The sequence below is a fragment of the Peromyscus maniculatus genome, chromosome 6, assembly GCF_049852395.1.
Source record: "Peromyscus maniculatus bairdii isolate BWxNUB_F1_BW_parent chromosome 6, HU_Pman_BW_mat_3.1, whole genome shotgun sequence".
In the NCBI taxonomy this organism is placed as follows: Eukaryota; Metazoa; Chordata; class Mammalia; order Rodentia; family Cricetidae; genus Peromyscus; species Peromyscus maniculatus.
In genome coordinates this window covers 83,565,188-83,692,392 of record NC_134857.1, presented here as the reverse complement: position 1 = coordinate 83,692,392, position 127,205 = coordinate 83,565,188, and the positions used below count along the sequence as shown (strand labels likewise).

General features: G+C 39.9%; 1 protein-coding gene and 1 non-coding gene across 3 annotated transcripts; both read right to left on the bottom strand.

The window, feature by feature from the left end:
- Positions 1-20,156: 20,156 nt before the first annotated feature.
- Positions 20,157-111,477, bottom strand: Trim33 (tripartite motif containing 33). Of its 2 annotated transcripts, XM_042280320.2 has the most exons (20): positions 110,899-111,469; positions 77,074-77,192; positions 76,357-76,501; positions 75,882-76,014; positions 60,444-60,560; positions 56,290-56,404; positions 53,352-53,498; positions 52,961-53,078; positions 50,838-51,112; positions 49,895-50,059; positions 45,568-45,765; positions 36,715-36,847; positions 34,722-34,785; positions 32,019-32,175; positions 30,578-30,927; positions 28,948-29,071; positions 26,868-26,942; positions 23,648-23,800; positions 22,129-22,179; positions 20,157-22,049 (listed from the first exon to the last, which is right to left on the bottom strand). In XM_042280320.2, the coding sequence occupies exons 1-20, from the start codon at positions 111,428-111,430 to the stop codon at positions 21,837-21,839; spliced, it is 3,384 nt and encodes a 1,127-aa protein (XP_042136254.2). In that variant the 5' UTR covers positions 111,431-111,469; the 3' UTR covers positions 20,157-21,836. The 2 variants fall into 2 exon arrangements, with proteins under 2 accessions (XP_042136254.2, XP_076430857.1); XM_076574742.1 differs by lacking the exon at positions 22,129-22,179 and having other exon boundaries at positions 110,899-111,477.
- LOC121830574 (U6 spliceosomal RNA) lies at positions 64,243-64,349 on the bottom strand. The gene has a single exon (XR_006073791.1). It is a non-coding gene; the product is annotated as a U6 spliceosomal RNA (small nuclear RNA).
- Positions 111,478-127,205: the final 15,728 nt, after the last annotated feature.

Sequence of the window (127,205 nt, the reverse complement as noted above, 5' to 3'; positions counted from 1 at the left end):
TTTGTCCTGTGACTATAAAAACCCCGCGAAACTGCTTCCACATTGGAACATTATACCTAGGGAGATGTAAGGTCTATGTTCTAGACCGTGGTCACTCAAATTTGATTCCAGAATAAACTGTGTCTTATACTTTCTGAGGTGAGACATGTGATTTTTGCTTCCCAGTCCCTGCAGAGTTATTATTGACATGTTTAAGGGGATAGCTGGAAGTCTCTAAACTATCATGTAATCACAAACTTTTAAAATTTTGTTTTCTGTTTAATTATGGGTACATGTATGTCTGTGAGTATCAGGGACTACAGGGGTTCATCCCCTCGATAGTCCCCTCCTAGGGTGTGGGAAGAACCTACAACCAACTGATAATTAGTCTTTGAAGAAATAAAATGAATCTATGTACATGAAACTCCTTAGTCCATATGCTTTATTATTCTGTGTCAGTTACCAGCTTATACTCTGCTCTCACTTTTTGCTCCTTTCTTGCCCAATTTCTCTTTACATTTATCTGTTGTCCCCTCCAGGTTCTATCTTAATTCCTTCATCTAGTTCTGTCCCTTCTAGGTTCTCATCCATCTAGTTCTTCCCATATCAGCTCCTCTCCCGTCTCCTTCTCTCTCATCTTCTTCCTCATCTTGTTCTTCCCCATCTGGCTCTTCCTCATCTTCCATCTCGTTCCTCTAGTCCTCTCTTCTAGCCCTTCAATTTGGTTCTTTCCCATCTCAGTTTGTTCCTCTCAAGTTCTTACCCATCTAGTTCTTCCATTCTCTTTTCTCTTCTCTGTCCTCTTGTGCCCTGGAAGTCCTGGTATATATACATTTACGAGCAATATTCCCTTAGCAGTGCAAAGCCAGGCTTCCAGGGTCAAATGGAGGGGTGATAAGAATCACATAGAGAGGCAGTAATTGTTAATTATCATTTGCAGCCCCAAAGGGAAGTGACCAATGGGGAAATGAATTAACTAAAGGCTAAATTCGGGTAATATCTAAGAAGAGGGATCTTATGTACTCAACTATAGTTTTAAATGTGATTAGTAGAAAATGTTAAGAATCCTTAAGTTGCTAGGTCAATGGGAGAAAATAAAACTGTCTTCTTTTTTCCTGTGGCTCCTATCTGTCCAAGCTATCTGCCGTTTTTTCTGCAGGGTGGGGGGAAAGTGTACTCGGTCGCTAGGCAACCTGTGTACAGGTGCCTCTGGTGATAGTTAAAGGGAGATCTGGAACTGGAGGTAAGATTTCGGAAAGGAGGAAGTTAAGCTTAATTGGCACATCCGCCAGACCTTCTCAAACAGGTAGCCTGGATGCTTAAGTTAGTACAGAGGTATCTCTGATAAGGTACTCTCCTCCATCTGGGGATGGACCTGGCTGGATGCTGCCAATGATGATAATTACAGGGAGGCTTGAACTGGGGTTCTGGCTGAGCATAGCTGTCAGAGCAGAAGGTTATCTAAATATTCCTAGAAGTGGTTAGGTAAGGAGTTAGAGGTCTATAAATTTAGTAAGGCTGTAAGAAAGGAGGGTCCGAGCTAAATTGTTTAAAGCTATTACTTAACATCTACCTGACCTAGGCAGTGTCTCCTTGTGGAATTTACCTTGAATCAGGAGACTTTCATGTGGACTGTTGTTATTGCTTGTCCTTGAAAGTGGCTAAGGGAGATATCTGATTCCAGAGAAAGCCTTTCCTGAGGCTGTTCTCCAAATACCTGGAATGTGTATGTCCAGAGAGTGATCAGTCCACACTGTTAGCCCTTCTTAGGGAAAAGTCAATTGGGAAAACTATGAAGGCACACATGATTTTCATAACAGAATACAGCTGATACATAACAAGCCAAATAACACCAAAAGCTCCTAGGAATTTGGCTTCCTCTGGAGGAGTTCCTTGATCCCTCCAGGTAGTGACTTTGCCATAACCAGCTGAGTTCTTATGATATATTCCTGCGGCCTGCAGCATGTGAGTAGGTATATGCATATATATGCCCTCCTCCTCCACTGGATCTCCAGGGGCTGGAATCATACAAGATTGTGAATCGCCCAACTGTAGGGCCCTGGTCTCCTCCCATATTGAGTAAAGCCGTTGCCTGCTTGCCGACCTTGACCAGATGTCCTCCCTATGATATTTCCGGAACTGCTGGTATCCACCCTTCTTAAGGAAAGTTCCTTGTCTGTGTATCCTGCATATTGGGAATGTTCGGTAACAAACTTCTGCCCTCCGGGGATCCTCCATTTGCTGTAAGCCTGTATTTAAGGTTTCCTCCCTCTTTCAATAAATGGCATTTGGCATTCGGCATTCTGCTGAGGCGAATGACCCGCTGTCTCTTATCTCTTATTTTTTAATCCGCAGCCCCTTGCTCGGACATGGTCAACGGGTATTGGTAACGCGGGTGTCACTGCAACACCCAACAAGTGCTGGGAACCAAACTTAGGTCCTCTTCAGAATCAGTACACTCTTGACGGCTGAGTTATCTTTTTGGCCGGATCTCCAGGGGCTAGAATCATACAAGATTGTGAATCGCCCAACAAGTGCTGGGAACCAAACTTAGGTCCTCTTTAGAATCCACATACTCTTGACGGCTGAGTTATCTTTTTGGCCACTAATCACAGAAATTTTGATAGTGCAATAAGGAAAAAATGTGAAGATAGATCATTACTCACAGGACGGGAAGAGAGAAGAAATGACTGGGATGAAGACTGATGGAGACATCAGAGCTGGGCTCCATGCTGGAAGCCAGATCTCCGGAGTTGGTGACTTTTTCATTGGTGATGGGGTGTGAGTCTCTATGTTTTGTTTGATTAGATGCACATCCTACCAAATGTTTATAAAATCACATCTGCAGCCACCCTTCTCAAGCTTCTTCTTCTTCTTCTTCTTCTTCTTTTTTTTTGTTTTTTGTTTTTTGTTTTTTTTCGAGACAGGGTTTCTCTGTGTAGCTTTGCGCCTTTCCTGGAACTTGCTCTGTAGACCAGGCTGGCCTCAAACTCACAGAGATCCGCCTGGCTCTGCCTCCGGAGTGCTGGGATTAAAGGCGTGCGCCACCACCGCCCGGCTCAAGCTTCTTAAATGGTCCAGCAAACTCTAAATGAGGGAAATGCCCTCTGCATGCAAGCATCCCTTTCCCTGAGCCTCAGGGCTCTGGAGGGTCTGGGAACCAGCCGTGCTTCAGCTCAGTTTGTTCTCACGAGGACACTGTGAAGCAGGAAGCAGGTGTTAGAGGAAACCCAAAATACAGAAGCATCCTAAGATCTTCAGTTCAAAGGCAGATCTGTCTCACCCAAATCTGGTCTCTTGTGTCTGTTACATCTTTGAGAAGTCTGGACCTATGTCCTTTCGGGTATCTTGTCATTCCTTCTGAGCATCTCTCTCTCTCTCTCTCTCTCTCTCTCTCTCTCTCTCTCTCTCTCTCTCTCTCTCTCTCTCATTTTTACCGAGACAGGGTTTCTCTGGATAGCCTAGCTGCCCCGGAACTCGCTCTATAGACCAGGCTGGCCTCAAACTCAGAGATCTGCCTGCCTCTGCCTCCCAAGTGCTGGGACCACACCAGCAACCTCTTTTTTTCTTTACCCTCATATTTAAGCCTATATTAAAATACTTTATTAAACCACAACAACAGGGCTGAAGAGATGGCTCAGAGATTAAGAGCACTGGCTGCTCTTCCAGAAGTCCTGAGTTCAATTCCCAGCAACCACATGGTGGCTCACAGCCATCTATGAGATCTGGTCCTCTCTTCTGGCGTGTAGTCATACATGCAGGCAGAATGTTGTATACATAATAAATAAATAAATCTTTAAAAAAACACAACAACAATGCCAGGCATGATGGCACACGCCTTTAATCCCAGAATTTGGAAGGCAGAGGCAGCTGGGTCTATATATCAAGTTCCAGGACAGTCAGGACTACAAAGAGAGATCCTGCCTGCATAGAGAGAAAACCCACCATGACAAAAGGCAAGTGGAAGTCTGAGGCATGGGCATCACACTCTCCAAGGATGAAGGTCTATTTCAGGGCCACGGCTGCTCCAGTCCCCCTCCTGTCCTCTGAAACAGATACAAGGTGACCAGTGGCACAGTCACCCAATGTCAACTGCTTACCAGGGTACTCATCATCACCGCCTCCTGTAACAGTCCCCAATCTTATTTAACGTTTTTATAGTACATGTATGAATATCTTGTCTGCATTATGAAAGAGCACTGTGGCCTTTCCTCCGCGGCTTCGGCCGAGGCTGCTGTGTCCTGCAGAGCTCCCGAGCACGTGCTGTGCCCGGCGGCCAATTTCAGGAGATGCCTGCCCTGGATGACTTGGAAGTAGGGTGGTCTTCGCCCCCTTGAAGGAAGTAGTAACCCACAACAGTCCAAGTGTGGTTATTAGATCCGAATGAGGAATTCTGCCTCCATCGGGACTTCAGGTTTCTGACAACACCATGTTCTGAGTAATGTATGTGGTCCCTGTAATGTTGAGGTCCTTATTAAAATACTCAGAGCCGGGCGGTGGTGGCGCACGCCTTTAATCCCAGCACTCGGGAGGCAGAGCCAGGCGGATCTCTGTGAGTTCGAGGCCAGCCTGGTCTCCAAAGCAAGTTCCAGGAAAGGCGCAAAGCTACACAGAGAAACCCTGTCTCGAAAAACCAAAAAATAAATAAATAAATAAATAAATAAATAAATAAATAAATAAATAAAATTCCAGAGAATGTTTGCAAAGCCCAGCTATGGTTTGGGGCATGGAGCAGTAATGGAGCTCACACCCAGGGCAACTGAGAAACATCTTCAGCTGTAATTTCTTGAGGCGCTAGCTGATGGCTGTGTACTACTACATACAGCTGGCTACTTGTTAATTAGCTAGTGGTTTGGGGGTTCTATTTGGATAGTAGCCATTTTAGGACAGCTCAGAACATTCCAAAAACTTTGGGAGATTGCTTTTTTTTTTTTTTTTTTTTTTGGTTTTTTGAGACAGGGTTTCTCTGTGTAGCTTTGCACCTTTCCTGGAACTCGCTTGGTAGCCCAGGCTGGCCTCGAACTCACAGAGATCCATCCGCCTGGCTCTGCCTCCCGAGTGGTGGGATTAAAGGCATGGGCCACCACCGCCCGGCTGGGAGATTGCTTTTTAAAAGCAAAGGTCTATTAAGTTCCTATAATGGCCCAGATAGTAAATATTGTGACTACTGTCTTTGCTTTGGCAACTGTGTATGAAAAGCAGATGGTGTATCAGCAAATGAACATGGCTATATTCCAATAAAACTCACTGATAAACACTGAAAAAAGAAAGAAAGAAAGAAAGAGCACTGTGTATGTGCCTGGTGCCTATAGAATCAAGAAGAGGGTGCTGGATCCCCTGGAGCTGGAGTTACAGATTACAGCTGACACGTAAATGCTGGGAACGGAACCTGGGTCCTCTGCAAGAGCAGCAAGCTTTCTTAACCACTGAGCCGTCTCTGCAGCCCAGCAGCTGGCTCTTACCCAGAACTTCTGTGGGTTCAAACTTCGAAACCATCCCCTTGAATACATACTTTGTCAAGAACAGTACTGCTGTCCCCATTTTACAGGCAAGCGTACTGAGACTTGAGGTGGATGTTACATGCGCCTTTTGGTCTGTCTTAGAAGTCCTCTTCACACTAGGAGACAGGACAGATGTCCATTCCTCTATTAAATGAAGATCTAGCCTTATAATGGGGAAATGAATGCCCAGATCTTCAAACCAAGCAAGGTGCAAACATTGCCATACCACAAAGAATTACAAAAAAGAGGATGGAACCCCCATGGCTGCAAAGGAGCCAGCCAAATTTTTATGGGCTAGAAGACATGTTGGAGTGAGTTAACCTGGGCTACACAAATGGGAGGCCCAAACTGGGCAGGTTCAGATCCTGGGGTAACTACTTCTTCCCTCCTTGTTGGAATGTTTGGAGGAGCGAATGTCGCGGTCGGCCTTTGTGCACCAGCGTAAGGTTGATGACAGCAGCATAACACATTACCCGGCCCCCGCCCCGCCCCATCCCGGATCACGCAGCTAGTGGCACTGTACCCAACTCAGCCACAAACTGCAGCCTGCTGAGAAGGCTGCAGCAGTAGTGCCCACGGCCACTAACTGAGGTCAGGAGAGCTGGAGTGTGTGACTCGGGCTCAACCCCGTAAAGTGCTACACTCATTTTGGAGTGTCATTCCAATCCTAGAACATGTTCTTAAGTCGCCATGAGGAAGGCTCAGAAAAGTGAATTCATACCAAGTTAATAGTGACTCGGTGTGCCAAAAGGCAGGGTAGCACAGTGGTTGAAGGTTTGACTCAAAGCCAAATTAACCGATGCAAACCCACTAAGACTCGGACCTAGAGCGAGCTACGCGTCCTGGCCTCATTTCTTTGTAGCATGGCGCTGATGACAGAAACTCCTTTACGCTTGTCTGGGAAGGTGGGAAGGCTCACGGGATTCGCCTGCTGTGGTAGTGACATCCTTGTGATGCCAGCACCCGGGGATGGCGGCTTGAGGATTCGGAGTCGAAGGTTATCCTCAGCTACACATCCAGTTCCAGGCGAGCTAGAGGTACATATTGAGACCTTGTTGGAAGGAAGGAAGGGGGGAAGGAAAAGAAGGAATTAGGGGGGTGCTTATGTTCAAATAGTGCCTAGCACAAACCATTTAATAAATGTTGGCTAATGTTATCTTCTAGAGGCTTATGAATTTGCATAAAGGACAATGAGAGCATGTAAGTCTGGGTATTCATGGCTGACTACTTCCTCAGTTCACACTTCCTCAGTTGGGAGGGGGGCTGTAGCGTGGGTGCTGCAAAAGCTGAAGTCGCCCATGGGAAACTGTCTTAGTCAGAAAAGAGTGCCTCTGGGCTGTGAAGTCGAGACATGAAATCAGAATGAGCCTGGCAGGTTGCAAACCAGCCACCATGTGGTCTCCAGCTCACAGCGGTGCAAAGTCTGTGTCCCCACGCCCCCCACCACCACCCTCACCCCCGCCATCACTCCTGGGATGGCTCTGTCCCACAAGCCACAGGACTGATTATGTGAACCGGCTGGGATGGGGGTGGTGGTGAGGCAGACTTGCTGGATAAAAATGGAAGGAGTTTGAAACCTATCCAGCATAAGACCCTCTGCCCCTTCCCCTCCGTGAAAAGAACATCTACCTGAGCTGGGCTAGTATGGGGGATGGGAGAGGCAGGGCTGGTGTTGAAAGTGGAACCTTAGCTCTCTCATGGGAGGACCTGCCCGCTCTCCTCTCAGACTGAGTGTCCCCTGTCACTCTCACCTACCACACCACTGAGGACCTGCCACTCAGATGCTTCTCAATTCTGACGAAAACAAATCTTATTGGATAAAGTTGCTGATTGCTTTCTTTCTTTCTTTCTTTCTTTCTTTCTTTCTTTCTTTCTTTCTTTCTTTCTTTCTTTCTTTCTTTCTTTCTCTCTCTCTCTCTCTCTCTCTCTCTCTCTCTCTCTCTTTCTTTCTTTCTTTTTTGTATTTAAAAATTGCATTTATTAGTGTGTGCATGTGTGCGTGCGTGCGTGCGTGCGTGCGTGTGCCTTGTGTGGCACGCAAAGACCAACTTGTGGGAGTTGAATTTCTTCCACTTGTTGGTCCCTGAGAGCTAAGGAATTGGGCCAAAAGTGTCCGAAGAGGGGGTGCACAGTCAAGGGAACCAGCCTCCCCGGAAAGACTGAAATGGGGCAGAGGGCAGAGGGCAGAGGGCGGCGAAGACGGCACAGCACAGCCAACAGCAAGGGGTCGGGAAGCAATGGGAGCTGAAGGTGTGGAGAGGCTGGCAGGCAGCTCAGCAGTCCTCAAGAGGCAGTTCTGCGGAGCAGGCTGCGGGGGCGGGGGAGGCAAGGCTATGCCATATCTGAACCCCTCTTCTCTTATCCCAATCTTTCTACAAGACTGGGGGGGGGGGCGGGTCTGGGCCTGGAAAGCCAAGGTTGCCTCTTACAATGAATGATAATATTTCAACTAGAAATCAGTAACTTCAGGTAGACCTGGTGGCTCAATGGTTAGGTGCTTCCAGCCAAACGTGATGATCCGAGTTTGATCTCAGGAACCAACACGTGGAAGGAGAAAATCAACTCCCACAAACTGTCTTCTGAGTGTCACACAAGGCAGGTGCGCACGTGCGCGCGCGCGCGCGCGCGCGTACACACACACACACACACACACACACACACTAAAAAATGCAATCTTTAAATTAAAAAGAAATCTAACTTTATTGAATAAGATTCGTTTTTATCAGAAATGGGACACATCCTCTGAGTGGCAGGCCCTGGGCGGGATGGTAGGGGAGGAGTGTTCTGCCGCGCAGAGGAAGCTTAGCCTGAGAGGACAGCTGGCAAGTCTCAGCCCCCAGCAGACCATGCCACAGCAAAGGGAGGGAGCAGGCCTAGCTTAGGGCGGCAAAGAGGAGGAGGAGACACAAGGCCTGGAGAAGCCATCCTATGGGAAAGCTTGGGGATGAAGGCCCCAGCAATGAAACGGAGCAGGGAGTGAGGGGCTCAGGCAATTCTCTTGGTTTCCCTTTACTCTGGTCTGCTTAAGAAAAGATTTCTCCAAGACAAACACTGGAAAGAACGGGATCGCACTATTGTGCTTGGGATCCCACTCCCTTCCACCTTCCCCCAAACCCACAGCTTTCTCCATTGGGTCCTTATATCTAATCTTGGCACACACACAGACAATTCCCTGTCTAAGGGTCCTCCCTGCTGTCTCTCCCTCAGCTGGCCTGATGTCTTGGAGACAGGATGTACATTTTCTTGGCTCTGCTGTTCTCCAGTTTTGCAGAAGGAGAGAGCAGAAGGCGGCTCCGGCACCACTGCCACCGACGGTCCATTTGGAGAAATGCCAGCGCGGCAAAGCTGCAACGGGCTGGTGGGAACAGGCCGGATGGAGTCTTCACCCTCACCTGTGCACAAGGCCGGATGGAGTCTTCACCCTCACCTGTGCACAAGGCCGGATGGAGTCTTCACCCTTCACAGCATTTAGAACACGTGAGGTTAGTGAACGGAGCTCCTTTGACGAGGAACCTGCCTATGGACTAAGGCTTCTGCTGGCTGGTCAGTCCCAGCAGCCACTGCCTGCTTTGACAGGTGCAGGCTCAGGAATAAGTTCATCGGAGCTGCCACTCAAACACAACCCGTCTTCATCTCGTGACCTACTGTTAATCTCTGATGCCTTTCTGGATGGAAACTGTCAGCCCCTCGAGTAAAGCAGCAGGTAGATCAGAGCCAGGCTGGCCAATACGTATAGCCTGTTCCATTAGCAAAGCAAAACCATTTAATCTCATTTTCAGTTGTTCATTCATTGCAAGTATACAGAATATAAACGACTTTCATGTAGTGTCTTGCAACCTTGATACTTTTTTCATTGTATTTATTTTTGATGGTTGCTAAGGGTCGTCTAGTCATAAGTTCATGTTGTAACTAGCTTTGCACCCGCATTTCTAATTTAGGATAGATTTTGCTCTGTTTTCTGTTCTGTTATCACTATTCAAAACTTCTAGTCCAAAGCTGAACACAAAACTTCTAGTCCAAAGGCAGACACTCTGTTTGCAAAAGAAAATGCTTAGTCTGCCACATGAAAGAGGACAATTCCACAGACACTCTTCGGCTGCTATTCCTAGCGTACCGAATGTTTCGTCATGAAAAGGTTCTGGATTTTGTCAAGTGCTGTCTATTTACTGAAATGTCATCTTTATACTTGTCATAATATGATATATATTTACTTCAGATGATGAAAAACTTTGCACTCCAGGATAAGTTCTACTTAGTATGCATTAAATTATTTCTTCACTACTGGTAGAGCCAAAATGTATGCTGGCTCACTGCTCAAGGGTGCAGTCTATCAGGGAGAGGTCAGTGTGGGGCAGCGGCCTGAGGCAGCTGGTCACCTTGCGTCTGCAGTCAAGAAGCAATGACCTAGCTTAGCTCGCTTTCTCCTTTTTACTTAGTCTGGCAGTTGGATCTCCTCACCTTAGTTACACTAATCTAGAACACCCCTCAGACTGGCCCAGAGGCCTGTCTCCATGGTGATTCTGGATCCTGTCAAGTTGAAGACATTAACCATCACACTTCTGGTATAGAACTTTTATGTTGCTGTATCTGTATCTGTTTGTTAGTATTTCCTTGAGAAGCTATGTACATCCACCTACAAGACATACTGAAATCGTCTTTCTCAAGAAGTCTTTGTGATTTTTCAGCAGGATAATGGTAACCTCATATGATGAATTAAAGCATTCCTTTCTTCTATTGCCATCATATTCATATTAGCCCTTCTAATCAATCAACACAGTCATTTTCTCAAATATTTGTTAAGGACAAAGCATTTATGAAGAATTACTATTAACCCTTGTGTTTGATGAAATTCAGCAATGAAGCTGGGCTGTGGTGTGTGTGTGTGGGGGGGGGTGCAGCTTGGTGGTAGAGCTGTCCTCTAGTGTATGCAAAGCCACCAGTCCTAGCACTTAGAGAAAAAAAAAAAAGAGCATGCCAGGTGCAATGGTGCACCCCTCTAATCCTGGCACTTTGGAAACAGAGGCAGGAGGATCTCTATGAGTTCCTGATAAGTTAAGGCTATATATAATGAGACTCTGTGTAAGACAAAACAAAAACAGGAAAGCCAACTGGGCCTGCACAAAATCAACAGATGGATGCGAGAAGAGGGGGAGTGGTTAAAACCCAGCAGCTGGAGGCCAGCCAGGTAGCCGCTAACCATCTCCACTGTCTGAACACCGGAGTTTTCCTCTCTCCGAGGCAGTATTTCCGTGTCTGACTTGTAGTGCTCTCTTGACATGGTCCATCTGTTTGTGGCTCTGTGCTTAGGTCCCACTTGGGCTCATACAGGGTCCTGGAGGCATTACTGTTTTCCAATAAAATTGGGGACTTTTCTGCTGCGGGCCGCAGGAATATCATAAGAACTCAGCTGGTTATGGCAAAGTCACTACCTGGAGGAATCAGGGAATTCCTCCAGAGGAAGCCAAATCCGAAGGAGTTTTTGGTGTTACTTGGCTTGTTATATATCAGCTGTATTCTGTTATGAAAATCATGTGTGCCTTCATAGTTTTCCCAATTGATTTTTCCCTAAGAAGGGCTAACAATGTGGACTGATCACTCTCTAGACATACACATTCCAGGCATTTGGAGAACAGCCTCAGGAAAGGCTTTCTCTAGAATCAGATATCTCCCCTAGCCACTTTCAAGGACTAAAGGAGACATCACCCAGGTGGTCACCCAATTTCCGAGGATTAACAGTGATAACAACCCACAGGCGAGTCTCCTAACTTAAGGTAAATTCCACAAGGGGACACCGCCTAGGTCAGATAGACATTAAGTAATAGCTTTACACAATTTAGCTCAGACCCCTCCTTTCTTACAGCCTTACTAACTTTATAGACCTCTAACTACTTACCTAACCACTTCTAGGAATATTTAGTTAACCTTCTGTGCTAACAGCTATGCTCAGCCAGAACTCCCAGTTCAAGCCTCCCTGTAATTATCATTATTGGTAGCATCCGGCCAGGTCCATCACCGGATGGAGGAAAGTACCTTATCAGAGATACCTCTGTACTCTCTAAGAACAGACTTAAGCATCCAGGCTACCTGTTTGAGAAGGCCTGGTGGATGTGCTAATTAAGCTTAACTTCCTCCTTTCCCAAATCTTACCTCCAGTTCCAGATCTCCCTTTAGCTATCACCAAAGGCATCTAGCTGTACACAGGTTGCCTAGAGACTGAGCACACTTTTCCCCACCCTGCAGAAAAACGGCAGACAGCCTGAACAGATAGGAGCCACAGGAAAAAAGAAGACAGTTTTATTTTCTCCCATTGACCTAGCAACTCATAGATTTTTAACATCCTTTACCAAACACATTTAAGATTATAGTTGTGCACGTAAGATCCCTCTTCTTAGATATTACCCATATTTAGCCTTTAGTTAATTCATTAGTCACTTCCCCTTTGGGTCACAAATGGTAATTAACAACTAGTGCCCCTCTTTGTAATTCTTATCAACCCTCCATTTGATCCTGATAGTGGACAATCACTGCCTGAGGAAGTTCAGGCTGAGTGTCCTGGGTGGAGGGGAGGATTGTGATTTTGGAGAGATATATAATTGTAAAGCAGAGGACAGAGAGGAGAGAAGAGAATGGAAGAACTAGATGGGTAAGAACTTGAGAGGAACAAACTGAGATGGGAGAGAAGTAGATTGAAGGGCTACAGCAGAGTACTAGAGGAACGAGATGGAAGATGAGGAAGAGCCAGATGAGAGAGAAGGAGACGGGAGAGGAGATGATATGGGAAGGAACAAGATGGATGAGAACCTAGAAGGGGCAGAACTAGACAAAGGAATTAAGATAGAACCTAGAGGGGACAGTAGATAAATATAGAGAGAAATCAGGCAAGAAAGGAGCTAGACATGAGAACAGAACTGAAGCTGTGTATAAAGGATGTTATGCCAGAGGAATTAAAGCAAGTGGACTATAGAACTCGGTGTGCTGAGATTATATTTCCTGATAATAGTCCTCGCCGTTAGTAGTTCTCTCTCCTGAGCCCCTGGGATGTATAATATTAAGGCTGGTCCCTCTAATATTATACAAGACTTTTCAGCCACTATTTCTTTGAATACATTTTCATTTCCTTTCTCTCCTTTCTGGATGTTAGTCGTCACCCACCAGGTTAAGAATTGTTAGTACTTCCTCGTGTCCTTACTGTCCATTTGATACAGCAGTGTCATGGTATCTGTGTGAACCCCTTTTCATGGGTTTCCTTCAGTTGAGAACAGTTTGGGGTGGTTGTTTGGTTTGTTTGAGACAGAGTTAACTATGTTGCCCTGTGCCCAACAGACATCTCCTTCCTCAGTCTCCTCTTCTTCCCCAGTAGCTAGGACTTCCCATGTGCCCGCTCTACTATGCACAGCCAGTTCTGAGCTTGTTACTTTTTGCAGTGCTTTGCAAGCGAGCACGCTACAAACCGAGGGGTAGGTACGCCCAGTAGCAGTGCTGGGGCTGCCCTCAAGGGCGGTTCTCCAAGGTTCTTGTTATTTACTACCTTTCCATTTGGGCTAATTAGGGGTTGTTTGTTTTTGTTTTGGTCAACCTAACACAGCCCTGGTCATCAGGGAAGAAACCTCAGTTGAGAAAATGCCTTCATCAGATTGGCCTGTAGCCACAATTGTGGGGCATTTTCTTGATTAGTGACTGATATGTGGGAAGGCCCAGATACCTCTAGGCACGTGGTCCTGTGCTGTATAAAAAAGCAAGCTGAGCAAATCATGAGCAAGCCTGTGAGCTTAAGCTGTTAAAATACTGATCAACCAGGGTCTTATAACAAATTTAAGCAACCAGGATGACCTTAAACTTCTGGTCCTCCTGTGTCTACTTCCTGAGTGCTAGGATTACAGATATGTACCACCACAGCCAGTTTATGCAGCGTTAAGAATGGAAGCCAGGCCATCATGCATGCTAGGCAAGTACTCTACGAAAGCCTCTTCAAGTCTGTACCTAGCAGTTGACTCTGAGTGCTAAGTAACAGTCTGCCAGGGGAGATGGGCCTACTGTGCAAGTGGCATGACTATTATGGGGACAACTGTCCTAGTTAGCACCGCCAACTAGATGTGGCCTAGGGTCTGAGAAGCTTTAATTGAGGAACTGCCTGTGTCAGTCTATAAATTGTCTTGATGCAGGGGGGCCCAACCCAAGGTGGTTACCATCCCTGCACATGTGGTTCTGGGTGTGTAAGAAAGCTAGCTAATGAGCCTGTGAGCCAGCAAGCAGAGTTCCTGCCAGACTTCCTTCAGCGGACTGTCTGACATGGGGCCTGTTCCTTAGAAGGGAATTCATATCTGGTACTATGAAAGTGGTCAAAGGCCTATGGCTGGAGTGGTCATGGGCCCTGGAAGGGAACCTACTACTACTGTTGTTTTGCTAAATGAACAAGCTGTCAAACTGCCTTCTAAATATTTGTTTACACTGAAACTTAGTACGGCTTTCTATCTTGGCCAGAGCAGATCCCCTCACCCCCTACAATGGGCAGCATTCAATGTTCATAGCTGATCAAAAGTGCTGAGACTGTTGAATGAGTGCAGTTCTAAATGGGACAGCTATACCAACTCCTCAATAGCTCAGGGACCCCTGAGACAGTGACAGAAAGAATGGTAAATGCGAGAAGATGGGAAGGAGTGCTATGAAATACTAGCTTGTGGATGTGCCATGGCTCACACTCATGAACTCATAGCCATCTACTGTAACCTGCACAAGAGCAAGCCAGCTGACATTCTAGCTCAGTTGGGAGAAAGACTCATGAGTATTTACCCAAGCCTACTTGAGGAGCTATGGGCAACTGATGGCTGCTGGGCAGGCGGAGGGAATGAGTCATTTTTCTTCAGGCCACTGGTAGACTACCCATGCTCTGGTGGATGGCCCTACACCCAAGCACATGCAGGCAGCATGTGAGCCAGCAAGCAGAGTTCCTCCATGGTTAGATTACATTCTATCTAGAATCAGTGGGTTATTTAACAAATTAAAAATGAAGGAGGCATGATGAAGTTTTGGAGGAGAATGGGTGGGTGGATTGGGTTGAGTATGATTCAGTTATTCATATATGAGATTGTCAAGAATAAATATTCTCCAAAAATATGTATTTTCAGGGATATGAGGGGGCTGAACCACTACAATATTCACCTGGCTTCCAGCAAGACTCACGAATGTGATCTGCTACTTCTGCAACATCAAGTATGCTCCTCTGTGCACACAAGGCCACTTACCTACTAAAATAAGAAAAAAGATGACATCGTACCTCCAGGAACTTGAACATGGTTCTCCAAAGGGAAAAGATATTCCGCCACACCTTAGAAAATCAAATATTACTCCATATCATGTAAGAGTCCATACAAAAACCTTCTAAAATGTCCCTCAAATGTCTCTAGTGGCCATGCTCAAGTAACTCAAAATCAAGCCAAACTGAATCCGGCACATAGGCTGATAGTCCCAGCTACTCAGGAGGCAGAGATGAGAGAATTGTTTGTCCCTAGGAGTTAAAAGTCTAGGTTAAGGACTCAAACAAAACAAAACAGAAAAAATCCAAGTTCACATCCATTACTTGATCTATTAACAGTCTCATCATCTTTTTATTCATTGACTTTTTTGTTCTTTTAAAAAATACAAACCAGCCAGGTGGTGGTAGTGCATGCCTTTAATCCCAGCACTCGAGAGGCAGAGACAGGCGGATCTCTGTGAGTTCGAGGCCAGCCTGGGCTACAGAGCAAGTTCCAGGACAGGCTCCAAAGCTACACAGAGAAACCCTGTCTCGAAAACCAAAAACCAAAACCAAACAAACAAACAAAAAAAGACCAAAGGTCTTATTAACACCCCTATATTCCAGTTTTGTTTTACTGTCCCACATAATTAGACTGAGATCAAATGCTACACCAATGGTGTGGTAGAGCTTTGAGTAAATGTTTTTAAAATAGTTGTTTTTGTAAAATCAATCTTATCCAACATTTGAGGCATTTTACACTATAAAGAAGATTCCTTAGCTGGGCGGTGGTGGCGCACGCCTTTAATCCCAGCACTCGGGAGGCAGAGGCAGGCGGATCTCTGTGAGTTCGAGGCCAGCCTGGGCTACAGAGCGAGTCCCAGGACAGGCGCAAAGCTACACAGAGAAACCCTGTCTCGAAAAACCAAAAAAAAAAAAAAAAAGATTCCTTGAGACACTGTCAGAAACAAATGTCCCTAAGTATTGTTTTCTTTCCAGATCACTAACAGTCCATCTTTACAAGTGAGACTCACACACAAAGACCCCAAACAGTACTGCGTTTTATCATCTGAGGCTATGTAATATGAAAACGGGGAAACTGGAGACAAAAGCTTCCATTATGTTTTTAATTTCTGTGTTCTTAGTCTCTAAAAACCCAAAGCTTTATTAAGATTGTTAGTTGTACTCTCAAGGTCGACAGATCAACTAAATTAATATAAAAATTTTTACCAATTTGTAAGAGCCGAGGAAAGGGTTAGAAAATGTCTAGTGTGGAAGACCTTTTTCATCACTAAAAGAATTTTTCTTTCTCATTCAAAAATGTCTTTGAGACAGGATCTCACTATGACTCCCAGGCTGGTCCCAAACTAAAACTCTCCTTGGGTACTGAATGAATGAGAATAAACTGAAAGAGGTACTGGATTCCCGAGAATGAGCTCCACAAGCTAGATGTGCTCATTCCTGTCTCACCAATGAGCCACGTGACTAGGAAAGGTCCACTAAAGCAAAGGCAAAATTGGACTCAAAGTCTGTACAATGGATGATGACCAAAATCCATTTTTACCTACTACATAAATTGACTTCCAGTTTGATTTTTTACTTGGTCATTCATGTACTTAAGTTTTGTATAACCTGAAGAAAGGCCAGGAAGCAAGTTTCCACCCACCTTATTCATTTTGCCAGCAGAGTTCATGCCACTCAATCTTGAACAGCTCATGCAGAGTTGTCTATGGCTTCCTTATGGCTAAACCCAATTTATCCTTATCTCTTGCCAAAACATCATCACCACCACCATCTCTCTGCTTCTTGAAAACTATGCCGTGCTTCACTCATAGGTCTTGTGTGCCAATCCTGATAGCAATACCATTATTTTAACAACCTCAAACCTTACAGTGGAAAGGAGGGGCTGTATTTTATCTTTTAAGTATCTCCAGTGTCTAGCAGAGCATAAACTTTAATGAATTGCAATTAAGTCTCAAAAAGAAAGGAAATTCATTTGAAAACTTTTGCAATTTTCTAATTTAATAGAAATAACCAAAACAATGTGTTTTTTTTTAAACAAGGCTTCAAACTAATCTAATACAACCTCTACAACACATTCCAGAGCATTGTAACAAGAATTATTTACAGGCAGCTAATGTATTAAATAACCATGAAAAGAAAAAACTTGCTTTTATTACACAGCAGCAAAAAATACAGGAACAGAACAATTAGAAATTGTAACCTTGTTTAAAAAATTAAATATAATCATTTAGAGAATACAATACCACAGAAACAGCACTTTTAAAGAATCATTCTGAAGGATAGTTAACTATGTGCAAAAATAGTAGTAGTAATGAGGGGAGACCAGTTGAAATACTGGGAGCAAGGAACTAGTAAGGCTGTGACTTTAACCCTTTTGTGTGTGCATGTCTACGCAGAGAAATTAACAGGCTTTCACTTTGTGTTATAGGCTTACATCCATGTTTTGCTGCTTTAAACCATAGTAAATGCCTACATTTCTCAGATGAGGAGCAGACATGCATTTCATTCTTAAGAATGAAATTTAAGCCACAATTGAGTGGAATATTGTGGCACTTAAAAATCATTTTGGTGCCTTCATAGGAATTCGTTGAATGTAACACAGTATCACTTTCAGTTTTTAAATAACACTTGCTAGAAAAGGGCTAACCTTGATTCTATACATTCTGTAGTTTAACAAATATACCCAACTTACTTTTGAAGATAATTTAGCTTCTAGATACAATAAAAATATATAAAGGATCACGTAAGGAAACAGAAGTAACTAAAATGGGAGAGATCTTCTGATCAAGTAAAACATGCATTTAGCCAAGTAAAGAAGCCATTATACCCAAGAGTAAATGCTGACATTTGGAAATGTCTATGTAAACTGTGGCATATAAATTTTTTTTTCTTAAAAAAGTACCTTCAGTTTTTTTTTTACTCAAACAGCTACTTTTAAAAAAATATGCAACTTTCCCCAATTTTTTTTTAAAATAAAATGCCACAATATATTGTCATTACTTCCAGCATACATTTAAATTTCTTAATTTTTTAAAAGATAGATTGGGTGATATGCATACAAACTTTCCTAAAAAATCACCATCCAGGAGAGGGTTATGACATGCTATTAGGCAACAGACTCAAAGCAGCGTTATTGCTTTATCAAGGAAGCATTAACTGGAAGAAGTAAGTTAATCCAGGTCAGGCGTACAATCCAACTGCAATACACCTTGAAAATCTCAATCACCTTCAGCAGATAACTAGTAAAGAGGCAAAAATGGTGTATGTTTAAATATTGTGTTTGGGGGCATGTGTGGAGGTGTATACACTCACATGTGTGTGAGAGCATATGTGCTAGAGTGCATGTGTGACAGTGTGTATGCTTGCATGTCATGTGAGGGTAGGTGGAGGTGTGTATGCTCGCAGGTTGTGTGTGAGGGTGTGTTGGAGTGCACATGTGGAAGTCAGAGGACAACACCTCCCATCTTTGAGAGGGACTCAGCGTTGAACATGCCAGGCTATCTGGCCATGCCAGGCTATCTGGCCAATGGGCTTTTGGAGGCGCCACCTCCGCCTCCCTCCCATCTGCTGTACACACACTGGGCCCTACTGTGCCCACCTTTATATAGGTACTGGGGATCCAAACCCAGACCCTCATGCTTGTGGACCAAATGCTTTTCACTTAAGAACCATCTCCCCAGCCCAAAGAAATTGTTTTAGTTGAGGGAGTTAGGGTGGGTAGGTTTTTTCTTTTCTTAAATTTTTATTAACAAACCTATTTACTGATCCAATCCAATGCTGGCTACAAGAAAGGGAATTTTTGTACTTTATGTGCTGTATGTGAAAGAGGCTGGGTACCAGATGTAGAGGCTAAGGGAGGGGGGACTACAGCATCGACTCCCCATTTTGAATAGAACAGACTGACTGTTTAATAACATGTGGTAAGCCACAACCCAAGGGCATAGTTGGAAGACCTCAGAATCTGTTGGCTTACTAGCACTACTCACTAATAAATACATGGCAGGATACCTGCTGAGGTAATTGATAAATCTATAATTTGCACACTTTAAAGCACTGTCTTTGGATTAACAAAAAAAAATCTCAAAACCTGTTATAAGAAAGAATGAGGATTGACTTTTAATAATCTAGGATTCCCTTGTAAGAAACCAAAGTGGAGGGGGGCAAAAATCCCACAACCTGTTGATTCCAAAGCGGGCAGTTTCAGCAGAGGACCTAATGCTTACCATAGCTCTGTGCCAACTGTTTGATGTTTGCAAATAAAGCAAGGTTCACAATATACCGACTTCTAGAGCCCTCCCACACCAGACCTGATAAAGCAGCTCATTAGCTCAGCCAAGCACTGGAGTCAAGTGCTGAGATAGGTAAATTAAGGCCAACAGGTTGAAGAACATTTATCCTTAGTTTCCCTAATGGGAAAAATAACCCGGAGTTCATCAAGAACCTTGAAGGACTTAAAGGAATCATCATGTGGACTCTTCTCCATATCTGAGACAGAGGCTCCAGCAAGGAATGCACACATCAGAGTTATCATATCTGCATCCAGGACTTAAAAGACACTCTGCATCTGTCTTTTAAAAATATAAATAGGGAAACGGGAGATAAGTTGAGTAAGAATTTAAGTTTGCATACTTTTTAACCATACTTATGTTAAAGCTGAACAGCCTGGAAACGAAATAATTAATGTGCAAACAAGGGCTTTATGAAAGTTAAAGTGAATATCACTTAAGAGTGGCTTGTTGATAGCAATTAAAATTATTCCTCAGCAATAGGGGTATCTTTGCTAACAGAAAGGAAGCCGAGTATACACTGACCATAAAGAAGCTTCTAAATTGACAGTCTTAAATTAAAAGAAACAAAGGGAAAACAAAAACCCCAAGTAACATGAGAATGATCTTAGGAAACATTCTCTCTCAGGGAATCAAATATTGAGAAACAATTCCTTAAAAATCTGAGTTTGCCCCACTTGACAGAGCTCATTTACAACTTATTACTAAATTGTAAAGGATTAATATGAGAAACAAATATAAAACACTAGTTCAGAAGCTTCACAAAATGAAGCTAACCCTTACTCCTCTACTTGCCAAAAATGTACCCTTAGATATACATCTACTTACAAACTAGAATCATGGGTATTAAAGAAAAGAGAAATAGATATAAAAAGAACATGTTAAAAATAAATTTTCTTCCCCTCATAAAAAACAGAACTTGAAACTTCAATAAAATAAGACAGTTTGGAGCATTTTTTTTTTTTTTTAATGAGGCTTAATTTATAAGGAAAGAGAAGCTAGAAGGAAGCCAGGAGATGAAGCAGTAGTAAGAGCAATATTGTTTAAGTGCAGTATGAGAAGACCTAAATCATACTCCTCTTTACCCACATCCCTTGTTAAGAAAAGAAAAACCCAAAAGAATCTGTACAATAATTTCTTTAGAGCACTTTATTTGATTCAATGCACACTAAAAATATTCACTTCTTCGACAATTACGTCAAATAGTTTTCTGAGGAAGTCTACAGTCTGAACTGCTTAAACTGATTTTTTTTTTAAGAGGCAAATGATTTGCCACACATCTGCTGACACCTGAAACGCTTCTGATGTTGATTCTACTTTGGTCACTTTATAATTCTACTGTGTCCATACAAAAGTAGGACTACAACTTTTAATCCAACGGAGATGCGCACACAGTCTAGAGCACACTTGATTTGAGCATCACAACGAAGAGGAGAAAAATACACCAGATCAAGATGGTCTATCTGCTTCAGGTCCTACTCCTGTCCTCAGGTAGTAAATCAAGTTGGGTTTATTCCAATTACCATTCAAGTGGGGATTGGCTCGTTTTCAGGATTTACTTACAGGTCTCTTCGAAGTCATTTAAAGCCCCCAGTCCATGCACATGTCCCACTTGGTGGACAGATGAGTAATCTAACCCCACCGGGTTTATTTCAATATTTTGATATTTCAATAATAAGCTGCTTCTGAAGATTTTTTTTGAGAAGTCTGTTCTCTATTAAAATAAGATAGAACCTCAAAATATGAATGTGAACATTAGAAATAGACAGCATATATTACAAATCCATTCTTGATAGGAACATTAGTAAGAATACACATTAGCTTAAAAAACAGGCTCAGCAAATGTTGCTGATCTGCCAGAAGTCTGAGCTCACTATTTACAAATAAGACAAAGTGAAATACAGAAAATTGTACACATTTGGTAGCTGACAGATTTCTGTTTACCAATAGTGGTCTACTGGAAACTGGTACAAAGAAAGACTGGGTGAGAGTCAGTTGTCACCTTCTCAATCTAATTGACATGTACAGAAAATTCTGAAATAAATGTTCTGCCTTTTGAGGGAGTAACTGTATGATCGGATGATTTGACCAGTACGTGTAATTGTTTAGAAGGATTTTCTGGAAATGACGTCCATAAATCTGTATGATCCACTACTGAAGTTTTATCATATTCATTTCAGTACACCACTGAAGTTGACCAGATGATCAAATGGTTATGTTCTTATAGATCCTACATCTAAGTAGAAAATAAAACTACCATAGGGTTCTTTAAACCAATTTAAAAACTAAGGCCCAATAGATCCAAATGAGAGAAAATACAGTGGCATGATTCAATGCATCTTTAGTGCCATTCAAGTGGAATCTGACTTACTCGATTTTTAACCAGAAAACAACCCATTTGTGTCTGTGTAGGGGGAGGCTTATAAGTTGTTTGAGTAACTGTGTGCTCTAGCAGAGACACATGATGCAACATAAGCCTCGTAGGCTTGACTCAGTATCCTGCACCAATTAACGCACATGATCATTTAAGTTTTTACAGCCAGAAAACCATCTTCATTTGTAACAAATCCTCAATCTCATTCACTTCTGACTTTGTTCGTCAAGTTGCAGCATTCTCTCCCCATTTCGTGACAAGAACGTTTTCTGTGTCCATTATTTCAATCTAATACTGTATGAAAGCTACCAGCTTCTTAAGGAGGTACCCACTGTACACGGGATATTCCAGTAACACTTAAATAAAAGGGCATTTTGTTTTGTTTCCTTCTTCTGTTATTTCTTTCTTTTTAAAAACGACTGATTTAAGTCCACGTCACTTTACTTTATATGCACCGGTCTCTCGTCTGACTTTAGGCGCTTTCTGCGAGGCTGTACAAAGTCTTCATCAGAGTCTTCCGTTACATCACCATCATCCTCTTCCTGCTCAAACTCTGGCAAAGGAGCGAAGGTCCTGTCTGAGTAGATCTCTGAGAGTTTATCTTCAAAGTACAATGCAACTGCTTTCCCTGCCTGAGCTACTTCTGAATCAGCCTGCAAGCAAAAGATAGGAATATTCACCTATTGATAATGCATATTCCGTCACCAAGTTTGCATGGTCTGAAAAGCTTACCTTCAAATTAATCTCTTGTGTGTCTGCATAAACTTGAACAACTTTCATCATCTAAAAAGGATACCAGAGTCAAAAAAAAAAAGGGAAATTATAATCCTTTCTAAAGTTAAGAAACTGTATAGGATTGGTGACGAAAGTCGCCATACTAGGGAGAACAAATGCTAAAACCAGATTAAGTGCTACCTAAAATTCTACAGAACATGGAACCACTTTCTTTACAAAACTGTTCATAAAGTTAATTTGAAACCTCAATAACAGTCTCATTCCAAATTATTGAGGTCAATCTTAGTAGGAACAGGTCGGAAGACATCAATCTACTCAGAGAAAAATATTTGTGAAACAAATAATAAAAGAAATGCTATTGTGGAAAATGGGTCAAACTTTCCATAAGATAATCAGAATTCTCTTTATGGCAATACATAAATCACAAATTAATTTTCCTTTCCGTTTTGTTTTTGAGACAGGGTCTCCCTACACAGCCCTGGCTGTCCTGGAACTACTCACTATATAGACCAGGCTGGCCTAGAACTAGCAAAGATCTACCTGCCTCTGCCTCCCCAAGTGCTAGGATTAAAGACATGTGCCATCATGCCTGGCCTACATACAAATTAACCCTTAACAAAACAAGCAGAACGTGTTTTTTGTCAATGATAGTATACAATAGCATATCCATTTTGAAAATAAACTATCTTTAAAAAAAGATCTGGATTTTATAGCTTATAAATTTGAAGTAAGATTTTACTGATTTATTCTGTGGCAAAATCATAGGGATTTGGGTTTGAGTATTAAAGCACCACTTAGATGCCTCTAGAGACAGCTGTCGGTAGATTTGAATTCTCATCCAAGACCACTGTCTTCTATAATGAAACTCTTCCACAAAAACAAACTTGACTTTATTCCAAAGATAGCAAAGAGTAACTCCCCTGACACAGATTATCTGTCACATTTTTTCCCCTTAAGGTATGGGTAATATATCTTTAGCCTACAATAAGTAGATAAAGTTAACAAAAGTCTCAATGCAGAAACCAAACCCTCACCATTACGTACTGGGACTACTAGTCAATGGGCCTTCAGTTTAGTCTTCACACTATGTTAACGTGGACAGTGCCGGAACTGAACAGGGACACTGTTAGCTTTCCCGTAAGTGCCCCAAATGTGGGCACACACAATCATATCCCACCAAATGACTTCATATTCAACCACAACTCCCTTTGGAAAAGATATTCAAGAACACGCTTAGTGTCTTATATTTAAGAATATACACCAAATTATAAATAATAAACTTTCTTCTCTGGAGCTGAGAATAAAATCAGATTTCACTTTTATAGAATGAAGTTTTGCTTTTTATAAAATAAAAAAAAAAAAAAAAAACAACAACAAAGAAAAACAACCAACAAACAACAACAACAAAAAAAACCAAATTAGGTAATTCATCAGGAAAAAAAAAAAAACCAAGAACCAAAAACCAAACAAAGGAGAACTAACAACCCAATACTCTATAGGTTGGAAGCTAACATACTTCATTAAACCTTTCACAGTTCTTGAAGATCAAACGGACATCAGCCACAAAATCATCTGGAATTTGGTAATGCTGGGAATGTTTTTTCTGAAGCTTCTTTTTCACCGTCGATAAATCCATTGGTTTCTTTATAATTTTATAGTAGTTCGGTATCTGAAAAATAAATCATAGCAGGTCAGAATCCTCCAAAATATCAAACTATTTAATTTGAAAATGTACAGCATATTAATTATATTTGAGGTACAACAAATATATTTCCAACTTTCTATCCCAATCGTATCTTGAATACATAATTCCTACTGTAAAATATGTGCTGGTTTCCATGGCTACTAGAAGTTCCAAAGTCTTATCATTAATAAGTATGAATGGAAAAAAGCAACCAGCAGAAATTGCCTCCCTCAAAATTTAAGAGCTGTATCCAGCTCATTTTGGTACTTGATGACTCCTAAGAGCTCTTATAAAACATTTTTAAAGGAAAAAGAAAAAAAAAATTTAAATAATTTATTTTTTATTTAATGTATGCATGCCTGTGTGAGAGTGTTAGACCTTGTAGTTACAGACAGTTGTTAGCTGCCATGTGGGTTCTAGGAATTGAACCTGGGTTCTCTGGAAGAGCAGTGAATGCTCTTAACCGCTGAGTCATCTCTCCAGTCCCGAAAGAAAAACAATTTTAAAGTCTATTAATGTATAGTTAAAGCACAGTGTTATAGAAAAAAAAAAAATCACCTCACACAGCAATCTTGGCAATGCTGGAGGAAAAGTTTGCATTTAGTGTTCTGACTCCACCTCTGGCCACAAGTTTTCTACCCGTAAGATCTAAGTGAACACAGTAAGGGGCTGGAGGGTTTGGAATAGTTTTAAGAAAACAGTCTACTATGCAGCTCAGGCTGGCCTCCTGTCTGCCTCCACTGGTAGCACTACCATACTAAGCTAGAAGCTAACTGAATACGCCATGAAAAGAAAACACTAGGGAATTCTTTTCTACTGTGAACAACCTGAACTTAAAATAAAAAGGCTTTCTAGAATCAATGACTAGTACATGTATAAGACACTTTCCATTTGTTTAATCCTTTGTGCTTTTAAAATTCATTTCTTAGCATACTCAGTAAATAGGTCAACAACTATTCAATAATCTGTTAACATGTTCATATTCAACAACAAATAGCTAACAAGTGCACATAGCACACTTTATTATACTAACCAGGCAGTGAGAACCTCTAGCCCTTTTTTATTGTAGTATTTTATTTTTTTATTTTTTATTTTTGGTTTTTTGAGACAGGGTTTCTCTGTGTAGCTTTGCGCCCTTCCTGGATCTCGCTCCATAGACCAGGCTGGCCTCGATCTCACAGAGATCCACCTGGCTCTGCCTCCCGAGTGCTGGGATTAAAGGCGTGCGCCACCGCCACCACCACCTTTATTGTAGTATTTTAAAGCCTTTATCCCAAGTCTCCAGTATAATCAACAATAACAAAAAAACCCACGAACACGCAGTCTCCTAGGTGTCTTTTCTCAATCTTGACTATATACATTAAGAGGATTTTCAAATGGCAAAGCCATTGTAAAAAATTCATCCATACACTTTTATTCAACTAACATTTATAGATTTGTTTTCTCTATCAGCAACACTGGAAGAGCAGAGACGAACTCAAATAATTTCACACTTCTACTATACAATGAGAAACGAAAGGCAGCAAAGCACATTGTGTTCCCAGTTACAAGTTAGCTGACACGGGGTGTGGTGGTTCCCACTTGTAATGGGGCTCTCTAGAGTTACAGGCAGAGTCCTGTAGAGAAAAGACAAATCGACAGGACAGGAGAAGGAAAAACTCAAAGAACAAGCTTTTGCCCCAATTCAATGTTCTTCTCATTAAAACTATTTCCCTTATGTCAACCTTAAACAGAAAATGTAGAAATACAACACAGTTTCTATCAGAGAAACATATACACACAATTGTTTTATTTTTATTTTTTAAAAAGACAGGATACAGTGCCTTGCATAAACCCAAGCTGTCCTCCAAACTGCTACCTTCCTACTCTAGCTACCCAAGTACTAGCAACACCATGCCTGGCAACAAAGGTAATTTTAACAAATGAATCTTACATCCATTTAGCTCTAATACAGTTTCTTATTTGGAATGAGGGTATAGCTCAGTCATGGAACACTTAACTAACAAAAAGCCCAGGTTCAATTTCCTAATTAATACACATACATGCTAATTAAACAACAGACCCTTAGCAAAGTTATATTCTATTTATATACACATTTTACACTGATTATTTTATATAATATTCTGAATATCTCAATGAAGTTAAGAATAGTAGTGGCATACATCTTTAATCCCAGCACTCAGGAGGCAGAGGCCAATGGAGCTCATACACATAAATTTTTTAAATTGTAAAAAAAGTATTTTAGGAGCTGGAGAGATGGCTCAGAAGTTAAGAACACTGGCTACTCTTCCAGAGGACCTGAGCTCCATTCCCAGCACTCAGAACAGCTTACAGTTATTGCTAACTATAGTCCTAAGGCATCCAATGCCTCTTCTAGCTTCCCCAAGCACTAGGCATGCACACGGTGTACAAATATACATGCAGACAAAATATCCAAATACATGCAAATAAATTTAAGAGAATAATAATCAGTACTTTATTTTTTAAAAGTTGTTTACAGAACATTTATCCCAGCAGTAGGGAGGCAGAGAAAGTCAGATCTCTGTGAGCTCCAGGAGAACCAGTCTCAACCCACCCCAAATCCCACCACAAAAAAAAAAAAAAGAAAAAGGTGATTAGAGTCTGAAGTGAGAGACAAGGTAAGAAAAGAAGACATTGTCCAAAGAATATAAAACTTCAGTTAGATTGGTGTAAAAGTTCCATTGATCTACTGCCTTATTTACATGTAAATCACATTTAATGATACATTGCATATTTCAAAATTCTTTAAAGATTTGACATCCCATTCTCATCACAAAAAAGTTAAGGTGTTGATGAGCATGTTAATCCGAGTAAATCTTTCAATTTATATGTAGATCAAAACATCCAACTATACCCTAGAAATATTCACAACTTATCAATTAGGTTCTAAAAGATGGGGAGGAAGTTATCAGAACATATTGAGTCATAGAGTAGTTAAGCAACTCACTGAAGAAGCCCCATCTAAGCCACAGCCCACACTCTTTAAGTATTAGATTTCTTTATCAGGGTAATACTAAGGCATGCAACTCACCGAAACAGGAACGGGCTCCTGGAATTCAATACTTAATTCATGGCAATAGAGGTAAAGCAGGAGACGTTCACATTTCTGGCCCCCAAAAGAAAAAAGAGACAATAATTTTTTTCTCTGATAAGATATTTTGGAGGATATAGCAATAAAGTAATATAACAACAAACTGAACAGTGCCTTCTACATAATAGGTATCAAACAAAATAATTTTGCTTTCCATTAAATTTTAAAACTATGTTCAATTCTACTTTAATTAAGTATACTTTTATTCTAATAGAACTAAGGTAATTTATTATTAATTCTTGTTTACAGAAATATGAGTCATAAAAACAATTTACAGTAACTGAGTAAAGAAAATTTCACCATTAGTACCTAATGTAATTCCCTAAGACAGGCAAAAACAAGTATTCCTCTTTTTCAATGATTCCATGCAGGTTCAAAAATGAACAAGAATTACCTCTCCAATGCAATTAAAAAAAACAACTTCTCTTTTCATTCTTTCTTTTATATACTTCTTGAGATACAGTTTTACTATATAGCTCTGACTGGTTAGAACTTCTATATACATCAGACTTGGCCTAAAATTTGTAGCCACTCTCTTGCCTCCCCTGACTCAGTCTACTGTGGAATAATCCTCTTGTACACTGTAAAGATTTGTCACTGGAGTGGGTTTAGTTAAATGCTGATTGGCAAGTAGACAGGCAGGAAGAATGGATGGCGTGACCAAACTAAGAATACTGGTTAGAGAAAGGGCAGAGTCAGGAGTCACCAGCCAAATACAGAGGAAGCAAGATGAGAATGCCATACTGAGAAAAGATACCAAGCCTGTGTCTAAACATAGATAAGAATTATGGGTTAATATTAAGTGTAAGAGCTGGTTAATAATAAGCCTGAGCTACCAGCTGAACATTTATAATTAATATAAGCCTCTGTGTGGTAATTTGGGAAGCAGCTGCTTGGCATTTTGGAGTTGCTGGTGGGACATAAGATTTTGAGTTTCATTTTTAACATGGGATGCTATTAAAGAACTGTAGGAACTGGAGAGAAGACTCAGCAGTTAAGAACAATGATTGTGGACCCAGGTTCAGTTCCCAGCAACTACATGGCAGATTGTAACTGTGTGTAACTCCAGTTCCAGGGGACCTGAAAGCCATGGCAAAACACTAATGCACATAAAAAATAAAATTGAAAAAGACAGAAAAGAAAAAAGTCCTGTTAAAAGAATTGTAAACAATGAAGTGATAAATGTATTTACATTTTTTTAAAAAGAGGAAAAACACTGTTTAAATATAGAAAAACAGACTAAAAGGGTAAGACAAGAAATAAAGAAATCATCACAAAATTATCAAAACAGTCCACATAAGAAATTACGAATGTGGGGGCTGGAGAGATAGCTCAGTGGTTAAGAACACTGGCTGTTCTTCCAAAGGTCCTGAGTTCAATGCCCAGCAACCACATGGCGGCTCACAACCATTTGTAATGAGATCTGGCGCCCTCTGTCAGGCAGAACATTGTATACATAATAAATAAGTAAATCTTTAAAGAAAAAGAAATTACGAATGTGTTAAAGTGATAATGATGGGGAGCTAAAGGAAAATGGCATTACAATGTTTGACTTGTTACCTCATAGGACTCTTAATGCAACAACAGAGGTGAACAACGGTCCCATGTAGTGACAGGGAATACTGAAAAAGGAATTATCTGCCTGGTGTTTGCTATCATTTTGAGGGAGAGGATCAGAAATTAGGATTTTAGTTGAAAGACATTAAGTTGAGAAGTCTGCCTGATGGTACATGCCTGTAATCTCAGCACTCAGAAAGGAGTACTACTGCAAATTCAAGCCCACCCAGCACAGTATAGCAACAGATTAATTACTACCTTTAAAAAAAAGTCTTGAACCCAAAACTAAAAATAAAGACTTTAGAAGTCTTAATACACCAAACGAAACAAAGCTTACCAGGTAATGTGCATAGTACACAAGGGTGGGTATTGTACATCAAATGGGTGAGAGAGGAAGCACAAGATCCACAGGCTGACAACCATAAAATCCCTTTTAACAAGTCAGTTTTGACACTTAACTTACCCTTTGGTCCACAGGGCTCAAGCCCTGTGCAGTTTTCCCCTTCTTACTGTGTTGCATATTATCACAATCGTATTCCACTTCTGGCTTCCCAATATCTCTGCAAAATGTGCATATCCAGTCTCCACTGCACAGGGAAAAGGGCAATTAGTCCAGGAATCACAACAAAGCCTATTCTGGAGAAGATAAGTTCTTAGTTATAAGTCTCTAGCTTATTTTCTTTTAGTTTCCTTTTTTTTTTTTTTTTTTTTGGTGAAAATGACTTCTTTATTTTTTAATCTCTTAAGTTGTACAATAAATTTTCCAAAACGTTTCCCAATTACACATCAAGTAATAACCTGGAAATCTATAAAGTGGAATCTCTACATTAAACACTAATCTGTTCATGACACAAGTCAATGATCAGTTTCTGCATCAAAATACCTGACAACTTCTCTCAAGTTCCCATATCAGCATCCCATGGTTCTAATTCTGTGACAGGAAAACAATCTGTCAGTCAATTGCTTTCTTCCAAGCACAAAGACCTACTTGGCACCATCACTCCTATCACAGGGGAGAGGGGTGGAGGAACCCTGGGGTCCACTGGCTGGCAAGCCTCGCTACTTGAGTAGTTCAAGTAGGCATCTGAGAAACAACACTCAAGGCTGTCCTCTGGCCTATACCTGCATCTCCCTCTACAATGTGCATACATAGTAGAATGTCTTATAGTGTTCTGAAGTATATTAAATAATACACCAACAACAAATCAAATCTTTTTCACGACCACTCAAAAAACTAGATATACAAACACATTCTTGTAAGCACAAGCATATACATATATTCCTTTAACCTTTAATTCATATAAAATAGTTTTTTAAATTAGGATTTCTATCAAATTATAAATTTCACAAATTATTTGTTCATACTTTTTCTTTACTCCCTGTGTATATAAATATACAGAGATAAATAGAGGCATATTAATCTAGGTAGATGAACAAATAAATACTAATTCCAGGAGTTTTATATAAAATCTATGCCAATAGTTTATATTCCTAAGTGTCTGCCTTTGAAAACTGGCAAAATCTTAGCTGGACGTGGTGGTATACACCTTTATTCCAGTACCAAGGAGGCTGAGGGAAGTAGATCCTTGTGAGCTCTTGGCCAGCCTGCCTGGTCTACATAATGAGTTCCATAGGACTACACAGAGAAACCTTGTCTCAAAAAAAGACTGACTCCTCTTTAACTATCTTAGTTGTTCTCTGACCTCTAGACAGGTTCTACAACACTATATGTACAAATGTGCATGCACACATGCACAGACACAGACATAAAAATGTAAGAAAAAAAAAAACTTCCTAGATCATCAGCAAAGCATATCTGGTAAGATTTAGGTAGGTAATACAATTAAAAAAGAAAACAAAAACAACCAAAAAATATCCTGGCACTGTTTATATAGCTATTTTTCTTTCCCATTTTAGTGCTTGAAATTAAACCCAGGGGCACATGCTCAACCAATGGGCTACATATTCTCAGCCTCATTATCTGCTGTTCGATCTTTAAATGGGCTTTTTTGAGAAAAGCCCGGAATAACTTTTTGCTATACATTTAGATTTGAGAACAAAAGGACTAAAAAAATCAATTATTTCAGCGGTACCTTGGAAAGCTGAGAAGTGTTGGAACATGACAGGTAAGATGAAAGACCTTCGGACATTTTTCACAGCATAAAAGATCCCCTCCATTCTGGCAGACGGCACACCAGTCTTCATTTGGGTCGTCATCTTTGCTGTTGCCATCTCCTCCAACCCTTGCTGACCTGTGCATGAGGTTTCGAACTGGAGACTTTCCATTAACTAGGCTACTGAGTCCTGACTGTTTGCAGCTTTCATTCATATCTGCAGGTTCAGTTTTCACGTGGTTCTCCAGGCCTGTTAATGTATCCAGCTCACTCTCTAGATGGAGGTTAGTTGAAAGAGGTGGTGTCAAACTACTCTCAGGACTGCTCAACTACAAGAAAACAAAGACAAGTTTTAAAAGATCATTTAATCCTTACTTGTATATAATGTGTGTGTGTGTGTGTGTGTCTATATTAATATACACACACTAAAATTATTCTTTAAATAGAATTAGTGAAATAAAAGAATACAAATAACCTAATTACTTACATACAATAACATGATTTTTCAGGGTTCTGTCCCTCTAGTATTGGTTCACTCAAGTAATTCAGAAATTTAAACCATTATACACAGTGATTGAGAAATGAACTAACAATCATTCCTTTCTTACAGAGAGCTTATTACAGTACACTATTTTTCCAATTAAAATCAGTTATATAGCATTTGAGAAATATTTTATACTATCCTTTGGCACATATATCATTCAACTGATAGAAGACTGTGGCAAAGTAAAACAGATCTTTCACCATACTACCCTTTTCACTGGGGCACTTTCTAAACTAAGTGTTTCAGTGGAAAAAATGGCATTATTATAAACAACCAGCTTAAGTTGTAGCTCTTTAATCCATACATTGCACTGAATATGGTAATATGCTAAGATTCCTATGTGCCAATAACATAGACAGAAAAGTAAAAAGACTGGGCAGGAAGAATACAAATTGTGAAATAAATGAAGATAGGTTTGGACACTCCTTCATTCTGTTTTATAAACTATTTCGTCTACGAAGCTCTAGAATGGTTATTATAAAACAAAAAGGAACTCTTTCTACCACAAAGTCTTTGATCAACAATCTTCCTTCACAGGAACTATCTTAGTGTTGAGCTCCTAGGTTACAGACCACAATAGTTAAGGTTCTGCTGTGGCCTTGAGATCCTATGTGTACATTGAGAACATTAATAGAACATAATTTAGCATCATGGCATTGGCATTAATTAAATATAAATTCCAAGATATTATCAAGTGAGTACTTAATGCAATCAAGTCTTTCTGATTAATTATAGCTGATTGTTAAAAACAAACAGAAAAGGAGATACTTAGCTTATGTCATCAGACAGAAAAATTTAAAGACAAATAAATATGCCTCCTCTGATGGGAGGTCAGGAAGTGACCTCCTAAGGCCTGTCAAATCCCGGGGAGCTTACCATGCAGGCACTCCGCCTGCCATCCTCTGTCTTCTCTTGTTTCACAGCTCCTGAAAAGCTGCATATCTCTTCCTCAGTCCCAGGTTCTTGCTTAACCTTCACCTGGTCAGATTTGAAACTATGATTTTTCTCAGCAGTTCTTCCTGACGATCCACAGCTAATAAGAAACAAAAAGCACGTTTGATTGTATAGCACAAGCAAAGTGAAAGTACTATCATTAAAAGACAATAGACCATTACCTCAAAAAGGAATGTAACAGACATAATCCCAGACCTTAAAATTATACTTCATGATCTGAAATACTTAAGATTAAACAGTAAACCCCTTAAAAATTCTAGTAAATCATTACATTTCTCCATGCCACCACAAGTTGAATATCCCTATTTCAAACACCTGAGATTAGTTTTGAGATGTTTTTCCTATTCTGAAATATTCACATATATATAGGGTGGGATGACTTGAAATGGAACTCAAATATAAATATGAAATCCATTTTTGTTTCTTACATATACAACCTGAAAGTAATTTCATACAATAATTTAAGTGCACCCAGCAATTTGATTGCAACCTATCATAACATGAGACTAGGTAGGGAATTTTCTACTTCAAGCATCATACTAACGCTTGCATTTTAGAGTATTTCAAATTTCAGGTTAAGGATGCTCAACCTGTAGCATAAAATGTCAGTGATTGTGCCTCTTTATAGAAATAGTTCCAACACTACCATCTCAAACAGCTAAAGAATACAACATCAGCACAAGTGGGGACAGGAAGAAAAGAACAGTAAGTAGCAAACAACTTGACACAAACTTAGAATCACTATAATGAAAGTGGAGAGTACAGACACATGGCTAAAGGTTCTAGAAAGCACAAACAACAACAATTCTCCACTGAGCAAAGTAAAAAGACTAGTATAGCCGGGGGCTGGAGAATGGCTCAGCAGTTAAAAGACTACTCTTCCAGAGGACTTGGGTTCAATTCCCAGCAGCCACAACTGTTTGTAACTCCAGTTCCAGGTAATCCAACACCCTCACACAGACATACATGCAGGCAAAACTTTAAGGTACATTAAAAAAAAAATTAAAAAAACACCAAAACACTAGCACAGCTAGTCAGAATGAAGTTTTCACTGTTTCTTGTTCTTTTGAAAGTACTGGTCATTAAAGTACTAACGAGCCAAACAAGCACTTTTACTAGGAACAGCTTTCAGAATATATAGACATGTAAAACCCCAATTCTCAAATATCTTAGTTAAAATTTCATACTGTATTAAATGATACAAAGTACAAAACAGTAAAAAGGTTGTATTTATTATGTTTAATCTTAAAACATATTTCTTAGCTCTATCCACTGAAAAGGCCGAAGGGGAAAAAATGAACAATTTAGAAGTAATGAGCGTTCTTAATACCTAGGACAATATTAAAATCGTGTTGGAATAAGTGGATTCATAAAAGTATAATAGTCAAACTCCTGGGACACTAATGAAGAGAACTGGAAATCAATTCACCACAAAAGTCAATAAAGAAAATTTATCCTGCCACCCCTCAACTCAATAATTAACAAATTTTCTTTATACAAGTATTCTAAAGTAATAATTACCAAAATAACATTTTTCAAAGAGTAAAGGAACTTGCCACCAAGCCCAACAACCTCAATGTGATCTCAGGTCCCATACGGTAGGAGAAAAGTCATTCCCATAAGCTGCCTTCTAACATCCCCTACACATACACACACACACACACCCACACACACCCACCCACACACACTCCAGGCAAATTTGAGGAATTCCCTGGACAGCCAGCCAGCCAAATCTGCGCTTCAGGTTCAGTCTCAAAAAGTAAAGTGGAGAAGTGAGCAAGACATCTTACAGGACCTCTGGCCTCCACACACATTCACCTCCCATATGTACACAAACCACATATACAAAAAGAAAAAGTACACACTCCCAATGGAAGCACACAGTATTACAATTGAAGTAGCCCTGCTTCCTCCTAATTAAGCCCAAATCTCTTATTTCTAAGGTTTATTTTTAAGTGTGTGTGTGTGTGTGTGTGTGTGTGTGTGTGTGTGTGTGTGTACATACACCTGACTTAGGTGTTTTCAAAAGCTAACAGTGGTAGATCTCACTAGAGTTTGAGTCACAGGCAACTGTGAGTCAACTGACATGGATACAGGAATCATAAGCTCTTAACCTCTGAGCTACCTCTCCAGCAATCCCCCCCCCTACGAATCTATTGCTCTAAATTACCCACACGGACAAAAAGGGAAGCAAATAAATAACAGTGAGAGAAATAGAAGTCTACAAGAGAAAACTCTACATCAACAAACTGATGTAATACAAATAAACTGATGCTTTACAAACTGATCTGTTGATGACAGTGCATAGGGCTTATTTAAATGTGGTTCAAATAAATTATGTTTAAAAAAAAGCATTTATGTGAATAAATTGGGAACTTAATAACTGGATCTAAACAATACTGAGTGGTTACAAGTAAAATGACATAATTTCTAAGATTTGTTTGAAATAATCCAGACAAGAAGGAAATAGAAAAGAGTACAAAGGAAAGAAGACTGGGCATAATTAATGTACTGACTGTTGAAACCGGATATATGAAAATTAGTTTACTTTTATTAACTATATTTGAAATTTTTCTTAATAAAAAAGTTGTAAGTGACATAATACCAGGAAAAAAAAATACTCACCTGCCTCGACTGCCAGTGCTAGATGTACTAGGGGGTCTCACAGGTGTGTGAGAATTGGATAAGCCTAAAAAACAGTAGTCAGACTGAGCATCAGAACGGTCAGACAACACAGCCTAACTCAGAGACTCTTGTAAATCAGACAGCTGTCAAGTCAGAGATGGTAAATGTGATTAGCAGGCATTGACCAGCTTCTTCCAGCTGAATCCAGACTGACCTTAGCATCTTCTAAGTATTACCCATAAGCAAAAAGCAGCAGATGAGAAAGTTGTCATTTCTTCACATCACAAAATAGTCTATATATCCTTAACTCTTTTTTAAAAATTGAGACGGCGTTTCATTATATAGACCAGACTGGCCTTAAACTCTCAATCATCCACTCTCTCCATCTGAGTGCTGACACTACAATGTGCACAAATCAACCAGACAATCATCCTTTTTTCAACGTTCCCCCCCCCCAAAAAAAATTCTTACTAAAATTCAATGATACAATTAAAACAATGTTAATAATATACTTCATGTAAAAATCTGTACCTTGGCCAGGAGGTAGTGGGGCACACCTTTAATCCCAGCACTCAAGAGCCTGAGGTAGGAGGAGTTCACCTACCTCAACTACAAAGTAAAGTACTAGGCTAGCCTAAGCTACAATCTGAGACCCTGTTCAAAAACTCCAAAAGAAAAAAGGAGGAAAAAAAAAAGTATACTCCTGAATGACTTGACTGTTAATCTGTTTGGCATTACTCCAACCATGAATTGTTAATGTCTCAGCTGAAACCACATGACAGGAGAACAATAAAACTGGGGTATGAGGAGAGAACTACACTTACATATACTTTAATTGTTAAAGGCAAATTTAAGCTTTTAATTTTAAAATTACAACTTGAACATTCAGTTTTCTTCAATTTATTAAACAACTTTTCATTACTTTAAAACTATTTTGAGTTGAAATCTCATAATTCAATTCATCATCCACACTGTAAAACATAGGACATAAAAAGCTAATACACGGGGCTGGAGAGAGGGCTCAGAGATTAAGAGCACAGACTGTTCTTCCAGAGGTCCTGAGTTCAATTCCCAGCAACCACATGGTGGCTCACAACCATCTGTAATGAGATCTGGCGCCCTCTTCTGTATAGATAATAAATAAATCAAAACAACAACAAAAAAGCTAATATACTCCAACCCCACCAAAGAATGAGTAAGGTGGAGTTGGATGCTTTAGTGTTGTCAAAAGATAGAACATAGGTATGCTCTGTACCATTCTAGCCAGTTAAAGATTGTCAACATTATTTAAACATATATGCATGTGCCGGGTGGTGGGGTGTACACGCCTTTAATCCCAGTACTTGGGAGGCAGGGGCAGGGAGAGCTCTGCAAGTTCAAAGCCAGCCTGGTATACAAAGTGAGTTCCAAGACACCCAGGGCTATACACAAAGAAACCCTGTCTTGAAAAACAAAAACAAAACAACAACAACAACAAAAAAAAACCAAACCAAAAAACCCCACCATATATGTATTCATATTTGAAAAACCAACCAAGAAAAGCCAACAGACCTTGAGAAAAGCAAATTATCCACCACAATCCAAGTGAGCCTCATTTAACGAGCTGAAGCCCTTGAAAAATAAGAACTATTCCCTTTAGTCCCTTACTGCATTTTACTTTGGACACTAGACTACAAAGTAACTACCCTGAGTCTCTAGCTTGCTAAAATGCCCTGTAGATTTTGGACTTGCCAATACCCAGAAAAAGAATCAAGAGAGCCAATTCCTTAAGATAATTCCTTATCCTCTTCTATCCTCCCTACCACATCGTGAGTGTGAGTGTGTGTGTGTGTGTGTGTGTGTGTGTGTAAAGTGCATATCCACATGATAGATTTCCTCACACCTCCCTCTTGTTGCTATTTTTACCTGATACAGATACCAGGAGACAGCCTTCACTCCTCCACCCCGGCCTGAAGGTGTTAGAGCAATGAAGCAACATCCTTGTTTGTTTTACCTGAAGATCCGGGTGATAACGCAGAGGGTCCTGGGGAAGGATTCATGGTACTTGTAGGCTGTGGGGGTAGATGACTGCCTGAGATATATCTACTCAGTAGATTATCTAAACTACTTGAGCCAGCATCTTCCAACTAAAAAGAGATAAAAATAAATTGGCTTTGATTAAACTGAGGATGAATAAATTAATGTCACTGTTTGTTCTCACTTTACTATAGTAGATTTATGCAATATCAAGTTCAACCTGACTGTTGCTTCCTTAGGCTCTTCTGAGAACACAGTAAGTTAATGTTACTGATACTGTAATTTATATTATACAACAGATATCCAGCTGCTAAGACAAACAATAATCCGTTAAGCTCTGTCCAACTACAAAAACAGTTCTGACAAACTAACAATTAGTTCACTTTCTTTTCTCAAAATTGCTGGAGTACCTTTGTCCTTAGTCTCCCTTCCTCCATTTTAGTGTCCCATCAGAATCATTCACACAAAGAGAAACAGATGACAAAACCAAACCTTAAGCTCCGACAAATTCATCAGTATCCAGCCTGACCAAAGCACATCACTGTATACACAAGAAAGAAAAAGCAGGAAATCTGAACTCATTTTATACTCAGAGGCAGTAGGATGAGGTGAAGGGATAAATCGTTGCAATTTTGGGACAGTTCTTACCAAAAAAAACAAAAAACAAAAAACAAAAAAAAACATCAGTTTCCTGTCCTAAAATGAGCCATCTATCCTGCAGAATGTGATGCTTCATTGAGAAAATATTTACACAAATAAAGACACTGTTGAAAGTATCTGAAAATCCACACTACTCCTAAGTAATTGTCAAATTATTATTACTTGTTAATCTTCTTGCTTATTCTATTTATTCCCACACTCCAATCTGTTCTCCAGACAAAGGTCAAATTATTTCTTATGCAAAGCTATTTCTGACTTAAAACAAAACTATGTACTAACTGACTGCTCTTTCTAAAAGTGAACTAATTTTTAATAGCAATAAAACAAAGGCTAGGCGATGGTGGCACATGCCATTAATTCCAGCACTCAGGAAGCAGAGGCAGGAGGATTTCTGTGAGCTCAAGGCCAGCCTGGTCTAGAGATAGTTCCAGGACAGTCAGGGCTACACAGAGAAAGAAACCCTGTCTCAAAAAACCAAAATTAAATAAACAGATAAACAAGCAAACAAACCAATGCAGAACGGGAAACTAAGAATGGAGCAAGGAAGGATCCTCCTTAAAACCAAAAATCACAATTTCCCAAAGCCCTACATAAATCCCAAGCCAGTGACAGAGTGATTAAAAAAAAAAAAAAAATAGGGAAAATAACAACCCTAGTCTACTCCTTTAATATTTTCTACCTACAATTTTTATCTAGGTAAATAGATGACACTAAAGTTGAATGAGTCAATAGGTCAGGAAGATGTGGACATGAATACAATCATCATAAATAGAGTTAAAAAGTCATCTCATGGGCTGGATGGTAGGGAAGCAGAGGCAGCAAGAAGATCTCTTTAAGTTCAAGACCGGCCTGGCCCACATAGTAAATTCCATGGCAGCCAAAGTGACACACTGAGACCCTATCTCAAAATAAATAAAATAATTTGAAAACCATCTAACTTGAAAAACATCAATTCATTTATTATTAAACATTTATTTATTAGTACCCCCAAATAACTGCATGGGTGTTACCTAAGTTCTATAAATAACTTGTGGTGTAAAAGCAAAGGCAATACAAAGGAAAACTGCAGACTTCTCACAGAAATAAAAATGAACATAGCAAAGAACACACTCAGAGATGAAAATCAAGCCAGCTTGATGGTGCACACCTATAACCCTTATACCCACTCCTTAGCAGGAGGATCACAAGTTTGATCCTCCTAGCTAGCCAGCCTAGGTTACTTGGTGAGGCTGTCTCAAAACCACAAAGGGAAGGAGGAAAAAGAAGGAGATTGTAAAGGAAAAGGGAAAGGAGATGTAATTATGATAGACCCCAGACTCAGGGTACTACCTTCTCGAGTGGGCGCCCCAAGAACCCAGACTCCGGTCCAGTTGATGCAACAGCACGAGGTTTATTGAAGCGACTGTACAGACGAGCTCCTCTTGTCCTGAGAGCAAGAGTTGCATCGCACTGCAGCCACATAGGTACTTTTAAAGGAAAAACCCACAAAAGCCACAAGATTACAGTTCCCATACAATTTCGTTTTGATTGACTTATGTCTAGAAGCTAATTTCATAAGATCATGGTCTGATCACAGAGTGATCACAAAGTGGATACAGTCACGTCCGCATGCACATTATTCCCGAAACCTCAAGGGGGGTATCAGGGTGGGAGTGAAGTTTACACAAAGGTTACAGTGGTCCTTCCTGGAACACTTGCAATTATCCCAGTCACAGTTGAGCACATCTCTTAATAGAAATCTCTTTATATTGTAACATTGTGGCAGGGGGGTAGTTGAGTAATGGCCAAGTCAGGTTGCCCTTGGAACTAGATTTTTAGTTCCTCATTTCCTGGGGCTTGGGGGTGTAAGCCTGAAGGGTTAGGGTCTTTCAATTAAATCATAATGATGTCAACTTACCTACCAGACTGGCAAAGATGAAGACTGATTTTAATCCAGTATTGGGAAAGGCAGAGCCGAAATGGATACTCTAAAATGTGTAAGCTGGTAGGGTTGAGGATGAACGTACTTGCCAACCATGCCTAGCACCCTACCTCAGTTCAATCTCTAACACCATCAAATGGACAAATGATCAAAAGAGCAAGCTAGTCCAATGGTAGATATATTTGACCTCTCCTGAAACTGAACTCTTTTTTCAAGTGGTCATTGTAATTTATACTCCTACCAACAGTGTGTGAGGAATCTAATTCCTTTACTTTCTCACTAATAGTAGTATGGTTAGTATGTAAAGTTTCAGGCATCATCTCCATAGTGACTAGTAATGATTTTTCAAATGAACAGCTGTTATGTTTTTTAATGTAATTTTAAAAATATTTTTGTTTGTTTATGAATGTTTGCCTGCATGTATGTATGCACACCACATGTATGCCTGGTGCCCAACAAATCAAAGAATCATGTAGTTTTAAAAACAAGAAAGCTAAGCCGGAGGTGATGGCACACGCCTTTAATCCCAGCACTCAGGAGGCAGAGGCAGGCGGATCCCTGTGAGTTCGAGGCCAGCCTGATCTACAGAGGGAGTTCCAGGACAGGCACCAAAACTACACAGAGAAACCCTGTCTTGAAAAACCATAAAACAAACAAATAATAACAAGAAAGCTATAAGAACTGACAAGAAAAATGGGGTATTTTCACTTTTTTTTCTGATTAACTTAAAAAGCAAATACCATCTATAATGGGTTACTTTAAGAAAACCTACTGAGGCCTTCTAAACTTGGGGAAAAAATCAGCTAGAATATTCTTCCCATCCCTCCTCACCTACGATGATGCCCTTCAAATACAAGGAAGGCCCTTGCTAAACATAGAATAAAATTAAAACTCCTGTATGCAGCTTACTAAGGTCCCATATGCCCACTTTCTATTGTCTTTAGACTCCTTTCTTCCCATTCCTGTCCACTTTTCCATTCCTCACTGGCCTTACTTTTGCTCTTCAAAAGCTCCTTTCTACCTCATTGGGCTTCAACATTCTGTTCCTTTTACCTCATATAATTTATTGCCAACAACTCCTTTCCTAATTTCTACTCAGCCTACAGGTTTCCAGGAAGTTTAACACCTTACCAGATTGACTTTGTGCTTTCCTCTTTAAGAAACAATCATGAGTAGGATTTAAAACATGTTTACTCGCTCTCTTGCCAGCAAGCCTCTCTTGTCCCCACTGTTTCTCAAGAAAAGTGCTTAACATATTTCTCAAGTAAATGTTTTCCTTTATATAAAATCTCTTGGTTCTTTCCTTAAAGCTCTTCCCTTAAAGCTACTTTATAAATATTGGAGGCAAGCTAGTCATAACAACTAATATTTATTAAATACATGCACTGCAGACACCACTTAAATAAATTATTTACTCTTTCTAGTAAGCCTACAAGACAAATCCTATTAGATCCAAGCATTAAGAACTTAAAGAATGGTTGGTTGGGCGGTGGTGGCACACACCTTTAATCCAGCACTTAGGAGGCAGAGGCAGGTGGATCTCTGAGTTTGAGGCCAGCCTGGGCTACAGATCGAATTACAGGACAGCCAGGTGTACACAAAGAATCCCTGTCTCAAAAAACATAAACAAAACAGAAATTTCAATCTCTAATCTTACTTTACTATACTGCCAGCTATATTACAAACAAGTACTTACTGATAATCTCTAATCTTACTTTACTATACTGCCAGCTGTATTACAACCAAGTACTTACTGATACCTTGGTGTTTTCTTGCATGTGTAATTCTTCCCCCCCCCCCCCCCCCAGACAGGGTTTCTCTGTGTAGCTTTGTGCCTTTCCTGGAACTCCCTCTGTAGATCAGGCTGGCTTCGAACTCACAGGGATCCGCCTGCCTCTGCCTCCCTGAGTGCTGGGATTAAAGGCATGGGCCACCGCCCGGCTGCGTGTGTAATTCTTCCTGCCTGGAGTTTCTGCCATCAATACCTGAGACTCTCATCCCTTAAATCCACATTGAAGATGATCTCTTATAAAATCTGACTTCCACAGGGAGAAGACTTGGAATGTTCTACTCTTCTACCTACATCATTACATACATCCAAATGAAGGAATCACTTCATGTTTTGAACAAGCCTAGAAAACTATATATATCCTTATTACATGAGAAAATCATTGAGGTCAAAGACTGTTTCTCTTTGATCTTTAGACAACCAGTACTTAGAGCCTAATATGTGGCAAGTTCCCAAATATTTGAAGAAAATGCACTATAGTACAGTGATCCGTGTTTCCAGAAATATGTTGCCTTTAAACCTCAATATACTGAAATTCTGACCTTGAACCTAATAAAAACTATTTTACCAATCAAAAGGAAAATATTACATTCTGCCAACACACATACTGTTCTAAACATGATGAATCACATACACTATTACTGTAAGTGAAACATTAAAATATGAAGCATTCTGTTTTCCATTTACAACTTCCTATCATCTTCTCATGAAAGCAAACTGTATTTTTCATCACTTTTCACTTTGGGATCATCCAGATGGCTCAGCAGGCGGAAGCACTTGTGTGATCCCTGGAAACCATGCAAAGGTGGGTGAAGAGAATTGACTCTGCAATCATGTCCTCTGGTTTCCACATACCTGTACACAGCTCAGACACACTCAGACACAGACACGCACACCCTATATGCACAATAATAATTTACTTTTTAAAAATATTTATTATGTATCTAGTGTTCTGTCTGCATGTATGTCTGCAGGCCAGAAGAGGGCACGAGATCTCATCATAGATGGTTGTGAGCCACCATGTGGTTGCTGGGAATTGAACTCAGGACTCCTGAAAGAGCAGCCAGTGCTCTTAACCTCTGAGCCAGCTCTCCAGCTCATAATTTAATTTTTTAAGTCCTCACTTTATTACTTTCTAGCTATCTGTCAAAATTATAACATCTTCAGAAAAAGGCTATATATTATTAGTAATTCCTAACCAATTAGATTTTATCTATCTCTTCAGGATTTTATATCTCCTTTTCATGTCTTCAAGCCACTACTAATAGTATTTTTCACATCTAAAACAAAATCTTTATGCTGACAACCAAACCACACAGTATATTTACATGTTCAAGTACAAATCAGTTGTTGTTGTTCACTGGATTGAGCAAAATAGGTAAGTCTGAGACTTCATCTCTATATTTCATATTAAACTTGCTATTTGAATATTCATTAACTTTGATTAATGTTAATGCTGGATTTTCTCTATGTGAAATCTTAATTAATTTAGCATAATTTCAGCTCCATTACATAATTTATTAGAATATCATTATATATGTGATTGCCACAGACTAAATCAGTGTTTTGGAACACATAACTACACTGTGCTTTAAACTATTCTTCTAAATTCCTGTTGCTTAATGATGTCATTCACAAAACAAAGTCTCTGATGTTGCTGATGCAAACAAACATGCCACATGACAAATTATGTAAAATTTGTACAATTACATACAGCACATAAAACTTGATAATGAAAATAATGACTACTAATGATGTATGTGTTTACTATATTTTATGTTGTTATTTTATAGTCCTTGTAGCTATAAGAGAACTTTACAACCTGGCATGGTGGTTTACATCTTTAATCCCAACACTTAGGAGGCAGAAGCAGGTAGGTCTCTGAGTTGGGAGGCCAACTTGGTCCACATGGTGAGTTCCAGGGAAGTCAGGGCTATAAATTGAGAATTTGTCTTTCAAAGTAAAGGAAGGAAGTGGGTAAGTAGGTTGATTCTTTGTACATGCTATAGCTAAGCATTATACCATTAAGGCACATGCCTAGTGCGAAGTTTACTCTTAGAAATGTTAACTGTCCATGTTATGATGGCAGCAGCTCCATCAATTGAATGTTTAACCACGCTTAAGGGAAGTCCCATGCCCATCAGTAGATGGCCAACACAAAACAAATTCACTGATAAGGTATTTTTGGAGTCTTTTTTTTTCTTCTTCTTCTTCTTTTTGTTTGTCTTAACTATGTTTTGTCTGGGCTTAAAAAACAAACAAAAACCTAACAGGTCTTTTCATTATATATTATGGTTGCCAATTTTACGTCTGAATGGATTTCTGTTAATGTGTACCTCTGCGTCTATACGTGTTTCTTGTGCTGTTTCTTTGGCTCTCTTTTGTTCTTCCTGTCCATTTGTTCTGTCTTATTCAAGTTATTTTTACTTTATCTTAGAGAAATAACTTTCACACACACAAAAGCTTACAGACCAGCAGTATTCACCGGTGGGTCACAACCCCTTTGGGGGGTCAAAACACCCTTTCACAGAGTTTGCATCAGATATCCTGCATATAAGGTATTTACATTACAATTCATAACAGTAGCAAAATTAGTTATTAAATAGCAACAAAATAATTTTATGATAGGGTCACCACAACACGAGTAACTGTACTAAAGGGTCGCAGCATTAGGAAGGCTGAGAACCACTGTTATAGACAAAAGCCCACACAGTAATAGTATTTCCTTACAGGCAAAAAGTAGAAACCCAAATGTCCAACTAACTGTGATAGATCCAAAGACAGGAACAGACATGGGATACATGCCTATTACCCTACCATGTGAGAGAGTGAAATGAAAAGTCTGTCTGAGGCCAGCCTGGGCTACATAGTGGATTCCCGGCCACACTGTTCTACATTTCAAGACCCCATCTTCAAAAGAAAAGAGAAAGAGTATTCTACACAGCACAATATTATTCAGCCCTAAGAAGGAATCAAGTTACAGCATAAAGTTGGTAAACATTATGCTAAGTCAAAGAAATAAAAGGTATAAAGAAATGAAAGGCATAAAAGGCCACATGTTTTACCTTAACAAAATGTCCATAATAATAACGGAAGGACTATTAGCTTCTAGGAGCCAGAAAAGAAGGAAATAGAGAATGACTGCCAGTGTCATGTTTTGAAACCATGAAAATACTTAGAATTAGAAGTGACAGCTGAACAATTCTGCAAACATCCTAGACAATGACAAACTACCTTTTCAGGTCTACAGCCTCAAACTACCTTCTTGGTGTTGCTATGAATAATAAAGAGAGTCTAAATTTATAGTCCATAATTTGAATCAAATTCCAACTTTTTTTAAACCTATTATGTACAAAGGAAAATCACCATGATTTCATTACATATTCTAGTAGGTGATTTCAAGCATCAAAACTAACACATTGCTCAATAAAGCATTTTGTTAATTATAAGATAACTTATAAATGTAACCTTTTAACTTGCATTCCAAAAATTATTATATTCTATTATATAGTCTAATCCCTTTAGCACCAATCCTGTTTTTACCATTTCCTTGGGGGAGGGGGGGAAACCTCTTCCAATATCAAGAAATTGTAGTACATTGAACAAGTCACAAGAATCCAGTGGTTCTTCAAGCAAAGTATCATTTAACACTCCCACATAGACAGGCACTGGTGGCTCACACCTTCAATCCTGGCTCAGGTGTCAGAAGCAGATATCTCAGTGACTTTGAGGCCAGCCAGGAATACACAGTAAGAACCCCTCTCAACAAAACAAAACAAAAACAGTCCTACTATTTCAGCAACTTGACTGCTCCTTGATCAATGGTGACCTCCAACTCTAAAGTCATACAATTAGGGAAATAACAGTACAATCCTCAAAGACTGTATTTATAAAGGCTGAAAGAAATTAGAAACCTCAGAGCGCACTTTGTGATTCATCTTCTCCTTTCCACCATTATTTCTTCCATTTTACTATGTCTCCCAAAGTGCCTGACATCTAAACCTTTCAACACAACCTTTCTCTGCTCAACTGATTTGTATGAGGAGTGGACTATTCTGACTTGTGGATCTAAAAGAAGAGTTAGCAAAGGTGAGACCCCAACTGGGTTCTGGGTCTCTTCTAGGCCCCAAATTCATATCATAAGCATATTATTTCATTGAGGTTTTGCCTCTAGCAAGTGATAAAAAGTGTGAAGAACCAGCACATAAACAAAGCTGGTATTGGTCCATTACTGTACTTGTTTAGATAGATTTTAACACAGAGTATTCAGCTTCTTCTAACTTTAAAACATGGAGGAATACTAGTTTCAGCACAGTAACTTTAAACTTTACATACATATACCCTTTACTCTTCAGAAGGTTCAAGGAAATCACTGGTCCTGAAACTGAACAAAATCTGAAATACGTATCTTCTCCAATGAGTCTGACATTTTCAACGATTCAATTAACTTCAGTACAAACCTGTATAGGTGGAATGTCTGGCAGCGATGGAAGGTTTTCTGGGTTGGTGACGGAGGGAATTAGTTCTATTGCTGTAACAGATGGGCTGGTGGGACCTCGATTTGCATTTGCCATAGTTGCTGTGGTAGGGCTTGTTGGGTTGATTGGGTTGTGTGCTGATACAACAGGAAAGGGTCCAGCATGCCCTGGGTTTGAGTGCTGTTTAAGAAAGAAGGTCTTGTTACTGTGTGCTCTGCCCCACCTCTGAACCATGCCGTACAACAGCTCTAACTATCTTCAGTATCTCCGCTGACAAAGAAGTGGGGCCTCTCAAACTTAGGCACGAGAGTAGTTTGAACTGGTCTTTTCATTTTTCATTCATTTTTATGTACTATCTGAGGAAGAACAGATTTGAAAATAATTGTCAACCTGTCTGCCTACTGTTCTGATCTTCAGAACAAAGATATATAAAGATGATGTAGAGGTCACCTAGTTTGCCAACAGCGGCCCACGGAAGGGAACAGTTCTGAAGATACTCTTCTTTGATCCTTTAGTCTACTATGGAATGAAAAGAACTACAACATTTAGCAATATGGTAGAAAGAATGATGAGTTTCAGAAAGAAACTATGACATTCATTCCTGGCTCCAACACTATGAAGTCTTAAGAGTCCCAGTCTCAGTAATTGTGATACATGAATAAATGATCCACTAATTGTTTTATTAAAAGGACTGTTACAAGGTTTATTTAAGGTCATACATGTGCCTCTCTTTGGGAAGTAAGTGACTATACACATACAATTAAGTCATTTAAATATTTAAAAACTAAAAATACTGACAGTGAATTTTTAAGGGAAAGCTCTAAAACCTAATAGCTAGTTAGTCTGACTCTGCACTCTTTCAAATGCTAAACCTTGATACTCACAATACTTGAGAGCACCCCACCAACTAAGGAGTACATGGGTATCTCAATACTTACAAGGAAAACAGTATCCTCAGTCTTCCTAGGTATTATTTTAAAAACATAGTTGCCAAAGACTGTGTCATGCATGGTCTTTTCACAATTGTCCTTCTCTCACTTGACAAAGTAATGGCATACTGCCAACTAATGTGGAAAAAAAACTAGAACCAAATAGTAAAGATAAACAAAGGCACAATTGAAAGAGGACTTGGGTATTAAAGGGGCTATACTGCAGACCAACAATGGAGAGCCAATAAACTGGACTAATGAAACAGAACTGTCAAGAGAGCTGTTAGAAAATGTTCAAAAAAGTGAGAAATATTTTTAGAGTAAAATTTCTACTCTCTGATTACACAATTTTTTAATCAAGTTTCTTGAGCATTACATAAAAACAACACTCACAATAAAAATCAATTGTTCTTATTCTAACAATAAATAACAGTAAAAAACATATAGCTGAAAAGGAGATAAAGACTACACTTACATCATTTGATTATTTGTTTTAGAGCCATTTGTTCATGTGTACGAATGTCTGCTTGTACATGTGCACCACATATGTGCAGTGCCCAAGAGGTCAGCAGAGGGCATCAAATACCTTGGAAAAAGAGTTACAGTTTGAGCAGCCACGTGGGTGCTGGAACTCAAACCAGGTCCTCGGCAAGAGAAGTGCCCTATCTGCTGACCCATCTCTCGAGCCTCGTCTGCTTAGTCTTACACCACAGGAACACACTGTCTCTGTGACTGTCGACAAGTAATACAATGATCAATTTTCAACCTTAGTAAGAGCCTTTGTTATCATTCAATTTAACCAACAATTTTTGTTGAAATATCTTTTTGTGCAGAAAATTACAAAAGTCTAACTTTTGTTTGTCAGATATATACACAAAAGATACAATTCTGTAGAAGTGTGGTAAAAGTGAAATTCAAGTCCAAGGAGAATAGTCTGTGAATTTTTCAATTTCTTTTTTTCCCTAAACATTTACTTATTTTTATGAATATGAGTATTTTCCCAGCATGTACACCTGTGCACCACATGCAGTGTGCCACAGAGGTCAGAAGTTACAGGTCCCCTGAACCTAGAGTTGCAGATGGTTGTGAGCCATCAAGTGGTCACTAGGAATCAAATCTAGAAGGGCAGGCAGGGCTCTAACCACTGAGCAATCTCACGAGCCCCACTTTCTGTGTGTGTGTGTGTGTGTGTGTGTGTGTGTGTGTGTACACATATGGCATGGTGCGAATGTGGAGGTCAGAGGACAAAGTTGCAGGATTTGGTTTTTTCCCTCCACTCTAAAGTTTCTGAAGAACAAATTCAGGCCATCACACTTGGTGGCAAGTGACTTTATCTGCTGAGCCATCTTACATCCCACTTTTAGCTTTCAAGTCAATTCTTACAAGGTGCTAGAATATTTTTTGCCACCACTTACATATATATAAAAGTTTTTAATACAAGGTGAGCAAACGTTTTTCACAAATCTTTCTGGGTGTAATTTTGGTCAAAAAGCGGGGAAAATGGCCAGGCAGTGGTGGCGCACACCTTCAATCCCAGCACTCGGGAGGCAGAGCCAGGCGGATCTCTGTGAGTTCAAGGCCAGCCTGGGCTACCAAGTGAGTTCCAGGACAGGCACCAAAGCTATACAGAGAAACACTGTCTCAAAAACAAAACAAAACAAAAAACAAAAGCTGGGGAATCACTGCTTTAAGTGTTTAACATGCAGACTGAACAAGTAAACTTAGTGAAGTTTATTCTAGTCTTTCTTTGGAAATTATGTGATTCTATTTAAGATGTATTAGTTTCTGTGTGTGTGTGCACGCCTGACTGGTTTAAACACACCACATACATACAGGAGAGGGTGCTAGATCCCTGGCACTGGAGGTTACAGGTAACTGTAAGCTACCATGTTAGCACTAGGAACTAAATTATGGTCCTCTGCAAACTCCCAATCCTCAAAATGGTTATAGCTCAGGGCCTCTTCAGCATGCTTGTTTCATTTTTAGACAAGGTCTCTTTGGACCAGCCTGGCTTCCAACTCCTGCTACTTCTACTCTATCTCTTAAGTCCCAAGATTACAGGCGTGCACTACCATACTCAGCCCAAAGCATGTCCATGTTTTGAGAAAGCACTCAATAAGTTTTAAAAAAATAATAAAAATACTGTTTTTAACTTGAAATACTGTTTAAAAACACTTCATTTTATAATCATAACTCATGAATAGTTCATACTGTGTTTATTTAAATTTATAATTTATAAATTTGTCTCAAAATAACGGTTTTTTTGTATTTTATTTCTTTTTAAGATTCATTTATTTACTTATTTGTTTATTTATTTATTTGTGTGCCTGTGTGTTGCGTCCATGAGTTTGTGTGTGCAGGGATCTCAAGAGCCAGAAGGTGGTGTTAGACCTCTTGGAACTGGAGTTACAGATGATTTTGAGCTGCCAAGTGAGTCCTAAGAACCAAACATAGCCGGGCGGTGGTGGCGCACGCCTTTAATCCCAGCACTCGGGAGGCAGAGCCAGGCGGATCTCTGTGAGTTCGAGGCCAGCCTGGGCTACCAAGTGAGCTCCAGGAAAGGCGCAAAGCTACACAGAGAAACCCTGTCTCGAAAAACCAAAAAAAAAAAAAAAAAAGAACCAAACATAGGTCGTCTGTAAGAGTAGAGTGCCTCTAACCATTGTGCCATTTCTTCATCCCTATCTAAGATAGTTGGCCTTTTGAGACAAGGTCTAATGTAGCCTAGGATGGCCTTGAATTCTCCATGGAAGACAGGGGTAACCTTGAACTTCTGATCCTTCTACCTCTACCTCTCTAGCATTGGGATTACAGTTATAGCTACTAAACCTGGCTTAATCTACTTTATTATTGTTATCTTAGAGATTCTTGGCAGTAATAGAGATCAAGCCCAGGGCTTCAAGAATTCTAGAACTGAGCTACACCCTAACCCGCACTAATTTTTAAGATTAAGCATATCTATACTTCATAGAAAAGAAAAAAAATATATAAACACATACATACATACAGCTAGCCCTATTACTTAAAATTTTCTTTAAGTTATCAGTATCAAAATGTCATATTAAAAAGCACAATAAAAGTATCAGAAAATTTAAGTTCTAACTTTGATTTTCAGAATTATCATTTGTAAGTTAAAGTAAATCAAAAGTTCCTCGTTATTTCACTCTGTAGGTAATGGGTTTAGTTACACAAGAGTATCTTAATCCATAGTATGTGATAAGCTTAAAGAGACATTTTCATGTGTATGTATTTTTTCTGGGACAAGCAGATATACAACAAATTGTCAGAAATATCAAAGACACACCAACAACTAATTATGAAAAAGGATGTCTTTTAGGTTGAAAATTGCATGACTCTTACAAATGTAACTCTAGGCATACTTGTCTTTGGAGGTGGGGCTGCAGCATGGAGTACTGAGGGCCGCTGTGCCTGGGGATCCCTGGGATTCTAGCAGCATTCTGAGCCAGTCTCATCTGATGGGCTTGAAATGCTCCACAGTTCATGTTGCCTCTTTGCATTGTTTGCACACTGATCAATCTTGGAGGCTATAAAAAGTAGAAATGGAATTCATATTTTCCCCTTGTTGTTTCTTTTTTTCAAGACAGTGTTTCTCTGTGTAGCTCTGGCTGTCCTGGAACTCACTCTGTAGACCAGGCTGGCCTTGAACTCAAGAGATCAGCCTGCCTCTACCTCCCAGGTACTAGGATAAAAGCTGTACAACACCACATTCAGTACATATATTTCTAAAATTTTTCAAACATAAAATGATAAAGTAATTCAATGAGAACAGAATAGTATAAAGCAAATAGAATAAGCTGTATTCCCTTTTATAACCCCAATATTTATAGGATTGGTAACTACTATAAAAAGTTGGTCTCTCCAAAATTTCTCTATCTACCTTTTCTGGGAGAGAGAGGAAGGGAGGGAGGGAGGCGGTAGGGATGGTAAACATTAATTCATCTCATCATGGAGTTAACACTACTGATTGTAAAGTAGTACATAAACAAAAGACCAAAGAATAATTTGAGCAAATGCCTAAAGAATGCAACAGATCTTGGAAACAATCTGGTTCTTTGGCTCACAATTTTATGTGTCTGTGTGTGCACTCATGGGTGTTGGGGGGGGGGTATAATATGGAGGGCCAAAAAAGTCACTGCTTCCCATGCTCTTACTTAACACCTATATTCTTCAAACTTTCACCACATCTGGTCTTTGAACTCCATCTAGTAACTCTGAATGTGTAATTAATATACACAGAATGAAGGATGCAGGGTCTGATGATCTTTGTAATTTCTACCACTGATGGGGAGACACAATGCTTACCTGTTGCTGTAACATCTGGGGGGCTGTTTGCCTAGGATGCTGTTGCGTTGTTGTGGTTGTTGTTGGTACAGGAGCTGGAGGTTGCTGCATTCTCATCTGCTGTAACTGCTGATGTTTCTGTGCATACACTTGTTGCTGCATGTGCTGGAGTCGAAGCTGTGCTAAGTTAATCTGTCCAGGGGTTTTACTAATGTGGTTTGTACCTGGAGGAACTTGCCCAACTACAACATTAGGAGTATAACCAGGAGCTGGCTTACTCTCTATTACTAGATTACCTGAGGGTTTAAAAAAATAAGAAGGATTTACAAATAATCAACTAAATTGCCCATTTTATAGATGAATCATTATCTTTTCCTCCTCCTGACAATTAGCATCTCAGAGCATCCAACAGCAAAGCACAGATGAGCGCTAGGTCTAAAGATAGTAATTAGAAACTAAATAGATTCCAAAGCCCCTTGAGCCCTCCCCTCAATAAGCTCATTATTCAAAACACACTATCTGTTCTTATACATGTGGTGGTGTGATGTATGTGTGTGCATGTGCATTGTGTGTGTGTGGATGGCTGTGGGCATGCACAACAGTGCACATGTGGAGGTCAGAGAACAACCTTTGGATGTCAGTCTTCACCTTTCCAGCTAGTTTGAGGCACGGTGTCTTTGCTGCTGCATAACCCAGGCTAGCTGGCTGGAGACTGAAAGAGACATTATTAGAGGAAGGATCCAGTCAGTCTGAATCAATTCTTCCATGACAAAGACTCCAGGATACTCATGATAGTTGCTATACTAATTCTGCTTTTTTTTTTTTTTTTTGAATGTGTATGAATGTTTTGACTGCACATATATCTGTGCACCACCACTGTATGCCTGGGTGCCTGAAGAGATCAGAAGAGAACATCAGATCCCTTGGAAGTGGAGTTACAGACAATTGTGAGCTGCCATGTGGTGCTGGGAATCAAATCTGTGTCCTCCTAGAGTGGCTAGGCTTTAACCACTGAGACATCTCTCCATCTTCCTGTCTGCTCTCCAATTGCCAATGATAAGAGTAAAATCATTTTCTATGGAAATTCAGAATGCTTTAACCATTTATTCCTGTAAACTGGTCATTTCCCTCCCTTTTTATATAGTTATTGCTTGCTGAGAATAAAAGGTACATTCTAAAAAGGCACGATTTAAGGTAGATATTGGCAGGCAACAAAAAAAAATCTGTTACAGTCAATGATTTTTTTAAACTTTTTGAAAATGAAGAACAACAACAACAAATTGCTCGTGCACACGCGCGCCAAACAAGAGTGATTTTCTGGTGCTGCATCAAAGGTCAAAACTGAGTGTCTTCTTTCTTTCATTTACCCAAGGAATGCCTTATTTTAAATGGTGCAATTCAAATCTCAAGGACATGACTATTTTGATCAAAGGCGTGCACCACCACCACCACCTGGCCCTGACATGATTATTTTGAAAGTGAAGATATTCCAATGGATGGCAGGTTTCATCTGAGTCATTTTGTTCCATTTCATTTCATGTGACAAGACAGGATCTTACTACACTGGCCTCAAACTCCTCCTGCCTCAGTCTCCTTAGTAGCTAAAATGACAATATGAACCACTTGCTTGGCTTTTTAGTTCTCAAGTTTTTTGTTTTCATTGTCTACCCAAACACCTTTCACCCATGGTCTTTAGGTCAACAATGTAGAAATGTAGAGCAATAAAAGCATAATTCCTTTCTTTATCAGTCTAATACTCCTTGGGACATGACTCTAGAACATTTCAGTGTTCTCAAGCTCCTCCTCCACTGCACCACCAGACAGGAATTACTAAACATCTAAACATTATGCAGACAGTCATCATTTCTATATAAAACAATCAATGTTAATTTTGAAAAGGAAAGGCTACAAATGAACTACACTCTACAAGGACTGAAGAGCAGACAGCATGCTCAGAGTGCCAGAAGACAGGGTTCAACACCAGCACCAAAAGCAAAAAACAGCCTACAACTAAAGAGTTTCCAACATAGCACATTTCTTATGTTATTAACATTTTAAAGTTAAAAATTTTATCTAGAATTTGCTTAAATGGTTTCTCTTCACAAATTAATAGTCCAAACCATATCCTTGAAAAGATTTCTCACCTAAATTCACTACATTTTTAGCCCAGAAGGTGGGATCACAATGGAAACGGATTGCTCCATTGGCAGCAGGAACAGGATCACATCGTGCTTTCAAAATATGACGTAACTGAAAAGTAATCTTCAAGGGGGAAAAAAAAATCACATCAGTCTTAAAATTAAATGCAGTTCAAGTTAGCCTTGAACTTACAATTCTCTTGCCTCAATTTCCCAAGTGTTGACTGTAATTATAATTATATGCCACCAGCTTAGCTACTCTGTAGCTTTATATACAGATGGTTACAGTAGCCAAAATGCTTACTTATACTTTAACTAGGTTTTATATTTACAATGTAAACATTCCACACTGGTAAACAATAGGTCCCTTAGTAAAAATAGATACTCTGTGTCTCACCAGCCGCTTGCTATACAGTAGTGCTGTGCTGCTGCCGCTTGCAATGGCCCAGTTGGTAAAGTTCATGACGTGCTTCACCTGCCGGGAAAGGCCTGTGATATCATTTTGCTGCTGCAGGAGCTTCATTTGTCTTTCTTTTGTAACATTCTGAAACAGAACAAGAGTGTCACCCGAGAATTTAAAAAGTCACATACATAAATGCCTCTACTTCATTCAAACAATTGACCAAGGGAAGCTTGTAATTATTTCATGAGTCTTATGGACAATCTGAAGGAAGTAACTAACTAAAGTGGAACTAGACATTCCGGTACTAAGTTAATCCACTCCATTCAGGACATCAGCAGTAGTTTATGGTTTTTCTTTCATCAAATAATAACTGTTCAAAATAGTGTCTTCTTGCTTTTAGGTTAATCCAATATAATATGAGCTGATCTTGAAGAATCATGTTATATAATCTTAACTAACTATCCTTTCTGGATTAAAGAAAATACTGAGTTACTAGTGCCACCTACTGGTACAGCTTGACGACAAGGTTAAAATTTCTCAAACAAAAGGGAAAAATGATAAATTTCAGACATTAGGCAAACTGGTATAACAAAAATTAGGCAAATTGGTATAACCAAGTTCACAAAGAAAAACCAGTTTCAGGGAAATGCTGCAAGGAAGAATAAACTTCTCATAAGAAACCACTACCCAAAAAGGGGTGGGCAATGTCCTATATATCTTGCCAAAAATAACCTATCTACTTCTTCCTTAACCATTTTCTTCCCCCCAAAATATTCAACTTCATTTACTCAAGAGTATTTTTCAAAAGGGAACAAGTTCATTTATAATATAAATAAATGGACAAAAGTGTTTGACAGACAGAATATTGATCTTACTAGAAATCATCAATTCTGCCAGACAGTGTTGGCACACACCTCTAATCAAGTACTCAGGAGACGGAGGCAGACAGATCTCTGTGGGTTCGAGGCCAGCCTCGAGTTCCAGGACAGCCATAGCTACACAGAGAAACCCTGGCTCCAAAACACCAAAACCAAACAACCCCCCCTCCAAAAAAGACAAAAAGAATTCTTGAACAAAGCGTAGGGCGACCTCTCTTTTACAGTTTAGAAAAGTATTAATATAAGAAATAGCTATATTAAAAATTATTAACGTGTTAAGAACATATAAAATATTTATCAGAAACATTCTTATACACTTTAGTATTAACATGCATTTTAAAATTCTGAAGCTCTTGAAATAGATTTACAATGACTACTTTTAGATGTATGGATAAAATGTATTTATAATACATTAAAATGTATCAAAAATAGTTACTACTGCTCTGGAGTCTAATGGTTATTCCAAAGGGAAAAAAAAACTCTACTAGGGTTAAAACTCACTGACTTCAAGTACAATAGGAATAAGACTCCAAACATCAATGAGATGTTCAAGACTTTTAATATCACTACTATTTTTTAATGTAAAATGTATTTAAAAGACAAGAATTCATATATTTTGCTCACAAGATTGCTTTTTTACACATTGCTACCTGTCTCATATTTTTAAAGGGTTCTACAAATAAATGAAATAGAAACAACCCTCTAAAGATGATCTAATGTTTATACTTTAAAAACCTCAACTTGTATAAAATTCACATTTGGCCACACAGTGATGGCGCATGCCTTTAATTCTAGCACTTGGGAGACAGAAGCAAGTGGATTACAAGGCCAGCCTGGTCTATAGAGTGCATTCTAGGACAGCCAGGACCACACAGAGAAACCCAGTCTCCAAAAATAAATAAATAAACAAACAAACAAACAAACAATAAAAGGTAAAAATTTAAAATTCGCATTTGAAATCTTCTGAAAACACATTAACTTTGGGCAGTAAAGATTTAGATTAAAACTTAATTAGGGGACAGACAGTAGTGGCACGTGTCTTTAATCCCAGTACTTGGGAGGCAGAGGCAGGTATATCTCTCTTGAGTTCCAGGCCAGCCTAGACGATGGGTAAGTTCCAGGTCAGCTAGGGCTACACAGAGAAGCCTGTCTTAAAAAACTAAAGCACAAAAAACTTCATTTGGATTTCAAAACAGAACTAGATTCTCAGAAATTTTATAGCTACATATTAATCTCAAAATATGAAATAAAGAGACCTAATACTATAAAATTAGTAATTATGGGGCTGGAGAGATGGCTCAGCAGTACTGGCTGCTCTTCCAGAGGTCCTGGGTTCAATTCCCAGCAACCACATGGTGGCTCACAACCATCTGTAATGAGATCTGGTGCCCTCTTCTGGCATGCAGGCATACACGCAGGCAGAACACTATACATAATAATTAAATCTTTGAAAATTAAAAAAAAAAACTTAGTAATTAAGTTCAAGGTTTATATATTTCAAAATGTGGAACATTTTTGGCAAATTATAGAAATACATAAATGGCTCAAACATAAGCCCAACTTTATTTATATAAAGAAGGTAAATTGAGGCCTCTTGCCAGAAAGGAAGAAAAGAAATTCAAAGGGCTTGTTTTGTCTTCATTTATATCATGCTTTATTAATAATTATTTCCTAAGACAGTATCACTATTACCTAATTATATGGCTTTTTAAAAAAAGAAAAAAATGTTTTATGTCAGGCATGGCGGTACATACCTTTAATCCCAGCACTTGGGAGACAGAGATAGGCTGGCTCTATATAGACTCAAGACTAACATGGTGATTTCAAAATAGGCCAAAAAAAAACAAAAACAAAAGTCAAAGTGTTAATAAAATCAACTACAAAGTAACTAAACATAAAAGGCTTTCTTTCCCAGTAGTACCAATCCTGGATCCTCAGGAAAATGCTACAAGGAAGAATATGCCCCAGCCCATTTAAAAGAGCTTTCAACAAACAGAGAGAACAGCTGAAGAGCAAGAGAAGCATGTTTTGTTTCATTTTGGCTTTAACCATACCTCTAGCTGCTGTAGGAGAGACTTTCCTTTCTTATTAATTTCATTGATAAGGGTGAAAATGGCCACTTTAATTTCCTGTTCTACTCGTTTGTTAGTCTCATTCACTTCTTTAATCCTGAATAAGAGAAATGCATCATTAGTTTATCAGCTCAACCTGTGTCTGATTCATCCAACTAGGCACTTTTCCAAGTAATTAAAGGTAAGTATTTGTCAACATGTACAACTTATGTTGCACCAGACCTACCCACTTTATTAGATCCACAGTAGTCATACAAAGAATGAATTCTATATTTAGTAATTTAAATTAAGCTCACAAAGACCACTTTATTCATCACATTATTATGGCATGAATGTGATACACAAATGTCTAACACTACTGGCTGTCAATCAAATTTACTACATATATATTGTCTAATCCTTATTTTTAAAATTCCACTTAAGATGCTTTCTGCAAACAAAATACAAAATAATATCACAATGAATAGTTACAACCTTTTGAAAGAGCAGGAATTTAAAAGTATCCAGTTTCATTTCAAACTTTATCACTTCAAATGTGGGTTCTAATTAAGATTGTTTCATAATTTCCTCTCAAATTGGCTTTGCACTATAGTTTTTTTAAAAAAAAAATCCACAACATATATTAAATCATTGGAGGTAGGAAGTATGCCTGTTAGCAGTGACCCAGGGCATTTTTATTTTTTTTTGCTAAGAATGTGTTTATTCCCAAAGATTATAAAGCAATCCATTTTTAAAAAATACCTCTTACATTATTTCATAAATATCCACCTATAATTACATTAAAATTCTAGTTACATGTATAAAGTGCTAGACTGCTTTCATATTTATAAAATGAGAAGCAAGCAATCTCATTAATATAAGTAAAATGTCAACACTCAACCATAATATCTAGTCTTTATCTTTTATATATTCTACTTTTGTACACGCTGTCTTTCATTAGCCAAATATATACACAATTTTAACACACTCTCAGCAATATAATGCAATTTTTTCCTCCTTTGCCTGTATATGACTGCTTGCTTACTTATTTGCAAATTTTATTGAATTCTGTCCTTATTAAAGTAAATAGAAAAAAGTAAATAAAATATAAAGTTGCTGCCAGGTGGTCATGGCACATGCCTTTAATGCCAGCACTTGGGAGACAGAGGCATACTCTACAGAGTGAGTTCTAGGACAGCCAAGACTGTTACGCAGAGAAACTCTGTCTTGAAACCTGCCCCTCAAAGCCCCCGCAAATTCTTAAAACACACACACACACACACACACACACACACACACACACACACACACACACACCATGGGTAATATAATATACAGACCTCCAACATAAAACAACTAAAGCAAAAAATAGAAGTCATGAAGCACAATGAAGCAGAAAATAGTTTCAGAGAGACTTACTGTACTTAAAAACATGTCCATTAAAAACTAATGGGGTGGGGTGGGGTGGAGAGATGGTTCAGAGGTAAGGAGCTTTTTCAGAGGATCCAGGTTTGATTTCCAGAACCCATGCGGGCAACTCACAACCATTTGTAACACCAGTTTGAGGGGATCTAACACCTTCAGACTTCTTCAAGCACCAGGCATGCAGTGTTACAGATATACACACACGCAAATCACCCATACATATAAAACAAATTTTTAAAATAATGGCCAGGCAGTGGTGATGCACACCTTTAATTCCAGCATCTGAGAGGCAGAGCCAGGCAGATCTCTCTGAGTTTGAGGCCAGCCTGGTCTACAGAGCAAGATCCAGGACAGACACCAAAACTACATGGATAAACCTTGTCTTGAAAAACCCAAAATAAATGAATGAATGAGTGAATGAATGAATCGATAGATGGATGAATGAATAAAGTGCGCTGGAGATGGCTCTGCGGTTAAAAGCACTTGCTATTCTTACAGAGGACCTAGGTTCATTTCCAGTACCCATACCAGGAAGTTCATAACCATCTGTAATTTTAGTTCCAGAATTCCAATCCCTTCTACTGGCCTCTGTGAGCACACACTGGTGCATGTACAGATAAGCAGGTAAATATACATATATATTTTTATTTAAGTTTTTTTAATAGAAAAATATTAAATAAAAATTTTAAATACTGGGGAGGGGAGTTGTGGAGAGAAAACTGATTAACAGAACTTGCTGCAGAGTTAAAGAATGAAGTTTAGACCCGAGCACCCACACACAACAAGTCAGCCTCATGCATTCTGGGTACCAATTCCAGATCCACTGAAGGGCAGTAAGTATTCAACTGCTGAGCCATCTCTCCAGTCTTGCCTTTTATTTTCTTTTGGTCTCACTAAAGATGAAAAGTTCCGTCAAACACAAACCACTTTTTATTTATTCAAATATTTAATACTTTGTACATCTTATTATGTGCCATTTTACCATCACAAACTAATGGTTTTAATAATATTCAAGACAAAGTTTCAGTATCATCGAGTCTACACAATTAACTACAATTTAACCCTACGCATCACTCTCAGGAATTTCCAGGTTTAAAGTGTTCCAGTTCCAAGTATGTTTTTTTTCTAGTAAAAAGAGTCCTAACTTTATTAATTTGCCCTCTTTAGAGCTTACTACCACTTACCCTATAAATATACCTAGACCAGTCCTGCAGACCCAAAGCTGCAGGATCTCTACAACACAGGGCAACAACAGGGTATCCAAGGAGTCCCAGTGCGGGCCCAGCATTGATAGTGTAGCAGAAACCAGAGGCCTCAAACCAGACCAATGACTCTGCAATGAACACTTGCAAGTAAAGATATATGGATAAACAGGTTTACTGTGTGACTCACTGTGTCACACTACAGCTTCCATGACAAGATTGATTTTTCCCTTTTTTTTTTAAGATTTATTTATTCATGTATTTTACATATATACCAGAAGAAGGGATCAGATCTCATTATAGATGGTTGTGAGCCACCATGTGGTTGCCAGGAACCGAACTCAGATCCTCTGGAAGAGTAGTCAAGTGCTCTTAACCTCTGAGCCATCTCTCCAAGCCCCGTCTTTTCCTTTTTTTTTTTTCTTTCTTCTTTTAAATTTTATTTTATTTTGGGGGGAGGTTACAAGGGCAGAGGGTGGATACAAAGGGACAGGGAAATGAATGGGATCAAGACGCATGATGTGAAAAACACAAAGAAAAAATAAAGTTAAAAAAATTGTAAATACAAAAAAATTAAATAAAATACATAAATGTACCTAAATAGAATAATTATAAAATAATGAAGATGATAGTCATGGCAATGATGAAAATAACAGCAGCTGGGTGCTTAGGATGCCAAAATCTGTAATACAGATTCACCTTATATTGCTGCTAGTAAGCTAAGTAGTTTTGAATAACTGTTTGATGAGAAAATAAATTTGTTCACTACTGTGGTGTTTTGTTTTGTTATGTTTGTATACATATGTGTGGGGGTAAGAGCACAGTGTAGAGACCAGAGAAGATGTTGGATGTTCCTTGAGATGGTCTCTCACTGAGCCTGGAGCTAGGCTGGTGGGCAGCAGGCCTGAGTCCTCCTCCGGTCTCTCCCTTCCACTGCTCTGGGCTAATGGTGAGTGCAGAGCCACACTCAGCTTCCTATGAGAGTGCTGGACTATAGCAGGTCCTCGGGCTTACCCATCAACAATTCCTACCCACTGAAGTCTCTGTTTACTACCAGTGCTTTCTCTGCATCTCCACACAAGCTCCACTCTAATTTTATAACTCAGTTGTCTTCATATTAAGTTATTTTTCCAAGTTCAAAGCTCATATACATTGAAGTCTTATTAATTATTAAAAAAAAAAATCAATGATATATCCTCAAAATCTTTTTTTTTTTTTTTTTGGTTGGATTTTCGAGACAGGGTTTCTCTGCGTAGCTTTGCGCCTTTCCTGGAACTCACTTGGTAGCCCAGGCTGGCCTCGAACTCACAGAGATCCGCCTGTCTCTGCCTCCCGAGTGCTGGGATTAAAGGCGTGCGCCACCACCGCCCGGCTCAAAATCTTTTTAATGTTGGTAAACTTTAACAAATACATCAAGCGCAAATGTTATCCTTTTGTCTATTAAAATTTACGTCTTCTACCAGTGTTTAATGTAGTAGGAAAACCATTTAATCTAGATGCATTCTTCCTTAACAGTTCTTACAGACTTACCTATTTTGCACTTGTGTAGCGGCAAAGTGAACGTAATTCTTCTTTTCAAGAAGCTTAGCCAACAGATTCTCAATTGCACCTTTCTGATTTTGAAAAGCTTCTTCCAAAAACTGATACCTTAAAACAAACAAAAACTATATTCAAAACAGAAAATTTATAATAACATTTAGGAAATAACAGTTACATGAGTCAATCTTAAAGTAGCTCTATCTGCTGCTGGTCACTTGTATATTATAACAGCAACTGTTAATGGCAATCCAATACCATTTCATGTAGAAAAGCCACATGAAAGAAAAATTTCCTCAGAAAACTGTGAGTACTCTTACTTATATGAATTTTAATTAAAGGTTCTATATTTTTAATCCAAATATCTGAATAAGGTGTACACAATTTAAATCATAAAACACATACTATACAAACACTATCAAAATCACTAGAGTTCCAAAAATACATATATAATAAATCTGCTACATTAAAAAAAATTTAAGAGTCCAGTGTCCATATGGCATTTTAATTCCAACAACTGACTGTTATTTCTTGATACAAAGAAGAGGTAAGAAGTGTGTCCACTTACCATTATATACATCATGCTAATATAACAAAAATCTCACAAACATTATGCATAACCAGTGAAACCATGCCCAAATAAATACAATTTTCAGTTTGAGATTCTTATTCAGTTAGTTCACAACTATTTTGAGAAAACTCTCCATAAAGGGTCAAACACATTAAAATTTCTATAAGAGTTGATCGATAGCACAAAATGCATATGTTTTACTATAGGAGGGATACTTATATGTTTATAATATGTACTTATAGTCTTGGGAGGCTTAGGCAGGCAGATTGCTCAAACTAGGAAGGAGTCCATGAAGAGGCTAGGAAACAGTGAGATCATGTTTTGTTTTGTTTTATTAATTTATCTTAAAACTGAGTGGCGGTGGCACACGCCTCTAATCTCAACATTTGGGAGTCAAAGGCAAGCAGATCTCTGTGAGTTCAAGGCCAGCTTGGTCTACAATGCGAGTTCCAGGACAGTCAGGACTGTTAGACAGTGAAACCCTGTCTAAGAAAAAAAAGGTATTTTGTGTATAACTGCTTTACATGTATGTATGTATGTATGTATGTATGTATGTATATGTATACCATACCCAGGTGATGGCAGAGGTCAAAAGAGAGCATAAGATCCCCTGGAACTGGAGTTAACAACCATGTGGGTATGAGAGTCCAACCCAGGTCCTTTGAAAAGAACAAGTAAGTGCCTTTAACAGCTGGGCCATCTCCCAGCCCTGAGATCCTGGCAGACATGGCAGCACATGTCTCACGGAGAGACACTGTGACGCGGTCTCAGAAAACGACAGTAATGAATCCATACTGAGAACCCATGACTAGTTTTCTTCAGGGGCACGGCTCTCCGTAGTAGTACAGAGCTCCGGTGGACAGCCCCACTCATGTATACGAACCGCGTAAACTGGAGACAGTGGATGATCACAAATAAATAAACAGAAAGAGAAAATCTTTTAATACATCCTAGTCTGGGCACAAGACCCAGAAACCAGTGTCTTCATTTATCATCTGACCTATTCCTTATGTTCTGCATGCTCGCGTAGCAAGCATTCTTACTGAGCTATGTCACCAATCCAATTTTCTTTTAACTAATTAAAATTGTAACAAAAATGAGAAGAACCAATGGACAGATAGATTAATAATTTTGATTGATATTGAAAGTACTTTTAAAAATAATTTAAGACTTGGATCTTAAGTGATTTTCAAAAGGTTCTGTACACACTTAGAGCACGTCTATGTACCATACATGTGCAAACATGCCACAAGGTGCAGTGCTGGTCAGAGGACTCTGGCAGACATTTGTTCTCTGGACACCGTGTGAGTTCGAGGGACTGAACTCAGTCGTCAGGCTTGGCACAAGCGCCGTCACCGCTAAGCCATCTCACCGGCCCCTTAATCTGAAGAGCTATTTTCAGTATATCAAAATGTCTTAAGAAAAAATGATGTATGTTCAGGACTTAGTTTAGAATGGTTCAAGAAAAACTTCCTCTTCTTTCACCTAGTCTAATCCACAATATAATGAATAATCTAGTTCTCTCATAATTCAGTAGTCCTTTTGTCCTTAAAAAATAGATTTTATTTATGTAATTTGTTATGATGCTCATGGGTAAATGAACAACAAAGATTTTTTTCTTAGCCGGGTGTGGAGGCGCACCCCTTTAATCCTAGTACATGGAAGGTAGAGCCAGGTAGACCTTTGTGAGTTTAAGGCCAGTCTGGTCTACAGAGTGAGTTCTAGGACAGCCAGAACTACATACTGAGACCCTGTGGGGGGGGGGGGGGGAGAGAGAGGGGGGGAGAGAGAGAGAGAGAGAGAGAGAGAGAGAGAGAGGGAGGGAGGGAGGGAGGGAGGGAGGGAGGGAGGGAGAGGGAGGGAGGGAGGGAGGGAGGGAGGGGGGGAGAGAGAGGCAGCCTTTTTTTTTTTTTCAACTTGAGACTGAGAATCAGAAGTAGAGAGATAGCTCAGAGGTTAAGAGCACAAATGCTCTTCCAGAGGACCCAGGTTCAATTCCCAGCCCCAACACAGCAGCTCACATCCCTGTAACTACAGTTTCAGGAGATCCACCAACATTATCTTCTGGCTTCCACTAGCACACAAGTGATGTTAGATGCAGGCAAAACATTCATACTTATAAAATAATGAAATAAAACTTTTAAGAAAATAAAAAATAAATTAAAAAGGGGGGGGGGGATTGAGTATTTTAGCCAGGCAATGGTGGTGCACGCCTTTAATCACAACACTCGGGAGGCAGAGCCAGGCGGATTCCTGTGAGTTCGAGGCCAGCCTGGTCTACAGCGTGAGATCAAGAACAGGCACCAAAAGTACACAGAGAAACCCTGTCTCCAAAAACCAAAAACCAAAACCAAAACCAAAACCAAAAAAAAAAAAATAAAAAAACTTTAAAAGACGGAGACTCACTAACTCACTAACTTGTAACTTCAGTCTTTTGAGGTTTAAACCTTTGAATTAAGACCTAAACTCTACTATTCAACTTGCCATATGACTACAGTATTCTATTTTTAGAATTGTCACTGTATATCAATTATTTAACTCATCTTAATTTGCATCTAAGCTGAATATACAGGGAGACCTTTGTATTAAACAATGTTTTATTTTTCTTCAGATATGCCATTGTTCAACACATAATTTGTTATTTTTGTTTTGTTGGTAGTCGAGATTTTGTTTTTGTGGAGGTTTTTTTTTTTTTTTTTTGGGGGGGGGTATAGTTTGAGACAGGGTTTCACCATGTAACTCTAGCTGGCCTAGATCTCAGTGACCTGTCTGCCTCTAACTCCTCAGCAGTGATTAAAGGTGTGCACTGCCGTGCCCAGCTTACATATTTAATCATACATTCAAAACTCAATTTCAATGATCCTACTATCAACTGTTATCTATGTCAGCCAAATTTACCTGTACCCTTAGATTACTGTATCCAAATATTTCTTTCTTTCTTTCTTTTCTTTTCTTTTTTTTTTTTTTTGTTTGTTTGTTTTTCGAGACAGGGTTTCTCTGTGTAGCTTTGCGCCTTTTCCTGGAACTCACTTGGTAGCCCAGGCTGGCCTCGAACTCATAGAAATCTGCCTGCCTCTGCCTCCCGAGTGCTGGGATTAAAGACGTGCACCACCACAGCTCGGCATATCCAAATATTTCTTAATCTATAGACTGTAACAACTATCCTGTTTTGAGAATTTACTAGCTTTTCAGGAACTGTATTATCTCTCTTTTTTTTTTTTTTTAAATATGGAACACTTCACGAATTTGTGTGTCATCCTTGCGCAGGGGCCATGCTAATCTTCTCTGTATCGTTCCAATTTTAGTATATGTGCTGCCGAAGCGAGCACTGTATTATCTCTTAATGAACTTTTTTCTTAGTGCTAGGGATGCAATGGGGGGAGGGCTTCCACATTTTAGATAAAGCACTTTATAATCCTGACATGACTTAGATATATTATGGCTCACAGTCAATAGCTGGATGACACAGACAACTCTCTCTGTCCTAGTTCTCTTCAGTAAAATACAGAATGATCTTGTGAGCAAGGTTTCAGACATTCTGCGAAAGGAACTAGGTTCTTTATTTGTGTCTCCATACTGAGACAAGTGAAGTGAACAAACTGAATGGGTTTCATCTTGGAAACTGGCTGCATCTGCAGCATGGCAGATGAACTAATGGAAAAGGAGAATGAGAAAGAACTCAGAGCCTTTTCTCTACTTGACAGGGACTGTGATTAGAACTGTAGCAACAAAGGCACTGGGAACTATAATGAGGTCTCTTGGGCAGAAGCCCACAGAAACAGTTATAGACACAATTAATGTAGATGGTGATGTTTATAGCAAAGATAACTTTGTTAAGGATTAGACAGTGGTGGCAAACAAAAACATACAGTAAAGGATTCTTAACCAGCCTGGATTAGAATCAGTTTTATTTATTGTTATTGTTGTTGTTTGTTTTCAATCCGGACTTACGCCTGGGTATCTTTTTTAATACCCAGTAGTTTTAATACACATCTAGGATTGCAAATATCAGCCATAAGACATATCATGCAAAAATGTCAGTCAACCAAAGAAAACTGATTTCTTTAGGAAGATATTGTAGAGAAATTTCATTTACAAAGTTCCACTCAAGTGATCTTTATATATTATGTTTTAACATATATATAATATGTATACACACACACATGTTTTAAGCAGTCATATAATTTCTCAATAACACAAAATTACAAGAGTGTAAAAAAATTAGGGTTAAACAAAGATAACTCCCTTTTAAAGCATGACGAAATAGCCACTATGGTAATAGTCTTGCCAGTAAAATATAAAACAATAAAAATAAAGGCAATCATTATATTCAGGAATTGTCCACAGGCAAAGATAATCACAATCACCCTGCCTGCTTTCTATCTATAGACAATGTATTTTTTTTTCCTTTGGGTTTGCCGAGGATCAATCCCAAGGCATTGTACATGCTAAGCAGGTACTCTTATTACTGTGCCACATTCCCTTCCCCCTAAAGACCCTGTTATAAAAACCAGGACAGAGCTAGAGATCAACTAGAACACAGGCAGAAATCTTAGTGCTCCTGAGTGCCTACAGAGAAGCTACATTTGATATTAAAACAACAACAACAACAACAACAACAACACACACACACACACACACACACGTCCATTTGTGGGTAAAAGCTAAGTGAATCTCACACAGAATGAATTGAAATACCTATCCTACGGAGGAAAAAAGAACACTGCTAAGAGAAATATCCAAAAGAAAGAGGGAAAGTTGAAAGCAACCAGAGAAAGGTTATCTCACTCAGAAACAGTATTAATGATACACCTAGCACATATAAAGATGAAGGTTCTATCTCAATATCAAAAGGGGGAATGGGGTAACAATGCACAGTATTAACATATTTGCTTAAAAGAAAAAAAGGTCAATTCAGAACTTTAAAGCACCCTTCTCTAAATTAAGGCTTTTCATAGGAGTAGAAACTGAAAGGAGTCACTGCCGGCAGATTTTTGAGAAGTGCTGGAGGATGGCCATGAGAAGGCTCAGCGGTCAGGGCGCTTGTGCACAAGCCTGATGACCAGAGTTCTTGCAGGCCAGAACCTATGAAGAGATGAGCCATCCACCACTGGTTTTGTTTGTTTTTTGAGATAGGATCTCTTTTTGGCCTGAAACTCACAGATTAGGCTAAACTGGCTGAGCGGAAAGCCCCCAGGGACCCACCTACCTCCTCCTCCAACACTGGGAATTCAAGCATGTGCCACCACGCTTGGCATTTTTACTGTGTTCTGAGTATGGCACTAAGCTGTCGTGCTTACACAGAAAACACTGTACTGAACTAGCTAACTCCCCAGTCCAAAAGACAGCTTCTTTAAAAAAAAAAAAAAAAAATCTGCTTTTCACTGGGTCAAGACACTCACTTCCCAAGTGAGACATGAGTTCAATCCCCGACAACCCACGTAAAAGTACAAGGAGAGAACTGCTTCTGCAAAGTTTGACCTCTACACCTATACTGTGGTACATACAGCTACACAATTAAAAAAACTTTAAGTAATTATATATAAGACTGAATAATATGCAGTAAAGCTAGGTTTTTAATACTGAATTATTCTATAAAGTTACTTAATTTGTGAAGTGAGAAACAGTAAAAATACTTAAATAGATATTAAGTCAGTAGAGTTACATATCATCATCCAAAAGCCATCACTAAGACAAAGAAGTACACCTTTAAGGGCCAAAAGTAAAGAAAAAAGATTTATAAACATAACAAGAAAAAACTAACTCAAGAACAAAACAAAAAGGAGGAAAACAAAGCACACACAGCAAGGCTAGAGATATGTAGTTCAATGGTAGAGGACATGTCTAGCATGTACCAGGTGCTAGCTTCAATAAGCAGTGCCACAGAAGACAAACAGTACACTTAGACGTGCAACTGAAGGAAGGACTCCAACTATAGGAGAAGGGACAGGGGATGGCGCATTGGTAAAGTACTGGCTGTGCACGCCTGAGGGTCTGAGTTCAGATGCCCAGCCCCCTCATACAAAGCAGGTGTGTGGTGCATGACTGTAACCCTAGGGCTGGGGTGGTGGAGAAACAGAAAGATCCCTGAGGCTTGCAGGCCAGCTAGTCTAATCAATCTGTAAGCTCAAAGTTTAGCAAAAGACTTGTCTCAAAAAATAAAGCAGACAATGATCAAGAAAGACAGCTGACACTGACCTATACAAACACACACACTCACCACGACATCCACAAGATATAGCCTCTAATTGAAAGATAAAGCAAGGGTCTCTCAACTATTTATGCAACTTAAAATTTTTCTATAAAAATATAGTCACATACTACATAATGTTTTGGTCAATAACATACAGTCTTTTCATCAGAGTATAACAGAGTAAAATTCCTATGTGTTTAAAGCTCGTCTTATTATAAAAATAATGTTTTGCCGGGCGGTGGTGGCGCACGCCTTTAATCCCAGCGCTCGGGAGGCAGAGCCAGGCGGATCTCTGTGAGTTCGAGGCCAGCCTGGGCTACCAAGTGAGCTCCAGGAAAGGCGCAAAGCTACACAGAGAAACCCTGTCTCGAAAAACCAAAAAAAAAAAAAAAAAAAAAAATGTTTTAAGGTTGTGGTGGTTTGAAAGAAAATGGCCCCCCAAAGAGAGTGGCACTATTAGGAGGTGGGGACTTGTTGGAAGAAGTGTGTCACTGTGGGAGCAGGCTTTGAGGTCTCTTTTGCTCAAGTTTCCCTCGGTGTGACTGTTAGTTGACATTCTATTGCCTGCAAGATAGAGCACTCTCAGCTCCAGCACCATATCTTCCTGCATGCGGCCATGCTCCCCATCATAATGGACTATCTCTGAAACTGTAAGCCAGCCCAATTCAATGGTTTCTTCATAAAAGTTGTTGTGGTCATGGTGTCTCTTCACAGCAATAGAAAAACCTTAACTAAGACAAAGGTTTTTTAAAAAAAAACGTTTTAAACTTGAGTGCAGCCCAAGTATATCATGCTTCTGAACACCACGATAGGTTGAGGTCCTAGACCTTCAAATTGACTTACCTCTTATTAGCTCATCAAGAGCAACTTTCAGGCCTGCAACTTCAATCTGTGGTGTCTTACAGAGTTTAAGATTTTAATCTTTTAATATCATATATTTGTTGTATTTGGGGAACTATACAGTGACTTCCAGGGCAGCCTGAGCTAAAGAGACCATATCTCAGAAAAGGGGGAGGGGGGAAAGAGAAGCTAACAGAACAAAACACATCAGAAAACCTGCACAAACTAGGAGGTCTGAGAGAGCAAACTGCAGAGTAATATAAGTGTCAGGCATTAAGGTAATAATAGTATTCTACAGTTAGCCATTGAGTTAAAAATAAAATCTTTAAGAGATGAATGGAATGACCTGAGCTTTTACAAAATAGCAACAAAAATTGGTTATAGATAATAACATGATTTTAAAATCTGGAGATCTGGAGGAAAGAGGAAAAATGGCCTAAACAACAGTATAGAACTATCTCATACCTCCAGGTCCAATGACAGGAGACTATGAAAAGGACAATTAAAGAGGACTACAAGGGAAGCAGTGTCTAATTAATTGGAAGGGGAAAGGACCTACAAAATGATAGAAGTTGAAGATACAATCTATTGATGGCAAGCCATAATTAATTAGTGAACAAAGAAAAGCAACTAGGCACATTATGAGTCTTATGGGAATTAATACATTACAGAGGATACCTGGGAATGTAGTACTCTCTTGGGGTGACAAGAATAAAGGATACATTAGTCTCAGTAGACTGAAGGTTAAGGGTGATAGAAAAGCTTCAAAAGGTGATAGTGAATAGAGTTAAAGTCTGGGGCTTTCTTTTGTAACCTACCAACGGAAAAGAAACTCTAGTTTTACACTGAGTCAAGCCCATCTTCACCCTAGATAAGGCCTTAAAAGTAGACTGTGACCTTCAAATAACTATTCATTTCAAGAGAAAAGCCTCACTCTATGTGTGTATGTTCCATTTAATGGTATGCTGACATTCTGTAAGTTTCCCATGAACATCGTTATATTTAAGATTTATTTATTCTTTGCGGGGCGTTTACCCACCAATCCACAGCTCCCCAGAGTTTTCTTGAGTGCCAGTAGCAGGAAATATTAGATAGAAGGATTTAGACTGTGGAGATAAACAGATAGAAAATAAAGGATAGGAGGGCCTGGAACCTATTCCAACGAGCCCTGACTGTCTCTGCCTCAGGGTATTTAGAGATGCCAAGGGGTGGAGCAAAAGACCTCCTCCCCCAGCACAGTCAAGTGCAGATCATCTCAGACACCTGCACTCGGGCCTGTGGTCCTAATCATCCTCTCTACGCGGACAGCTGGGTAAAGCCACGAGGAACCTGAAAACCGGCCCCCACAATTCTTATTTTATGTGTATGAGTGATAAGCCTGCACATATGCAGGAGTTCACAGGAGCCAGAAAAGGGCAGTAGATCCCCTGGAACTGGAGTTACTGACAGCTGCAAGCCCCCATATGGATGCTAGGAACTGAACCCAGGTCATCTTTAGAGTAGGGAGTACTCTTGTTTGTGTTGTTTTTGAGAGCCAGTAGCTCTTCACTGTGAAGACCAACCAGGCCTCAGACTCAAAAACCCACCTACCTCTGCCTTGTGAATGCTAGGATTAAAGGCAAGTGCCTCCACACCTAGCTAATACCAATTATTCTTAACTGTCAATGCCACCTCTCCAATGCCAATACCATTATTTTTTAAATGGCAAAATATAACCAATTAAAAATCTGTAATTTTCATTCTCAGTCTAATAACTGCACCTCTACTGCTCAGGGCATTCCTTTTTTCTAGTCTCTTGCTTTACAAATTTGATTTAAGTGAATTCATTCTCTAGACACTGTTCACAGAAATGACTAGTATAACAAAGCACTCTGAACAGATATTTCCAACATCTGACTTCACTGCCAATATAAACAGAAAGCATATTACTGCAACTAAATTTTTGTGGTTATGATTTAATGCTGCATCTTTATGTTTGTTTAAATCTCTCTCAACTGGAATACCACCATATAATGGTGTTTATTTAAGTTTTGATTAACTTTTGCCAACAGACTGATATGTGTTTAATGGTAATAAATGAAAAAGGACACCACTGCCTATGCATACCTACTAATTCAGAACAAATGTCAAGTTTTCTTATTTTATTCTATACTTCACTACATACATTATCTGAGAGTTCTGTCACAGTGTCACTAATCTCAAAAACCAAAACCAAAAAACATGGGTAAGTGGTTCCACATATTTCAAACCTACATGGTCAAGGGCCACCTGTCTAAACATGAGTGGGTAAAAAAGCTGGGTAGTACATAAAGAACACTGAACTATTTCACAGGGAAACTCAATGCACTAGGATTCCAAAACCCATTATTCTAACAGTTATTAAAGCTAAGTCCTAACACATAATAAAATTAGACTAGAAGTGGCAGTGTGTAATAAAATTAAGGTAAAAACTAAAATGACTTTAATAGACTTAATGTGAAGTGGTTCAATTTCCTTTACCTGAACATTAAAACTAAGATGAATATCATGTCTAACTGGTGAACAGCTCACCTGCTGAGTATTATAAAACAGATAGCCCAAGAGGTGGTGGTGGCTTATGCCTTTAATTCCAGCACTCAGGAGGCTGAGGAAGGCGGATCTCTGTGAGTGCCAGGCCAGCCTAGTCTACAGAGAGAGTTCCAAGAGAGCCAGGGCTACACAGAGAAAACCTGTCTCTAAAAAACCAAAATAGTTTGGTTTTTTTTTTTTGTTGTTGTTGTTTTTTTTTTTTTTTCTTTTTTTTTTTTTTTTTTTTTTTTTTTTTTTTTTTTTTTTTTGGTTTTTCGAGACAGGGTTTCTCTGTGTAGCTTTGCACCTTTCCTGGAACTCACTCTGTAGACCAGGCTGGCCTCAAACTCACAGAGATCCGTCTGGCTCTGCCTCCCGAGTGCTGGGATTAAAGGCGTGTGCCACCACCTCCCAGCAATAGTTTGGTTTTTTAGAGACAAAATAAAAAACGGAGAGTGTACTTAAAAAAAAAAAGAAAGAAAGAAAGAAAGAAAGAGAAAAGGAAACAACTTTCCCCACTTCAAACACAGTTGAAGCGACATGATAGAGATACCAGGTTCACTTTATTATTTTACTTTAATATAAGAATTTAGGGGGAGGGCTGGAGAGATGGCTGAGGTTAAGAGCACTGGCTGCTCTTACAGAGGTCCTGAGTTCAGTTCCCAGCAACCACATGGAGGCTCACAACCATCTGTAATGAGATCTGGTGCCCTCTTCTGGCCTGCAGGGATATATGCAGGCAGAACACTGAATACATAATAAATAAATAAATCTTTTTAAAAAAAAATTTAGGGGGAAGATAAAAAAATTTAACCCAAACTAAAGTGGAGTGGGGGCAATACCTGAAAGAAATCCATACTTTAATGAGGCCTGAAGAAACCAGGCTATGTGTGAAATACAAAAGTTAAGTCTCTCAATACTCTTTGACCACATTCAGTATATATGATACATACTTAGATGTGATATCTGGAAATATCTGGCAACACTTTAATGTAGACTATAGTTTATGGCAAAAGGCTGTAAGGGGCACCCAATGGCAAGCATTATGGAGCAGAAAATTTCTAGATACTGGGAGATAATATAGACCATTTGAGAAAAAGTAGGCTGATAATAGACAATATCAAGACTGTGTAGCTGGAGGATATAAATTAATCCTGAAACCTAGAATAATTACCACATGTTCAAGTATTGAGAGAAACTCTAACCTGGAAAGAAGCATCCACTAGAGTTTCTATAAAATGGAAATATATTTTTACAGGAATGTGCAACCAGGAGAATGAAAAACAATGCTCATCATACCTGTAATCAAGTACCTTTTCCCCCAAGGGAACTTGGGACCAACTGAAGAGCTGCTGGATCCTTTGATTAGGATCTAGCAAACTATTCTTGATTACCAAAATGTTACATAGTTTATAGTCAATAATTATAGCATGAAAGACCAGAATCCTCTTTAGAACGCCACCACTCTGTAGAGTATGCCACTTGCTCAAACATTTGGGGTTTTGCTGTACTCTGAAGATGACATCAATAGTAAAAGTAGTCTTGTAAACAGATAATGAAGGAAAAGATAGAAATAAGATTATATAGTGTACAGTACACTAAAAACTTATACCTTTTGATTACAGAGGGCCACTTAAAAGTATTTTGTTGTTGCTACTGATGTTAACAACATACTTCAACTAAATAATAGGCAGCAAAGATAGAAAAAACTTGAACGTAACAGGTCTCAAAGCAGACAGACTAGCCTGCATTAATGGGAAACAGCTTTTTCAGAACAGTTCTACAATCATACATCCAGGCAAAGCATAATGCAAATGCAGGCCTGGGCGTGGTGTCGTATCTGTAATCTGAGAGGCTACAGCAGGACAGCAAATTTGAGGCTAGCATAAGCTACTCAGCAAGTCTTGAGGACACCCTAGGTTACATCAAGACCTCACATCAAAAAACAAACATTCACTAAAACAAAATGGAAGTGCAAACACAAGAGAAAGATGTGATACTATGATATATGTCATATACCTCTTAATGGGGGGTACCCTGCAAGTGCTGTCATTAAGAAATTTCATCACTGTCCCTCTAAACTTAAAAGAGATGGTTTGAAGGTTGAGCTGATCACAAATGACCAGTGACTTTACAATCATTTCTACATAATAAACCTACATTAAAAAATACAAAAGGCAAAATTTGGGGAGCTTCTAGGCTACTGAACATATGGATAATAACAAACCTACTGATATATCCCTTTCTCTTATAGCTTGCCCTATGTATGTCATCAAATGGCTGTTCATTTGTATTTAAAATATCTTCATTATAAACTCAGTTGCAAATTAAAGAGGTCCTACTAGTCTGTGGACCATAACCTAATTTACAACTGGTGTCTGAAGTAAGAGCACTCCACCAAAGGACCTTTAATCAGTTGGACTAAAGTAACTCGAAGTATATAGATGTTCTAAGTGAATTAAAGGACATTTAGTTGGTGTCAAAGAACTGTTACCAGTAAAAATAAAAACAAATAAAAAACATATAAATGGTCACAGAAATGTTCTGAAGCTGAATACAGAAGAAGGAAAATCTTCAAGATCATATGTTAAAGCTGGGTAGGGTAGCATACTTAACAATCCCAGCACTCAGGAGACAAGGGCAGGAGGATCCTTATAAGTATAAGGCCAGTGTGGTGTACATAGCAAGTTCCAGGCTGCCTCAAAAGGGGGGGGGGGGGCAATGGAAGACAGAAACACATTATTAATAAAATTAGGACTGATGGTAAAGGAAAAAAGACTACAGTTAAACTTGTAAGTAGAAAGTTGAAGCTAATCTTCTACCACTCACTATCCATGAACCCTCTACTTTTTCTCTTTTTTGGTTGGTTTGTTTTGTTCAAGACAGGGTTTCTCTGTGTAGCTTTGGTGCCTGTCCTAGAGCTCACTTTGTAGTCCAGGCTGGCCTTGAATTCAGAGACCTGTCTGCCTCTGTCTTCTGAGTGAGTGCTGGGATTAAAGGCATATACCACTCTCTACTTCTTTAAGCTATTAATAACCAATGAAGCAATTTTGCCACAAGAAAAAATATACTATCTTCCTTTGCTTATTGCTTTTCACCAACAATTTTATAACACTATGTAGCCTGAGAGATGGGTCAGCAGGATAAAGACATTCACTGTCAGGCCTAACAGTTCAATTCCTGGGGCTCCTATGATAGAAGGAGAGAATCAATTCTAAAAGTTGTACTCTGACCTTCACACTGAGCATTGGCAATCCCCTCCCCAAATAATTAACTGTAATAAAAAATTTTAAATACTATGAAAAAAAAATTGAGAGATCAAAGTATCTGGCTGAAGCTGTGACAAATTAGAGGACAAATAATACTGTGATTTGGCCCTAAATGTGAAGTCTTCCATAAGATTAGTCACTTCAGGTAAAACACTGCAGATGAGAGACATGAAACATTTCTGAATGTAACTGTGGTGGCCCACAAAGGCTATCCAGTGAGACCTGACTCAATGTCAGAGAATCTGAGCTTGATTTACCCAGGTGTTTGGAAGGGACTACATACACTTAGCTTTGATCTTACAAGAGAGAGGTCTTTTGCCTCTCCCCTTGGCATATTATAAAAAGCCCTTTTGAATAAAGGACTGGGCAGCTGGGTATTGACACAGGGCCCTCCTGAAGCTATCCTGTATCTCTGTCTTTCTTCTCATCTCTTTCTGTGTTTCTGTCTATCATTTCCTCATTCTTCTCTCTTCCACCCAAGAACCCTTCGATAGCTGGTCTCTGGCAGACTCCTACATATAACTACTCCTACATGTAACTAATTAAGGTTATAAAGAGTTAGAAAATGCTCTTCTTTAAAAGGTATTATATCTGCATATAATCAAATGTGACCTGTTTTATGTAATGTATACTGTACAAAAACGAACATATAGATAAAGAGATTTAGAGCACAAACACTGGCACGCAAATCATGGCTCTACCACTGCACAAATTACTAAAGCCTCCTGAGAGCAAGTTCTTACACCTTCCAGTCGTAACATAAGCACTTTAATACTTCATGAATTAAATGAGCACTCAGCACGGAGAAAATAATAACTGTTAGCAACTGGATGACAGCATCAGTGACACTCAATAAATCCACTGAAGAAAACACACTTCAACTATTTACTCCAGGCACAGTTGAACATTCTTATAATCCCAGGTGCTTGGAAGTCTGAGTGAGGCAAGATCATAAACTTGAAAACCAAACTGGGCAACTCACAAGACTTCATTTGACAAAGAAAATAAGGGGAGATGGAAAACATAGGTTAGTTGGGGTTTGAGGCAGAAACTAGTTACTACCCTTTCTTGATAAAACTTACTTTCATCCATTTAGAAAAATTTATTTTACTCCTACATGTACATTTATTTATTTTTGGGTTTTTTTATGGTTTGTTTTGTTTTTGTTTTTGTTTTTCGAGACAGGGTTTCTCTGTGTAGCTTTGGTGCCTGTCCTGGCACTCAGGAGACAGAGGCAGGGGGATGTCTTTGAGTTTGAGGCCAGCCTGGTCTACAGAGTGAGTTCCAGGACAGCCAGGATTGTTATACAGAGAAACCCTATCTCAAAAAAAAAAAAAAAAGGGGGGGGGTATGTATTAAAACTGTACTCAGTAACAATGTTTACCTATAGCCAGGCAGTGGTGGTGGTGCACGCCTTTAATCCCAGGACTTGGGAGGCAGAGCCAGGCAGATCTCTGTGAGTTTGAGGCCAGCCTGGGCTACAGAGTGAATTCCAGGACAGGCACCAAAGCTACACAGAGAAGCCCTGTCTTGAAAAACCAAAAAAAAAAAATTACTTGTTTATAGAGTCCTACTTTTCCTGCAAATTATATATCTAATGTGAAACCAGTGTATTTATGTTTAGATATTAAAACATGGTATCAGCCACATATGTGAGAATATTTATCAGTCACCTCTATACAAACAATTGCTAACTTTTCATATAGCCTCTAACCTAAATAGATTACATTTGGAAAAAGCTTATTTGAATGATAGGACTAACGAACAAGGAAGTAACATAACTCCAATCTTATAAACCCAAAACCACATTAATGATATACCATAACAAATATTCATAATAAGTAAATATGAACATAAAAGACATTATCCTATCAAACATAGATTGCTTCAAGAAATAAAATCAGGGCTAAGACAAATATGCTAAGACAAAATTATAGGACCAATATTTGTTGAAAACAAATTTATCAGTACTATTTCTAATATTTTTCAGTAAACAATTAAGATTTCTGTACCTATGTTCTTTGTGCTCCAATAGCTGACAGTCTCTACACGTCAGTCTATCACATGTTTCACAGAACAGTTTCAACTGTTCTTGTTTATGTACAGGACAAAACACAGGGCGCTGACCAGATGCTCCAACAGACTCTGTAACAAAATAAAACATTTAAACAATAAAATTTTTTACTAACTTTTCTCTATTTTTATTGGTGCTAGTATTCAAAACTAACAATAAGTAGACCATAGCATTTTTGACTCAAAAGGTTAAATGTGAACATTAAAACTATGTGCATAGGGACAAGCAAAATACCTCAGTGATAAAGGCATATGCTGCCAAGCCTGAAGGTCAAAATTCCATCCCGGGGACTCAAATGCTATAGGAAACTCAACTCCTGAAAGTTGTCCTCTGACTTCACAAATAAGCACTGTGGCATGATGGTACACACACAATGTTTTTAAAAACAGCAACTCTATGTATCGTCGTCGTACCTGAGACATCTTCTTTTTTCCTGATTAGATGATCTTTAGTGAATTTTACTCTCTGATGGGCTTCAATGCATGTCTTACATAGCCACTCTCCACATTCTACACAAAAACCAACTGCACTTGCATTGTCTTCACAACTAGTGCAAACCTAAGAGAGAAATAAACACTAATCTACATTACATTTGCCAAATGTAGATCCACAAAATAAAGAAGTAAAAACTGTGAATTGCAAAAAAAAAAAAAAAAAAAAAACCTATTCATTATATAAAGAATAAAGGCCGGGCGGTGGTGGCGCAGGCCTTTAATCCCAGCACTCGGGAGGCAGAGGCAGGCGGATCTCTGTGAGTTCGAGGCCAGCCTGAGCTACCAAGTGAGTTCCAGGAAAGGCGCAAAGCTACACAGAGAAACCCTGTCTCGAAAAACCAAAAAAAAAAAAAAGAATAAAATCATCTTGTTATCCATTTATCTTTAACAAAATTCCTTTATCAATAAACATTTATTTAGATAGGTAAAAATCTAATACTCAGAACATAAAAATCTATGCAAAAATTAACTTTTTAAATAATAACCTTTACTTCACCAGGGCTGAGGGTGTGGAAGAGTTTATTTCTAATTGGAAATATAGAGCTAACGGAAGTGTCTAAATTATTTAACCAAATATTTTTCTTATAATTTAATTTTGAAAACAAGGAAAATATACAGAAAAATTGAGGTGCATACCTGTTCTGACTTCTCATCAGAACTGCTAGGAGCTTCAGATGTGTCTTTCACAAAATAATTATCCACAAGATCTATCTGTCTGCATTCTTGACGGCATACTGGACACCGTATTACACCAACTAAAAAAAGAGATAGGAGTTAATAATGAATAATGTTCTTCAAAATGGAAAGAAGGAAATTCTGAGCTGGGTAGTGGTGGTGGTGCACACCTTTAAACCCTGCACTAGGGAGGCAGGTGGATCTCTGTGGGTTTAAGGCCAGTTTGGTCTGCACTGTGAGATTCAAGACAACCAGAGCTATATAGAAAGACCCTTTCTCAAAAGGAGATCAGGAGAGAAAGATGTCATCAAGGTGTTTGAGATGTATATTATTTCTAAATTATTCAAGAGGGACCCTATAAGAGTGAGGCAGACGCAGATTAGTGTTTGTGTGCAGGTACCCAAGAAAGACAGAAAAAAAAGTAGGATCCTTTACAGCTGGAGTTACAGGCAGTTGTAAGCCATCAAAATTGAGTGGATGCTAGGAAATGAACTCTGGAAGAGCAGCAAGCATTCTTAACCACTGAAGCACCTCTCCAGCACTCCCATGCAGATTAGACAACAAAGTAGCTGAAGACAGTCAGAAGACTGGAGTGACTGCCAAGAAAGATGGCCACTAAAAGCTAAAAAGGTAATAATGGATTCTTCTCTAATGCCTGTACAATCAATCAGTCCTGTCAACACTGCCTTTAACCCAGTGAAACAAGATTTCAAAGTTCCTGCCTCCAGAGCTTTAAAAGTAGAAGGTTTATGTGTTCTAAATCAACAAATTCTTGGTGATTTTATTGTTGTAAGAAATAACAATCATTCTACAAATTTTAGTTTGGTACTTAATATAGTTTATGCAACTATGGGGGAAGGGAACCCATATTTTACCTATCAGTGTCTTCATATCTATTAGAAAGGATAACTACTGATGTAATATCGAAGCTAAAGAATTAAATATTAACACAGAAGTCAATTAACAAACTACTGACATGTCAACCATGGAATTGAAGGTACATATAAAACACAAATGACATGACCTGGGCTGGAGAGAAGGCTCAGCAGTTATGAACACAGACTATATACACTTCCAGAGAACCTGAGTATGACTTCCAGTACCATGTCAGGTAAACTCACAACTACCTGTAACTCCAGTTCCAAGGGTAATCCAATGCCTCTGGCCTCCAAGAGCTCCTGTATTCATGTGCACATACTCACACAGAGAAATGCACATACACATAATTTAAAAATAAACCTTTAAAAATCAAAAGATTTGCTGGGTGGTGGTGGTGCACGCCTTTGATCCCAGCACTCGGGAGGCAGAGGCAGGCGGATCCCTGTGAGTTCGAGGCCAACCTGGTCTACAGAGTGAGATCCAGGACAGGCACCAAAGCTACACAGAGAAACCCTGTCTCGAAAAACAAAAGAAGAGAGAGAGAGAGAGAGAGAGAGAGAGAGAGAGAGAGAGAGAGAGAGAGAGAGAGACAGAAAGAAAGAAAGAAAGAAAGAAAGAAAGAAAGAAAGAAAGAAAGAAAGAAAGAGAAAGAAAGAAAGAAAGAAAGAAAGAAAGAAAGAAAGAAAGAAAGAAAGAAAGAAAGAAAGAAAGAAAGAAAGAAAGAAAGAAAGAAAGAAAGAAAGAAAGAAAGAAAGAGAGAAAGACAGACAGACAGACAGAAAGAAAGAAAGAAAGAAAGAAAGAAAGAAAGAAAGAAAGAAAGAAAGAAAGAAAGAAAAGAAAGAAAAATATTTTTAAAAATAACTGACATGATTTATGCTTGACAAGATGGCAAATATTGGTAAGCATAAAATGTAAGAGGCAGAAGGATCCTAAATTGATGGCCAGTCTGAACCACATAGCAATACCCTATCACCAAACAACAACAACAACATATAATTCTATAAAGGCTCAAATTAGTGTATGTTTATAATTTATAACACACAGAATTCCAATAACACCATATGCAAAGACCAAGGTATAACAGAGTCCCCAAGAATTGTGTAGTACACAAACCACAGTATATGTATAAAATCCGTCTGACAGAAAATGAAAACAAAATTTCTCATTCTAGCCAGGCATGGTGGAAAGCACAGCTATTCAGGAGGTAGATGCAGGAGAATCACTTGAGTCTGTGCATTCAATAACAGTCAGCCTGAGCAACATAATTAAAGACTGACTCATCCCACCCCATCTTTCTCTCTTACCTCTTACACACTTGTACACTTGCATGCATGCTAGTGTGTACACACATACACACTACCACATTGTAAAGCAGTGGTTCTCAATCTTCCTAATGTTATAACCCTTTAATACAGCTCCTCAAGTTGTGATGATCCCCAACCATAAAATTATTTTTGTTGCTACTTCATACCTGTAATTTTGCTGCTATTATGAATCATAATGTAAATATCTCTGTTTTCCAATGCACTTAGGCGGCCCCTGTGAAAGGGTCATTTGACACTCTCCATCAAAGGGTCGAGACCTAAAGTTGAGAACCACAGTACTAAAAGATTATCAGAACTTCCCAGGAGACATACATACACCGTAAAAACAAACCAACAAGATGGAGTTGCTTGTGCCAGCCTTTTCAAATAACTAAAAACCAAAGAGATTGCGAAAACTGTTTATTTTTGTTACCTACTTAAATTCTATTTATTATATTTGTTCCAGACATAGACATATTCCATCTCATAACTTAGTTATTAAAACAGCAAGTGAGGAAATGGAACCAGGCCTGGCAGAAAATACTCTTGTTCTTTACATTCTCTTAGTTAATGTGATAATGGGGTTTGTGTAACTGGGAAAAATGTCATATAACTTTGTTTACTATCAGTAAAAATTCAGTTTGTCCATTTATATTTTATTTTACTAAGAGTTTTTAAGACTTAAATGTAGCATGAATCTTAAAGAGTTTTATTAATAAAACCAAACCCAAGGCCAGTTATCAGGGTGAACGATGGAAGATCAGAGAAGCAGAACAAGCCACAGCCACCTCACCTCGCCTGTTTCTCAGCTGATCCTGTTTCCTCAGACTAGAAGCCTCTGAGTCCTCATACAGAATGAATCTCAGCTGAACTGTTGCTCAAAAGCCTAAAAGCTTAACCAGGCTCTAGTTCCTCATCCTCACGCCTTAAATACCTTTCTGCTTTCTGCCATCACTTCCTGGGATTAAAGGTGTGAGTCACCATGCCTGGCTGTTTCCAGTGTGGCCTTGAACTCACAGAGATCCAGGTGGATCTCTGCCCCTGGAATGCTAGGATTAAAGCCGTGTGCTACCACTGCCTAACCTCTATGTTTATAATATTATAGCTGTTCTGTTCTATGACTCCCAGATAAGTTTATTGGGGTGCACAATATATCAACCACACTTAAAAGGCTTAACATTTGAAAACTGAACTATGCTGTATAGGCTTAAACTTTCTTAAAACATTCATTCCATACTATATGAATGTACATTTGTAAGACTCATACAGATTTTTAAGAAGATATTCCTTTTCAAAAGGGTGCAGAGCTAAGATTATTTCCAAGTCAAGGAGCCAATCAAGGAAGAGGGACAAGAAGGAAAAAAGAACAGAACAGAACAAAATAATAACAAGTAAAACCTCACTTTTGTTTTCTTGCTTGTTTGGTCGGTTGGTTTTTTGAGACAGGATTTCTCTGTGCATCCCTGGCTGTCCTGGAACTCACTCTGTAGACCAGACCTGCCTCAAACTCACAGAGATCCACCTATGTTGGGACTAAAGGCATAGGCCGCCGCCACTACACAACATAAAACTTTGTTTTAACACATTAACTGAAAACCTAAAAATCAAATGACATAAAATAGCCCAGTTACTGGAAAATCAATTAATCTGTATAGGCCAGCTCACCCAGTAACTACTTTATAGGTTAACAGGACAGTTAGATGTCACACCAAAGTTGCAGCCCCGAGGACCACACTCCATATTTGAGAATAGAAATTCTAAACTATGGGTAAGGATTCCAATAATCTCTGTTGGTACCATTTTTTCTCCTAGCTTGATTTGCAAAAACAAAAACAACAACAAAACCCAAACAAATGCCCAGGAAAGCAGTGAGGACATATGCAGAGCTATCCATTCCCTATCTGTCTAATGCATTGAGTATAGTTCAACTGTGTTCTATCCTGCACTTTTCTCTCACTCAACAAATTTTAAACTTGCCCATTTAAAAATGAGGGCTATGATAGAGATAAAAGTCAATATTGTCCAAGTTTTATTTACATTTTTATTAATACAAGCGTCTGCTTTTTTAGATTTATTTATATTTTATGTGTATAAGTGTTTTGCCTGCATGCATGTCTGAATTACAGACAGTTGTGACACATCATTGTGTGTGCTAGGAATGGAACCCAGGTCCTCTGAAGAATAGTTAATGCTCTTAACAGCTGAGCAATCTCTCCACCCTTTTCCTTTTTTGAGACAAGTTCTCACTATGCAGCCTTGGCGGCACTGGAACTGACTTTGTAAACTCAAGAGCTCTACCAGCCTGCCTCCTGAGTTCTGGGATTAAACCTCGCTCCAACAATCCAAGCTTGTATTGTAAAACACACATGACTGTTTCACTTAGTTTTCTTTGTAGTTTCAATGACTGGCCCATTTTAAAGGTGAAGAAATCGATATTCAGGGACCAGAAAACTTGCTCAAGGACAGATAGAGATATAAATAGGTCAGAGGGCACATAGGACCTAAAATCAAGATGCGCTCTACAGTACATGTTCTTGAAAACTGTTAAATCCTTAGGGGAAGGAAAATACAAATTAAAACTACCTTGAGATTCCAACTCGCCCAGCCAGAAAGAACGACAATCATCTATAAAACAAGAACACCAAAAGCTGGGAAGGGTTCCAAGAAAGGAAAACTCCTATTCATTGTTGAGGAGCATGCCAACGGGTACAGCCACCATGGAAATCATTGTAGAAACATCTCAGAAAAACTATAACTAAAACTAGAATTACCAGCCAGGTGGTGGTGGTGCACGCCTTTAATCCCAACACTTGGGAGGCAGAGCCAGGCGGATTTCTGTGAGTTCCAGGTCAGCCCGGTCTACAGAGCAGAGATCCAGGGCAGGCACCAAAACTACACAGAGAAACCCTGTCTCGAAAAACCAAAAACTAGAACTACCATACAATCTAGTGGCTTGTCCTAAAGGATTCCATAGCCTACAACAGAGATGCTTACACACCTACATTTATTGCTGTTCTATATGGAACCAATATACACAACACCGATAAGTGGGTAATAAAAATGTGGTTCATATACACAATGGAATTTTATTAAGCCACAAAGAAAAGGTAAACTATTCAATTTGCAGGAAAATGGAAAATACATCAACAGAGGTAGCCCAGGCTCAGAAAGACAAATATTGCAGGTTCTCTCCCATATGCAGATACTAGATTGATACTAGATTCTAAATCTTATAGCATATTTAAACATAGCACATAAGTTTTAAATTAAATTGATGCAGTGATAAGTTAATTGGAAATAATTAATGGAAAAGTAGTTTAGTGTGTGTGTATTTACATGGGAGTATATGTAGGTATATACCTGGGAGGCCAGGTAACTAGAAAGGAGCCCACAAGAGGGGAATAAGGTAGATTGGGCAGTTACAGTAGAACACATATTCAGTAAAAGTAGAAATGAGATGCTAGGTGTGGAAATTTAACCAAGGATGGGGGAGAGAAATGGTTAACCTATAAAACTATAGATGTATGAAAAGAGCCATAGGGCATATGCAGGCAAAATACTCATACACGTAAAATAAAAAATACACAAACCTAAAACGTAAGTTGCCGAGCATGGTGGCACACTTCTTGGATCCCAGCAGTCGGGAGACAGAGGCAGAAGATCTCTGTAAATTCAATTAGAGGTTAAAAGCACTTGCTCTTGGATAGAACAGGACTCTACAGAGGAGAGTCTGGTTCCCAGAGTGCTCACAACTGCCTGCAACTCCAGCTCCAGAGATCCATTGCCCTATTCTGGCTTCTACAGGGCAGGCACCTACATACATGTACAAACACACACAAACACATATATCTAAATAGATGTTTCTGAAAATTAAATTAAGGGATTGAAGAGATAGATTAGTGGTTAAAAGTACTTGTTTTTTTAACTTACAGAGGTCCACTTACAGAGGACCTGAATTTGGTTGCCAGCACCAACATCAGGTGGCTCACAGCCATATGTAACTAGTTCTGGGGAGTCCAATGCCTTTAGTCTCCTCAGGCACCTGCACACACTTGCACATACCTACACACATGCTCATAATTTAAAAAGTAAAATGTTTAAAGATAAATTAACTAGTTAAATTTAAAAGGACTGTGCTAGGGCTAGGGCTAGATGGTTCAGAGGTTAAAAGCACTGGTTTGTCTCAGATAGGACCTGTGTTCAACTCACTCACAGGGCATCTTAAAACCACCAGGTAATTCCAGTTTCAGGTAATGATTCCCCGTTCTGGCCTCTGCAGGCACATCAAACATGTGTTGCACAGGCATGCATGCATTGCACTCATACACTTAAATGACTTGCATGGGCTAGGGAGAGGATTCAGTCAGTAAAATGGTTGTAGTTTGGTGGGGAGGTAGAGAGGAAGAAGATCCCTGGGGTTTGCTGGCTAGCCAGTTTGGTCTACCTGGTGAGTTCCGGGTGACAAGGAAAAAACATTCTCTTAACATCTATCTGCTGTTACCTCCATGCTAAAAAATTTCTGTGGAAAACATCAGTGGCCTCTTGCTTCAGGATCTAGTTACTATCTTTTTGTCTTCCCACACCTCAACAGATAAACAGTTGTTCCCGATGTGCGAGTGCGAGCACGCACACACACACACACACACACACACACACACACACACACACACACACACACACCTCTAAAAAAAAAAAGGCAAAGTATAGAGCTCCTGAAGGACCCACTTGAGGTTCACATACACATAAAAACATAAATGACTTCATGTTGATAATGTGGTAATATTTAGTAAGAAAGAAATTAGGATTTCTAAGATGTTTTTCAAGTTTCTAAGTGGTTAATTTAAATGAAAAACTACACAATTATTCAAAATGAGGGAAAGGTATTTTAGTCAAATGTAACAAGTATGTTTCTGGTAAATACTATTGGACTAGCTTCTCAACGGAACCATCAGGATGTAAGCAGGTCAAACCTAAAATGCCACTTTGATTACTGAAGAAGCAAACACACAACTTGGGCTAGGCAAGGATGTAGCTCAGTGGTAGAAAGCTTACCTAACATGCATAAGGACTTAGGTCAGGGCCCCAGTTTAGACACAGTGCCCTTGAATTTGTCAGTATTTACATGTCTAAGAGAAGAAAAAAAAGTTCTGAGATGCAGAAAGCAGCTTACCAACATTTTCAAACTGAAGTATGTAAACATAAAACAAACTACTTTCCCATTAACCATTATAATTAGCCTCATCACTTCAGCAATTTACTTCTTTCTTTCCTTTCTTCCTTTCTTTTTTTTTTAAGACAGGGTTTCTCAGTGTAGTTTTGGTGCCTGTCCTGGAGCTCGCTCTGTAGACCGGCTGGCCTCGAACTCACAGAGACCTGCCTGGTTCTGCCTCCCGAGTGTTGGGATTAAAAACCTGCGCCACCACCGCCCAGGTAGCAATTTACTTTTAAATATATACTATACTTGACCAGCAGTTCTTTGCATGACCTAACAACATTTAAATTCAGCCCTAGGTTTTCCTTTTGTTATCTTTGAGTAGTCATCCACATCTTTGAATCATAAACAAGCCTCTCCCTCAGAAAATATGTAAAGATTAAAAAAATACAGGTATTTTCAGTTGAAGAAGTTCTTGACAGAAGTAACACATATGATCCCTAATTGTTTAAGTGAGAGATCAGTCCAGGAAAAAAAAAGGGTCCTGCATATTTAACTATAGGAAGACTGAATTAAATAATTCAGGGAAGGGCTGGAACTACTGCTCAGTGGTAAATAAAGCACTCCCCTACACTTGTCAGCCCTGTGTTCAACTGTCTTGCCTGTCCTGTAAAATAAGAGAAGATGGAGGAAACAGCAGACAGATTTTAACAGTCCTATGGAGAGCTGGAGATGAGGAGGGTTGAAAACTATGACAAAACAACTAGCAAAAAAGCAAAGGGACAGGATGGCCATGAGAAGCCAAATAAAAAACCATTACTTGATACAGATAAAATGGGGTGGGGCTGGAGAGGTGGATCAGTGGTTAAAACCACTGACTGCTCTTCCAGAGGACCCAGATTCAATTCCCAGCATCCACATGGGAGTTCACAACCATCTGTAATTCTAGTTTCTACAAGCTCTGATGCCCTCTTCTGGCCTCTGAGGACACTCACTGTATGCACATGGTACTCAGACTCTTACACATAAAATAAATCTAAATAAAGAAAGAAACTTAGAGGTATAATACAGAAAATAATTTATGAACTGGCTCACCCCTAAAGCAATACCATATAGCAACATATGTTTAGATTATGCTCATAAATACCCAGCAAACTCCCAAGTCAGTTTTAGCATTATGCATGAAAATATCTGTTGAAATTAGTTATATAGTGATATATGTGCATTTTGATCATATTAAACCCAATTCTGATATCAAACAGAATGAAATATATTTAAGTATTATAGTAAATAATTATTGATACTCTTAGTTCCAAATATTCTTTTTTTGTGTATGTGGTTTGTTTTTTCTAGACAAGTTTTCACTGTGTGTATCCCTGGCTGTCCCAGAACTCACTCTATAGACCAAGATCTGCCTGCCTCTGCCTCCCAAGTACTAGGCTTAAAGGTGTTTGACCACCCAGCTAAGTTTCATATATTCTTAAGGATCTATATGTCTTCAAATTAAAATTTTAAAATCTTATGTAACCAGAAAACAATGAGTAAATATATCATTATTCAGCATAATTTAAAATACACTACAAATTTTTTCAACATGGCAAAAGTCTGTATTTAAAAAAAAAAAAACAAAAAAAAACTAGGGACTGGAGAGATGGCTCAGAGGTTAAGAGCACTGGCTGCTCTTCCAGAGGTCCTGAGTTCAATTCCCAGCAACCACATAATCATCTGTAATGAGATCTGGTGCCCTCTTCTATATACATAGTAAATGAATGAATGAATGAATGAATGAATGAATGAATAAATAAATAAATAAATATTTTTAAAAAACTAACATACTTTTCAAACAGTGATACATAAAATAAAGATAATTATAGCTTGTTAACTATTTTTTTTTAAATGCAAGTTTAAAAAATAAAGTAGGACCAACAAACATTATTCCAAGCCAGGCAGTGGTGGCGCACCCCTTTAATACCAGCATTCAGGAGGCAGAGACAGGCAAATCTCTGAATTTGAGGCCAGCCTGGTCTACAAAGTGAGTTCAGGACAGCCAAGACTGTTAAACCCTGTCTTGAAAAACCAAAAACAGTATTCCAAACACCAGGACTCACGTGCTGGAGGGAGAAAACTGACTCCCACAACTTGTCCTGACCTCAAGAATGCCATGGAATGACAGGCAAGATGGCTCAGCAGTTAACAGTACTGGCTGCTCTTCCAAAGGACTCAGTCTCAATTCCCACCACCAACATGGTGGGTCACAACTGTCTGAAACTCCAATTCCAGGGGATCTAATTCCCTCTTCAGGTCTCCATGGGCACTAGGCACACATGTGGTACACAGACCTAACATACAAGTAAAACAGTCAAATACATAAAATAAAAAAAATATATATTTTAAAAAGAATGTCATGATGTGCACATGCTCAAATGCATACACACATACACTAAAAAAAAGAACATTTTTTTTTTGATGTTTAAGTAAAATAAAGTCATAATTCTACTCTTCTGGGAGAATGAGACAGAAAGATAGCTGTGAGTTTAAGGGAAGCCTGGGCTATAGAGTAAGATTCTATCTCAACCCAAAAGCAAAACCAAACCAAATCAATAGTAAAATATTTCAGCTACTAACCTAAGAATGACTTTTAAGTAGTAGGAGGATTTGATCAAGTGTTCAGTGGAAGGAGGTATAAGTATAATGGAGAAAATTCCATCGAAATATGTATGTATAATTGTAGAATAATGTTTATTTTTAAAATGAATTTTTATTTCTATAGAAACATTTACTATGTAGTCCTTCACATAAAATTTACTGTGTGATTTTTCACTAAAGTAGACAGAAATTGTACTTCATAGCCAGAAATTACTTAAAATACTCAATTCAAAGTACGGAAATCCTGGGTCTAAAGACACAGTCATAGGACACAGGGCTTTTGTCTGCATGCATACACAGATGCTTGCATACGTGAATTTACATTCAACTAGACGTGTTTCCTCTTTATGCAGGAAGGAGGTATTGAACTGCACAGACCCAAGGAACTGTGCAGCCATAACCATGAAGATAGGGGAGTCTACGGCTGCCAGGATCCAGTGCATCTGCTTATTCTCTGACTCCTTTAAGGTCATTTGAATTCTGTACTAAGAGACTCAGTCAGTTATGAAAAGATCAAGAGAGGTCTATTCCAACCCCATTTGTACTCGCCGACCAGGAACAGTGAGGATCTATTATTCTTGGAATACAACATTTAATTTGAAAACGCAGTCCATATAGGGCAACTGAAACAAAGGGTATCGTGTCTAACACGGTCTGCTGGCTCACCATTGACCAATAACTACAAAGTCATGTACCAACTTGATCCTGTAAAGGGAGTCACACTCATGAATAAGCAAAGAACAAGTATATCCCATTTAAGGAGATTCGGTAACTTGAGGGAAACCAAGCTGAACAATCTGAACAGGCTGGGAAATTCCTACTGAAGCGTAAACTAATGGAAAAAACAAAAGAAAAGCTGAGTTAAAAAAAAAAAAAAGAAAGAAGGGAGGGAGGGAGGGAGGGAGGGAGAGAGAGAGAGAGAGAGAGAGAGAGAGAGAGAGAGAGAGAGAGAGAGAGAGAGAAAGAAAGAAAGAAAGAAAGAAAGAAAGAAAGAAAGAAAGAAAGAAAGAAAGAAAGAAAGAAAGAAAGAAGGAGAGAGGCAGAAGAGGAGGGGCTGTTGTAAAAATCGAAAGGGCGGGGAGACTACAGTGGTGGCAGCAGCAGCAAAATTAAGAACTCTCAGAGAAATTCAATTAAAAGGAAAAAGCTCTCCAAGAATGAAATAAATGATTTCTACATTTTAAAAACTGAAAGATGTTAAAATAGAAAAGCAACGGAAGTAAATTATTCAGGAAGGTCAAATTACAAAACATAACGATAGAAGACTCAAAAGCAAAGGCAACAAAAACAGAAAAGTGAAACTATATAATTAAGGAAACAAAGTAAACAATCTTCAGGACAGAAAAAAAAATTTGCAAATTAATCATCTGAGTAGGAATTAATACTCAGAACATATGTAAAACAACAGCAAACACCAGTAGCAGTTATAATCCAAACTAAAAATGGGCAAATAGAGGATAAGGATGACGCTCAGAAACACATCGATAGCCTAGTGTGTAATCAGTCCCCATCCATCGAATGAAATGGAAAAATGATTTGGATACTTCAAGACATACAGATGGTCAGCAACTATATAAAAACTGTTCAAGGACGGGCAAAACAGCTTAGAAAGTAAAAACACATGTTGCAAGCCCAAAGGCCTGAATTCAATCCCCATGACCCACATTTGTATACATGTACAGTATGTGCGTGTGCGTGCGCTCGCTCGCGCTCTCTCTCTCTCTCTCTCTCTCTCTCTCTCTCTCTCTCTCTCTCTCTCTCACACACACACACACACACACACACACACACACAATGTCATTGATATCAAAGAAATACAAACCAACACCACTACAATGAGTTATGATCTTACTCCAGTTGGAATGGCTATTATCAAAAGGACAAGAGAATAAAAATGCTGTTGGAGAAGCAAAAAAAGAAACTCTCATGCACTGTTGGTGAGGATGTAGAATAGCACAGCAATGATACAAAAGAGTATGGAGGTTCTCAAAAACTAAAATAACAGTTCCTTATTTATAATTTAGCTATCCCGTTATCAGATATATATTCAAAGGAAATGAAATCAGCAAGCTCTAGAGATACCTGAAAATTTCCCTTGTCTACTGTAGCAGTAGTAACCAACATATAGAATAAAACAAGGTGTCCATCAATAGGTGAACAGATTTTTTAAAATGTGGTAAACACACATAAACACCTATCATGCACACACAAATACAGCAGGAAACATTATTCATCCATAGAAAATTAATTTAATTCTACAAGCTAGCTCAGCTGGCAAAGACACTTGCTATGCAAACCAGACCCACTGAACTCACACATAGACTAAATGTAAGCATTTTTTAAATATTAGTATATACAAAGAACTCAGAAAATTAAATACCCAAAATAAAATCACAACAATAAGCAAATGCACTGAACAGACAGCTCTCAAAAGAAATAAAAATGGCCTATAATATACTTAAAATAATTTTTTCAGCATCCTTAACCATCAGGGAAATGCAAATCAAAATTACATCAAAGGGCCAGAGTGGTGGTGGTGCACACCTTTATTCCCAGCACTTGGATCTCTGAGTTCGAGGCCAGCCTATTGTACAAAGCAAGTTCCGGGGCAGTCAGGGTTACATGGTGAAACCTTGTCTTGGGAGAATTAAAATAAATAAATAAAAATAAATAGATAAATAGATAAATAAAATTAAATGGAAGAGCTGGGGAGACAGCTCAGTGATTAAAGTGCTTGCTCTGTAGTGTGAGGACTGACGTTCAAATCCCCAGAACCCATGTAAATGCCAGGTGGTGAGGTGGACACTGAAGCTGTCTGTAATTCTAGCCTCTGAAAGAGGAGACAAGGGATCCCCAGAGCAAGCTAGCTAGCAAGAGTAGTGAGTTCTGGGTTTAACTGAGAGACAGACCCTGCCTCAATGAATAAGGTCGGAAGAGCCATCGAGATTTCTGACATCCACCTTGGACATCCATATGCATGTGTATTCCTACTCAAAAATGGGAAAGAAAAAAAAAGACCTACACTGAGACTCCATCTCACCTCAAGCAGAACTGATTATCATCAAGAAAATATTCTCTGTCTAGTTTTGGTGCCTGTCCTGGATCTCACACTGTAGACCAGGCTGGCCTTGAACTCACAGAGATCCGCCTGCCTCTGCCTCCCGAGTGCTGGGATTAAAGGCGTGCGCCACCACCGCCCGGCCCAGAATCAGTCTTAATATAGAAGTGGTAAATGTGAGATTTTCTTTTTATTAAGGCTGTCATATATATGTAATGAAAGATATGTTTGTTATGCTAAACTTATTTTTCATAATGAGAATTACAAAAGAATCTCATCATCACTAAAAAAAAACAGTAACATTTGGGATACGGGCAAGTTTACTCTGTAACAGAAGAGCTATGCTGCTTTGCCAGAGAACCACCTAGTATTTTATGTTTCAAAAAAATTCTGAATTGCTTTCTAGCTAGACAAACTAAAACGAAAAGTAAATTTAAAAAGTTAAGTCCAAGATGGGCATGGTGGCACAAGCCTTTAATCCCAGGACATAAGAGACAGAGAAGGCAGATCTCTGAGAGTTTGAGGATAGCCTCATCTACGTAGTGAGTTCCAGAATAGCCATGACTACATAGAGAGAACTTGTCTCAAACAAACAAAACAAAACAACAACAAAAATTGGACTAGAGATGGCTGAGCAGCTGTTCTTCCAGAAGACTCAGGTTCAATTCCCAGTTGACACAGCAGCTCAGAATTGTCTGTAACTCCAGTCCAAGGGGATCCAACACGCTCGTCTGGCCTCCACAGGAACTGTACACACATAGTGCACATATACACACCCAGGACACACACCCAGGCAGAACACCCATACACATAAAAGGTTTAAAAAAAATTAAATTTCCATATACTTTGTTAATATTGAGCTAGGCTAATTTTGCTGTTGAAAAAAATAAAGTTATTGTTCAACATTAGTTCACTGTTGATAGTTGTTAAAACATTATAAATGTTACGGAGTTTGAAATTTTAGTATTTAGTGAGCATACGTAAAGTTATCAAGATAAAATCAGTATTGTCACAAAAAGGCAATATTACATTTAAAATCTATTCATTAGATCACTAGACTATGTTTACAACAAAAAATGTTATATCTGTAATATAATGCTATAGATATCTGACAGATGTTATTAGATCTACTAGTGTCATCCACAATTTCTTCAGAATATAGACATAAATTTATGAGGGTTACAGAAATAGGTCTTACATGATTTATGCAAAATAAGGTTGATCATAATTGAAATGTTTATATGGATTTTCATATTTTATTATCAAAGCAACTATACTTTCTCAAAATGTTACTCTACTTTTAATAAAATTTTTAAAGGACTAAGCCTGATAGACAAAAATTAAATGTTCTGTTTCCTGTTAAATTTCATCAGGCTTTTAACAAAATTGGAGTCCCCTTAAATTTCTGTCTAAGTACTAGAAATCAGTCTGCAACTAACAGCAAGTATTGCTCTTACAAATGACTTGAGCTTGGTTACCAACACTCATGTCAGGCAGCTTCTAACTGCTTCTAACTCCAGCTCCAGAGAGATATGGCACCTCTCACCTCATCGGGTACCAGCATACACACATGATAAATCCTTACATTTGTGCTTAGGCTGAGATCTATGTACAAGTGCATGCACAAGGGAACAAGTGCCCAAAAGTGTATGCATGCATGTAGAGTTGAGCTTGCCTGTGCATCGGTATGTAAGCATGTTCTACCTTATATCTGAGACCTGGCCTACAATTGTCAATCCTCCTGCCTCAGCCTTCCAAGTGCTATACATGGAATCACAGGTATGTCATCACATTCAGCCTGAAGTTTCTATAACTTGCTCTACATGGCAAAACACCAACAAAAACAAATTAAAAAGTACAGATATTTTATCTAGAACAAACATTAAGAAACTAGTTGAGCTGGAGAAAACACTTAGTTGTTAAGAGTGCCTACTGTATTTACAGGGCTCCATTCCCAGCATCCATATAGGGTGACTCACAACCACCTGCAACTACAGCTCTAGGGGAATCTGACATCTCTGGCCTCTATGTGCACTTAGGTGTACACACCCATGCAAAGACACAGACACACACACACACACACACACACACACACACACACACACACACACACACATTTAAACAACAAATCTTTAGCTCAAGAGGCAGAAGCAAGCAGATTCTCTAAGTTCCAGGCTAGCCAGGGCTACAATGTGAGACCCTGTCTCAAAGAAACTAGTCAAAATACTATATAAAATCATAGTAAGTCATAAAATCATAAATAAAAATGTAATCTTAAAAATGTTTAGGTAACTCACATGGAGGCATCAAGGAAAGATACAATGTATGGCATATTTAAGCTGTGACACAATAATCATCTTAAATAGAACTAAGTAACTTAAACACCTCCAAATACAAATTAAAACTGGCCGACTAGACAAAATAAAAACTAAAGTCTATGACACTTGAACCATGACCCACTCTCCAACCTCTCCTACTATTAGAATAATGAAAGCAACATTCTAGATGAACACACTCAAAAAGACATTTTTGTGTTTTGGGTCAAGGTCAAACAGCCAAAAAGACATTTTTTGTTTTTGGTCAAACACAGGTCAAAGACAACATTATCCTCCCCAGGAAGCAACAACCACAAGCATTTCTTATCCCACCCATGTTTGAATTTCACATCCAAAGCCAAGACAGTGTAGCCAGAGATCTGGAGCTTCCTTCTTTCCCAACCCCAACTCCCAGTGCAAAGATTCTGTCCCAAGCACTGCGGACCAAAAGATGAGACAGCTCACTTGTAGGACAAAGAATTCATTCCAGGAAAGTCAAGCCAATGAAATCAATAGCTATGGCTCCTGTCTTCTCAACATCCTGCTCACATCATCCCAAGAAGTAAGCCACTGTTCTCATCAAGCACTACAGAGCAGAGGCTCAAAGAATCTGCCCAGGTGGCTGAGATGGCTCTGGGGGTAAGGAACTTGCTGCCCAAATGGGAAGATCTTTATTGAAATCCCCAGAACACATGTAAAACCCAAGTGTGTAATTAATATAATCACAGTGCTACTACAGCAAGGGGGAGGCAGAGACAGAAGAATCCCTGCAAATTGGTAGGCCAGCTAGGCTTGCATATTCATTCAGTGACAAAACAAAGAGACTCTTGTCACAAAAAGGTGGAGGACAAGGACAGATATCCAAGGTTGTCCTGTCCTTGTCCTCTGACCTTCACTCACATGCAGCGGGGCCTGTAAGAACCAATGTGTACATACACACACACACACACACACACACACACACACACACACACACACACACACAATCTGCTCAGAGAAAAGGAAGGCCATAAGAACAAAGAACTATCAAACTCTTCCCCAAAAAAACTGACCTTATTTGGAACAAAACCAAGAAAAACGTGAAGCCTAAGAACACTCTTAAAAACAAGAAATTCTGGTAGCAAACAGTTGAGACGAAGATGACAACTCCACAGAACAAATGAAACTGAAGTTGACAAGACAGGCCACAAAAAGGCATTCTCCTCCTGGGGCCAGAACATCTCTCAAACCAAGCACAGAGGCAGGACAGCAGAATACAGACTTTGCTAAAATGACTCCCTCAAATCACTAAACAAAAATCAGTAAATAACAACTGACGGTACTAGAAATGAGAATGATCAGTACTTGGGGAGGCAGAAAAGTTCAAGGTCATCCTCAGCTATATGGTAAGTTCGAGGCCAGCTGGGGGGCTACATGAGACTCTGTTTCAAAAAAAATTAACCAAACCAGATCAATGCAGGTAGTAATGTTAGAAGAGGTACATATGATACATGAGAAATAAGAAAAAACAAAATGGCAGTGTAAATCCAACTCTATAGTCAACCATAATAACATTAAGTATGAATGGATTAAACAACCAAAGGCAGACAGTGGTACTTGGGTCATAACTCACTGGTAACTTAAATAAACTAAATTCAAGTCCCAGAACAAACAAACAAATAAACAAGATTTTTAAGGATTAGACTGAAAACAAGAATAAGATCCAAATGTATGTTGTAAATGAAAAGACAGTTTACACTCAAATATGCAAATATATTCAAATGAGAAGGGTGGGGAAAATTTATCATGCAAACAAGGGGAGAGGGGTGTACACATGCCTAGAGAGCTGGCTCCTCTTCCAGAGGGCCTGGGTCTGTCTGATTCCCAGAACTGACATGGTGGCTCACAACTCTCCTCTGAAACTCCAGTTCCAGAGATCTGACACTCTTCTGTACTCTGTGGGCACCAGGCACACAACCATGCACAGATATATAGAAAGACAAAACACCCATACTCATGAAATTTAAACAGAAAACTGGAGTGGCTATGTTAAGACAGAAATAATAAATAAATAAATAAATAAATAAATAAATAAATAAATAAATAAATAAATAAATAAATAAATAAATAAATAAATAAATGCTATATAATAAATAAATATGTACACAGAAAAGAAAGAATCAATACATTAATTTTAATGTAGTAAGCTGGGGGTGGAGCACATAATTAGTCCAAAGGTTCAGTCCCCAGAATGGCTGGACAGACAGGCTTGTGGGCCAGATGCACTGGCATACAGATAACAACATATATCTATATGCAGTGAAAAACTGTCAAGGGACCCAGAAAACCCTCTAAAAACAGGCAGTGTGGGGAAATGGCTCTGCAGTGAAGTTCTTGCAGAGGACCTGGGGTCGGTTCCTGGTGCCACCACGGTGGCTCACAACCTCTGAGCCTTATCTTCAGCATACAATTAAGGTTTGTTTTTACAATGCTGGGGACTGAACATCCAGGCCTTGTGGCAAGTGCCCCCTTCCAATGAGCTTCATCTCATTAAAAAAAAAAAAAATTTTTTTTCGAGAGTGGCTAGATTAATATCAGATCAAACAGTCTTCAGTGAAGTGTTTCCACTTACATTGACTTTATTTGCATTGACAACTCTCATTATGTAGAATAGTTATCTCTAAGGCTGCTTGTAAACAAAAATTAACAAATACTGAACTAATCCTGTAAGGAATACAACATAGGTTTCTGCAAAGCTCTGGTCACATTTTCACCAACATTTATCACAGTACTATTCTATGCAACCTTTTAAGATGCTTTTTAGTATGTACTGTTGGCCCAATGCAACTGAATCCATAGTGTTCTGAAACTTTTTTTAAGGTGTGAGGTGTCTCTTTCTTTTTTCTTTTTTTTTTTTTCTTTAAAGATGTGGAGTGTCTTTTTTCCTTTTTTATTATTTTGTGTGTATGAGTATTTTGCCTGATGTATGTCTGTGAGTGTGCCTCATTAACCATGGAGACCAGAAGAGGGTTTTGGGTCCCCTAGAACTGGAATAACAGACAGTTATAAGCTACCATGTAGGTACTGGACTCAAACCTGGGGCCTCAGAAGAATATCAAGTGCTTTAACAGCTGAAGAGTTTAACTAAACTCTCCAGCCTTCAGTACCTGTAAGTATTGCCTCAACAAAGCCTCTACTACTTTCTAAACACACACACACACACACACACACACACACACACACACACACACAGCCATCTGATCTCACACACACATGTAACATTTTTAAATTTTAATATTCTACACTATTACATACCCAACACAAAGATTTAGTGTCATACTGAAGACACCTATAATTAAAAGGGCTTATGTGAATTCTGAGACCTAAACACCACTAACTAGTGTGATGTTCCAAACACTTTCCAAATAGGACTACAAGATTCAAATGTTAATTTGAAAATATGTTTGCATTTGTTTCTTGCACAGTGAAATACTGATGATTATAATGATGCTTGTTTTTTTAAGTATTTATTTACCAGGGCCTCTGGCAGACCAGTCAGTGTTTTAACTGCTGAGCCATCTCTCCAGCCCCCTGATGCTTGTTGTTAATAACATATTTCAGAGCTGGGAAGAGGGCTCAATGGATAAAGTGCTTATGACCAAGCTGGAGAATCAAGTTCAATTTCCAGCACCCAGATAAAAAAAGATGGGCTGCACACTGTGATGCACACTGGAGAGGCAGACAGAAAAATCTTTAGGGTTTGCTGGACAGCCAGTCTAGCTCAATCAGGTTCAATAAGAAACCCATTCTTAAAAAATCAAGTCCAGAAATCAATTTAGGAAGACCTGACATCAACCTCTGACTTCTAGGTACTGCAGACACACATAAGAATAAACACACCATACAGGCCCGGCGGCGGAGACAAGCAGACGAAGGTAGGCCTGTGGCAGCAGACCGCAGAGGTAGACAGGCCCAGGGACGGAGACAAGCAGACGCAGCTTGGAACAGGGACGCTCCTAACCCCAACACCTGGGGAAGAAGCTATCTCTGTGGGTCGGAACCAGAACGAATCTGAACACTCCGTCTGAGGACAACCCAGGGCCCAACTGCTGATCCTGTGAAACCCAACAACTTGGAGGTGTTGGTGAGACTACCCTGCTCAGCTGAAACCCATCTGGGAGAGGATTCAGATGCCTACAGTTTGAAGTCTGAAGAAACAAGATCAGCTGAGAAGTTGACAAATGAACAAAACGTGACCTGGGAACACAGAAGAAGGCACTACCCAGCCACTAAACCAGATCACCAGAATCATAAGTATATATTTCACCGACTGAAATCAGCTGTCCCTGAAGAAACAGCCCAATAGCACCAATTTAACCAAGAACCCCTACTAAACCAAGACTAAAAATTAGAACAAGAGAGGCACTCTCAGACACAGACACCACCTGCACCGCACAGAGGAAGAGATGAGTAGACGCCAGTGCAAAAATACAGGCAACAACATAAAGACCTATATGGCAACATCAGAACCTAGTGATTCTACACCTGCAAGACCTAAACATACCATGACAGAAGAAACAGAAGAAATCAACCCTAAAAATGACTTTAAGATGATAGAGGCCCTTAAAGAAGAAATAAAACATTCCCTCAAAGAGGAAATAAAAACTTTCCTTAAAGAGGAAATGAAAAACTACCTTAAAGAGGAAATAAAAACTTCCCTTAAAGAGGAAATGAAAAACTCCATTAAAGAGGAAATAAAAAACTCCCTTAAAGAAATGGAAGAAAAAATGAACAAAAAATGGGAAGAAATCAAATCAAGCCAAGGAAAAGCAATTAAACAGATGAAAGAAACATTCCAAAATCTGAAAAATGAATTTGAAACAATAAAGAAAACACATGCTGAGGGAATGCTGGAAATAGAAATCCTGACTAAACGAACAGGAACTACAGAAACAAGCATAACCAACCAATTGCAAGAGATGGAACAGAGAATCTCTGACACTGAAGACACAATAGAGAAAATAGATTCGTCAGTCAAAGAAAACACTAAAGACAAAAAAGTCGTAACACAAAACGTCCAGGAAATTTGGGACACCATGAAAAGACCAAACCTAAGAATAATAGGGATAGAAGAAGGAGAAGAATACCAACTCAAAGGCACAGAAAATATATTAAACAAAATCATAGAAGAAAACTTTCCTAACCTAAAGAAAGAAATACCTATGAAGATACAAGAAGCTTACAGAACACCGAATAGGCTGGATCCAAAAAAAAAAGTCCCCTTCGCCACATAATAATCAAAACACTAAACACACAGAACAAAGAAAAAATATTAAGAGCCGCAAAGGAAAAAGACCAAGTAACATATAAAGGCAAACCCATCAGAATAACACCAGACTACTCAATAGAGACTATGAAAGCTAGAAGATCATGGACAAACCTCATGCAGACACTAAGAGACCACGGATGCCAACCCAGACTATTACACCCAGCACCATAGGCGGAGTAAACAAAATATTCCAAGAAAAAAACAGATTTAATCAATACCTGTCCACAAACCCAGCCCTACAGAAAGCACTAAGAAGGGAAATTCAACCCAAAGAAGCTAAACACATCCATGAAAAAAAATCAAGCAATAAATAATCCCACACCAACATACACCACAGAAGGACAACACAACACAACCACAAAAAATAACAGGAATTAACAATCACTGGTCATTAATATCCATCAATATCAATAGTCTCAACTCACCTATAAAAAGACACAGGCTAACAGAATGGATAAGAAAACAGAACCCATCCATCTGCTGCATACAAGAAACATACCTTAACACAAACTAGTGGGTGTCCTCGATGCCCCTGTGAGACAGCCTCTGTACGGGAGAGGCCTCACGTGACTTTGTCCCTGGTGTTCCTCTGGGGACACCTGTGTGAGAAACTGCATGCTCCAGAACCAGCTCTCGTGTCCTTTGGCCAATGCCGGAGTGTGAAATAGTCCAACGTGGGATTTTTCTTACTGGTAGTAAACAAAGGATGATCCCAATCGGGAATCGTGACTTTTTTTTTTTTTTTTTTTTTTGATGGTCATGTTCTGTTTTGAAATAACCTCTGTGTATTTCATTTATTTTCTTTTACCTGGCGATCTCTGAGCAGGCTTCAGATTTTGACAGTTGATGAAAGATACGACAAGCATTAATGTGTGGGTGAAAAGCTTGGTGAAATTCTGAGTGAAGTTTTAGTTAAAGTTGGTTGAACTTGGGATTGACTGGGAGGCCAAAGATTTAAAAAGCAGAAGATTCTCTCAAGACACAAGTTGTGTGATAATAGTGTGTTTTGTGTGTGTGTGAATGAGAATTTGTAAATGTTGAATTCTAGGCTCTGACAATCATTGTCAGTGCAAATCAAGCTGCAAGTATTTATTTTTTAAAACTTAAATTATAAAGCTAGTTACGTCTTTCTAAAAACTAGTTTTAATGTTTATGGGCATATTTTACCTACATTATCTTTTCAGGATGTTGAGAAAGATGCATCACAAGCACAGGCTGGAGGCTGGGGGCTAGATGGTTTTGAGGAAGAGGTCTTGGTGGACTCTCTCATAGAGCAAAGGGAAGCAATGCCTTCTGGGAATTGAGTTAAGTTTTAATCTAGTCTTTAAGATTAGAAGTCAAAAACAAAAATATTAAGGAAATGAAAACCTAATTGATCTTTGAAGTATTGTTATGTGGAATTGAGTGGGACTTTTGAGGCCTTTCTTCCAGAAAACAAGGACTTGGTTGTATTAGGCCTAAACCTTGGTGCCATGTATTTGTACTTAAATCATTTCAATGGAAAGTGTCTTAGTGATTGGAACTTCTAGTGCAGTTTGGAGTTCTTCCATTTGAAAAATGTGATATTTGCAAAAAAAAAAAAAAAAGAATAAACACACACATACAAATAACATCAGTATATTACAATACAGCTACTGAAAACCCTCTAAAGGGAAACATTTACTTAAGTACTTAAACTTCAAAGTTAGAAAATCAAACTAAGGGGATGGAGACGGCTAAGTGGGTAAGAGCATTGGCTGTTGTTTCAGAGGAACTGGATTCAATCCCCACTCACATGACAACTCACAAGTGTCTGCAACTTCGCTCCAACACCCGCTTCTCAATTTCAGGCTGGATTTCTTCATTATTCCCTATATTTTATAGGTTAGTATCTCCAACATGAAAGAGCCGTATTTAAGTATGACTTTATCAATCTACCTCAGTGGCCTTGTTTGTTAAAGTGAGTGGACTTACAGTGAGACCTGACATTTTTTTCCAAGGGGGAATGAATGAGTGTATGGGAAGAGACGGTTCAATGACATGGAAAGTCCTGGGTTTGATTCTTAGCACTAAAAAAATGTAACATTACTGTACCTTTTAGATCTTTATAAGCAATAAGGTAACATGAAAATGTTTTACATTAAGACTGGTCATTTCCTTGCTTTGTTTTCAGAGGAACATGCTATATGTAACCCAAGCTGGCTTCAAATTCAAAGTGCTAGAATTATAGACAAGCAATACCGTATCTGGCTTGGACTTCATGTTATTTTACAAAGTGGTCTAGATGAATTCAAGGGAAGTATTCAAATAATTCACTGTCCACAGCTAATTTTTCCTGCCATGATTAATTCAGACAATCTATCTTGAATGCATACAATATTAAGAGAAAAAGATGGATAGATGTAACAAGAGAAGAAGTTGGACAGATGTAAGAACAGTTTGAGCTACATACAAGTGAAAGGATACAGACCACAATCAATCATATATAATATGCATATGAGAAAAAGGGATCATCTCCAAGCCAACATTATGGGCAGAAGCAGCAAATTTCAGCCATAACTAATCTCTACTTCTGAACATTTCAATGAATATTTGATTGACTGTTACAAAATATCTTACACCATTTTTTAAATGATTTGATCATTAATCGCTTCAGCAAGTTTCAATGGGCTCAAGGTTTATTACATGTCCCCCACCACCATAATATGCTTCACAATACATGACGGTAATACTAAGTGGAAAACAGAAAACTTAGTATCCTGATAACACTGAAATGCAGTGCTTTTGTTACTTGTGATTCCTCAGACTTACAAGTACAAGCACAGTGAAATTCTAAGCACCCTACCTCATATCTACTGTACTCCATATAAAAACGGGTAAATGTTTTCTTCAATAACATTCACCCTGTACACTAGTACTTATTATGTGAGATTTGTTTCTAAAAAATGTTGTATAATTTTGATATTAGCATTCTATTAATAAACCACAAATAGGTAACAGGCCAAAGTGCTCCAAAAATTTTATTCCAGCAGTCATTTGTAACGTTTCAAGTAAAAATCTGAGCAATCTCTTTCAAATCCTGCATAATATACTACACTGCAAACACACTTCTTGAAACCTGACTCATAACTGTTACCTAATACTTCCCACCAAATCCAAATATGGGGACATGGTATCAGAGGGTAGAGCAAATGTTTTAGGCTTTAAGACAATATCAAGGATATGAAAGGAATTTATATAACAAAAGAAAATTTCTTTTTTTTTTTTTTAAGATTTATTTTATTTATTATGTATACAGTGTTCTGCCTGCATGCGTCCCTTCAGGTCAGAAGAGGGCACCAGATCTCATTACAGATGGTTGTGAGCCACCACGTGGGTGCTGGGAATTGAACTCAGGACCTCTGGAAGAGCAGCCAGTGCTCTTAACCTCTGAGCCATCTCTCCAGCCCCCAAAAGAAAATTTCTATAATTTTTATTGAAAAATTTTTTTAAATAAAACAGCCTAGTAAAATTATTTGTAATACTTAAATAATAATAATAGAGGCCTGGCAGTAGTAGTACATGCCTTTAATCTCAGCACTCAAGAGGCAGAGGCAGGTGGATCTTGGAATTCCAGGTCAGCCTGGTTTATAGAGTTCCAGGACAGCCAGGGCTACACAGAAACCATGTCAAAACACACAAACAAAATAGAACAGAAACATTTGTAGAATAATTTGGAACATTTTGCTCAACTGAGGAAGATTTAGTATAATTCCCTCATGTAGAGGACTTTCCTTGCTTGGCTTAGAATAGAACACTCAGAAATTTATTTTGTTTATTATTTTGAGCCTATGTATTTTGGTATGGTAGCCAGCCTCTGAGATAGACCTTAAGGGCATTTTCATTTTTTTATTTAAGAAATTTTGCTGTGACTCAGGCCAGGTCATTTAAGGCACACAACTATTTTCCTTATACTTTGGATCTTTGGTTCTTGGGGAAAAGTTGTGCTTTTATAGTCCTTTGAAAGGGGCCCATATAGAAAAAAGTTTTCTACCATATGAGTGAGCAACTTTGAAGGTAGTGCATCTTCTTCTAGCCTTATCAATTTCAGATAACTGTAACCTAGTGATTTTGACTACAACCTTACTAGAAGCACTGAGCCCTAACTGCCAAATTCTTGGGGCATTTTGGGGGCTTGCTTTTTTTGAGACACGGTCTTCTATAGCTCACGCTGTCCTTGAACTTGCTATGTACTTGGGGATGATGTTGAACATCTGATCTTCTTGCCACTAAGCAACCAAGCACTGATGATGACAGGCATACACCAGCACAGCTGGCTCTATTCTTCCTTTATTTCTTTTGTTTCCTTTTCATTCACTGCAACCCTTCCTGATCACAATTCTGCCTGCCCCCTCCTCTTCTCCCCTTACCCTGCATGTCACACACACACACACACACATGCTGAGTACTCTATTCAAGCCTCATTTCCCTTCTTCACTAAAGGGCCACTCTGCTTTATGTAGGTGACTTGTTGCCTGTGTGGTTGGTGTGGTGATTTGAATAAGAAATATCCCCCCTTAGGTTCTGGTATTGAACACCTGGTGCCCAGCTGGTGGCGCTGTTTAGGAAGTCACTGTTAATTGTCATGTTCTCTTGGTCATAGAGATCAGCCTTGAGAAACTGTGGACACCAACCACAAAAAGATAAAAGACACAGAACAAGAGGTCTACCTTAGTTAGATAGAGGCTGATTATCATACCAAAATACATAGGCTCAAAATAATCTTCAGTTTACATATTCAACAAAAAATACACATAATCCACTGAGAATTCTTGCAAAAGCAAAGACAAGCAGTCTGAAGAAAAATAGAAAACATCAGACAATTCATAGAACGAACATAAATCACATATACACATTCAGCTGTGGTGTAGCTCAGCAGTATAGCATTTGTCTAACATAACATGTAAAGGCCATGGGATGAATCCCCAACATATGGGTTTGGGGGGTTGTTCACTAGTACCATGGAGTGCCCGCTCTTTCATCACTAAGCCATAGAGTAAGCATTTCTCTATAAAAGATGCATCTGTGTTCATTCATTCTTGCAGTCTTTCCCACTATCCCTTGGGTCTAATGACTAGGGACAGAGGGGCAGTTTGTGACTCACAGAAGAGACAGAGGTTAATTTATCCATCATCCCAGCCTAATCTCTGAATTCGACACTAGGAAAAAAAACAGAGATGGAAAAGTCATAACCATAAAGAAAACAAGATCAGTAGGTCTATGGTGAACTATTTATGAAAAGGCTAACTCCAGGTAAGAAGCACTTACTTCATTTTTACATTCTGCTAGTGGCATACTGATGGATATACCTAATCTCAAGACTGTAAGTGAACAAATCTGACACCTCCTATTTTCACTGTCCCAATAATTGTAAATTATCATTTTCTTATTGTCCTTTAAAGAATCAAGTCTTATTTTGACCTTAGAATCTTTATATTCTAGTTCCTAAAAGACTCAAAGCACTTCTGCCTACATTATAGCCATTTATACACAGAATATTAAAAAAATTTTAAATAGTTATCAATTCACTAGGGAACAGGGAGATGGTTCAGTGGACACAAAATACTTGCTATATAAGTATGAGGACTCGAGTTCAGATCCCCAGAACCTACACTTTAAAACACCAGGGCAGGGCAGTGCTGAGCATGGGAGCTTACATTTTTAATCCAAGCACTGGGGAGGCAAGGGCAGAGGGCTGGAGGGCAGAGGCAGACAGGCAGATCTGAGTTCAAGGGAGCCTGGTCTACACAGAAAGGTTCAGTCAGGTGGTGCACACCTTTAATCCCAGCACTCAGAAGGCAAAAGCAGGAGGATCTCAGTGAGTTCGAGGCCAGCCTGGTGTACAGAGTAACTCCAGGACAGCCAGGGCTACACAAAGAAACTTTGTCTTGAAAAATGAAAGGGGCGGAGGGGGGAGGTGGTGCAGGGTATGCCTGACTGCTGCCAGTAATCTCAAGACTTGAGTGTCAGAAACAGGGGAACCTGCTGTGGGATGTTCTGTATGTCCTGTGGGAGCCCATTCTCGGGTTCCTCGTGGCTTTACCCAGCAGGTCCACATAGAGGATGATCAGGACCACGGGCCTGAGTGCAGGTGTCTGAGATGGTCTGCACTTGGCTGTGCTGGAGGATGGTCTGTATGTCAAGTTGCTGATTGGTCAATAAATAAAACCTGATTGGCCGTGGCTAGGCAAGAAGTATAGGCGGGACTAACAGAGAGGAGAAATTAAAGATCAGGAAGGCAGAAGGAGTCACTGCCAGCCACCACCAGGACAAGCATGTTAAAATGCCGGTAAGCCACGAGCCACGTGGCAGGGTATAGATTTGTGGAAATGGACTAATTTAAGCTATAAGAGCAGTTAGCAAGAAGCCTGCCACAGCTATACAGTTTGTAAGCAATATAAGTCTCTGTGTTTACTTGGTTGGGTCTGAGCAGCTGTGGGACTGGCAGGTGACAAAGATTTGTCCTGACTGTGGGCAAGGCAGGAAAACTAGCTACAGGAACCTCTAGCCAGATTGGTTGGAAGTGGCAAGCTCCCAGTTCAGCAAGAGATGCTGTCTCAGTAAAGTGGAGTACTCAAGGAAGAAGACACCCAAAATAAACTTCAGGATTCCATGGGCAGGTACCCACATGTGAACATATACCTGCACATACATGTACCCATACACACAAACACACACATAAACACACACACCACGCACATAACAAAATATAATTCTATCAGAAATAGTTTTCATGTGTGTGCGTGTATATATATATATAAAATGAAGCTAGAGCTATAACTCATGTGTCTAGAATGCTCCAGGCCATGGGTTCAATCTCTACCACCAAAATAATACATACATATATATATGCACATAGTTAAGAGTGGCATTGCCCTACATTACTTCCAACCTCTTTAATGTCTGCTAGTAGAAGTTGACCTGATATAAACTTTCACATTAATCAGGGTTGTTTAGTCAAAGTTCCACTACAGTGACACCAGGTTGGCTCTGAACTTGGAGACTTAGGTGCTCTTCTTCTATCAAGTTCTCAGGTAGCACCAGGGGCTACAGAAACGCACCACCGAGCCAAGCTCATTTGATCCGTCTTTAGACTTTTTTCTTTGAAGCACATAAAAACCTAACCTCATAGAACGATATACTTAAGAAAAGGAATGATTACATTTAGTAGTCTTTTCAAATAATTGTAGAAAAACTGACAGTTCTCTCACATAACAGAAAAACTTCAAAAGTACATTCTTAATTGTCTGTCGTAATGTGGACTCCTAAACCTTTTACTTCTCTCATATTTAAATCTATGTCCTTCTAGCCTGTTGTGCTTTGAATCTCTTTCCTAAGCATATTACAGCATTACACATTGATCAGTTGGATAATATTCATTCACTGAGTTGTACAGTTCTTCCAAATGCTGACATTTTATTATCCAATATAAATACATGCTCACACACACACATGCTCTACCAATCTCATCAGAAAAGGATTTAAGTACTAAAAAACTGTCAGGCTCATAGCAACAGATACCCTTTTTCCAAAATTCCAATTTTCATTTAAAAGCTCAACTTTTATCCTTGGCAAACATATACTGCAATTTGTTTTCCTAGAAGTGACAGGCGCAATTCATTCATTCTTGATATAATGGCTGCCAAACACCCATGCCTGAAAACATCGTCTGTCAGTCACTTTCAATTAAATTATTTTCCGTTTAAAAAAAAAAAAGCAGCTAACTCAATCAAAACTCTTAACAAAGTAGCAGTATGGACACAATGACTTAGGCTGGCTAGGAGGTACAGCTCAGTAGGAAGGCACGAAGCCACCATCTTATGCTATGGGACCAGCAATTTTACCCACCACTATATGTCAGCACACTAACTAAAGCAAATAATGTAGCAGTGTAGTTATTTTAAAAAAAAAAAAAAAATGCTTTAACCCTGCAAACCATGAAAGGGTCTCAAAGATAACAGCACTCATATTCTGTGGACCACCCCTTAAGAACTACTGTTTAGCTGGGCAGCGGTGGTACACACCTTTAATCCCAGCACTCAGGAGGCAGAGGCAGATGGAGCTTTGTGAGTTTGAGGCTAGCCTGGTCTACAGAGCAAGTTCCAGGACAGCCAGAACTACACATAGAGAAACCCTGTCTTGAAAAAAACCAAAAACAAACAAACAAAAAAAGAACTAGTTTAGCCAGGCAGTGGTACCCTGGCCTAAGATCCCAATTTCTCAAGAAACTGAACCAGGAGGATCAATTACTTGAGCCCAGGATTTCAAGGACAGTCTGGGCAAGGCAGCAAGACCCTATCTGGAAAAACAGGGCTAAAATTCAAAGTTGGTAAAATTTTTGCCTAACAAGCATGAAGCCCTAAATTCAATCCTCAGCACCTCATAAACCAGGAGTAGTAGCACACCCCTGTAATCTCAGTACAAAGTCATGCTCAACTATATACTGAGTTCAAAGCTCTGCTATACAAGACATCTCCAAAAATTAAAATTAAGAAAAAAAATTAAAGTGGGGTTGAAGAGACTGCTCAGCTATTCTGAATACATACTCTTCTTTCAGAAGACCCCAGTACAATTCCCAACACCCCCATCGAGTGGCTCACAACTGCCTAGAACTCCATCTCCAGGGAATCAGAGGCCTCATCATTGTGCTATCACAAATGTACCCAAGTAGGTTTCCTCTTTAAGAGTTTATCTGGTGTTACATGCCTTTAATCCTACCACTTAGGAGGCAGAGGTGAGTTCAAGGCCAGCATGGTCTACACATCAAATTTCAGGACAACTAGGTGGGGGGGGGGTCGCTGGTATCTGAAACTTTGTTCTGATGCACCAATAAAATTTGTATTTCTACTGTTACATTATAGATTTAAATGTACACACTACTAAAAGCTTTTCTGACACAACCTGACAATGCACCAAACATTTTTTAAACCACAAAAGCACTTTTTTTTTTTTTTTTTGTTTTCGAGACAGGGTTTCTCTGTGTAGCTTTGCGCCTTTTCCTGGAACTCGCTTTGGAGACCAGGCTGGCCTCGAACTCACAGAGATCCACCTGCTTCTGCCTCCCAAGTGCTGGGATTAAAGGCGTGCGCCACCACCGCCCGGCCCCACAAAAGCACTTTTAAAAGCTCACTACTGAGATTCAACCAGTGTGAACTAGTTTGATTTTCCAATGCTCTAACACTAAATTAAACTTGTTTCTCAAAATACTTAAATCCAGGAGCAGGCAAGGTAACGCTTACTGCACTTGTAGAGGACCCAGGTTAAATTCCCAGCATCCACTTAGCAGCTCATAACTTTCTATAACTCCATTTCCAGGGGATCCAATGCCTTCTTCTGACTTCCATGGGCACTGCATGCACATGGTGTGCACATATACATCCAGATACAACACTCACAAGATAAAAATTAAAATTTTAAAGTCCAAGTTCTTCAAAGTGTGGTAGATATTATCTGAACCAGAATCAGATGAGGAGCATGCCAGCCTGGTCTACAGAGTGAGTTCCAGGACAGCTAGGGCTATGCAGAGAAATCTTGTTCAAAAAAACAAAAAACAAACAAAAAATCAACTTCCTAATGCTTCAACCCTTTAATACAGTTCCTCATGTTGTGACCCATAAAATTATTTTTGTTGCTACTTCATAACTGTAATTTTAATACTGTTATGAATCTAAAAGCCCCTGGCTTTTAGATAATTCTTATTTGCTCAAAAGTCCTTTATTGAACACACATTTTGCAATAGTCTAACATAAAACAGAGATGAGAGGTTCCATGTGTGGCGTTAAGTCAGAGCGCTAGACTGCTACAGCTGAGGCCTTAAGTTCGATACCCATTTTCCCTTGCCGGGCGGTGGTGGCGCACGCCTTTAATCCCAGCACTCGGGAGGCAGAGCCAGGCGGATCTCTGTGAGTTCAAGGCCAGCCTGGGCTACCAAGTGAGTTCCAGGAAAGGCGCAAAGCTACACAGAGAAACCCTGTCTCGAAAAACCAAAAAAAAAAAAAAAAAAAAAAAAACAGAGATGAGCAAGTAAAAAACTAGATTTTTTTGCCGGGCGGTGGTGGCGCACGCCTTTAATCCCAGCACTCGGGAGGCAGAGCCAGGCGGATCTCTGTGAGTTCGAGGCCAGCCTGGTCTCCAAAGCGAGTTCCAGGAAAAGGCGCAAAGCTACACAGAGAAACCCTGTCTCGAAAAACCAAAAAAAAAAAAAAAACTAGATTTTTAACTGTGCTATGAAATGTAAAGGGCACATATAAGTTACTGACAAAGTATTTCCTGGATTGTCTGCCTAAAAATGGCTGATTCAATACTCAATTTGTTTTAGATTCTCCTCAGAAAATTACTTAGAAAGCAGCATTACTTAGAAGTGACTGTGTTTATTCCTTTCCACTTATTTTAGTTCAAAAACAAAAGGGAAAAGAATTGAAGGAATTTACAGATTCTTCTCTCTCCTGCACAAATTTCAGAGAGCCAACTTTGTAACTTCAGTCCCTCAGCTAATCAGATACATTTGCATCTTTGGTTCCCTCTAAATGTCTCCCCTAACAGAATCTCATGTGTCTTATTATGCTCTTAAGGGCCATAAGCAGTCATCCTCTTTATACCTATTATCATTTAGTATCTCCATCGACCAAAACTCAGATTTTAATTTTTTTTTAATTTTTATTTATTTTTATTTGCATTGGTGTTTTGCTGCATGTATGACTGTGTGAGGATGTCAGATCTTGAGTTACAGACAGTTGTGAACTGCCATGTGGGTGCTGGGACCTCTTAACCACTGAGCCATCTCTCCAGCCCCCGGATTTTAATTTATTTGTTGTTGTATTTGTAGACAGCGTTTCATTGTGAACTAACTATGTAAACCAGGATGGCCTTGGACAAAGCAGCAATCCTCCATGCCTCAGCCTAAGTGATGGAATTATAGGTATACACCACCACACTCAGCTAAGAACTTTCTTTTTGGCTGGCCAATGGTGGTGCACACCTTTAATCCCAGTGTTCAGAAGGCAGAAGGGTCCCAAGTTCAAGGCCATCCCGGTTTACAAAGTAAGTTCCATGGCTACACACACAGGAACCCTGTCTCAAAAAAGAAGAGAAGAGAATTCATCTCTCCAATTTCTTAGGAAATGACCCTAGGGAAAAAAAACCCAAATTCAGCATTTCTCATAAAGCCAATACCTACCCTAATACCAAATGTGCCCTTTTATAACATCTGGTATCAGTTTTTACTGCCCATTCCAAAGAATTTCTCATCTAGATCATTGTCAAGATTCTAACTGGTCCCCCTGCCTGAAGCCTTGCCTCCTCTTCTTGTCCCTCCGAGTGCCCTATGTCATCTTTCTGGATCACAAATCTGAATTTTTTTCCTCCTGATAGAAAAAAAAGTGCTTGCCTAACATGAATGAAATCCTGGATTCCATCACCAGCTGTTGCAGAATATTTGTTTAACTATGTAAAGATGTGTTGCTGTTTTACCTTGCCTGCTTAAAGCACCTGATTGGTCTAATAAAAAGTTGAATGGCCAATAGTGAGGAAGGAGGTATAGGGCAGAACTTCCCAGCAGGGAAAGTAAGGAGAAGGTTTGTGGGGAGGGGCAGAGGCCAGACAGACACAGAGGAAGCAGGCAAGTAGGACATACAGAATGAAAAGTAAAAAGCTCTGAGGCAAAATGCAGATGAATAGAAACAGGTTAAATTAAGTTATAAGAGCTAGCAGGACAAGCCTAAGCTAAGGCCAAACATTCATAATTAATAAGTCTCCATGTCTTTATTCTGGAGCTGGTTGGTGCCCCAAAGAAAATCCCAACTACAATCAGAGCTACATAGGAGTAGTGGTATGGCTAATCCCTGAATTTAGGAAGCAGAAGCAGTAGGATCAGAAGTTCAGGGTCATTCGAGACACTATGTAGAATTTGAGGACAGCCTAGGGTAAGAGGCTTTTTGGCATAGTCCACAATTCCTTCCTGGCAGTTCCAAAGTCATTCAAAAAGCTTTGAAATTATAAGCCTTTTAGCAAGGTTGTCATAAAAACCTAACTCATTTAATTGTAGGATGTATCTACCCATTAATGTATTTATTAATTCCGATATAGAAACATAGTTTCATAATGAGTACTTATATTCTGCTACACAGTACACAAGAGATCTTTCTAGGAAATGGAAAATTCCAATACTGCATCTCAAATCCCTAACACATCTAAACCTAACAGTTTCAGAAACTGGAAGGGTAGATCCCTTAACTATCGAGCCCATTAGTAAATCTAACTTCCACCAATCACCTTACATTTCTTTCAGTTAAAGGGTTGTAGAAAGTGCCCTGTGCAGCCAATCGAGGTGCTCACTCATCAAGAAACATGCTCCAGGACTTCCTTTACCAGGAAGCTTCCCAGACCTTCCCTCCATTATGCCCAACCGTGGTAGCCACCTCTACTGCTGCAGGTTACACAGACTGAATGAAATCCTGAGTATTTATTCAGTGCCCTGAATACTTGGGCCTAGTAATGCATAACCAACGAAATAATGTAAGCCCAACTCTTCCTAACACTCTCTTCCGTTCCAAGTTCCTTTCTTCATCCTCAAATCCAAGGATTTCCCCTAACCATGCAGGCCCCTCACAACTATTATCACTTACCGACCTCCTCATCGCAATGTCATCGTGGGGCCTTCTTTTAGCCTAAGGTCTCCAGTGCCTTTTATTATCATTTAATCGGTAGTTCGTTCTCCTAGCCGAGAACAGGCCAATCCCCCTCTCCAAAGCAATCCATCCCAAGCCCTATCTGGCCACTCACTCGTCCAATTCTCCCGGACCAGAGCCCTTGCATCCAAAAGCACTTCTCGCGGCGGGTTTTGCAGACCCCTTTTCTGTCTCTGTTAGTCCACCCTCTGCAGAAGCTCCTCCAACCTCCCTCGCAGCATCCCCTCCCCCAGGCCCTCGCTGCCGGCACCCCTCCCTTCTGCCTCCCCGTATCTCCGGTGGTGCAGCTTCTCTAGTAACCGTCCCCGGGGCCGTGCCTTTCGCCTCTGAAACCTCTCGGCACGGCAACCTCCGAGCAGCCCCAGGACCCCCGCCCGCGTCACCAGACCCGGCACCAGGGTGCGGCCTGCTGCTCACCTTGCTGGACGTCGCCGTTGCTGCCCCCGGGGATGGGCACGCTGAGCTGGCGCTCGGGCTCCGGCAGACAGCGCAGGCAGAAGGAGTGCAGGCAGGGGAGCAGCTTGGGCTCCGCCTCACGCCGGCTCTGCAAGCTCTGCTGACACACGGCGCAGGTGTCCAGGAGCGAGGCTGGTGGCCCGAGAGGCGGCCCCGACGAGGGACCCGGGGCCGGGGCCGGAGCCGACGCTGCAGCCGGGGCCGGCGTCGATGCCGCGCCCCCAGGAACCGTGGAGCCCACGGAGGCCGCGGGGACCGAGGCGGCCGGGGCCGAGCCTGAGGAGGCCGCGGTCACCCCCCCGTCGTCGGGCCCAGCCGCACCGCCCTCCGCGCCAGCCCTGCCGCTTTCCTCCTCCTCCTCCTCCACCAGCACCGCGGCGAGAGGCGGCTCCGCCTCCTGCGCCGCGGGCCCGGCGGCCCCGGCGGTTACCGGCGCGCTGCCGCTGCCCCCGCCGCCGCTCTCTGCCTCACCGCCGCCTTTGTTTTCCGCCATGTTTTCCTCTTTGAACCCGCCGGACCGCCCCGCGCCGCCCGCCGCTCGCGCCGCCGCCGCCGCCCCCAGCCTCAGCCGCAGCCACAGCGAGAGCGGCCGCCGAGAGCGAGCGAGGTAGCGAGCAAGCGAACACACGGGAGCGCGCGCGCACGCGGCGCCCCCGCCCTCGCGTCGCGCGGCGGGAGGGGCGGGCGCGCGCACGCACGCACCGACGTCCTCCGGAGGGAGGCGGGAACTCGGGGGCGGGCGCGCGGGCGGCGCGCGGGCGCGGAACCGTCCGCGGAGCCAGTCCGCGCCTCGGGGCGGTGCGTTGCGACAGAGCCGGGGCGCTGTCGCTCGGAAGGAGCTTTTAAAGCCTGAAGTCGGTGCAGCTGGGCGCCCGTGGTCTGGAATTGGCTGCTGGCGCCGAAGGGGCGGTGGTGCGGGGAGAAGGGAGGGAAAGCGTGCAAGGGTAGGAGGCTGGCCCGCGTCCGTCCCCGAGCGAGCGTCTCCGCGGCGACGCCGTCCCCAGCGACGGGCGCGCCTCCGCGGGAGCTTCACCTGTCGCGCGCTCGGACGCGGCGGCCTTCCAGCTAGGAGGTGCGGACCACCTGGGTCTGTGCTAGGTGTTGATGGCCCGCGTTCTCTAGAGGGCTGTGACTCCGGAGAGCAGCCGAGCAGGGTCCCCACTCCCCCATCCACAAACACACCCCCCAAAGGTCTCCAGAAATAGGCTTCCTCCGGTGAGAAAGAAGTCTCCTAATAGCTATTTTTAGCTTCTTAAGGTGATTCTCCAACGTTGCTACATACCTGGAAGCCAATCAAATGATCTTTTTCTAAACAGAGATGCCAAGGCCACACCCCAGAGCAGAATCAGGAAGTTGGAGAGCAGATGAATGTTGAGAAGTCCTTGTGGCTGATGTGCCAGTTTAGGAGACCACGTTTCTAACCAATATTATATATCCCCAGAGTCTCGCTCAGCGTCTCCGGGTGAGCAAGCTGACTGTTCTCACCGTCTGTCATAGAAGCTTTCTGAAAGGGTTTGGTTCGTTTGGGTTTGTGATCAGACCTCCACTTTGCCAATACAGCTGTAACGTGATAGTGGCCATCTGTAGTCACCTGCAGACAGGCCGAGTTCAAGGCCAGCTTAGGCTTCTCAGGGAGACCTTGTCTCCAAAAGGAAATGGGGGAGGGGCAATGTATGTAATTGCAACAGCTGCTTTAATGTTAGGTTCAGAAACCCATCCTGAACCACAGACAGTACTGCAGGAACTATATTTGTCTGAGTCCTTAAATTTGCAGAAAAACGGTTTTCATCAATCCCTTCAAAACCTCTGCTGCCCCGGTATGTGTTAGATACAACACTGGGGTTTCTACGGGGCTAGAACAATGAAGCTCTCTGCCTTCAAGAAGTTGACAAATTGAATGGATGAACGCGGACAGTGTGTCAGGGAATGATAAACGCTATGGAGTAAAAATCAGGAGAGTGTAAAGGATTAGTGCTGATTGAATAAGGGCTCTGTTGATAGGTGAAGCAGCCTGACTTGCACAAGAGTATTCAGATAGAGGAACAGGTAACAGATACAAAGGGCCCGAGGCAAATAGAGATTCCTGGTTTCCGGAGAGGAACAACCTGGAGTCAGAGGGCTTAGAATGGCTTGAACAGGGAAAGGAGAAAAACATGAGATAAGGCTGTTGTGGTGGTTTGAATAAGAATGGCCCCCCCATGGGCTCATTTATTTGAATGTTTGGTCCCCAGGGAGCAGACCTGCTGGAAAGGATTAGGAGGTGTGACCTTGTTGGAGGAAGAAGCATGGCGCTGGGGTTTGCAAAGAATACTTCCAGAGTAAGTTTGACAACCACTAACATCAAGAGAGTGAGAACAGAAACGAGTTCTGCACCCAGTTATTATCTATCAGCTCTTCTGTATTTCCAAGATCACTGAGGTGCACAATAATAAATACACCAGTACTGAAGCAGAAACGTCCAATTTACAAAGTATTCTCTAATTCTTGCAATTAATAAAATGTGTCCTAATTTAGACAATAAGTAGGTTTCATTGTATGAATATATTATGATGCATTGGCTACTATTTTTAAACAATAAAGTGGTTTCTAAATGTCTATTAAGAAAAAATACTGTGCTGGGCAGTGGTGGCACAAACCTTTAATCCCAGTACTCAGGAGTGGAGGCCTGAGATCAAGCCCAGCCTAGCCAACAGATCCATTTCCAAGACAGCCAGGGCTACACAGAAAAACCCTGTCTCAAAACACCAAAAAAAAGAGAAGAAACCAAAACAAAATACTGTGATAAGCACTGTGGTCATAATTTACATGTCTCCAATTATTTCTTCTGGATATTCTCAAAAATGAAATTGCTCATTTAAATAGTGGGACCATTGTAAAGATTTTCAATAATAAAATTCCAATCTCTTGGGCTATTAACCATTAGGCTAGGCAAAGACTTCCTGAACAGAACAGCGGCACAGGGCTAGCTCGGAGTTTCAGCAGATGGAGACTACAAGTAATTAAAAGTCTCTACACAGCAAAGGAAAATATCAGCAGAACATGAAGACAGTGCACAGAATGGGAGAAAATCTTTACCTGTTATATCTCAGACAGGGGGCTAATATCCAGAATTTACCAAAAATTGAAAGAGAAAAAAAAATCAAGCAACTTAAAATGACCAGTCATCAAAGGGGCTAATGAATAGATACATTTTTTCTTATTCTTCATACTTTTATTTTACTTTTTTACACTTCTTTTTTTTTCTCTAGTAAGAAATCTTTTATTCATTTTACGTACAAACCACAGATACCCCTTCTTTCTCCTCCCACCCCTCCCAGCCTCCACTCCCTAAACCACCCCCTAATAGATACTTTAAAAAAAAAGCCGGGGCGGTGGTGGTGCACGCCTTTAATCCCAGAATTTGGGAGGCGGAGGCAGGTGGATCTCTGAATTTGAGGCCAGACTGGTCTATAGAGCGAGATCCAGGAAAGGCTCAAAGCTACACAGAGAAACCCTGTCTCGAAAGAGAGAGAGAGAGAGAGAGAGAGAGAGAGAGAGAGAGAGAGAGAGAGAGAGAGGAAGAAAGAAAGGAAGGAAGGAAGGAAGGAATTAAGAAAGAAATTCCAATAAATGGCCAATAACTTTTGTTGTTATTTGGAATCAAGGTTTCTCTGTGCAACAACCCTAGATGTCCTGGAACTTGATTTGTAGACTAGGCTGGCCTGGAACTCACAGAGATCCACTTGCCTAGACACCTGAGTGCTGGGATTAAAGGCGTGGGCCACCACCACCCAACCAATAACTAATTTTTAAAATGTTCAACTTCCATAGTCATCAGGGAAATGAAAATAAAAACTACTTTGAGATGCCACTTGACCCCAGTCAAAATGGCTATCATCACAAAATCTAAACACGGGCCTAGAAAGATGGCTCAGAGGTTAAGAGCACTGGCTGCTCTTCCAGAGGCCATGAGTTCAGTTCCCAGCACCCACATGGAGGTTTACAACCATCTGTAATGAGATCTGGCGCCCTCTTCTGGCATGTATACATAGTAAATAAGTAAATCTTGAAAAGAAATAAAAAAAATCTAAACACAAATGTTGGAGTGATATGGAGAAAGAGGAACCCTTATTTTTTTAAAAAAAAATTAATGAATAAGCAAATCGTTTTTTCAGTTTTTTTCACATTTCTCACTCTAAAGATCTCTATTTCCTCATATTCCACTCATATCTAAATCCACTCTGGCCAGATTTCCACTCACATCACTCTACCAAAACTGCTTTCTCCAACACTGTGGTTTATTTCCATATATTTGCATTAAGTGTACATGTTTGACTCCTGTCATCTCAAAGGGATTTAACACTGTTGCTCTCTCCCTCTTCAGGAGTCACTTCCTTGGCTCTCAAGATCCCACCCTCTGCTGATTTTCCTCTTGCCATTTGAACTGCTGTTTCTGTGCTACAGACTGTTAGAGGCCCCAGTACCATGTGTAGGCTCAGTGATTTGCTGAATGAACCTATACAATTTCAAAAGTCTCCTATAATTTATTAAAGTTGACAGGTATAGGTAAAAATCATCCAAGGCAAAAGACATGGAGAACAAAGTCTCAACGTTTCCAGGTATCCTCTCATGTTAGAGTTACCTTGGTTCCCCCAACAATGATAGGTGTCAACGAGTATATTGTGTTGCCAATCAGGGAGGCTCACCCAAGACATGCTGTCAGAATCTTTATTGGGAGTCAGTCCCATAGACATGCAATGCCCTTGTGACATCTCAACTACCCAGACTCTGTTCTCCCAAAGGTCAAATGTACACTGTGACCACTTCTTCAAGCAGACAGAAACTCATATTAGAGTATTCCAAGGACTCAGAAGTTATTTCCCATGAAGCCTAAAGAAACTTTTCATTAGAATGTGTACAATTTGAACAATCAGTCCTACTAAGCAAACTTTGTTTGCTTGTTTTTGTTTTTCAAGACAGGTTTCTCTGTGTAACAGCCTTGGCTGTCGTGAAACTCTGTAAATTAGGCTGGCCTTGAACTCACAGAGATCTGCCTACTTCTGCCTCTGGAGTGCTGGGATTAAAGGCGTGTGCTGCCACCACCCTTCATAAACAACTTCATGTACACAGTCATTAAATGTTGGAGTTTCTCAAATCCTACTGTAGATTCTCTTCTCAATCATTTCCTCCCTAGATAAATTCATTCATGCCACAGGTTCGTTTACCACTGATACAATGACAACTTCCAGGTATATATATATATATCTATCTTCAGTCCAGATCTATGCTTTGAAGACTAGGCCCTTTTGCATATTGCCTTCTTTCTTACTGATAAAAGGCTCCACAAACACCATGTTGAAGACTCAATCTCCCTGCAGATGCTCCTCATCTCCCACATTCTCAATCTCAGTGGATGGTATTATTATTCACTGGGTTGCAGTAGAAAGATACATAGAAAATAAATACTGGAGGCTGGAGAAATGGCTTTGCCATTAAGGATGCTGTTCTTCCTGAGGACCAGAATTCAATTCTCAGACCCACACTGGGTGGCTCAAAATTGACTGTAACTCCTGGGCCAGGGTATCTGATGCCCACTCCTGGCCTCCATAGGCACACCAGGCACATGCTCACACACACACACACACACACACACACACAAGAATAATATTTAAAGGAGGTGGAGAGATGGCTCATCAGTTAAGAGCACTTACGTTTTTCCAGAGGAAAACATGCTTGCAACATACAAATTCTGACTCCTCCTATCCAGTCTCCTGCCAGGAATGGCAGGCTAACACTTGTAATTCAAGTACTTGGGAGGCTAATGTAGAAGAAACCATGTGGTGATATATTGTGTACCCTAATAAAATGTACCTGAAAAACAGAGAACAGAACAAGCCACTAGATTAAACACAGAGGCCAGACAGTGGTGGCACACACCTTTAATCCTAGCACTCAGGAGGCAGAGATCTGTCTGGATCTCTGTGAGTTCAAAGCCACCCTGGACTACATGAGATTGACTCAGTCTTGGAGAGAAAACAGAGTCAGGCAGTGATGGCTCACATCTTTAATCCCAGTACTAAGAAGCATACACACCTTTAATCCCAGGAAGTAATGGCTGGGTGGAGAAAGGTATAAAAGGCATGAGGAGACAGGAACTAAGGGTTTTTCCGGTAGAAGTGTCCCTTTCAGCTAGAGGCTTTTTCAGCTGAAGCCTTTCTGGCTGCGGAAGCTCATTCAGCTAGAGGTCTATTGAGTGAGGCTTTTCAGGCTGAGGAGTTGGTGAGGTAAGAGGTGGTGGCTATGGCTTGCTACTTTGTCCCTCTGATCTTTCAGCATTTACCACAATATTCTGGCTCCGGGTTTTTATTATAAGACCTTTTAGAAATTTGAACAACAAAACCCATCTCAAAGTAGAACAAAACAAAATGTGTTATCCATTCTTTCAAGTTTGACTTCCTGAATATTCATCCAAAATCTCTCCATTTGTCTCCATTTCCACAGTCACCATCTTTTTTTTTTTTTTTTTTTTTTTTTTGGTTTTTCGAGACAGGGTTTCTCTGTGTAGCTTTGCGCCTTTTCCTGGAACTCACTTGGTAGCCCAGGGTGGCCTCGAACTCACAGAGATCCGCCTGGCTCTGCCTCCCGAGTGCTGGGATTAAAGGCGTGCGCCACCACCGCCCGGCTTTCCACAGTCACCATCTTAAATAAACTTTCTACCCTCAAGATACTGTCTTCATCTTTATGTTGTCTCCTCTGAAATCATTGTCCAAGCTGCAATAATTCTTTAGGAACAAAGTTGTTGGGGAGTTATTAGTTGAAGATGTGTTACATTTGTTTATGCTGTGGAACATTTGTTTAATATGCAAAGATGTGTTGCATTATTTTATGTTGCATTTGTTTAACTCTGTGAAGCCGAGTTACTGTGCCTGTCTAAAACACCTGACTGGTCTAATAAAGAGCTGAAAGGCCACTAGCTAGACAGGAAAGGGATAGGCAGGGCTGCCAGGCAGAGAGAATAAACAGAAGGAAAAATGTGGGAAGAAGGATCGAGGAGTGAGAAAAGGAGAAGGAGAACAGGGCTCAAGGAGTCAGCCACCCAGCTACAAAACCAGTCACTGAGTAAGAAGTAAAGAAAGATATATAGAATAGAGAAAGATAAAAGCCAGAGGCAAAAGCTAGATGGGGTAATCTAAGTTAAGAAAAGCTGGCTAGAAATAAGCCAAGCTAAGGCCGGGCATCTATAAGTATCTCAATCATCAGTAAACTCAGTCAGTAAGACACATCCTAATTTTAGTTAACAGACTTCATTATGTGAATGTATTCTATCCAAGACATTTGTGAAAAACAGTGGAGTAAAATGGTTAAGAACAACGGCCTAGCTTGGCATGGTGGGGACACTTGGATCCTGGTAATTGGCTGGTAGAGGCATGAGGATCAAGGGTTCAAGACCATCCTCAACTACATAGCAAGTCAGAGGCTGGCCTAGGCTACATTAGACTCTGTCTTAAAAACAAACTGCAGGCTGCAGCCTGTTTTTGTGTGCTTCCAGAAGGGAATAATGGTTTAATACACAAACACTTGAAATTTGGTAATGGGAAATGCAGTGTGTGGTGTGATATTTTATCTGTGCGCTAATAAATGAAGTTTGCCTGGAGATCAGAGGAAAGAGCAAGCCATTTTAAGTAAACACAAAAGTCAGGCAGTGGTAGCACACGCCCTTAATCCCGATCACTTGGCAGGCAGGGTCTCTGTGTGTTCAAGGCCATACAAGGGAACAGAGCCAAGCATGGTGACACCCGCCTTTAATCCCAGTACCAACCATAGAGACCTGGAGGTCTGTACAGACAGGCAGTGACAAGGAAGTGAGGTAGCTGGGCTAAGAGCCAATGAGAGGGTAGAAAAGCAAGGCATATAAGGGTGTGGGTAGACAGGAAGTAACTCACTTTGGAACCTTAGGTGTGGTGAGGTAAGGTTGGCTGGTGACTATTCCTAGTTCCCTGATCTCTAAGGCTTTCACTCCTATATTTGGCTCCATGTTTTTTACTTAATAAGACCATTTAGAAATTCATCTACAGCAGTTAAGTCCCAATTAAGCAAAGTGTTGATAGGACCACTCAAAGAGTGATGATTATTTATTTATTTATTTATTTATTTATTTATTTATTTGATATTTGCAATGCTGTGTACAGAACTAGGGATTTTGCACATGCTAATCATTAGTAGATTTGTTTTATTACAAAAATAATTGTACATAGTCTGGCAGTAGTGACCCATGCTTTTTTATTTTTTTTATTTTTTATTTAATGCCAAATGTTGTTTATTGAAGGAGGGAAGAGGTCTTAAATACAGGCTTACATCACAATGGGAGAACCCTGGAGGGTAGAAGTTCGCTACAGATGTTTTACAATCTTGCATCTAAGCTGTTAACACCCATTATGCAGGATACACAGACAAGGAACTTCCCTTAAGCATTCAGGAGGGTGGAACCTAGCAGGGAATTAGCATAGGGAGGATACAAGGTCAAGGTCAGCAAGCAAGGCAACAGTTACCCAAAACAGGGGCCAGGGACAATTGAAATGTATATAACTATTGAATTAAATATATCATGCCCAATAGAATGAAAGATTAACTAACTGTGGTAGCTACTTTTGTTGCCAGGGTCTCCACTGTGCTATCTGTAGTAAGCAGTTATGAAATGGTAATCCCAGAAACAGTAGCAGCGGTGATAGCCCATGCTTTTAATCCCAGCATTTGAAAGGCAGAGGCAGGTAGGTCTTGGTGAGTTCAAGGTCAGCCTGGTCTATAAAGAGAATTCCAGGACAGCCAGGGCTGTTAAACAGAGAAACCTGTCTTGAAAAAAACAAAACAAAACAGAAAATTGCACACAACTACTTATCAATAACAATTTGGCGGGAGCTTGGGAATATAACTCCCTGGTAAGGCAGTTACCTAGCATGCTAGAGGCATAGGTTACCATACCCAACACCACACATAAAAAAGGTGGACCTTTGATTTCCTTCATAGTAATCAGACTTTTTGTCACTAGGGTCAAAATATCTGACATGAACAACTTTAGGGAGAAAGGATTTATTTTTGCTCACATTTCCTGAGGTTTACATCACTGTGGGAAAGGCATGTTAGAGTGTTTTATAACCTGGTAGGAGAAGCAGAAAGAAGGGAGGGAGGGAGGGAGGGAGGGAGGGAGGGAGGGAGGGAGGGAGGGAGGGAGGGAGGGAGGGAGGGAGGGAGGAAAGGAAGGAAGGATTAGGACAGAATATAGCCCAAGGATGACCAGAGTGAGCTAGTAATCTACTTCCTCCAACCATGCAAAGACTTTCCCCCCTCTCCGCCAGTAATGCATTATTTGGAATCAATGAATTAAACCATTTGTTAGAACAGCACCCCTTGTCATCTAATCATCTCTGAAAACACCTTCATGGACACATTCAGAAAGGAGCTTCACTATCTCCTAGGTGCTCATTCCAATCCAGTGCACTCTCAAGATTAGCCATTATACCCTTTTTATATAATTGACTATAGAATAGTTTTTTAACCTGTCTGAGTGTTTTGCCTGCATGGGCCCATGGAGGTCAGAAGAAGTCATCAGATCCCCTAGAATTGGATTTAAGGATGATTGTGAACCACCAAGTGGGTGCTGGGAACCAAACCTAGGTCCTTTGCCAGAGCAACAGGTGCCCTTTTTTTTTTTAATTTTTCAAATTTATTTATATTTTATGTATGAGTGCTCTGCATGTATATCTGCAGGCCAGAAGAGGGCATCGGATCACATTATAGATGGTGTGAGCCACCATGTGGTTGCTGGGAATTGAACTCAGGACCTCTGAAAGAGCAGCCAGTGCTCTTAACCCCTGAGCCAACACTCAAGCCCCATCTTGATTTTATCTTTTGGCTAAAGTAGCTTCTGTTTTGGGCCTTTGCCAAAGAGAAACTTTGCCAGCACCTGACTGAGAGATAGGTAATTGCTGTGGGATGTTCTGTATATTAAATGTGTTGCTCTGGTTGGTTAATAAATAAAACACTGATTGGCCAGTAGCCAGGTAGGAAGTATAGGCAGGACAAGCAGAGAGGAGAATTCTGGGAAATAGAAGGCTGAGGCAGAGAGACGCTGCCAGCTGCCATGATGATGTGTGTCCTTCTAGAGGACCCAGGTTTGACTCCCAATACCCACATGGTGGCTCACAAACATCTGTTCTGTACTCTTCTGTCCTCTGCTGATACCAGGCATGCATGTGATACACAGACATGCATAGAGGCAAAACACCTGTAGACATTAAATAAAAAATAAGTTAAGAAAATAAACTCATGAAGTTAGCAATAGTGGCACCCTTGTAATCCTAGCACTTAGAAGGCTAAGGCAGGGGAAGCCAGAGCCAAAGCCAGTTGGCCACTTAGGGAGACCCTGTCTCAAAATAAAGAGCAGAAAAAGGGCTAGGCATGGAGCTCAGTGGGGGAGTGATCACCTAACATGTTTAAGGCCCTATGTTCGATCCTTGATCATGCAAAATAAATAAATTAATTACAAATAAATGTTTTAGAATAGTCTGCTGTGAGAGCTATCTATATGTTATTGTCAGATTACAAAGAGCATTAAATTATGAACTATGTGATCAAACAGGTGGCTTTTCCTATACAGAAAAGATAAACTTGGAACATTACCCATGTCACTGCTTCACTACATGCTCTTGCTTTCTGGAAAGACATAGGTTTAGAGGCCACAGGATAGAACATTGAGATGCAAAAAGAGAATTGGGATAGATAGGATAAATTTGGGATGGGAAAAGTCTGAACTTGACAGAGAACTGACAAAGTCTAAGACGGTGGATTTGAGTATCTGAAATGTCAAGGCTGGCAAAGGCTCACAGTTAGGAGCGGTGGCTGCTCTTGCAGAGGCCTGGAGTTTGTTTCCCAGCACCCCCCTGATAGCTCAACAAACATGCAACTACAGCCTGGTCCAGGGGATCTGATGCCCCCCATGACCTCCATGACCTCCACAGGCACCCACACAGGCACTCACACACTCGTGCCACACACACATACTAAAATAAACTTAATAGGTTTATTCCTCCCTTCTTGAAAATGTAGAGTAGCTGCTGAGATAGTTCAGTGAGACAAAGCACGTTGCTGTCAAGCCTGACAGCCTGAGGTCTAAATTCATTACCTGGAGGACGCATATCGGAAGAAAAGAACTGACTCCCACGATTTGTCCCCTGTCACACACACACACACACACACACACACACACACACACACACACACACACTAAATAAACGAATAAATGGGGAAAAAAGAGAAAGATTGGGGTATGGTTCAGTGGTAAAACACAAGATGTGCTTAGATATTTAGCCTATGGAGGCCCTGGGTTCAATCTCCAGCACTTAAATAAATAAATGAATTAATAAATAAATATAAATGCAATTTAAAAAAAAAAAAACCCGCCGGGTGGTGGTGGCGCACGCCTTTAATCCCAGCACTCGGGAGGCAGAGCCAGGTGGATCTCTGTGAGTTCGAGGCCAGCCTGGGCTACCAAGTGAGTCCCAGGAAAGGCGCAAAGCTACACAGAGAAACCCTGTCTCGAAAAACCAAAAAAAAAAAAAAAAAAAAAAAACCCTAAACCCGTAGTAGGGAAAAAGTCAACATATACCATGTTTGGAGATATAAGTTAGTTAATAGAGAGCTTGCCTAACATGCACAAAACCCTAGGTTGGAACCCAGGACCATATAAAACTAGGCATGATGGTATCTATAATCGCAGGTCCTGAGAGGTAAAAACAGGAAGATCAAGAATTCAAGGTCAGCCTTCACTGCATAGCAAGTTTAAGGCTACTTAAGATAACCTCTTTCAAAAGGAAAAAAAAAAATTCTCTAAAACTGGGCATGGCAGACACGCCTTTAATCCCAGCACTTGGGAAGCAGAGGCAGGTAGATCTCTGCGAGTTCAAAGCCAGCCTGGACTACATGGCAAACGTCAAACCAGCCAAGGCTAGGTAGTGCAACCCTGTCTTGAAAAAAAACAAACAATAACTCTTTAAAGAGGGCCCAGGCCTGACCCCACTAGCATGATGTCTGTCCTTTGACCCAGCTGCAGGCTCAGGAGACACTAGGGACCCCCACATCCTGCTGTCGAAGACCTTCAAGCAGCGCTGCTCCCTCAAATAAAGGGTAGACAACGTCCAGCTCATCAGAGAGACACCAATATCTGGTGACATGAGAACAAGACAAGGGTGAGAAACAGCGGCCTGTCCTGGATGAAACCCTGTTCTGGCACCTGACATGTCAACGTGAGCAAGTCCATCAAAATAAGCAAAAGGTGCTGACACTTAGCTCGCTAGCCAAGCCTTGTCCTCCTAGTGAACAGGCACAGCATGATGGCGCTGTCCACACCTTCTCCAAGGTGAGAAGGATGAAGGTGAGTCCATGTACATGACATATCCCTCCAGGAGAAGTTTGGAATGAAATAGCCCAGCTGAGACTAGAATAATGTCTACAATTGTTGGTTTTTGTGAGAGCCAAAGTTAGGCTTTATGTTTTAATTACTGTGCCTAAGAGATCCATGAAACAAAAATGCTTCCAACTTGTAAGCCCCTTGCCCAGGGACAGATAACTTCCTGAAATGCTGGAGGCTATTGTTTGGTTTCACTCCCCTGAACAAGTCTGTTTGACCCGACAGCACTGGATTTGTTCATCACATGGAGGCAGGCCATATGTAGGTAGGAAATACATCAGGATGTATGCTTACCCTAATGAGATGTAGGCAGGAAGTATGCAGGCAGGAAGTTCCTCAGGATATATGCTTGCCCCTGATTGGATCTGATGGGAAATATGGTGGCCTTTATAAGCCCTAGCAAAATGTGACTTGTTGCCATTTTCTGGGAACCCAGGAACTGACCTAGCCAATATTTAATTAAAACTTTCTTGCAATTTGACTCTAAATTGTGTTAGTGGTCTTATTCTTGCTCAGTGGAATTAACATTTTTGACATTTATTTAGTGTGTGTGTGTGTGTGTGTGTGTGTGTGTGCGCGCGCGCGCGCGCGTGCACACCTTACCTTCCCCCCAAGGTCAGAGGACAACTTACGGGAGTTTGTTCTTTCTCTGAAGCTGACCCCCTTTTGGCAGGCTCACTACCAATGCGGTCCCATTGCAGACGGTGCCGGCTCACTTCTCTCCTCTCCTCCATTGCCCTCTTCCCTAGGCTGCCAATATTTAAAACTTGCCTGCTCTGTAGTTTTTTGGTTTGGGTTTTTGTTGTTGTTTTTTTGTTTTTTGTTTTGATTTTTTGAGACAGGGTTTCTCTGTGTAGTTTTGGAGCCTGTCCTGGAACTCACTCTGTAGATCAGGCTGTCCTTGGACTCACAGAGATCCACCTGGCTCTGCCTCCTGAGTGATGGGATTAAAGGCGTGCACCCCCTCTGCCTGACCCAAGTTGAGCTTTTCAAGAGAAAGTTCAGGAGACTTTATGTGGATGTGCAAAGGCCCAGTGCTGAAGGAGGCCAGAATAAACAGAGACTTTGTGTCTCTTTCATCTAAGTATGCCTTAGGATTCTTAGAAAATCATGAGCAGATAGAAAGCCACAAGAAGGAGAGAGGACTTCTAACATAGCATGTGGGAGGCTTTGCCTACAATAGTCAACATTAACAGAGATGCAGCTGACTACGTTTGTTCCTCAAGTGCATGGACCATATCTTAGTTACACTAGTATTGGAAGAGATCTAAAAACCAAGAAGCAGAGGCCAGCCTGGTCTACAAAGCAAGTTCCAGGACAGCCAGGACTACTGTTAACACAGAGAAACTCTGTCTCAAAGAACCAAAAAAAAATAAAAAATAAAAAATAAAAACCAAGAAGCTGGAAAGCATTTAATATGAAACAAAGAACACAGCTGACAAATTATACAAAAATAAAAACAAATGACATATATAGGAGAAAAATGTTTCAAGTACACTAGCCATAAAAAAAATAAATAAATAAAAAATGTTATCATTTGTTATATAGTTGAAATGACCAAAAAGGTAACATTATTGATTGTAAAAGATGTGAAAAACATGTATTTCCAGAATCTAGAAGTTAAGAATAGAGCAAATCAACATTATGTAATTTTTCACTAAGAAAATAAACATAAGTAGGATTTCTTTTTTTTGTTTGTTTTTTTTTTGTTTTTTTTTTTTGTTTTTTTTCGAGACAGGGTTTCTCTGTGTAGCTTTGCGCCTCTCCTGGGACTCACTTGGTAGTCCAGGCTGGCCTCGAACTCACAGAGATCCACCTGGCTCTGCCTCCCGAGTGCTGGGATTAAAGGCGTGCGCCACCACCGCCCGGCCAGAAGTAGGATTTCTAAGGAGGTAATTATCCACTCACTCAAACATTTTTTAAAATTCACTGTAGTACTGTAGTGAAGCTGATTTGTGCACATAATAGGCCACTGTGCCTTGGCGTAGCCATCAATAACAGAGACTGGTGCAACGCATTCCAGTAAGAGTCCTAAGATTTTCATTGTTCCAGTGTCTATGTTATTAGAAGATCATTTGCCACCTTCCAACCCCCACACCCTCTCCTAGCCATACCTAAATTGCAGCAAATGCAATAACCTGTTCTTAACAAAGTTGAAGAATGATGCATGTTGTAATTGTATTTTGAGGGCTGAGGAAAGAAGACTTGGAGTTCCAGACCAGCCTGGACTGCATAGCATAACACCTACCCAGGCCACCCCTGCACACACATATGTGTACACACACACATATGTACACACACACACACACACACACACACACACAGAGTTAAGATTTATTTATTTATCTTGTTATGTATCCTTGTGTGGGTGTGTGTGCACATAAATTTAGGTGCCCACAGAGGCTAGACGAAGGTGTCAGAGTCCCTGGATCTGGAATTACAGGCAGCTGTGAGTTACCTGACCTGCTTGCTGGGAACTGAACTCGGATTCTCTTTTTTGTTTTTGTTTTGTTTATTGTTTTTGTTTTATTTTTTTGAGACAGGCCTTTCTCTGCATAGCCCTGCCTGTCCTAGGACTCTCTCTATAGACCAGGCTGGCCTTGAACTCTGAGATCCACCCACCTCTGCCTTCTGAGTGCTAAAATTAAAGATGTGCACCACTGTCAGACTGAACTTGGATTCTCTGCAAAGGCTTTACATGTTCGTAATTGATGAACCATGTCTCCAGCTCCTACCCCATCCCATTCCTCCATTCCCCACAAAAAACAAAAAACAAACAAACAAACAAAAAAGATAAATGAGAAGGAAAGAAAAAAGGGATTGGAACTTACCAACATATAGATAATTTGACTTTTTTTTATTACTGTAAAGAGTGCCTGAGGCCAGGCAGTGATGGAGTTTGCCTTTAATCCCAGCACTCAGGAGGCAGAGGCAGGTGGTCTGCAGAGCTAGTTCCAGGACAGTCAGAGCTACACAGTGAAATCTTGTGTCAAAAACAAACAAATAAACAAAACAAAACAAAAAACAAAAAAAAGTAAAAACAAAACAAAACAAAACAAAAACCACAAAAATACCTCACACTTACTACCTTCCTTTTGTCTTTTGTATTTTGTTAGTATATATATATAGACATATATAAATTATAGTTTTTTCAGAACATTTTCATAGAGGTACATCATATTTTAATCCTATTCATCCCCACCCTGTTACCCTCTCTGGTCTCTCTCCAACCCTCTATTCCTCTGATTTCATTCTTAGAAAGTTTTTATTGATATATTTTAAAGGCCAATTTTTTTGTTTTGTTTTGTTTTGTTTTTGAGATAGGGTTTCTTTGTGTAGCTCTGGTGTTAATCCCACCGGTTGAAAATAAGACTACAGCTGTAATCTTTGAGCCAAATTCGAAGCAAGCTTTAATGAAATACTGGCCAGGAAGATGGATTCTGGGCAGATCCACTCCTAGGTTCCCTGGAAATGACCATAAATCACATTTTACAGAGGCTTAAAAAGGGCCACATTTCCCTTCAGGTCCAATCAGGGGCTAGCATATATCCTGATAAACTTCCTGCCTGCACCCTCCCGCCCTACCCCCCCTACCCACACCCACCCTACCTCCAAACCTCCACTTCACATCCCCCACCCACCCACAACTCACCACCCCACCACCATTCACCAGTCTAGATCAATAGTTTCAAAAAATCACCTTGCCCCATATCCCTTCTACCCAATCCCGAGTTGCCATTTCCCAGCTTGTGGTTTTTCCCTATAAAAACCCTCTACACCTGGGCTCGCAGTCACTGCAACATTTCCTTCTATCTGCCATGTGGTG

What these genes read in the sequence shown, in the direction of transcription:
- Trim33 (XM_042280320.2), bottom strand. Translation starts at nt 111,430, where the DNA reads ATGGCGGAAAACAAAGGCGGCGGTGAGGCAGAGAGCGGCGGCGGGGGC. An exon ending in ACACTTCTCAGCTTTCCAAG is followed by an intron (nt 29,072 to 30,577) that starts GTACCGCTGAAA and finishes TTCCCTGTGCAG; the next exon opens with TGGAGACTGGATATGCACAT. An exon ending in CACAAGAGATTAATTTGAAG is followed by an intron (nt 22,050 to 22,128) that starts GTAAGCTTTTCA and finishes TTTTGCTTGCAG; the next exon opens with GCTGATTCAGAAGTAGCTCA.